General features: G+C 42.2%; 1 protein-coding gene across 3 annotated transcripts; it reads right to left on the bottom strand.

The window, feature by feature from the left end:
* Positions 1-13,817: 13,817 nt before the first annotated feature.
* On the bottom strand, positions 13,818-109,268 carry ALMS1 (ALMS1 centrosome and basal body associated protein). Of its 3 annotated transcripts, none has more exons than XM_067533585.1 (19): positions 109,030-109,268; positions 102,589-102,784; positions 88,749-88,869; positions 83,397-85,698; positions 79,210-79,369; positions 76,881-78,131; positions 74,220-74,350; positions 61,908-63,669; positions 60,691-60,816; positions 48,158-48,328; positions 41,754-42,940; positions 34,571-34,688; positions 32,815-33,063; positions 31,413-31,654; positions 29,985-30,165; positions 29,670-29,733; positions 25,762-25,848; positions 23,954-24,053; positions 13,818-14,330 (listed from the first exon to the last, which is right to left on the bottom strand). In XM_067533585.1, exons 2-19 carry the CDS (start codon positions 102,779-102,781, stop codon positions 14,286-14,288), a joined length of 8,490 nt encoding a protein of 2,829 aa, XP_067389686.1. In that variant the 5' UTR covers positions 102,782-102,784; positions 109,030-109,268; the 3' UTR covers positions 13,818-14,285. The 3 variants fall into 3 exon arrangements, with proteins under 3 accessions (XP_067389686.1, XP_067389685.1, XP_067389687.1); XM_067533584.1 differs by having other exon boundaries at positions 31,413-31,657; XM_067533586.1 differs by lacking the exon at positions 25,762-25,848 and having other exon boundaries at positions 31,413-31,657.
* Between the last annotated feature and the right edge of the window lie 34,911 nt (positions 109,269-144,179).

Here is a 144,179-nt window from a genome sequence, read left to right on the forward strand (position 1 = left end):
CTCTGGCTACTGGGTTCTGCACCACCCGGTGAATTCCTCGGTACCAAGACTGTCTCCGGTGACGGGGATCAGCACTGTGTCCTTGCGGGCGAACTGTTTGTTGCCGAAGTGGTGGGATGTACCTCACCCAGTGCGGGGGGTCGAGACCGCTGTTGAGCGGGCAACTTTGCTCACCGCCTCGATGCAGGTCGGTCCGGCGACTGCGACCTGGGATGACTTCTAAGGGAGCGTTCCTGCTCTACCCTAGGAAACCAGTCTGCAGATCTTCCTCCCCATACCGGGGATCTCCTGAGCCATTCAGGGGGTCCCAACGGGGGCTTCCCCGTAACGCCAGCCCCTTCTCTCTGGTGGAGGCATTGGCGGCGGTGGCGTATGCAAGGCCAACAAGGCTCTTGCCCCCCTTCAGCCACCGAAGTCGACGGTGCCAGTAGGTGCTCCACCCCGCCTGCTCCGACGGTGCAGGGGAGTATCCACGCTCCGTCTTCGCGGTGCCGAGTTGGGGCGGTGCCGGCGGTGCCCTCTGCACCAGCAGCACTCTGGATACCACAGCAAAGCGGGGTGGCTCGGAGCCGGCTCAGGGGCTCCATGAGCCAGGCTTTTAGGCGGATTTTCCAGGGGTCTGAAAGCCTTTCTCTTCTCACAAAGGGCTTCCCCCCCACACGTCAGGCACTGGGGTCACTTAGCAGGAAAGCCTTCCCGTCGAAAGCACGCGGCTTGAAGCCATGACACTGGAGCATAGCAGCTCCCAGTAAAGTCTGAGCTAGACCATCTCTAAGTCTCTAACTATCACTACCACAGTTATTAATCTAACTAACACAACAAATCCTCGTTTAAAGTTTAAAACACGGGGAATCAAGCGCTTGCAAGCGCAGGCAGTTCCAGTAACCGTCACGGGTGGAAAGAAGGAACTGAGGGGGCATAGGGCCGGCAGCACCTCATATACCACAGCATGTGCACAGGACTCCAGGGGATGCCGGAGCCGGCCCTATGGGATCTGCTAAGGGGAAAAAAGTTCCGGTAGGCGTGCACGGAGGTATGCACACACCTATAGTGGAATGGACACAAGCAAGCACTCGAAGAAGAACCTCTCTTACTTCCCACACCAGCAACCTCTAGCCGACCATCACAAAGCCTAGAAACAGCCAGCTCTAAGGAATTAACCACTTAGGAAGTGGCAGATTTCCTAAACGTTAACTGTTCATGCACATCCGCTGCCAAGCCACTGTGATACACTCACTAGTCACTGCCACACACCCTGGAGTTTCATTTTTCTCTCATTCCTTGGCTTCCTCCTTAAGGGCCTCTACCACCCCCGCAACTTAACAGGCCTAATTCTCAGTTATTCTGCCTCAGCACTTGGGGTAGGGATAGCAAAGGGCAAAGACGACTTTAGCTATGTCTATACAGGGATTAAAAAAAACCCATTGCTGGCCCGGATCAGTTGACTCAGGCTCAAGGAGCTCAAGGTCCGGGGCTGAAAAAGAATCTCTGCGCAGATGCTTGGGCTGGAGCCTGAACTCTGGAGCCTGGTGAGGGTGGAGGGTCCCAGAGCTTGGCCTCCAACGCAGGCCTTACCCATCTACACAGCGATATTTAGCCCCACGGCCCGAGTCAGCTGACTCGAGCCAGCCCTGGCCATGCCATGGGTCTTTTATCCCTGTGTAGACATACCCTTGTATTCCTGAGCTGTGCAGGGGACTGCCTGACCTGGTGTAAATTAAGCCAGGGAAGCCATCTATACTGAGGGCATTCTCAGGGGCCGCTTCCACCTACTTTAAGACCACTTCATGCTGGCAGAGCAGCATAAAGGGCCTTTGTGTGAACAAGAACCAGGCCCTCCACATCCATGTCCCGTTAACTTCTTGGCTTTAAGCACGGGGTGACATCAGAACTGATACAAACCTACAAAAACTACTGTGACTGAGTGCATTCTGCAGCTGGATTCTGCTGCCAGGCAGCTGTGGCCCAGATTCATGTATCTGGGCATGAGCCAACAGTAGCACATGGGCAGTGGAAGGAAGGATTATTTAAAATGTTGCACAGAGAGAGGGTAAGCAACTCCTCTCCTACTAATTCTTCTACACAACAGACTCAGTGATGGACCAACCCCCCTCCCAGTTCTCCAGGTCACTCACTCTCCGCTTCTCCGCCGCTCTTTGTAATCATGCCGTGATATTAGGAAGATACTCCTCACTCCTCCACTTTGACACAGGCTGCCACTTCCTCGGCCCTCAGCACATCTCCAGCAGCACTTGGTCCTTGAGCAGCTCGTTCTGCAAAGGATATAGACAATGCTGTTGTGGTACTAGGTGTATGGTTTACTCAGTCACTTATAACAATCTGTGGCTCAATATGCAGGCAGAAGTCACGGGCCATGGTGGAACAAGGGGAATTTTCTTGCAGGAGAAATCCACAAGCGAGGCAGATACTGGGCCTATCCATAAATTGTCCCCATAATCAAAACTTTCAGTGATTTTATACCAAACCTTCCATCACAAAGTACTTTTCAAACAAACAGTCTACACATCGCACCAGGCCTGCTGTAGGACTGGGATGGGAACTTTGGCCAGACACACCAGGACAGACTTTTCTATGAAAAGCCCCAAGGGACCATCCAAACAATGACAATATAGCAATGGCACTCTCTTGTAGAACAGCTCTGCTCTCTAGTTGTATTCATAGCCAGATCTGCTAGCCTTGGGAACTCCAGCAAAATATTCCTGAGAGCCCTGGAGAAGCCAACACAGCTACAGAGGAGGGAGCTGGATTCTGTTCCCTTTTTTGCATCGTCAAAAAATAGTCTCTCAAGTTCCAATCAGTTACCCGTGTGCTAGCCATGGAATGTAACAGGGTTGCAGAAATGTCACTGAGAGCTGAGAGCGTGATAGCCATGTAACAGGATTCTATTCTGGTTCTTATATTTCCCTCATCAGGGTGGTATCCAGAAGGGTACTAATCAATATGACTAGCATTTCTCACGTGACATTTGTTCCTGTTCCCTGAGGGCCTCGCTTAGACTTTTTATTTACCCGGTGATGTATCAGAAGAAAACCAGCTTGATTCACACATTGTGTCTGCATTAAGGAATTGCACTTTTCCAGCTTACAATGGCTCAGCTGAACCTGTTCAGCACGCCCACGCTGACACCCCCTACAGTTCTGTGGGTCCCTATCCGACAGTCCGGGATGTGGGGAAATAGCAGTTCACAATGGGAGAGGAGACTGCATTTTAAATATATCTATTAATTAGCATTTTCCAGTGTATATTTCGTACAATTACATGGTCTCAGTATCACATACAAGCAGTCTATTTTTAAGCCGTAATATTGCTGCATTATACCTTATTGTGCAGAAAACTCACATGCCTCAAGTTACGGAAGCTGCAAACAGCTAAAACAAGAACGTACAGAACACAGGAGGACACTGCACACAATGGTCACTGACCTGATATAGGATACCAGAGTGGCCACTGTTGCACCATGCAAGTGCATTTGCATCAGTGATGGCAATACTTGTGTACCGCTACAAGAACTTGCATGGCACACACCTGGCAGGTGCTTGCCAGGATAAAGTGCTGCATGTTAGGCCTCGTCTACACTAGAAAGATCTGTCGATGCAAGTTACAGCAATGATCAAAAATCGCTACAATTACAAAACACTTGTGCCGGTCCACGTCAGTCGTGTGGCCGAAGCGTGTCCACAGTTGGTGCTCTAGCATCAACAGTAGCAGTGCATTGTGGGCAGTTATCCCACTGTGCAAGCCACCACCTTGTGCCGCTAGGAGTTGTGGGAAGGCGGAGAGGATCGCAGTGCACCATGGATGTGGGCTCAACTTCCCATGACGCCGTGATTTCCATCCTGTCATTCCATGGGTTTCGGACTATGTTCACAGCACTTTTCAAGAGCCCCTGTTTCCTGAGTGCCCACTATTGTTATCTGAAATGATGGGTCCTGCACTGCCCTCCTCTATTGTTCTGAACACGTCGCGGCTGCTCGCGCAGTGTATCATGAGCTGCCAATCGGAACTGGAATATGAGGCACCTGACCTGCCGTGTGCCATGCAAACAAACAAGGCCGGATTACTGTTTGCATTCACGGAGCATCTGCACACGGTGCACCACCACTTTTGGGTGCGTGAAACACGCACCGGGTGGTGGGATCGCATCGTTTTGCGGGGCTGGGATGACAAGGAGTGGCTGCAGAGCTTTCAAATGCGCAAAGCCACCTTCATGGAATTCCGTGCAGAGCTTGCCCTTGCCCTGTGGCGTAAGGACATCAAAATGCCCTCTAGATGGAGAAGCACGTGGTGATTGCTGTGTGGAAGCTGGCAACTCCTGACTGCCACTGGTCGGTCGCTAATCAGTGTGGAGTTGGGAAGTCCACTGTTGGAGCTGTGTTATTGCAAATGTGCAGGGCCATTAATTGCATTCTGCTATGAAGAAAAGACAATTACTTACCTTGTAACTGCTGTTCTTCAAGATGCGTTGCTCATGTCCATTCCATTCTAGGTGTGCGCATGCCTCACGGTTACCAGAATTTTTTCCCCCTCAGCAGGACCCATAGGGCCGGCTCCGGTACCCCCTGGAGCCCCACGCACATGCCGCGGTATAAAAGGCGCTGCCAGCCCTATGCCTCCTCAGTTCCTTCTTGCCATCAACTCCGACAACGGGCACAGGGGGCAGGTAATAGAATGGACATGAGCAACAACAGTTACAAGGTGAGTAACTGTCTTTTCTTCTTTGAGTGCTTGCTCACGTCAATTCCATTCTAGGTAACTCACAAACAATACCTTGGAGCTGGGCCCGGAGTTCACAGGTGAGCTACCTGCAGCACCGCCCTGCCAAAGCCAGCATCATCCTGTGCCTGATGGACGATGGCACAGTGGGATGTGGAGGTGTGCACCGACGACTATGTGGCGGCCCTACAGATGTCCTGCACCAGTACCTGTGCCAGAAAAGCCACTAAGGAAGTTTGCACTTGGTGGAGTGGACTGTGATGACCCCCAGTAGAGACACCTTTGCCTGCTTGTAACACAACTTGAAGCAGGAAGTTATCCAGAAGGAAATGCGCTGGGCAGAGACAGGTAAGCCTTTCATTCTATCCACCACTGCAACAAAAAGTTGTATAGTCTTCCAGAACGACTTTGTGTGTTCAATGTAGAAAATTAACACCCGCCTAACGTCAAGTGTGTGCCACCTCCGTTCTTCCTCCGAGCCTTGCAGCTTGGGAAAGAACACTGGAAGAAATATATCCTGGTTACAGTGAAATTACCCACTACCTTGGGGTAAGAAAGCAGGATGAGGCCATAACTGGATCTTGTCCTTATAGGTCATGTATGGTGGTTCTGAGGTAAGTGTCCTAATCTCAGATACTCTTTTTGCTGACGTAATCATTACTAGAAAGGATACCTTCCAGGAGAGCAACAGGAATGGACAGGTAGCTAAAGGCTTGAAGGGGGGACCCATGAGCTGAAACAGAACTAGGTTTAGATCCCAAGGGGGCATCGGGTCTCGAATCTGAGGGTAGAGCCTGACCGTCATGGAATGGGAAAAAATGATTTCCCATCTATTGGAGGGTGAAAGGCTGAGAGGGCCGCCAGGTGACCCCTCAATGAGACAATAGCTAGGCCTTGAAGTTTAAGGTGCAACAAGTAATCTAGAATAGCCTGAATCGATGAGTGCTCAGGCGGAATTTCGTGGGACGTTGCCCAACAGGTGAACTGTTTCCACTTGGCCAGGCATGCAGCATGAGTGGAAGGCTTCCTACTGCCCAACAGAATCTGCTGAACCTGCGACGAACAGGCCCATTCCTCTGGATTCAGCCATGAAGCCTCCACACCATCAGATGTAGGGATTCTAAATCTGGGTGTAACAATCGACTTTGGTCCTGGGAGAGGAGCTCGGGTAACTTCAGGGAGGGGGGTGGGGGCGACTGACAGTTCCAGCAGCATGCTGAACCAATACTGGAGGGGCCATGCCAGCGCGACCAGGATAATATTCGCTCTGTCCCTCTTGATTTTCAGGAGGACTCTGTGCAGCAGTGGAATGGGTGGGAATGTGTACATCAGAACTCCCTTCCACTGTAAGAGAAAGGCATTGGACAGTAATCCCTCTTTGAGGCCGCAGAGAGAACAGAACTAGAGACATTTCTTGTTCTGTCTAGATGCAAACAGGTCCACTTGGGGAGAGCCCCACTTCTGGAAGATCATAGCGGCCACTCTCGGGTGGAGCGACCACTCGTGGTGGGGTAAAAAGGATCTGCTGGTACGGGCGAACTCCTTGGTGCCGGGGAGTGGGAACGGTGTCGACTCACATTCGGTGAACACTTATGTGAGGATGAGCAGGATTGGTGCCTTCTGTCAGAACGCGGGGCCCTCGGTGCTGGAGACCATGATCGGTGTCGTGAGGATGATGTAGACCACCTCTGACGGTGGTGCTCCACCGCCAAATAATGCCCTGGAGATGGGGATCAGGAGCGCCTCCCCAGAGACCGGTGCCATGACAATGACTCCCTGCATGGTGACCTGGTCCTCAGGGATGGACGCCTCTGTTCAGGGGAGCGGTAAACCATTGCAGGGCCCCATTGCGGGTGTCCCCCTGGAGACTGGAGCCTTCTCTTTTGACAACATCAGCGGCCTAGGAGAAGGCGGCAAGGTCAGGGTCATCAGGTTTCTCACCGCCTGGAATGCCTCTGGCGTTGATAGCACCATAATCTGAAGAGGCCCCATTCCATTCCCAGGAGTTGGGGGTGGCTCTCTTATTGGGGTCGCACTTCTTGGTGGCGATCCCCTCTCCTGCTGGCCCTCACCCGTTTGATCCGGTATGGGCCCCATGTGCAACCCCGCTTCCCCGGACTTCTTCGGGCGGGGGAGTGGTCTCTATCTGGATGCTGCTTCCTCTGTTTCTTTCTTGATGGGGAAGAGAAATAGGTCCGGTGCTGTGGCGGGGCCGGTGTTGACTGGGCGCTTTGCCCGGATGTGATGCTCAGCACCGAGGTAGACCGTTCTGGCTCAGAGGCTGGTCTTAGCACTGCTTCCATCATTAAGACCTTCAGGCAGATTTCCCTCTCCTTTTGAGTCTATGGCCTGAAAGCCTTACAGATCTTACACTTCCTTCCTGTGTGCTTCCCCCAGGCACGTCAGACTACTGCTGTGGGGGTCACTAAGAGGGAAGGGTTTGCTTCAGGAGATGCAGGGCTTGAAACCTGGAAACTGGGGCATGCCCTGCTCCTGGGGGAAAAGGTCCCATAAGGGACTATTCCTAACCTAACTATCAACCATTTACAACTACTTAACTAACAAAGAACAAAGAACGATAAACAAACTATCTAACACTGCTGTAGACTACTAAAAGAGCACTTGCAAAAGCAAGCAGAACAGTTCCAGCAACTGTCACGGTGGAAAAAAGGAGCTGAGGGGGCGTAGGGCTGGCAGTGCCTGTTATATCACAGCATGTGTGCATGACTCCAGGGGCCCTACAGGTACTGCTAAAGGTTGATCGCCTTGTGGCTGAATATGAACAACCAGATGTCAGAGCTACTAGAGGGACACAACGGGGGGCCATTAGAATCACGGATAGCCTTGAGGAACTATTTTGGCAATAAGCACCAGCAAGGTATCTTTGTAAACAGCACTGTGCCATGCTATGAGTGCTGTCAGCTTGCAAGGTGTATCAATATGAGGTGCAACCAGCATGTGCAAGAGACTAATAAAGATTGCTTATTCTGCACAGAGTACGTCTTTATTAAATAACAATTATTCACAACACACGCAAAAAGCTGGGCTGAAGAGGACAAAGCACTGAGGGGCAGTGTGAGCTATGACAACAGGGTGTAAGTTCAGCTATCACTTTGGAAGCTGTCTAAAAGGGCAGAGTGAACGGGGTACTGAGATGGGCCAGGAGTTTGGTAGGAATGTGTGGGTGGTTTGGGGAGGGCATGGAAAGTAGTTCTGGACTGGCTGCAAGGGGGGTGGGAAGCACTCATGAATTCAGTCTGCAGCGTTGATGACTTTAGCAGCTCTGTTTGCTCCTCCATGGCTTTTATCATGCACTTGTGACCTGCTATAACTCACTCCTGGTTTTCCCTCCATTCCGGTCTATCAATTTTCTGATTTTCGGACACTGTCTCGCTCCATGACCTTTTTTCTTTTTTTTCGATCTTAGAGGACTGGAGGAATTCTTGGAACATCTCCTCTTTGCTTCTCCATGGTCATTTTCTTATCAGCAGGAGGCACTTAGCAGGTGTGGTGGGGTTCCCTTTCAAGGGCACATCTGTAGAAGCACAATAAACAATGAACAGAAGCATTACTGTGTGTGCAAAAACAGCATTGATGCATTACTGTAAAATATATATCTCCTTCTCACTGTCTGCTGGCAAGCACACAGCTCGATGATCAACCAGGGCATGTTGAGTTGTGCCCAGGGGGAGGGGGCACTCAAGCTGGGGAAAAGGTTGATGCAGGTAAATAGGGAGACAATTTCAAATTGTGTCACCATTTTCCACAGGTGGGGGCCACAGAAGCTAATACCTCACTCCTGAGAACAAGCAGGGATGCTAGGGTGTATCTCCTCCATGCGAGTAGTTTCAAACTGGGTCCCTATGCTGCTCACCTGTGTGCCGCTTTGGTCCCTGCACAAGTGATTGCTGATTGATGCAGGAAAGTTTCCTACAATGGAGGAAGAAACAAAGAAGCTCTGCTGAGGAATCTCCAGCAGAGGATTAGTGAGTATCTCCAGGAAAGTTTCCTAGAGATCTCTCTGGAGGATTCTTGTGAAATCTCGGTGTGCATTAACACTCTTTTCCGCCACACTGCCTAGCTGAATAGGGGAATGGGAAGCACATGTAAACACAGCTACCGTTGTGCATTTCTATCCCTTCAACCAATTGTATAATGAAACAAAGCAAAGGACAGCCCATACCTCATGTAACTGAGCAGCATCAGCTCAAAAAAATCACTTACCCAAGATCCCCTCTTCTGCATCCTGCACGCCAGACCTGGAGGGCTGGAACAGGCTTGAACCCTCTGGGGTCGAGAAGACGTCCTAGTTCCCCATGTCAGCAAGCAACCCGGTCACCTGCATCATCCTCCAGTTCAACCTCCTCATCCACAACTTCTTCATCGGGGTTGACTCCAGTTTCCGCTGCCTCTGGACCCACAGAAGTATCCACGGGTCTCTTGCGGGTGGAGGTGGGGTCACTGATGAGGATGACTTCCAGCTTCCCTTATAGAAGTGGTAGGTCTTTGGCTCTGCTCCAGAGCAACAGTTTGACTCCCTAGACTTTTGGTACCCCCGCCACAGCTCCTTGATTTTCGCATGGCACTACAGCATGTCCCATTCATAGCCCTTCTCCACCATGGCATGAGAAATCTGACCATAGGTCAGCTGTGGGTGTTTACTTGCAGTGTAGACATACCCTCAAAGAGCCAGCCCACTCTGTGACAAGCCACACCTAAAAGATTTACACACAGTAAACTGGCAGCAATCTTATTTATCTGTACTAGAAGATAGGCAACGTCAACACTGCTGGGATTGGAACCTGTAATTGGAAGTCAATGAAGTGTTATAAACCTTAAGTTTTGGATGTGCGAACAGGAAAAACGTGTTCCAACCATGTTCCAACGGTGTTCCAACCATGTTAGTGAGCTATAGTTTAGCCTAGGATTATAACATGGCACGGCCACAACCATGATGATTTTTAACAGGGTCAGCTGTGTTATTCTGGGCTCCTTCTGGGCTCCTTACTGCCACCTGAAGCTGGTAATATTGAAAGGAGCTAAAATGATCTGCATATACTGCATATACTGGGTTAGATCCTGGCTCCACTGAAGTCAAAGGAAGGAAGTCAAAGGAAGTTTTACTGTTATCAGCCCTTTTACAAGTGGAGGGGATGGTGGTGGAAGTCTGCCATATATTATTTGCAGGCTCCATAAGGGCATCATCCATTGGAAGGGCAATTTTGGTGGAAGTTGAGGTCTACAATATCTTAAGCAATTTATGTTGCGACCCTGCCACTTCCTGAAGAGGGATCTCTAAACTGTCTGCCACCCTCCTGGAACTGCTTAAAATTATCTGCAGTAGTATGGGGTGGAAGAACTATGGTCTCATCAGGTGAAGAGGATGAGTTATGTGTTGCAGGCAGCATTTCTTGCTCTACAATTACATCCTGATCAGCAGCAGGGCCAATTAGTTCGGGTCTTGTCTGAGTATGTCTAATAGGTGACCTGTCTCTGTAGCTATATGAAGTTGAGGGTCTACTATGAGATGGAGAGTAAGTAGACCAGGTGTCCCAGACAGGTCAATGCATACGGTATCGTGGGTCAAACCAAGGAGGTGGAAACCATGGATATGGTGGTTGTCTGTGATGTGCCCAATGTCTGGGTGAGCTCTGGGTGGTGATAGCTGGGGAGAGAAGGTGGGCTGTTTGCCCACATCCTCTTAATCACTGGAAAAGGGGATGGGAGACATGGTCTGCTCATGGGTAAAGTGCACTGAAGATGTGTCGATGTCGTAGAGAGGTGATGATGGGGAAGATGTTAAAAATTCCTCCTCATTATCATGGTGTTTGCTCTTCTGAGCATGTTTTCGCGAAGTGGGAGTCATGGGCTCCGTTGTAAGTGACTGTGCCAAGGTGCACTCCGTATAGTTTCCCAGTATGGACGTGCTCATCGGCACCGGTGGTGCCATTGGTACCCTTGGGGCTGTCTGTTGCCCAGGCTGTATTGGTGCCATCGGTGCCATGGGGGTTTTCGGTGCTGATGTAGAGTGATTGAAATGTGTCAGTGCCGTATAACTTATTGGCGCCGAGGTGAGAGTCGGTGCCGCTGTGTGGGCTGTTTCCTTAGACGGTGCCGTGCCACTTCTCAGTGTTGAGGCCTGAGTCAGTGCTGCTGTTGAGGCGGTTACAGCCGTTGTGTGGACCGTTGGTTTAGATGGTGCCGTCTCGGCACAGGGCTGTTTGTTTTTATCTCTGAGCTCCTTAGAGGAGTGATGAGAGTCTCTCTTTGTCGATGAGGTCATAGTACTGGAGGAACCTACAGCCTCTTTGGTACTGAAATCTTTGTCCTTTGGCATGCTCCGTTGGGGATGGAGTAGAGTGATTTTTTCTGATATTTTCTTGTGGGGAGACATTACTCTGCCCAGGGTCTGAAGCAGATCTTAGCAACTACTCCATGAGTATTAGTTTCAGGCAGAGGTCCCTGTCATGACTGGATCTGGCTTTTAGGTTTGTGCAATGGTCGCATTTCTGGGCAACGTGTCCTTCAAGGCATCTGATGCACTCGGAGTGTCCATCTGAAGCGGGCATAGCATCCCTGCATGAGGTGTAGCATTTGAAGCTCGGGGAACCCAGCATAATGCTAGCTATAACGAAAGGGTAAGTCTGAGGGAAATTTATTTTTTCCCCAGTGGGAAAGGATTAAGGTAAGGTACACTAAACCATGAGTAAACTGAATAGCTTTACGAAAAAAAGAAAAAAAAAGACTTATCAAAGATTTCTGGCGGGCTATAAAGAACTGCTGGGAGCTCTGTCTTGGACCGCAGATGGTTGAGAAGGACCTGGGGGGGGGTCTGTGTTGCACGCGCTGAAAAGGGCACCAACAGCACCGCGAGACAGGGACAGTGCATGCGCAACCCAGACGGGCACTGCTGGCGAAAGCTCCAATTGAGGACGTGCCTACCAAACAACTGGAGTGGAGCACCCAAAGGGACACTACTTGAAGAACTTTCTGTTAGGCATTAACAGGCCATTAAAGGTCACTGTGGACATGTGCTTTCCATCAGCTGAAAATTTTAAAAAACCCAAAAACCAAACAATGAAGCTAATTGACTTTTTAATGATCATCTATGGTGAGAGAACACATAACCAAGCAGAGTCCATACAGCTATATTCCTTTTCATGAGGGAAAAGGTCACCTATGTGTATACCATAGGAATGGGTCCAATAAAGGCGGCAAAAGCTTTAAGAAGCACTTGTAGACTCTTCTGCAGCATTTGGATGGGATTACATGACTCCAAATGGACACTTAGAAAGTCATCAACAGCAACTTTCATCCCAGAGGATCCCATGTAATAATGGCTAGTTAGAGATAGTCTATTAACATAGTTTTTTAAAAGGGAAAGGGCCTAAACGTCACCACCTTGACCCTTCATCCTTGCATGCTATTTCACATTTCCCACCCCACCCTTTGTCTCCTTTATTTCAGACTGTAAACTCTTCAGGCTAGGGATTGTATCTTCCTTCATGCCATTACAACGTTTACCACACTTTGGATGCTACTCTGATAAACAAGCAATAATAAAAACCCTTTCTAAACTACACAAGGGGATGCATTCACTCTCTCCCATTTTCTCTTCATTCTGGGGTAGAACATGACAACTGCTAACAGCACATAGTGCCACTAGTTTAGCCAGAGGTGAAATATATTGAGCTGGATCCTCACCTGGTATAATTCACTGTAGCTCCATTGACTTCATTGAAACTACACCAATTTATACCAGCTGAGGATCTGGTCCATCATATGCAATGGAAGCTTCAGGGGGAATTTAGCAAGGAAGACTGTAATTACCCAGGACACTGGAGCTTTCACTCCTAACTTTTATGAAAAGCGCTATGACATTTTTAATGATCACAAGAGGTTAGGGCCTCTGTTTTATATTTCACTCTTCTAGATTAAATGAATACAGAAATATACAGTAAAGCCGTATCCCAAGAACATTCTTTGTAATTAATAAATATCTCAGCCTTAACTATAGTGGAGCAGGTAATATTGCAATTACAACAACTCATGGTTTGCTCATACTTGTTGTATTCATATTCCTTTCCTGTTAACACATTCATACAGCCTCCTCTGTGGTAAGCAACAAAAGCCTACTGTGAATAACAGGTTCATACTGAGACCACAGCCTTTACAACTTGTCTTCTATCACTGGGGCATCAGTTATGTTTATAACCAAACATCCTGGAGAGGACATCTAGCTAACGGAAGATGGGTGGAGAAAGATAGAAAGATAATTCAACCAGAACTGGGTAGAAAATTTTGCATATACATTTTCTGTTTACCAAACACTTACCACATTAAGCTTCTTCATCATCATCATCTTCCTGTAACACAAGGCCCATGTACTTAGGGGACAGTTTGTTGCCTTACCTCCTCCTATGACATGAGCATGGACTTGCTGACCATATCAGCATAGACCCTTCCTAGTGCATGGGAGGGCAGGGCATTCTCTTCAAAGGGCATGAGACTAAGAAATCCTCTTCCCACTTGGTATGCCCCAGAGTACATCACTGGGATCCCTCCTGGTGAGGCTTAAACGTATGGTGTGTTTAATCTGTGCTGATTAATGAAGATTCAATATTGTCGGGGTGGTGGGGACAGGGATTTTTTTCATGCTGGTTAGCATTTATTTGTAACTGGAACCTTGACTTTTTGGTTGGTATTACATTTGAGACATTTTATGCCTTCAGGGTTTGAGTGTCAAAAATTAAAATTATTATTCTCTCTTGATATAGTTTGGGAATGGGATAACTCTTTGGGAATGGAAACAATCAATTCCGAACAGAATGGAGAAATACATTTTGCATTGGCCTCTACTGGTGAGTACAACAGGATTGTTCAACTGTACAGTCGTTACTAATGGGAGGTACAAATCTAATCTACCTCATTGTGTGCTATAATTGTCTCACATTAAAGATGATATTAATTAGTCTGCAGGCTTATCCTACGAAACAGAAACCTTAATTAAGCAGACGTGAAACTCACTTTTGTGGATGCCATACATATCAAAACTGTAGAGAAATGACTACTGTAAAGTGACAGTTACTGCAAATCAATCTGAAGTTATTTTATTTTTTCAGCAGTACAAAATAATTACAAACAGTGAGCTATGGAATAAAAATTAAAAAATCATTGTTAAAAATATTTATTAAAAATAAATATTTAAAATTTGCTGTCCACATGAGATCATTGAAAATATTTATAAATACTACCAAACTAAATTAATCTGGAAAGGACATAACACTAATGAAACCAGTCATTTATTTAATTTTTTTTAAAAAAAACCTGCCATCCACATAAAATCACTGATTCTTAAATATAAATACATCCAAACTGTCAACATGCTAAGAGCATACAATGACATTATTAAATTACACCAAACATACTCTGCATATTGGAATATTTACTGTGTATTCTATTCTCACATCACAAATTAATGTACATAGGAAAGATGCTGAAAATTCACTACATACAATACACCTTATTTAAACAGAAGATTGTAGTTCCGATCAGTTCCAAGGTACTTTTCTCCCTAAGATGTGGTTGGTGATTTTCTGTGGGGAAATATGAAGACAAATGACAGATAAATTAGTATTATTTCTCAAACAATGCTACTACCTAACATTAAACTGCTCAAAGCACTGTGTCACCAATAAATAAATACTCATAAATCCCTTAGCATATATTACACCAACTGTGCTTTCCCACTTAGAGGTATAAAGAGACAAGAATATTAACACACTTCCCACTGATGGAATTCCACAAGCAGGGAACCAGAGATGGACCAAGTGTCTATTGTTATTACATAAGCAAATGGGGGGTTAATGTGTAACTATCTTTTTTTCTGAATAACTGTTGATATCTCAATTATGAACTCACAAACTTGTTTTGATTAACATAAGGGACTTATTGTGTGATGAAAGTGACAGCTGTTATTCCCTTTTTAGCGCATTTCAATAAACAAAGAAAATTAAGCATCCACTCCTCCAGAAGGCCAGATTATAGCCTCAGTTATGCATCACTGAATAAAATAAAAACTTCCTTACTCCCCTTGCCTAGCAATGCTTTGTGGCTGCACATACACAGAGACACCAGGACTGCTGGCTACAAATGTGGGTTTGGGAACAGAACTCTCTTTTTCAATTTCTATAATTGTATTGTCATGATAAGGTAGACAAGGGCTTACAGAATAGTTAATATATCAAATAATTTTGTGTACGAACAGGTTTTCCACTGATGGTTTGGTTTTATATAACATCTGTGCTGTATTGTTATTCTTTTCTGATACAGCACCAGACTGTCTCATATTGTGAGGCTGTTTCAGACAACTGTTACCCTTTGCCCAAGAAGTGCACAGCATTTCTTCCCCACATTTTAGTGGAAAAACTTCTATTTCTGAATGTTCAAGTCTCTCTCACTCACTCTCCCTCACACCACTCTCTGAATATGACGTCTCTTCTCTTCAAGCATCCAGTGGGCCTTGTGTCTCCCAGTTTGTGATCTCTGATATTCAGTGAACACACTTCACAAAGTTCAGGTACAAAAGCACCACAGCTCTGTGCTGGTTCAGTCAGCAGGTTGCAGTATCTCCAAAACATGGAGCAGTCTGATTCTTCTTTGTAAAGTGCCGTGTAAATTTACAGTATTATCTACACGATCTACTAATAGAGGAAACTGAATATGCCCATTAGCAGATCTGACATATTGCACCACATATAGGAGGCAGATGTGCACAATGACCCAGATCATTACAGTATGCATAATGAAAGACTTTGTAAGCAACAGAACGATCATCATTCATCTCAGTATGGAATCTGCCCCTGAACACTGCACACATGCTGCCCTATTCTATCCTGCGATCCCAAAATCATACAACTACTGAAGAACTGCCCTGATTGGAATAAATTGCATTTGCTATGTGCAGCAGCACAGTACATGGCCTGGGTGCCAGTAGTTATGCCTTGCTGCTTTCTAACTGGCAGTTTTGTAGAAAGTGGGCAGAGTTAAAAGTCTGTCTATCAGATGGTCTCAGACTACCCAGGACTCAAAAAGTTGCCCCAGACTGAACTCTGGTCCCAGAGATGGAAAGTAAGAACTTTAATCACCACTCCCTTAATAATTAAAAACTGTTCAAAAGTCACTGGTGGGAAAAATCAAGGAAGTTGAAAATAAGATGAAAAAGAATAGAGTCTCTAAAGCAGCAAGCAGTGTGGGAATGGCTGCCCTGAAACTTTTATTACACATCTCGGGAAACAACATTCTCCTTTCCAGCTGGTGTAATGACACCTAGTGGCCAATATCTTGCTCACAGGCCCCTGCCATTAAAGTGATATCTAATCTCAGAAACTGGCTCATTGTATTTGATTTTTACTGCATGCATGGACACCCACATCTTTAAAAGGGAAACTATGTAATCAAATTAATTTGTCCAACACTTATTGGATTTTTTCCCTATGCTACCCAACTTTGATTCATCCATGGAGCACCATCCATCCTGTGCCCTAAATGAGATAGGGGTCCTGTGGAAAAACTCCTGCTCAGCCACAAGCTGGAGAATGCCCGGAGTGGTCAAAATCTACAGGGAATTTAAATGCTACAATCCAAGTATTTTCTACTGAGCATGTGCAAAACTGCAACTTTTCAAAGGTTTATAATTTGGCTTATAATAGTGGCAGATTTTCACAGCAACAGCAAAAAGCACACATCTGACACAAAGCATGGGAGCACTAGAGCTCTTCAAAGAAAAGGTCATGGGAATGTTTTAAAATGGGCCAAACAATGTGTTTTTCCTTAGCCTCATCCTCGGAAATGGCTGAGCCATTTTTGCTGAAACTTAAAAAAAAAAAAAAAAAACAGCCTGAGGCAGACACCCAGCAAGGAAAATTTCAGCTCAAATAGTTCAAGTCTGGCAAAATTATAAGCAATTGAAAAGACAGTCTCGTAAGAGGAAGTGTCAGGCACCATTAATATTACAGATGGGGTTGGTAGCCCCATCTATAATAGATTAGCAAACTTCTTACATGTGTCTTTTTCCATACTTGTTAATAGGGGAAAGTCATCAGAGTAATTAACAGAGCAGTTAATATCTACATGCCCCAATCTATATTTCCCTAAACAGATAGGCAATTGCAGCCCATGACCAAGCTGTAATTAACTTCTAAAGGGTGTAAATCTGCACTGCTCTGAATTTACCAGTCAGGTCCAGAATTTATGGTGTCTGCTTCACATAAGATGTCTATGTGCCTGCCTTCCGTAACTGTCAAGGGGCTCACAAACTTGAAGCTTTGGTTTAGTACAGTGAAATGTGCTTTTATAAACAGGTATTTATTTTGCTTTAAAAATACATCAGAAAGGCATGTTTACAGTGATATGTAGTTATATGTAATATGCCTGCAACGCAATATGCCTGCAAGTAACACTTCAGCAAAGGATATGTGTACATGCTCACACACTTAGCATGTAGGTACATGTATTTAAAATTCATGGCCAATTTAAATCTCCTATAAGAAAGCAGTAAAATAAGCAGCCTGGACCAATAGGAACTTAGTATCTTGCAGAGGCAGCAAGCAAATCATATTGCTTGACAACAACACCCCAGAGAATAGTATTGCTGGGCTCCAGAGTGAGAGGGACCATTCAGCTGTAGGGAGTCACCTCAAGATGGGGCTTCAGAAAGGGCAAATGAAAGCAATCCTAGAAAGGGCACCCCTCAAAAGGTTACAGGAGAAAAACCTTACTACATTAGCAACACAAATTAATTTAATCATTTCTGTAAAACAATACACTTCTCAACCACAAGTCTGCTCCACTGGGGAAACTGTAGCAAGCAACTCACATTTTCAAGGCCATATTATACCTTGATCACTGTGTTATAAGCTTAGGCCATACATGCCCTTTATTTTCACAACATAAGCTATCTAGACAGAGGGTGGCGAGAACAGGACCAGAGGCATAGGAGGTTAAAATGAAAAAGACAAGGGCAAACCGACCTAACGAGAGAAGGCAGTGTGGTCAAGGGCAATGTAGGCTGAGACTCAGAAGACATGGGTTCTAATTCCTGGCTCTGTCACTGACCTGCTGTGCGACCCTGGGCAAGTCACTTCCCCTCTCTGGGCCTCTGTTTCCCTAATCTATTTAGACTGAGCTTTTCCCTGGCAGGAACTGTCTCTTGCTACATGTTTGTACAGCAACTGGCACAATGGGACTCTGATCAAAGCTGGAACTTCTAGACACTACTATAACACAAAAAATAAGAAATAATGAAAAATATAAACTGAGGACCATACACTTAGAGCCACAGTTTATTTCAAATAAGGAACTCAAATATGAAATTGCAGAACTATTAACTGTAGTATGTAACCTATTACTGAAATCTGCCTCTGTACCAGCTGGCTGGCTGGAAGGCAGCTAGTGTAATGCCAATTTTTTAAAAAGGCTCCAGAAGCGATCCTGGCAATTACAGTATGAGGCAAACTGGTTGAAACTATGGTAAAACACATAATTATGAGACTCAAAGATAAACACAGTTTGTTGGGGAAGAGTAAACACGGCTTTTGTAAAGGGAAGTTATGCCTTATCAATCTATTAGAATTCTTTGAGGGAGTCAACAAGCACATGGAAAAGGGTGATGCAGTCGACATAATGTACTTGGATTTTTAGAAAGCCTTTGACAAGGTCCTTCAACAAAATCTCTTATGGAAATTAAGTAGCCATGGGACAAGAGGAAAGTCCTCTCATGGTTGAAATATAGGAAACAAGGGTAGGAATAAATGGTCAGTTCTCACAATAGAGAAAGGTGAACAGCAGGCTCCCCCAAAGACCTGTACTGGGATCTGTGCTGTTCAACATATTCATTAATGATCTGGAAAAGGGGGTGAACAATGAAGTGGCAAAGTTTGCAGACGATACAAAATTATTCAAGGTAGTTAAGTCCAAAGCAGACTGTAAGGAGTCACAGGAGAACCTCACAAAACTGGGTGACTGAGCAACAAAATGCAAGATGAAATTCAACGTTGATAAATGAAAAGTAATGCATGCTGAAAAAAATAATCCCAATTACACATATACAACACTGGGTTCTAAATTACCTGTTACTACTCAGGAAAGAGATCATAGAGTTACTGTGGATAGTTCTCTGAAAACCTCTGGTCAACGCGCAGCAATGGTTAAAAACACTAATAGTATGTTAGGAACTATTAGGAAAGGGATAGAAAATAAGAAAGAAAATATCATAATACCACTATATAAATCCATGGTGCACCCACACTTTAAATACTGCGGTGACCAGAACTGGACACGTCTCAAAAAGCATAGTGGACTGGAAAAGTGTAGCCAGGAGGTGTGGCCTCCCTGTGAGATTGACGAAAAGGAAGAGCCAAACCCACCCTGGGGGTTTGAGCCCAGAAGGACACCATCTGATTGGAAGCAGGTGGGCGGGGCCAGGTCTTTAAAACCCAGGCCGACTAGCTCAGTCAAGCCTCAGCGGCCAAGGGAGAAGGACGCCTCTCCTTTGGGGCTTGAGCCTAAGGCTGTACCAGAGGCCCACACAGAGGGGAAACTGCCAGACCTACCCACGGCGTGGGGCCCTGCTGATCCGGAGGAGCTGCCGGCTGCCTGGGACTCGGAGGAAAGCCTGCCCGAGCTGCCTGCTGCTGGGGACCCCGAGAACCTGCCGGCGCTGCCCACTGCTTGGCACCCGGAGAACCTGCCGGCGCTACCCACTGCCTAGGGGCCTGAGGACTTGGAGGAACTGCCCTCTGCAGAGGGCCCTGCGCAGTTTCCGGAGCTGCCGCCGATTGATGGGTAAGGATTCGCAGGACTCCTGCACGCCCTCGAACCCAGCGGAAGGTGACGAAGCCCAGGTACTTTAGACATAGGGCGGGAGGAATGAGCCCAAGGAAGCCGACTGTGGTGCGGCTGAGCTGCGGCTTGCAGTGAGTCGGTGCGTTTCGGCTGGAGCTCCGCCGACCCAGTGACGGGACACCCCGTCACTGCCAGGGCCCTGGGCTGGGACACAGTGGAGACGGGTGGACCTGCATTCCCCTCCCCCCTTTCCTCACCCTGACTTGGGGTGGATGTTGGCTAGCGCCAGAGCCTGTCCTTACTGCACTGCCCTGCCCTACCTAAGGGCCGGGCACAGACTGCTGCTCACCCTGATAAGGGCTTAAGCGTGTGTGTCTGCTTCTGCCTGCCCTCCCAGACTGGCAGGCCATAGACTACTGACTTCCCCGGCTAAGGACTAGAGACTGCTGTCCCTCTGCCCTGCACTGCCCGAGGGCCAGGCCTTAGATTGCGGCTCACCCTACCCAGGGCTCAAGCCTGCGCGTGTTGGTCTGCCTGCCCTGCCAAAGGGCGAGGCCTTCGACTGTTGCTCGCCCTACCAAGGGCTCGAGCCTACCTGGGTTTGCTTACCTGCCCTCCCGAGGGCTAGGCAAGAGACTGCTTCCTCGCCCGGGCTGAGGGCTTGAGACTATTTCCTGCTGCTGGCCTGTCCCTGACAGTGGGCTAGACCCTAGACTGATAGCGTGCCTGCAGGGCGAGAAACTATTCCCCCAAAAAGGGGCGACTTGAACCGAGGCTCGCCCTACTGAGGGCCGGACGCGGCCCCCTTGATTCGGACTCAACAAAACTGTAGGCGCCGGGAGGTGGGGCCTCCCTCTGAGATTGACTCAGAGGGAGAGTCCCCGGCGCTGCCCCTACAGGGAAACCTCCACAAAAAGGTTCAGAGCTAGAGAATAAAGATACCAAGAGGATGGAATGGCTTACATACGAGGAGAGACTAAAAATTAAGGAAGTGAGAAACTGATCCAGTTTTGATAAGAAAGTTTGGGACTTCAGAGTTGCGATATCAATAGGGACAAGAAGGTCGCAATCAGCAGTTTCTATTTTGTATTAAGTCACAATGCAAGAACTACATATATGGATGCCTAGAACACTGACATCATAAAAGAGAAATTGCCAGTCTCAAAGATAAATTCTCTTTTAAATGTATGGACCACTTCTGTGGTATAAATATATTTTTAAATCATGTCACTGAGCATTATATATAATTGCAATCACCTTCCTATATATCACTAGATGCCATGACCCAGAAAAAAAGCCCTCTCTCCACTGAATACAATGTAGTTACCATGTACCACAACTAACTCAGGCTACTCTGTAGAGCATATTGGTCCACTCCATAAAGCCACCAGGCAATCTCTGGTAAAGAGAAAGATCACTAATACTGGAATGGTAAGACTGCTGCACAGCGTAAAAGGGAGATGCATTAACACAGATGTGTCTAGGGAATTTTGCATGATGAGTCTTTTCTACAGCTGTCTCTAGGTCACAACTTAACTGCGTAAGGAGTTCTGAATATTAATCTTTAGTACATTAACAGTGGCCAACCTGCCAGCTAAATGAACACTTAAGAATATCCAGTCCACAGTCTCCAGAGGATTAAAAAAATCATCTTTTCAAAGTCCTCTCAAATCCTACAGCCAAAGCTGTAACAAGGACAGTGATTCCTTGTTAAACTTGTCAACATGCTTTACAAATCCAACTATGAATTCTGAAAGCTCTTGGGTATATAAATAGGATACACCAGAGCTAAACCACCAGATTCAAAGATGTCATCCATGGAACACTTTCAGTACTCCCACCAGAATCTCTCTGTTCTGTCTTCAGAGATCGGTGCAAGGCCTTTCTAGTCATATTCATTTATTTGGGACCATTTTTTCCTCTCCTTTTAACAATTTTCTTTTTGGTTTCTATGTATTGACTGTGCATATTGAAGTAGAAAGCAGAGCAGAGGTTGGTCTATAGAAGTGTGGCTGATTTGGGTCACTGCAGCCTAGAAGTGTTATATATTCAGTTCAGCAATCTACATTCACAGAGAGGCATACTGTACAATATATATAAATATCACAGAATCATAGAAATGTAGGGCTGGGAAGGGACCTTGAGAAGTCATCTTATCCATCCCCTCTCACACTGAGGTGGGACCAAGTAAACCTAGATCATCCCTGACAGATGTTTGTTTAACCTGTTCTTAAAAACCTCTTATGACAGGGATTCCACAACCACCCTTGATAACCTATTCCAGTATTTAACTATCCTTATAAAGTTTTTCCTAATATCTGAACTAAATCTTCCTTGCTGTAAACTAAGCTGATTACATAAAGAACAACTGATCACCACCCTGTTTATAACAAGTCCTTAACATATTTGAAGACTGAGAGTGGACCTGAAAACAATCTTCTCTAGACTAAACATGCTCTTTATTTTTTTAAAATCCTTCCCCATATGTCAGGTTTTCTAAATCTTTTATAATTTTTGTTGCTCTCTGTCATGCGGGCTGGCTTGAGTGGGGGGGGCATTTAGTATATTGTGTGACATCAGTACGGCAGAATCATAATAATCCATGTGCGATATGCCATGTCAGGTACTGTTAGGAAGGTTATAATGTGCTAAGTAAGATAATAATACTTATGTTCATGTGTAATATTTGAAATGGAAGTTTTAGATGTATTTGAGATATCTGTATTTCAAATTGTTCTGCCTGGGCAACACCCCAGCTAGGAAGGCTGCAGAACAATGGCCTGCATAATGGCCCATTAAGGCATTCCCAGGTGCAAGGGGCCCTGAGGGAGAAGCCAGCATCACCACTGAGTCACCAGAACCTGCTTATGTGACTCTGGACTCCATTGCAGGCAGCCTACCTGATGAAGCATCAGGACTGTCCCATGTGACTATGGACCCCAGGCACACCGGAGGAGTCACCAGGATTGGCCCATGTGACTATGGACTCCATTTTGGGTCTTGTGACTGCCCACAGGCCACATGGCCTGTGGAGGGGGTTTATAAGATCAAGCCAGAGAAACCATTTTGTCTTTGTTCCTGTCCAGTCTGCAGACATACACCTATCTCTGGACCAATTCATCTTGCAACTGAACCGAAGGACTTAGACCCATCCAGGTACTGGATGTGAACCAGAGAGAACTACACAAGCCTGCAAATCCACATTTCTTCCAGAAACCTGAAGTATATGGACTTTTAATCATTTGTATATCTGTGATTTACCTTAACCCTTTAACATTTCTCTTGTGGTTTATTCCTTTCTTTTTACAATAAACCTTTAGTTTATACACTAAAGGATTGGCTGACAGCGTGGTATTTTAGGTAAGATCCAAACTTATATTGATCTGGTGCTGTGGCTGACCCTTTGGGGTCAGAGGGAACCTTTTTAGCAAAAAGCAGAGAGTTTAAGTAACTGGTCTCTTTGCTGGACCTAGTCCTGATTTGGGAGCCAGGAACTGGAATGCAGTAAAGGGGGCTGCGGGCATTTGTGGACTGGCTTCTTGATATCCAGTGTGTGGAAATCAGAAGCAGTTCGTGGCTGGTCGGGAAGATGGGTTTCAGTGTCACCCACCAGCGTGGGGAGAATCTGCTCTCCTTTTGCAGCCTGCCCTGACCTTGGCATTATCAGTTGGCTACCCTGGGCACGGGTTGTATCACACTCTCCTCTGGACTCTCTCCAATTTATCCACATCTTTCCTAAAATGCGGTGTCCAGAATTGGACACTTACAATGCTTCTGTTAATATACCCCAGTCTTTTTCATAACTGCATCACATGTTGACTTGTACTCAATTTGTGATCCACTATAATCCCCAGATCCTTTTCTGCAGTACTACTGCCTAGCCAATTATTCCTCATTTTGTAGCTGGGCATTTGATTTTTCCTTTCTAAGTGCAGTACTTTGCACTTGTCTTTACTGGATTTTATCTGGTTGATTTCAGCCTAATTCTCCAATTTGTCAAGGTCATTCTGACTTCTAATCATGTCCTCCAAATTACTTGCAACCCTTTCCAGCCTGGTGTCATCTGCAAATTTTATAAGCCTACTTTCCATGATCAAAGACATTAATGAAAATATTGAATAGTACTAGACCCGGACAGACCCATGCAGGACCATACTAGATAAAACCTGCCAGTTTGACAGTGAATCATTGATAATTACTCTGAAAAATACAGTTTTTCAAACAATTCTGCTCTCACTTTATAGTGATTTCATCTAGAGTAAAATAATTTGACCCAAAGTAAGACTAGAATATTCAGGTTCTCTAACTTGTTTGCCTTGAGTTCCCTTTTCCTTGGTGACCCACGGAAGGCCAGCTTGTGAGATAGAACACCTACCGTTTTGTAAAGCTGTGCTTTCAGCCGGTATGAAGTATATTCAGATTTTCTTTTCTCTTCCTCTCGCCTCTTCTGCACCTCAGGCAACTGTTCATAAATTCTTAGTGTAAATACAAAGACAAAAAAAGTTACTTGAAAGTAAAGGAACTTGTTAGTGCAAAAAGCATCCTTCATCCAAGCTCTTTACCTTCATGTTCTCTTAAAGGCTTCCGGCTAAATGTAGCAGAGAGAGATTATCTTTGGGGTTGCTAGTGTCATGGAGACCAAACGTGGAATACACAGTTAGCCATGGTACTGGAAGTTCCCACAACACACAATGACACTCTTTGAAGCATCATCCCCTAAAAGTATTTCTGGGAGTAATGTCAATGATATGGCAGCATTGCTCCAAAAAGTGCAACTTTCAGGATCACCAACAGGGAGTGGTACCACAGTGGATGGGCATGTTGGGTTCCAAATATCAAGTTTATCCATAAATGTTAGATTTTTTTGTAGTGAGAAGCACTTGAAATGGGTCAAATTTGGCAAAACCATCTCTGAAATCCAAAGATATCAGGCCAGGTTTTGCCCCCTCCTGTTGAGCCTCTACCAGGCAGGGGCCAGGAATAAAGGGAAGCCTTGAACTCAGGAAGCATAAGGAATAGGACCTCTGCAAGGCCAGTACTGCCACTGCCAGTTCAGCAGTGGTCAGGATCTTGGTCTCCCTTCTACACACTGGCCAGGCACAGAAGGCAGCAGACACTGTACTCTCTTTCTAGAGTGCTCACCCCACACTCCCCAAAGCTCTAAGTCTTGGGTCTGCTTTAAAACTGGAAAGCTCTGCCAATTTCATGACAATGCCAACTTCATGTAGGACAGCATGGCTCCAATAATAAAAAAAATTAATTAGAATGGAGAGCCTACCATATTCTGAATTGTTAGCCCTCTATAATACTTAAACAAGACAAACTGTACCTTACTTCTTTTCTCTCAGAGAGATTTGAGATTGAGTGAATACAATAGAAACTTTCTACAGACACCGTGTTGTCCCAAAAATATGTTCTTTTAGGAGATTTATTATTTTGCTCTTTTATGCAATAGATTTCGTCAAATCAGTCCTACACTGACAGAGGGAGTTGGAAGCAGTTTTTCTTTTAACACATTTATTCCTTCAACTGGTACTCATTTGACAGGGCTTCAATAGATTCTGTTTTGAGGATGAGGGATACATAGGATAAAGATAGCTGAGAATAAATAGGTGCATCTTCCATGGAAGTCTCTGTGCTAATTGCAGCACGGACGTAAGATGGTAAGATGGTCAGAAAACAGGTACAAGTGGCAAAGTTGTGTAACCTGCACCAATTTGACATTTAGCAGGTGTGTAAAACCCACCACAGGGTAAGGAAGTGGGGAAGGTTAGCAGGAAAAGAAATGGGAGGGTACTAGATAAAGCAGACTCTTCCTACTTTAAATTACCCTTCCACAATCTCCAACTGTGAGAATGAACTTGACCAGTGCTGAACCTGATTCCCATGCAATACCCTAAAACTCAGACTAGAATAAACCACAGCATTTGTAGAGAGTACGGACTACCATATACAAACATGTTAGCTAACATGTTTGAATTAGCAATCAGTTAACTTGAGTTAAACTCTAGAATAGACATACCATTTGGAACAATCTTATGGGAGTAGGCAGATACGAATTAAAATAGGGCTCTTAAAGAAAGGACTCCATTATAAAAAATACAACAGTAAGAACACAGCCACTACAGTGTTAACAGTTCCGCTAACATAGAGCTCTTTGCTACTACCTTCTCACAGACATACCTTCTCTTTTGTCCCTGTTTTCCTATTCTGTCTGTGGCTGCTCCCAGAAGCTTAACATTTTTAAAAACTTCACTGGCAGCATTACCTCTATAGAGAAGACAAAATGAATAACATTTGGATTCTTATTTCTGTTAAGCCTTAAACTGAAGAAGTTAGATTGTTCTTGGATTAATACACTGATCTTTCACCTCTGACATCACAGGTTCAGAACTGCATCAATTCCTAAGTGAAAAGGCTACTGGTGATTTCATTCTCTGGGTGGATGCTTCATCCACTTCAACAGGAAAGATGGTTTGAAATAGTTAGGGAGTTAGCCTAGTACTTGGGAGACCTGGGTTCAATTCCCTACTCCGACACAAACTTCTTGTATGATCTTGAGCAAGTCACTCAGCCTCTCTGTGCCTCAGTTCCTCATCTGTAAAATGGGGACAATAGCACCAACCTACTTCACAGGGCTGTTGTAAGGATAAATACATTAAAGATACTAAAGACTGTGAAGTGCTTTGAGAACTTTGAGAACTTATGACAGAAAGGAACTATCATCACAGGTGGGATTTTCAAAAGCTTTTAGCGCTGGTCAAACCCTGCTTCCACTGAAGTCAAAGGTAAGACTTGCATACGATTTTAGTGGAAGTAGAGCCAGGCCGATGCTGAGCACTTTTGAAAATCCTACTCCATAAAAGCATGACACAATCTGGCTTGTAACAACACAGCTAGCAGTCCTGGCCGAGGAAAGGTCCAGAACTGTAGAGGACTGTGTTGCAGGTCAGAGCTGAGGTGCAATGGCTCAGCCGCATAAGGAGCTTGCAGAGCACTTGCCAGCCACACTGCCTTACCTCTGGCCAATGTGGTTAGTTCCCCAATGCACAATAAAACATTCACCAAGAGACAAAACTGATGTGTCTGGGCATATTTTCAGGAAGTGCAGAAGCATTCACCTACTAAGATCCACTGCTTAGATTTAGTATTTATCTATAGTAACATGTATTCCATCTGAGAGAGATTTTCTGAGCAAAACAATCAGTTCAAGGCATATCTGTTAGAGTTATCACCATGATCCCCTATTAAGCATTAGCACATGCTCCTTTTTGAAGTCTCTACCTTAAGTCATGCAAGCTCTCCACTGGAAAGGGCATTAAATCCTCTTAAGATCTATAAATAACCTATTGGATGGGAGTGGGAAAGTCCAGCAGGACTCCTTTAGACTACCATCCCACTTACTCTCCAAGGCTCCATGGCATGCTGGGACTCCCTCCAGCTAAGCATGGTTGGATGTGCCTCATTACTTTTTAGTTAATCTGCTGTTCAGGTATTAGGCCATTGGCTCAACCATTCATTGAGATGTTTAACTTAAGTAGGGAAGACACGACTGTAGTTAAATTCAGCACCCCATTCCATAACTGATTTTATAATTCTAACTAGTTTATCAAGGTGTAAGGAGAAATAGAATATTCTCCTCATGGGAATGACCCAAAAAATTGTTCTCATTAAATGGGCAGATTTTAAAAGGCCAGTGAAAGTGATAAATTATTTTCCAACTTCATCCGAGAGAAAAGTTACGAGTGCAGCATGAACAAGTAAATGGCTATAAAATTACCACAACTGGATCAAGGTTGGGTGAATCAGACTTAGCACAGTGTTTCTCAACTTTTAAATAGCAAATACCCCCCTAACTTCTGAAAATTTTAATAAGTACCTCAACACTCAATTTTCCACTCTGAGAAATACAATCTTTTTCCCCTTTACCACTGGACGACTGTATTTCTTGTAAAGCAGGAGAGTTCTAAGTTCTGCAATGCTGTGTGGCTGTGGCAGATCACAAAACCCCCTGCTTTTTCTCCCCTCCTTCTTCCTCCCCTTCCTCCATATAGGAGCAAAGGTCAACACCAGCCAATCACTATGGCCTGATGGCAGGGTCATGTGGTGTTCTCCTCACACAAGTGGGAACTTGTGAGGTATGAGCAGGCACTAGCGGCTCACCAGAGTGGATAGTAGCGCTCCCCCTGGCCGTCCCTAGGGGGGTGCAGGCCTGGGGCAAATCACACTGTGTGGGCCCCTTTTAAGATTTTTATACTGGTAAAATCTGGGGCTCTCAGAGTTGTCAATTGACAAGTAAGTCTGCGGGTAGAGCCCAGCTCCAGGACAGGGCAAACCGCTGGGCTCTCCGCGTGGCTTTCTGGGCACCAGGCTTTGAGCCGGGGAGGGGAGCTGCCACCCGGGCAAGTAGTAGGCGGTTGACGCCTGGTTGCCAGCCCAGGAGGTGGGTGACTGCCACCTGCTCTGAGCTGGGACACAGGCAGCTTCCGCACAGGCTGGGACCCGGGGATGTGGGCAGGCGGCAGGCAGCTGCTGCCCATCTTCAAGTCAGGGCACAGGAGGCTGTCTCTCGGCTCAGAGCCAGGGCACGGGTGGCAGCCACCCAGCTGTGAGCCCAGCTCACAGGGTGCAGGAGGCTGCCGCTGGGCTCCCACCTTTCTCAAAAAGCCAATGGCTACTGCCCAAGCCGGCAGCTGCCGCCCGGCTTCCCAAGAAGCTGGCAGCTGCCGCCCAGTTTCCCAGGACTGAGGCAGCTGCCGTTTACCTCCCAGCTAGGAGGTGGGACCAGGCAGGAAGCCAGCGGCTGCCACCCGCCTCCCCCAGAAGCCAGTGGCTGCCGCCCGCCTCTCTTCACTGCGTTTTTCGCCACAGTACCCCCTGCCTGTGTCTCACGTACCCCTAGGGGTACACGTACCACAGGTTGAGAAACTATGACTTAGCAGACATGCTATGTATTCAGATATTTATGAACTCTGAGTTCATGAAGATGTTGCAGTTAATGGCACAGATCAAGGAGTGCTATTGATCTGTGACAAGTTTTCCCAAAGTAATGGAATATTTTAAGATTTTTGCAGCTGCATTCCCAGGACAAGTGGCATCTTCCAAAGTTACTATGAACTTTCAATTTATGGGCTTTAAAACAGTTTTTGAAATGCCAAACACCACTGAAATCAATTTATCATCTTGCTCAGTCTTTTCCGGCCTTTATATTAAATCAGAGTTTATTTTGTTTATTACCTACTCTTTCTGGTATATATTTGCCCTATATGTAGTGCTTACACTCTAAAGTCCCACTTCAACAAAGTAATTAGCCACATGCTTAAATCCTCTTGACTCCAATATCCCTGGGCTGCTGTTTTGATTCTTTTAATATCTTATGCTTCTATAGCACTTTTCATGCCAAGAGACTTTAAATACTTTACGAACTACCATGCAGAGGTAATACCCCTCCCCTTCTTCTCACCTCTTTCCTCCTCTACCTTTTCAAGATCCAACTGAAAGATATCACATTTTTCATTTCTATCTTTCACTTATTGTCCCTATTTCATCATTTATTTTTGGTGTTCTTAATTCATTACTTGAGTATTATGCATTTCCACCCAATGTTTATCCAATTTCATATCCTATATATAAATACTTGTTCCAAATTATCACATAGTGGTATGTGCTGTTAGACATCTGCTGCGTTCCACACACCTGTACAAGTTTTAAATCTCTAATTTACATTTCACTATCTATGATGCTTGATTACTTTTTGCTTTTCATTCAGTTTGTCCAATGGCTAGGCTTATGTTTCTAGTCTGTTTCAGTTCTAGTGGACACATACAAAATGCTTCAATGTTTGGGTTGCAGTGAAATGTTCAGATCTAGCTAAAATAAATGATTTTCCTAAAATTAAAAAAAAAACCATGTCTATTAATAATAAATCACACTTCCCTTCTGAGAGAAAACCCTACATTTTGTACTAAAACCACCTGAGGTATTCCAAATGCCCAAAGCCTTCTCATGCAAGAGTGATGTATCTATCCTCACCACACCATTCAGGTGACCTGATTTACAGTCTATGTGAAAAAGGTTTTTCTGAGCCTTACCGTTTAGATCTCTGAACCATTTCACTCTTTGGAATTGTCCTTCTCTTCTGTTTAATCAGGTAGTCTAAATGGAAAGGAGAAGTTTTGAGCATAATAAAACTCTATAGCTTACAAAAACAGTGTACAAGTTTGTTTAGATCAAAGAACTGTCCTAATATAATAATCTCATTATGCATGTATAAAATTAATTTATATAAAATGAATATTAATGTTAAAGAATCTCACTAGAAATATGTACACACAGAATGCTCTGTAGGCAAAATGAGTAAATTCAGTATTTCCTTTAGAGCACGAAAAGGAATAAACCTAAGGCACCTCTGTTAGAGAACAGGTAATTAGCATTCTTATAACCCTTCTTCTCAGGGGGATTGAACAGCTCCTCTCGCTCGCTCTGCAACACACTCTGTATCTTCCTTTCTTCCATGATGAGCTTCAGGCGTTTCACACGCTCCCCAGAGCGGGAGATGAAATCAGGGCGGCGCAACACAAGAGCCTCCTAAGAAGGAGAAAAAAAACCCAGAGTATAAAGTAGCTTCAGAACGTTCCTCCAAGCTGGAAGGGGACAATCAAAATATTTAACCCCATTAATGAACTGTGGAAAACATGCCTTTCAAAGAGTTATCCTTACACGACACAGAATATCGCATCCATAATGCTGAGTAATTCTCTGGGGATCTTGTTAACAAGTACTTTGGTGTTAAACAACATGAAAGCTAACTGGCTGGGGAAAAGAGTAGCTAAAATAATTTGCAAAAAAGATGTAAACTTCAGTTTAAACAAGCAGGTTAAAGGTTAGGCAGCCACGCATCCAGGACAAGTTACTGGTAACCACAGAATTAGACCCCTCCCTCAAAATAAAACTAAAGTCTATTATAACTATCTTTTTAAATAGTATATATTTCATTAGTATCCACATTATGTTGGCTCCCAAGAAAAGCTTTAAAATGGGGTCTCAGCATTCCACATCCATTTTAACCCCAAGGTTTAGTGGTAATGAGAAGTTTTCAAAATACAAAGCCAATGAGTACTACGTGTTGGCTGCATCTGAGACCCCTTCCTTGAACTTCTTCCTGATGCATATTTGTGCTGACACCACCTGCCTTTTCTCTGCTCTACTTCTGTATCTCAAGGCAGCAGGTGATTATGCTCTTGCTGAAGAGGGCCCTACAGGTGTGAAAACTCATTGCCCCTTGACATGAACTTCTGTCCACCCCTCCTCACTTTTGACCACCACCATAAAACTGTGTTTTTCACACCTGCTTAGTACAATCACACCTGGTCTTCAGTGTCTATATAATTTGCTGTGTGGTTTCCATTTCACAGGTTAGTTTCCTATGTTTTTATTGCATTCTCTGTTTAAAACGCATCACACTCTTTAATCTTTATTATTTGGCATCCCATGAACACTGCAGGAGGGGAGAAATTAAAAAAATGTAAGTTGCTACTTTCCTTCCCAAGCCCTGTAAGCAGCTGACTTAAACCCTGAAATATGAGATCTGATTATCTTAGCTTGTATAGCCATAGGTGTTATAAACAGTATAAAATTATCCAATCCTTTTTAAAAAACAGCAACAGTGTTGTACTTGTTGACTGCCTACAGCAGTGGAAGCAAAATGGTGAAAATCAGGCCCACAAGTTTTGTTACTATGAGCACCTAAACGTGGCTTCAACTTCTCCATGTTCTCCCCCTTCCCCCTCAAAACTCACAATAAAACAAGAACCTCTACAATGGAGTGTTCTTACCTGCAGCGTCATTTTCACAAATGGTCTTGGGGGCTTGTTCTCAACATCTCTTACTGGGACTAGTGGTTGAAACTTGATGCTGCCTTGCTGCTCTTGCAAGTTCCTCTCTCGGAGTGGCTCTCTCCACGGCTTTGTGCTAGTCAGTGGCTCAAACCAGGATGGACCAGGACCAGAAAAGGAGCTAGATTTGTTCTCCTTCCTAGAGTCGGATTTTAAATCCTCAGCAGGAACAAACCAGGAAACTGCTAATGAAAATATTTTTAGAGCCAAAAAGGCAAAATTAGAGAATCATTTATTTTAAAGAATATATAATTTCTCATTTTCTATCTCCCTTTGAGCCTCTCTGCATATACAATCTCACTAAACACAATCAGAGGCCTGATCCTGCAGTCATTGCTCATATCAGTATTCCCACCAACTTCAATGGGACTATTTGTGTAAACACCAGGGCTGTTTCAAATGACTGCATTTGCCAAACACTAGAGCAAATCCTTGAGTCTCTATTAACCAACATAGATAAAGTACTCTTTGAAATGGCTCAACTAACAAATCTCTCTTTATTTATTCAATCTTTTACTAATAATTTCACAGTTCTAAAGCACCTGTGATCCCAAAGAGTCCTATGGCTTTTTACCAATCTTTCTGAGGAGCACATGCTTTGCATCTTCCAAAACCATGATGTACAAGCAAGTGCGAGGCCATCCTGATTTTACAGCGTTCTGGAATTTAAATACAACTAGAAGATACCCTCTAGAAGTTTTCAAGTGAAGCAGATACAAGACTAGGGTTATCTGTTCCTAACCAAAAGGTGATGAAAAATTGCACCGGGGATGGAAAATAATGTATTTTAGAACATTTCAACAGCTACACAGCTGAGTGTTGGAGGGAATTCCCTCCCCAAGATACAATCCCTGAAAAGGGAAACAAGAACACTTCCTTCCAACATGACGTTCTCCTTACCTGAAAACTCACTTTTTCCATGAAGCCCTCAACAAGTGAATCAATAATATTCAGTATTTCATATCTTTACCGTTTTAATACATGTAACTTAACAGAAATGCCAAGATGTTCACATGCCTAAACAAAGTATCCATGTGAGAGCGTACTTGATCTGTCCTTGCTTGCTTGCTATATTCCCTCATGTTTGTCACCATCACTTGTTATGTCATGTCTGAAATTTAGAGTATGAGCACTAAAAATAATAGACTATAAATACTTGATAAAAGTAAGTGATTCCATTGCCTTTTTAAAAAAATACAGTTGTGCCACAGTTAGAGACTGTTCTCACAGGACCAGGTAGGGATCTCATGATTATATACACATTGAGTACCTTTAATATATGCTGGCTGATGTGAAATGTGAGCACTTTCCCATTCACAAAGATGCAATATTTGGGGCTGACCTTGTGGTATTTGCGGCCTGTTCCTTCTTGTCTTTTTGTCCATGAGAAAACTGCCTGGCTGTCCCTTCTGTTTTCCCTTGCCTCCTGGGTTTCGAAAATCTGAAAACACACCATCCAACTGCCCAAAAACATCATCAGCACAACTTGAGGGTTTCTGTGGCGTCACTTGGCTAGGTCTTGGGGTGGGGAAAGTCATACCAACATCTCGAGTATTTTTCTTGGTTGCACTGTTCACAATCTCGAAGTCTCCTGTAGTTCAAAAGAAAGAAAAAGGAACATACTACTCTGGGGCAGCAGTGACTCAACACGCTAAGATGTTGGGAAGCCCTCCCTGGTCCTTCAAATTAGCCATATCCCCATGTACTCCAATCTCACAAGCTAAGCAGGGTTGAACTAGACCAGAACACTGGTGGAAGACTGCTGAGGAACATTTATAAGCTGCAGAATGTGGTGTTAGGGATTCAGAAGGTGGTAGTCATGCAGGTTTTGTCAGAGTTTTTTGCCATTTTATTGTAATATTAAATATGGGGGCTGGATGACTCTGAGGATTGGCAAAGATAGACTGACACTTTTTAAGTTACCACTATAAATCCAGCTCAAGTTCAGTGACCAAGGGTCACTATATGATGATCCATGTGAAGTTAGTTGTGTGGCATCAGTCTGGCTCCCAGGGCAAAAGGTGTCTCCCCCACAATGCCATTAATACAATTGGAAATAACTGGTTCCCTTGTTGGCAATTTGACCTTTACTGAAACAGTGAATGGGCCGAGTAAGTGAACTACCATCTCTCTGCTACAGGAAGATTCCTGTATCTGGGTTGAAGCACAAAAGTAAGTCAGTGTATACTTGGGCTGCTTATGCCGGTAATGTATGTTTTACTGGATAAACAGAATCCTTCGGTCAGGGTGGTAGGTCCAGCACTTTCCACTTACGTTAAATTTTATTTGCAAAAGATTTTTAAATAGTTGGGATGCAAGGGAGAACTAAAAATGTGTAAAACTGAAGGTGTTAACCAAGACTTAAACGATAAAGCAACCTTGGAAGAATGTTATGAACATTTATGAGCCCAGACACAGAGTTTACTCACACCTCTGTAAACAAAATGATGACAATGAAAAACAGGTATTTTGTTTGCCCATCAAAAACATTCACTCATCCCTTAAAGTAGGATTCTGTAAGGCTGCTTTCAGGGAATGGTGTAATTGAAATCTGCCACTGGAAGAAAAAAAAAAAAAAAAACCCCGAACACAGAAATTATACCAGTCAATGGATAAATCATATCTTAAGCAGAGGACAAGAGATGTGCAAAGGGAGAATACTGTCAACAGGAATAAAGGGTGCTCTGGACATGCTGACTAGATTGATAAAATAGTGAGCGCTTAGAATGGCATTTGGTGACTTGCATATTGACAAAGGACCTCAGGAACTTGATAACTCTTGCAAGAGAAAAATAATATGGAAGCTAGAGCTAAGTCACTTCTTTGACACTGAGTTGGATTAGAGGTCTGGGTTAGTTGAACTCCCGGATGGGCAAAGACAGTGGCCAGTAGCTCTGAGGGAGCCAGCAAATGTCTTAACACAATACTTTATTGTGAAAGGATCTAAGCGGTACAATGTGTGGGCAATGAATGCCTAGTGTACGTACCTGTCAGCAGAGACATGCATTAGACTGTGAAGCAGCCCTCCACAATGGTTCTGAAGAGATGAAAGCCAGAAGTGAATAAGCAGAGGCAAAGTTTGGACCTAAGAAACTCACCTGCTTGGATGCCCTTGTTTAACATCCGTGTGTGTCGCTTGTTACTCAGGGCACAGCTTGGTCCCCAGGAACTGTTGATTGTAGGAACAGAATCTGATGAAATAACAGAGTCTGCCACCTAGAAAAAACATAACAGGTTCTTGGGGATCTGTATTCAACTCAAGTCAGCATGGGGGCAGGGTTGAGGGGACAAGTTGCAAGGGAACAATATTCACAAGCTCAGTTCTTTATCTACTGCATTTTGACCCTTAAAATCATTCAATTAACAATCGAGCACAGGCCTACCAACATCTTTCCATAACATTCTACACAATTCAGCCAGCCTTGACTTTCTTTCGTTTAGAAGAATGGACGTACATTGCTGGCATCCAATCTGAATGACTAGGAGCTTCACTGCCAATTTTTCAGAAAATGAGAAAATGGCAGTGCTTAACAGCTCTACCACCAGTAACTAACCCAATCAGCCATGAGATCCTAATGCACATCCATTCAAAAATTTATATTATAAATATTTACCATCTTAAAATAAAAACTGTTTTAGAAACGATGTTTTTTAAAGCTTTACCTTCATGCTTTAGCTGACCCTATGTTAATAACTTTCTAGCAAGAATAGTGTTTAAACACTTCTCTAGATAGGTGCTATCATGAGGTCAGATCATGAAAGGGATCAGCTTCCCACACTAGGCACGTATCACATTCTTGGGCACTCAAAATATTGTGGCACTGAACATAAGGGTATTTGGTTGTCCATAGGGAAACGTGGTCTATCTACCCAGGTTCTTATACAGATCCCATCACCATAGGAGCACTTATTAACAATTCTTTTGTGGGCACAAGCCAAAAGGTTGCAGGTAACCAAAGCATTTAAATTCTGTCAATAATGAGAGTTAAGCATGCAGCATGCTTAGTATGGCTCAGTAGTCTCATCATATGCAATTACACCACGGACTGAATGTTTAGCTGAGCCCCTTGTTCACAAAGTCGGAAGAATAACCTGAGAGAAGAGGCATTGTGCAACTTCAAGGGAGAACATCTGTGCTTGTGAAAGGGGAGACTAATGCTCTATAGCAGTGGCCCTCAACCTTTGAAGACTACTTACCCCTTTCAGAAATCTGATTTGTCTTGCGTACCCCCAAGTTTCACCTCACTTAAAAACTACTTGCTTACAAAATCAGACACGATGGGAATGACAGGAGCTATTTTTTATTGCTCTAGAACTATTGTACCTTCATTGTCACCAAATCGACACAATGCATAATTTCAAATGTCACATTTAGAAGGCCTGGTTTTTATCTCAGACATACAGAAATGCATCACTTTGCATCTTGTAAAATCAATTACTGATCTAGCAGATTTTACAAGACAGATGTGGCAGATACAGACCTGCATATCAGAGAACAGAATCAAAATAGAGATATACATTCTGGAAAAACAGAACATGATTTCCCTCCTACCCAAACAAGCATTCAAGAAGGAGTAGATATATGCAGCCATTCAACAGTGAATATATATATGCCTATTTCCATTCAGACCAAATTCAGTGCAAACCTTGGTTTTGTGGTTTGTGCCAGATACAGCTTTGAGGGGTGCCTTAGAAACTAAATAAATTACATTAGATGGCAGCCACCTTGAGGAAGGGTCCAGAGTTTGTATACTGTTGAGCATAAAATTGGCACTGAATTTATTAATAAATAAAAAAAATATCATAAATGGGGTTTTGTGTAAATACAGGGATTTCTGGAGACACCAACAAGAAAACCTTGTCCATTTTGCCAGGTAGGTCTGTCTCAGTGAATAGTTGAAAAGATTCAATAAGATATTTCAGACAGGTAAAGAGCATGACTTCAGTACCTTTGACATTCATTTGGAGCCAAGCCATAAGATGAAGGGCCTACTGTGTTAATTTTGAGGGAATAAATGGACTAAAATAGTCAAACATGACCCTGTTACTCCCGGTGTTAACATGACCTTGTTACTTTACAACACTAAGCAGTGTTAAACAAGATTTGAGGTTTAGTATGCAAAGACCTCAGACTGCTTTGAACCATGGCAAAAACACAATTAAAAATTCTTTTTAACTTTTTATTAAAGATACAAAATAAAAAGGGGGGGAGCCTTAAAGCATTTGAAATGTGAAGTATTAAGCAAACATTTTCATTCTAACACCATCCCTTGTTCCCTTTCCCTTTAAAGAGTTATTAGAAGGAGGGGGAGCCTTTTTGGACACTCTTTTAGATGGTATCAAAGATGGTAATAACTGTCTGTTTGGGGGAAAAGAAAATAAGTTAATTGAGATGGGTTGGATCTGTTATTATTACTGTTGTTGAAGTTTGATCCTGTTTCCTAAAAGACAAAGCAAGACAAACGCACACAAGAGGGAGGAGAAAAAACCAGCAAAGACAGAAAACGCAGCTTTGTCTCTAGTGTTTATTTTCACTTGTGACCTCACCCCACCACCCAGAGACCTGGCAACTTTACCAGCATTGAGCTGTTTAAGGCATTGTTTTAGCTGTCTCTCAGGTCACAAGTGTTGCAAAATATACAGTCTTGGCCAGCTAATCCAGATAGAAGGAAAAAAGAAAGGGATAGGAAAGAGAATAAGGTGGGGAAGAAAAAGGACACATGGTGAGGGGGGAGTCTCATCTGCCAGATGGAGCTCAGGATTCAGCCAGAGCCAGTGGAGGTTGCAGTGTCATCTGTAACCATCTCTCTGTCACAGTCTGGTCAGGACATCTTGCTGAATCACGATGATGAAGGCCAAATGGTGTCACGATGGATCCCAGGATCCCAAGAGACTGTGGAGGTGGCAGCCATAATGATGAAGCTCGCTCCTTCCCCTTCTTTCAGTCTGCAATTGTTGTGTTCACTTCTATCCAGCTTCTAGCCAAAGCCTTTTCTTTGAAGAGCCCCCACAAGGGACTGATGGGTGAAACAGGCCATCCACTCCTTCTTTTGGTCACCAATTAGGTCTAATTTTCAAAAGATAAATTTTGGTCCACTGATTTCCAGTCCCACATTCCTCTTGTTTACCAGGCATGATCTTAACACAGTCCTTGAATTATATCAGTCAACCATTTTGTTTTGACTCGTTCAGTCTGTCTCCCTTTTACACTTTTCCTATCAGCATTTATTGTTACAGCTTATTGTGACATTTTATGAACTTTCACTCACTTTTCACATTTGAGCTTACAATTTGATAATTGGGCCTACAAATTTATTCTAACAGGACTTCAGATTTGGATGCAGGTTATTTCCTTCATTCTGTGATAGCAGATCTGGAAGCAGAGACAAGTTCCTTGGCCAGCAACAGACATTTTCAGAATGTCTGATGCAGCAGATGTAGACCTTGTTGGTAAAGCCATGGAAATACTCAGTGCCAGCAAAGACATAGAGGTGGAGAGCACAGCAACTCTGCACTTGTCTACATGGAGACATAGTGTGCAGCAAGCTTGGGTGTGACACATTAGCTTGCCACACACTAAATGGCCATATGGACCCTGCTACCAAGCACTAAAAAGTTCCGTACTGGGCTCTGAAGCACTGCTTGTCAAAGGGCATTAAGAAACTTTTAGTGCACAGTAGCATGGTCCACATGGCCAGTTAGTGAGTGGAAAGCTAGTGTGCTGTAGTGTCACACCCTGACTTGCCGTACATTAAGTCTCCATGTAGACAAGCCATCCAGTTCCTGCAGCACAGCAAGAGCTGTCAGAGCTGTCAACATCGGTGGCACCGCATGGTGCTGAGGGTCTGACAATAGGGAAGGTCCTGAGAGATCCCCCGTCAATGATGCCTGCACATTCAGTACCAACATTGCCAGTGCTGGAAGCTGCAGTGCTATAGTCTGTAGCACCAGAGTACGTGGTGACGGATCAGCCTAAGGTGATGCCAATGCTGAAGAATGGGAAGTTGAAAGAACCACGCTCCTCTATGCAGGAGCTTTCGGCAGTGCTGTTTATGAAACCTCTTCAAAGTACCTTTTCGGTGCTTATGAACTGGCACCATGAGGAGGCTGAACTTCGGTGGGAACCACACAGGGTTGTGACATCTCAGAGGCAGAGTGATATGGAGGAGACGCTTTTTTCTTCTTCTAGGAGATCTTAGGTGGAGGTCTGCCTCTAGAATTTGCACCCATGTATCTTTTCTGACAATGATTTTTTGTCAAATTTGGTTGATCTTGGAACCGAAACCAATGAAGCCCATTGGGCCAAAGATCCGACATTTGCACTCTTTGGTGATGAAAGATCATGCACAGGTAGATCATGTAACCCAATGCCCAATAACAACCTCATGGGCTTGCTCATAATGTAGATCTGAAGCTATGATTCCCTATTCTTTGCAAATTCTGCTAGTGAAGCACTTGCAAATGGCAATTTCCAGGATTGTGCAATTTCCCCCAAAACAAACATTTTAAGTGCCTACCATTAAAGGGTACAGTACAATCACATGAATGGTGGAATCCAAGAGATTTGGTTGAGGCCAGTCTCATAGCAGAAAAACTTTAGTTCAGGTAAAACAGAACTAATAAAACAAACAAAATGCAAACAAGGTAATCACTATCACTAACTACGCTATCACACATTTGAAAAAGGTGCTAGCAGTTCATTAACCATTGGCAGCAAGCAATTCCATCTTGAAGCCAAGAGACAGTGAGAGGAACTGAGTGGCAGTTGGTGTGCTCAACTCTTCTATGCCCTCAAATCAGGGTAGAAAGACATTCATGGTTCATGCACAGCCCTGTGGACACTGCTGGCCAAAAGACTCCTAACTCAGGCACACAGGTTGCATGCACACCATTAGTTGAATGCACATATGGACAATCACTTGAAGGAAAATGATGGTTATCATCTTCTGCCTGTGTGCCTTTGAATGCTGCATACCTTAATTACAACAAACAAAAGTTAACTACTGTTGGCATTACACAGCCAGTATAGCTATAGAAATGCAAGCTGGATTTCTAATCTACCTAAAGACTCATAGAAAGAGTGCCTCAGGTTTTGAGAGTATAAATGCCAAATATTATAAAAGATCTAATGTTTTTTAAGTACTGTTCATAGATGAACCAACTTTCTTTTGCCCTCATTTCAGGTAGATGACTATTCTTATCCCTATTTTATACATGGGAACACTTCAGCAAAGAGATCAAGTTACTTTTCCAAAACTACAGTATCAGAGTTAGAATTAGAACTCAAGAGTTCCTAGCTCCTAGTCCCATGTTCATTCCACTAAAGCTACCTTATTGATGATGTTTAAGAAACAGAAAGAATAGAAAGCCTGGGTGGAGTTTGCTGGGCTGCTAGTTGAAAGTGGTGAAAGAGAGAATCATGTCTTGACCTGTAAACCAAGCACATTTGAGCTAAAATTTAGAGCGTCAGCAAATACAGAATCCGAATATCGCTTTTAGAGAGTCACTTTTCTGACTATAACTGCAACGTCAGGATCATTTGGGATAATATATATATATATATATATATATATATTTTAACAAGCTGGAGCCTTGAAAGCCTCATTTCCTCCCAGGCATATACCCAATAACCAGCTTGACACACATTAAAGACTTTGATTTATTAACTGCTTTCATCAAAAGATGACAGTATATCTTAATAAAATAGAAATGTTGATTAGCATTGATACACCATCATTTTGTTCCCTCAAATTAAATAGAATCTACTAACATTAAAAAAAATACAGGAACCAGAAAGACAAACCAGACAAACACTAGAACATACCACAGTCTACACTGTAATGTTCATGAAACCCAAGCTCATGCTGCATTTTTTGATAGGAAGAGAAATGAAGGATGACTAACTATGGGCCAGGTCTAAAATCCATTGAAATCAATAGAAAGAGTCCCATTGATTTCAATGAATTTTGAATCAGGCCTTTAGACAGATTGACAGGTCTTTGCCCTCAGAATCTTACAGTCTAAAGTGCCATCTACATCCACAGTTCTACAGTTACAAACAATAAATCAGAAAAGTAAAAAGCTCAGAAGTTCTAATCGAAATACATCCATGTTATTAACACAATCATTAATATTAATTTCAATTTTGCAAGTAGGATTGATGGCTCCCAGAAGTTGCCCAGGCAGCATAGCAAGGGGCACCAGCTAGTCCACAGCCCTATTTTCCCAGTTGGATCTGCAGAAATATGGAACAAGGCAGGGAATATTTCAGTGATCGGACAGCAGATATATTTGGAGTTTGTTACTCTACAGGGTCTCTGAAAGGCATAAATAAGAGGCAGAAGAAGGAAGTGAATGAAGGGGTGTGATGGGGCTTAATTCCCATCACCTGTAAGACAAAAGTGATTTAATTAGTTAGGCTCCATACCTAAGACGTGATTAGCTAATTGCCTCCTGGCTAGAGGAGGTGAAGGTAGGCTGTATAAGGAGCTGAGGCAGCTCAGTAGAGAGTAAGAGACCCAGGAGAGACAAGCGAGGGAGAGTTCCCTCTTCCTGAGAAGGTCCTGGAGGAAGGTCCATTAGTTTGGGAGTGGCTAGGGCCAGGAAGCAGAGCTACAGGAGTAGGCTTAATTCCTGTGGTGGGGCCCTAGCATGTAGAGAAGCTCTCAGCTAGGGTCTGTGAGGATCAAGGAATGAGGGAGAAGCTCGTGGGGGGCAGAGGGCCAGCTTAAGTGGTATTTGGGCTCCCAGCAGAGAAAAGTCTGGAGGGAGGTCAGTAAGCTGACTAGGGAAAAGAACTGAAGTCGAGCCCAGGAGAGGGAAAAGACCTTTTTGTTTGTGAAGCCTAACCACAAAACGGGACTGAATTGTTACGTTGCTTAGCTGAAGGGCTGAGCTATAGAAGACCCCGAATGGGAGTGGTCACTGTGTCAGAGAAAGTGGCTACCACATGGGGTGCAAGAGGCCAAGTCCCCTCCAATGCTGTGTCCAGGAAGAAAGGTATGCCCTAGAGGTAAGGACACACTTTGACAAGGGAAGAGAGAAGACAGAACTTGATTTTTGCTGCCCTGAGAAAAGGAAGAAGAACTTGGTTTGTTTTGTGGGCTACTTTTCTCACTGGTGAGGGAAGCCTATCCTATAGCAACCCTCTCTCTAGGCCAGTGTCAACCGTTCTCCAAATAAGGAATGATGGCTAAGTTCTCCACTCTGTTTATCATACAGCATCAACAAAGCCATTAGAAAAAACAGATAGATTGCCTCTTAGTTTAAGTGATCACGTACCTGAGTATCTCTTCTTTTTCTATGTCGCTCAGCAGAAGTCATGGTAGGATATTTCAAACCCACTACTTGACTTTTTCCCTTGTCCAACTTTTCAGAGCGATTTTTCTGCTGACTGATGGTGCAATACAGTTGGGACAGTCTTGGAGACAAGCGCACTCTTTCATGCCCAAAAGCCCTGATCAGCCTGGCAGTGTCAATGGTGGAAACAGAACTGCTCACCTCAGTCTGAGAAGTTGTTTCCATCTCTGTTTGGGTCACCATGTCTGATTCAGAGGTGGTAGCATCTGTCACCACAACGTGATCTTTAGTAGGCATGGTCTCTGAAGATGTGTCACTCAGGGGATTTAAATATTTCTGTTTCAGGAATCTCTTCATGTGATTGATAGTTCTCTCTCCTGCCCTTTGTTGTCTAGACTTAGCTCGTCTTTTTCCATCATAACAGGTATCTGAGCTTTCTTCAACATTCAATACGTTCCTATAAAAGTCTAGGTTACTTTCATTTACCTTCTTGTCCTGAAGTCTTTTCTTCTGCATTCCTCCCTTAGTTATCTCTCCAATATTGCTCTTCTTATTCTCTGTAGGTATTAGTGAATGCCTAATGGGATTCTGAAGGACTCTGGCCAATCGATCAAGGCGTTCCACTAGGGACAGCTCATTGCAGCTCTTAAGATTATGGAGCTGGGGCTTCTTTTGACGCTCTAAAAACTTAGTCCAAAGCTCATCCAAACTGCCAGTGGAATAGGTACTCTGTTTCAGTGGCAGATCAATCTTCTGTCTCCTGTTTAAGTCAGTCCTTTGACTGCTTGATAGCAGATAATCTCTGTCCTTCTTTTGGTCCTCTTGTACAAGCTCTTTCCTTGAAGCTTCATTCCTCAAAGATGCATTGAATCTCAAGTCCTCAACCTTGCTATAATCCACTTCTGCAGTTAGTGGGGAGAATTCATCCTCCTCACCCTCTTGAGGGTAAACAGAATATGAATGTTTATCTTTCTTTGCAGCTCTACAACTTTGGAAGAAATCTCTTGAAGAAGGTCCAGTGTGTCCGATATCCGTGTACTCCTCTGAAGGCTCACCGTTAGAGAAGAGGCAACTCTCATGTTGCAGGGGCACTGGATGGTGAAGGTAAAACTGAGCTGACTTGAAAACTGAATGAGTTGTTTTTACAGATTCAAAACGATTCATGGACTCTGGAACAGAAAGAAAACTGATGTTTTATTTTTTTCCCCAAAGATGGTTACCAGCTTCTTTGGAAACAGTCTCCTATAAATTGGGCAACTCTCATTACAAAGGACTCCGAAATCAGTTTACCAACTACAGGTATAGTCACTTTACACACTACTGAAATGCAACCACCTCTGGGATGGAATCTGAAAGTTATTAACAGTGCACAGCAGTTTTATACAGACATTTAGGCTAGGAGGTGAAAGGGAATATTATCCCAATTAAAACTGAAGGAGGAATTTAGACATGCAGTATGTAACTACCCAAACTGGTATATGGACAGGGTGCTGTGGTTAACATATTTACTGTTACAAAAGGTGCCATAAGATCTTCAATGACAAGAAACCAGAAACTCAGTTTTGCCTCTCTTCCAAAAGACAAAACCCCTAGTATACACAGTGCCATGGTGGGTGTTATTCGCTACTTACTTGAAAGAATGCAACTGATAGAATAGTATAAGTGATGCTACTTCCTATATCACTCTGTGTATATCTTGGAGGTATGCCATAAAAGTATTGACAAGTGTGACCCTCTTTAACTTGTAAAATCTGGTGGGATTACTCAACCCAAAGTAGAACAGCTTCAAGGAAATCCCACCAAAAGACAATACATATAGAATGACTTGAGTTTTCAAAGAACTACACAAAGTATTAATTATAATCTCATTTATAATATGAATGTATTTTGTATGCATGCACTGTGCTCTAGTAGAACACACATCCGAGCAAAAAGAGAAAATGATTGTAGGGAAAGTCTCCAGACTTCACTGGATGAATAATCATCTCTAAAAGGATATTTATGAGTATGCAGAGAGCCTACAAGGAATGAAAGAGGGGATGGATCAGCAAAGAAAACTGCATCTTGGAGGTTAGAAAACATAGGGTTAAAATAAAAATTGCTAGAAGTCAACCTGTTAGACTTTACAAAGGAAATTAAAACAAATAATAAAAGGTTCTTTAGCCATAAAAATCAAAAGGAGTAAGAAAAAAAAGAAGTGATGTGTAGTGAAGATGTAGTAAATATTAAGGATAATCTAGGTATGGCCCCAAAACTAAATTTTTATTTTGCCTGTTTGTAATAAGATGATGTATAACATGTGAGCAAAGACAGGATGGTTAATAGGAATGTGTGTACTGACACAGAAACTACTACATCCCAGGTGGAAACAAAACTCAAAGAGCTTAATGTACTTAATGTACTTGGGAAGATGGGGGAGGGGGAAACAACAGTTGAAATTGTTAGTCTGATAAGCAAGGATTTTTCATAAACATCTTGAATTGGGAGATGATACCATATAATTGGAGAATAGCAAACTTAGTACCTATATTTAGAAAAGGAGGGGAAAAAGTGATCCAACAACTACAGATCCATTAGTCTGACCTCAATGGTATGCAAAGCTTTAGAACAAATTTTGAAAGAAAGAATAATTAGAGACATGGAGGTAAAAGGAAAATGGGATAACATGCAACATGGGTGTGTATCAAAGACAGATCGTGCCACTGACTTGATATCTTTCTTTGATAAGATAACTGATTTTTTTAGACAAGGGAAATGCAGTAGATCTAATCTATCTGGATTTCAGTAAAACAATAATTGTAAGGTGGGTGAGCAAGTGGCTAAATGGGAGATTAACATGTTTTGCTGAAAGTAGAACCATAGGGCTGGGAAGGGGTGGTATACTTCCAGCTTTCCTCAAAGATTGGTCTTTTTGTCTAGTATTGTTCTTCCCCAAGAGAGAAAGGGACATTCCTCTAACTCATCCTTTTTACTCCTGTAGCCTTTTTTTTTTTTTTTTTTTTAACACAAAGACTACCACAGAGAAAACAGACTAGGAGGCCAGGTATTTTTTCTAAGGAGAGGATGATATTATGTTGTAGGAGTGAAGGGAAACACTACACAAATTCAATGAATGGAAGCTGTAGCTCCCAGGTGTGCTTACCAGGCAAACAAGGTGAACATGACAGGATATTTAAGTACTTTGTACACGTGGACATTATCAAAAGATAATTTAAGAGAATTTAAAACCAAAACATAATCTCCACTAAAAGAGCAGAAAAGCTTCAAGGAAGACTCTTCCCAAGTGAAAGTCACCAAGAGGAATGTCCACGGCAGGACCAGCCTGGTCTCCTGGAATGACCTCACCCCAGTCAGGTGAGAGTAGAGTATCTGCTCACTCAGGAATAATTACACTGAAGTACTCCATAAACTACACTGAAGCACTCCATAAACAGCCATCGCATTAAAGATCTTCATTTAACAATTTTCTGTGATGTTAAGAGAAATAAATAGGCTCCAGAGAAATCAGGCACGTAATTCAGAATCCACTTTGTGCTCATGTGTTTCTGGTCTCATCCCTTATTATTGGCCAGAATTACTTACCCTCATTGCAACTTTTGAGTCCTTGTTTGATACAAAGTGTATTTCAAAATGCCGTACAGAGCACTAAGCATAACTGTAGTGGAATGAATATCTGCATGCAGTAGAGATGGCAGTCACTCAGCAATTTTCCACTTACAGTAAAAAGCGTAAGACAAATTTTGTCTAGGAACAAGAGGGAGCAATTTCTATTGACGTCAATGAAAGCCCTGACCCTACTCATACTGTGGGTAAACTCCCAACAACTCAAATGGGAGCAAGATCTGGCCCTATATGAGGAATGTAGATAAAGACTAATTTTAGCTATTACCATGGGATAATTAACACTTCATACATTATCTCACTATTAAAAAAATACACAATTTAATCACAGAGTAATGGTTTCTAATGGTACAGCATCCCCTCTAGCAGGGTGCGGCAGTGGTAAACTTGAGCTTCTGCCTCTATGAATCAGTTTCTTATTTTAATATCTGACAGCACAAGTTGGGGAGAAACAGAAAAGACACAATAGTACAACTGATATTAACATTCAATAATTACAGAAATGAATCAGAACCTGGCAATGCTATGTCAGGTATCCTTGAACATGGACAAGAAGTCTAATAAGTCTATGGAGCCATCCTGTCACATTTTAGTTACCAAGAAATTGCTATTAAATGATCTCAGGATCATTTTCCACACTTGACTGAGAATAATACTTGCACTAAGTGTGCCTTTCATTGGATGACCCCAAAGCACTTTACAAAACCTTAACTGAGTTTTAGCACCCCTTGTGTGTTGTTAACTATATCTATTGTGCTACTGGGGGAGCTGAGGGAGAAAGAGAGTCAAGTAATATGATCATGAGAATCAGTGAGAGTACAACTCCTAGTCCTGTGATCTAACCACACATTCTCCTGTGTAGTCAATTAGTTCATTTTATTCATTTGTTGTATTGTGTGATGTTATGATTAACTTATATGCTATGTTACAAATAATTAATAGATTTAAGCTGCAGGATTATAGAAGTATAAGACAGGTAAGTATTTAGAAGTGATAAGTATGCATGAGGTACAGTAGAACCTCAGAGTTATGAACACCTCAGGAGTGGATGATGTTCATCACTCTGAAATGTTTGTAACTCTGAACAGAACGTTATGGTGGTTCTTTCAAAGTTTACAACTGAACATTGACTTAATACAGCTTTGAAACATTACTACACAGAAGAAAAATGCTGCTTTTACCATCTTAATTTAAATGAAACAAGCACAGAAACAATTTCCTTACCTTGTTAAATCTTCTTTTTAAACTTCCTTTATTTTTTTAATAGTTTACATTTAACACAGCAGTGTACTGTATTTTTTTTTTTTTGGGGGGGGGGGGGGGGCTCTGCTGATGCCTGTTTGCATAATTCCAGTTCCAAATAAGGTATGTGGTTGACCAGTCAATTGGTAACTCTGAGGATCTACTGTATCCAAGTAAAACAGGGCTGAAACGCAAGGCCCACAGGCTGGGGCCTGTAAGATTTTAGCTTAGCCATACTAGGCCATAGGCTTAAGAAGTGCTTGACATAAGTAAGTGACCAAAGACTGACCCTATGCCACAGGATCAAGAGAAAGATGTGCCAACAGGTGGTGTTACAAAAATTGACTGCAATGTACTGTTCAAGATCACAAGGTACCCTGTTGTAACATCTCTTCCAACCTATGTCTAGACCACAGAGTACACCTTGAGCGTAGATGCTAATGAGAATAAAACAACTTATGGAAAACAGGGCACCCGATATTCTTGAATAAGGAAAACGAGGGCTAACATCTTCTTCATGCACATGCGCACAGTGTTAGGTGTAATCAGAATCATATGATAAGAGAGAGCACCCAGACTGGGTAAAATGAGTTACCTATAGGAAAACTCTAGCAGGAACCATCCCTCTGCTGATGATCAATTGGAAAGGCTTCCATCAGATCCTAAGACTATTGTTGAGGATATGGGTATGACTACAGTTATAATTATTACATAGATCCTTATAGGATTTCTATATGCATGGGTAATTGTAACTTTACTTATTGCTTTAATAAAATTTGTAAAACAGACTAGACCTTGTACTTGCGAATGTATGTGTGGTCACTATCCTTGGTCTTCATGTGTTCCTAGAGCAGAGGTCCCCAACTGTGAGGTGTGGCGGAACGTTCGGGGGAAGGGGGTGGAACGTTTGGGGGGAAGGCGGGACTGCGGGGATGGAGCACCACCCAGCCCCACTCTGCTCCGGCTCCAGCCCCGCCCTGAGCTGCGGCTCCACTCACGGCCTGCCTCCAGCCTCGATCCCCATTCCGCTTCCAGCCTCAGACCTGCCCCCAGGTTCCCGGCCTGGCTACAGCCTGACTGCAGTTCCAGCCACAGTTCCGCTTCTGGCCCAGCTGCAGCCCCCAGACCCATCCCCAGCTGCAGCCCGAGCCCCAGCTCCCTGCCCAGCTCTGCACCTGACCGCAGTCCAGCCTCATCCCCTGGCTCCCGGCCTGGCCATAGCTCCGGCCCCAGCCTCGGCCCCAACTTTTGCCTCACTCCCAGCTGTAGCCCCGCTCCCAGCTCCCAAGGGGGTGTGGACAGAAGTAGGAGAGGGGCACCACATAAAAAGTTTGGGGACCATTGTCCTAGAGGCTCTAAATCCGAAACAAGTAGCAAAGGTGACTTTCACTCTGTTGAAACTGTAGCAACCAGAACTGATCTCATTGTGGTGTAATAGATCACTAAATTCACTTTAAATAAAATAAAAGGCTACACGTGTAAGAGACACAGCAAAGAAAAATGCACATGGGCCATCTAATTACCTGTAGTAGCTTCCTGTGGTGTCATTTTTTCTTTTGCCCAGGCTACCTTAGGCTCAGCCCTCTTACTGTAGATACCCTCTTTATGTTTAATAGCTACAATGTCTAGAGGATTCTCATCCCTGGAGCCAAATACCTTTGCTGGAAATTTTGGAGGAATAGCATCATTTGATCCTACAGAGAAAACAAGCAACATGGTCATAGTAGTTTATGATAACAAATAAGGCATTAAAGAGAAGCAGTATGAAGAAAGTACAGTTTTAAGGAGAGGCCAAAACAAGCCACAAGCTACAGCTTTCATGTCGAAGCAAATTACTTAAAGACAACTAACATAGGGAGTTTAATTTATTTCCTGAGTAAGGAATTATTAGTAGTGCTCTCAACTAACGAACAACTTGGTTCTAGTGAAATAATACCAGCAGCTTATCATTATGTAGTTTTTCTATAGTGCCTCTGATCCCATGATCAAAAGATGCTTCCATGTGAGGTAGGCCAGTATTATATCCCTTTTACTACAGATAGGAGGCACAAAGCGATTAAGGTCAGACAAGTCAGCCAGACTCCCTCCTGCTGATCCTCATATTCAATTTTAGGTATTTCATAGACTGATGCAAACAGTCATTTTCTGGTATTTAAACGGGAAGTGATGAAGCAAGTTGGCTGACGTATGAAATAGCAGTTATGTGGGAGAATTCTGAACCACTCTGCATATGCAGAATTCATGTGCTGTGCAGAATGTTTTATTTCTCTGCAGAAAATACATTCTGCTGAATATGTGCTGCAGTTATACCTTTCACCCACCAGGGGCTACTGTGGCGCCAGAACAGAGCAGCCCTTCTCAGGCTGGAGGGGAGCTCCAGCTGCGGATAGGGAAGCAAAGAAGCTGCTTTCCTAACAGTGCCCTGCCCGTGGGGCCAGGTCAAGAGGCACGGGACATGAGGGGACGGATAGCATGGGGCACATGGGACTGCTGGGGGCGTGGAGGGGTCACAGACTGGAGTCAGAAGGGCTAGTGGGGGGGAGGGAAGACAGACTGGGGCAGTGGCTGAATGGGAGTGGGGGTGCAGGGCCACATGTGGGAGGGAGTGAGGGTAGCTGAGTTGGGGTGCAGGGACACATGGAGATGGGGGTGGCTGATTAGGGAGCACAGGGTGACGGGGCAGATGGGTATGACTGAATGAGAGAGACTAGGGGTCAGCCAGGGTCTGCATGGGGGGAGGCTCCATAACAATTCCCCCAAAATCTGTTCCATACTTCTCCCAGCCACACACAACAAACCTCCAGGTTCACTCTCAGGTTCCATCCCAGCAATTACCTCCCTCTCCTTCAACTCCTCTCTTACCCTTCACTCCCAAGCCTTTGCACTGCTTCTGAGGGGTGTGGGAAATGTGTTTCTGTATTGTAGTTTAAATGAAATATCACTCAAAGTTCTGTATTAATACACATAGTAATGAACCTATATGACAAAAAACATTTCCTGAATCTTTTTTTGTCATCTGTATTGTTAAAGACATATTTGCGGACAGATATTTTGAAATAAATTACCAAAATAATTGAAACTGGCATGATTAATACTGTGTTATTTTGACGAATAAAATATGCAGAATTTTGCAGAATTTTGAATTTTTTGGTGCAGAATTCCCCCAGGAGTAGTTTAGCTATGTAACTAGGTCTGCACAGATTCTAAACAATAGCTCAAAGCAACAATAATACATATTTCCAGCAGTGCTCCACAGCACATTTCTGTGTCATATCAGTTTGAAACCCTAAAAAGATAGTTAACTGATTTATATTGTTTGGCAACACTATCCAGTTACATTCAGTGGCCTTATTCAACTCAATTTCCTGCAGATATTTCTCACAAACTATGAGACCTAACTGCAACAGAGAATTTAAAATCACATTATTTTAAGAACTGTTTTACGTTTTCTAGATTCCTAAGCTGCCTCATGTCTACACTGCATTTGCACTGTTAGCATCATTGTTCCTGCAAAGCGTACACATCACATCTACTTCTCTCTTCTCCCTTATATTACAGCAGACAGAATGGGTGAAGATTAGGAAACATGTGGAGACAGATTTGGAAGGCTGATCTTTGCTCTTGCTCCTGTAATTTTTCAGATACAAATAACTGTGCACAGTTGTAGCTGCAATTATTATCCAGTGTATCTGTGTATCAGGGAGTTAAGACAGAACCTTGATAACATTAACTGTGTCTGCAAATAACTGGGTGTGCCAAAAGGGAGACCAGATTGAAGCAAACCTTAAAATCAGGCCTATAATGTCTGTTATAAGCAGCATGTACATAGCAAGAAGTTACTCACCTTGTGCAGCAACGTTGGTTCTTCCAGATGTGTTTTCCTATGGGTGCCTCACTGTAGGTGTGTCTGCGTCCCTGCACTGCTGATTGGAGAACTTCAGTAACAGTGTACATTGGGCCTGCACATGAGCGGTGTCTCCTCATGCTGCACCACAAGACTAGTCAGCGAGCGTGGGCTAACTGTCCTCAGTTCCTTCTCTACCACAGTCATAAACAAGAACGCTGAAGTAGAGGGGAGGAGGATGGGTTGTGGAGCATCCGGAGAGACACACATCTCGAAGAACCATTGTTATTGCACAAGGTGAATAACTACTACTATTTCTTCGAGTAGTGTTCCTATGGGTGCCCCACTGTAGGGGACTCCTGAACAGTACCCCTTTTGGATGGCTGGGACTTCGGAGTCGGGTCAGTTACAGATGACAGTACTGTGGAGCCAAAGATGGAATCAGAGGCAGAGTCCGGAGTACTGGCATACTGTTCTGCGAAAGGGTGGACTGACGTCCAAATAGCCACTCTGCAGATCTCTGAGACAGGGACATCCTGGAAGAAGGTGACAGATGAGGAAATCGGTCTTGTGAAATGTGTTTGGATCAAGTCTGGGCAGGAGGATCACATTACAAATTTGGTAGCACCATCTGATGCAATTCGAGACCCACTTAGAGAGTCTTTGGGCTGATATTGCTGAGCTCTTGGATCTTTCCGCCACACAGATGAAAAGTCCTGGGGATTTCCTGAAGGTCTTTGTCCTATCAAGGTAGAAGGCCAGAGCTCTCCTAACACGTAGGCTATGCAGTATAGTCTCCCTATTGCCGTGGTGAGGCTTGGGGTAAAAGATTGGAAGGTGAATCAACTAATCTGTGTGAAATGGGGAGATTACCTTAGAGATGAACTTTGGATGCAGCCTGAGCGCAACCTTGCCTGGGAAGTGAACAGGTTCTACGAGTGAAACCAGGGATAGGAACCTGTGCTGAGGTAGGACGGCTTTGGTCAGTAATAAGTCTAGGTTGGCCCTTATGAATTCCAAACATTGCACAAGAGGGAAGGTTGACTTCTGGGGGTTGATCTTTGAACTCAGTTCTGTGAACAAGTGTATCATACTGTTGACGGTTTTGTGGGACTTCTGGAGAGATCTGGAGACAGTGGTCCAGGTCTGAGTAAATCATTATCCCTTGCAAACATAAGTGAGCGGCTACCACTGAGAGAACTTTGGAAAATACTCTTGGGGCCAGTGATAGCCCAAAAAGGAGGATTCTGTATTAATAATGGTCGTACCCCAGAGTGATCCTGAGAAATTGCGTGTGAGCCAGTAGGATTGAGATCTGAAAGTAGGAGTCATAGAACTATAGAATACTAGGGTTGGAAGGGACCTCAGCAGGTCATCTAGTCCAACCCCTTGCTTAAAGCAGGACCAACCCCAACTAAAACATCCCAGCCAAGGCTTTATCAAGCCGGGCCTTAAATACCACCACCTCCCTAGGTAACCCATTCCAGTGCTTCACCACCCTCCTAATGAAAAACTTTTTCCTAATGTCCAACCTAGACCTTCCCCACTGCAACTTGAGACCGTTGCTCCTTGTTCTGTCATCTGCCACCACTGAGAACAGCCTAGCTCCATCCTCCCTGGAACCTCCTTTCAGGTAGTTAAAGGCTGCTATCAAATCCCCCCTCATTCTTCTCTTCTGTAGACTAAACAAGCCTAGTTCCCTCAGCCTCTCCTCATAAGGAATGTGCTCCAGCCCCCTATTCATTTCCGCTGCCCTCCGCTGGACTCTCTCCAATTTGTCCACATCCTTCCTGTAGTGGGGGGCCCAAAACTGGACACAATATTCCAAATGTGGCCTCACCAGTGCCAAACAGAGGGGAATATTACTTCCCTCGATCTACTGGCAATGCTCCTACTAATGCAGCCCAATATGCTATTTGTCTTCTTAGCAATAAGGGCTCACTGTTGACTCATATCCAGCTTCTTGTCCACTGTAACCCCCAGGTCCTTTTCTGAAGAACTGCTGCCGAGCCAGTCGGTCCCCAGTCTGTAGCAGTACATGGGATTCTTCCGTCTTAAGTGCCAGACTCTGCACTTGTCCTTGTTGAACCTCATCAGATTTCTTTGGGCCCAATCCTTCAGTTTGTCTAGGTCACTCTGTATCCTATCCCTACCCTCCAGGGTATCTACCACTCCCCCCAGCTTAGTGTCATCTGCAAACTTGCTGAGGGTGTAATCCACTCGATCCTCCAGATCATTAATGAAATTGAACCAAACCAGCCCCGGCACCGATCCCTGGAGCACGCCGCTTGTAACTGGCTGCCAACTAGACATTGAGCTGTTGATCACTACCCATTGAGCCTGATGAACTAGCCAGCTTTCTATCCATCTTATAGTCCAGTCATCCAACCCATACATCTTTAACTTGTTGGCAAGAATACTGTGGGACACCATATCAAAAGCTTTGATAAAGTCAAGATATATCACATCCACCACTTTCCCCCATCCACAGAGTCAGTCATCTCATCATAGAAGGCAATCAGGTTGATCATGCAGGACTTGCCATTGCTGAATCCATGCTGACTGTTCCTGATCATCTTCCTCTCTTCCAAGTGCCTCAAAATGGATTCCTTGAGGACCTACTCCATGATTTTTCTGGGGACAGAGGTGAGGCTGACCAGTCTGTAGTTCCCCAGATCCTCCTCCTTCCCTTTTTTGAAGATGGGCACTATATTTGCCATTTTCCAATCCTCCAGAACCTCCTCCAATCGCCATGAGTTTTCAAAGATAATGGCCAATGGCTCTGCAATCATTTCAGACAACTTGCTCAGCATCCTCGGATGCATTGCATACGGCCCTATGAACGTGTGCATGGTACAACTTTTCTAAATAATCCTGAATCTGTTCTTTCACTAATTAGGGTTGCTCACCTTCTCCCCATTCTGTACTGCCCAGTGCAGTACTCTGGGAGCTGACCTTGTCTGTAAAGACAGAGACAAATAAAGCAATGAGTACTTCAGCTTTTTCCACATCATCTGTCACCAGGTTGCCTCCCTCATTCAGTAAGGGGTCTTCACTCTTCCCAACCTCCTTCTTGTTACTAACATACCTGTAGAAACGCTTCTTGTTACCCATCACGTGCCTTGCTAGCTGCAACTCCAATTGTGCTTTGGCCTTCCTGATTTCACTCCTGCATGCTCAAGCAGTATTTTTATATTCCTCCCTAATCAATTCTGAAGGTCAAGGGCCGAATACCAATCTCCCTGTTCCAGTACTGGAATGATCATTAATAAGGTGACCATCTTGAACTTCTGAGACTTGACAATCTTTTTGAGCGCTCTGAGGTCCAGTATGGGTCTCCAACCTCCCTTTCTTTTGGGTATTAGGAAGTAACAAGAGTACAACCCATTGTCTCATAGATATTGAGGTACTGGTTCTATGGCTCCTAACTGGGGGAGGTGATCTAGCTCCTGTTGTAATAAACTCTTCTGAGAAGGGTCCCTGAAGGGGGACAGGGATGGGTGTTGTGGACGGGGTATGGAGGTGAAGTAGATGGAGTACCCAGATCGGACGATCTCTAAATAAAACCCATCAGTCTGACGTTATGTGTTTCCAGGCACTGTGAAATGCTGCCAATTGGTGGCCAAATAGATATACAAGCACAGCCTGTTACGTGAGTTGTGGGAAGTGATCTCACAGTGTTTCGATGTCAAAGGTGGTGTTTAGATGTACGATGATGTTTGCGAAGCAAACTGTTTTTCCTGGTGTCCTTGACCTCCTCAAATGGTATGTGGAGAGTGCCCACCACATTTTTCGCCAACTCCAAGCGGAATTCATCTGCCAGAGATTGTGGGGCATGGCATGGCTGAAGATATATCCCCACATGCCCAGTAAAGTCTCGGTGCTGAAATGTCGGTACCAAGATGCAGGAGATTCAGGTGCATCCTGTATGCCGAGGTCTCTGATGTGATGGAATTCGGCTGGTACTAGTCAGGCACAACAGAAGCAAGCAGCAGCATGGAGCCCTCCAATAATCGTTGGGGAGCACAGAACTCCCACAACCCTGGGGCGGCAGAGAGTGAGCGAGCTCCTGCTGGGACTGAGGCCAGGGTGGGGCAGATGAGGAGAGCAAGCTCCTGGCAGGGCACAGAATGTGGCCATCCAAAAGGGGTCAAATTAAAATTCCTGTGCACACCCCTGGCCAATATTGAACGTCTCGGTGGCAGTGGCAGAGGAAACAGAAACCTTGTCTGTATAAACCCCTCTGATGCCGGGCAAGCCACCACTGGAGGTACCAAGGTAGACTCACGTACTGGGAGTGTCTTTTTATGCTTGTTCCTCTCTCATGGTTCCAGAGGGTTGGTGCCCATGCCCATAGGGTCTGTGGGATTGTCAGTGGTACCAGTAGCTGATGGTTGCCATGCATGGCTGCCGAACTGTGGTATTGGTGATGGCAGTGCCAAGGATACCAAGTGAGATGAAGATTGCTTGTGGCAATCCCTAGGCTCACTTAGGAGACTTCCTGTGCTCTTCTTGGAGGACTTATGAGAGAAGCCCCCAGGCTGCTTCTTCAATCCACTTTCCTTAGAAGTGGAAGGTTGTGGGGAAGGCTCAGGTCTACCAGGAGATTGAGGTCGGAGAGCTGCCTCCATGAACATAATCTTCTGGAGGAACTCTCTGTCCTTGAGGGCTCTCGGCTGCAGATGATGGCAGACAGTGCACTTTTGCTGTATGTGGCCCTCACTGAGGCAGCAGATGCTTACCCGCAACCGGGATCGCCTTGTTGCAAGTGCAGCACTTCTTGAAGCCTGGGGAGCTGGGCATACCCCACTAAGGGGGAAAAGGCAGAAAGAAAAAATTAAGTTCTTTTGTGATTTTATTTTTTTTGAAGGGTGGAAAACAAACAAAGAAATAACAACTAGAACTATAACCAGAACTGGGGAAACTATCTAACTGCAAACTACAAACAGAAGAACAAGAGCCTTAACAGACTGCTAATGGCTCCGTCTCTAGCCAGGGGTGGTTGAGAAGGAGCTAAGGATGGTTAGCCTGCATGCACTGACTAGCTTCGTGGCATAGCACGAGGAGAGACAGCACATGTGCAGGCCCAACGGACACTGTTACAGAAATTCTCCCATCAGCAGAACAGGGACTCAGACACAATTACAGCGGAGAACCCATAGGGACACTTACAGTGGAGCAACCATAAGAATACAACTCAAAGAAGAACCATATTTAGAGAGGAGGGCACGATATGCTGATGAACTGTTCTCCTTCTTCCACTCCTCTAGCAGTTTTTGAAATTCCAACTATAAACCACTTCAAGAAAAAACAAGTTTTAATCTGAAATCACCTAATTCGGGGCTACCTAAAAACTCTGAATACTGCAATTTATTCTGACGTACCTTCCTTAATACATGGTATCACATTACACTTCAGAAGGCATCAATAACAAGCTAAAGAGAAAAGGAACATTTTAAGAGGCTAATCAGGATGGATGGGAGGACTGCTGAAGAAATGAAACAGGCCAAAATGAAAAAGCAATTCCAAGTGGAAAGAGGAGAAATCTCTCAGGTTGTGTGAAACACATATTCATTTTTCCTTTCAATTCCTACAGACAGAAGTAATGAAGTCTCTGACTAGAGAATTGTAGACTATATCTCTCAAATCCAGGATGTCACATCTTTATATTATAAAGTTAAAAACTTACGTTGCATAAATATACTGGCACAAGATTCTACTCATAATTACATAGAATCATAGAGTTGGAAGGGATCTCAGGAGGTCATCTAGTCCAAGCCCCTGCTCAGAGCAGGACTAACCTCAGCTAAATAATCCCTGCGAGGGTTTTGTCAAGCTGCAGCTTAAAAACCTCTAAAGATGGAGATTCCACCACCCCCAAGGTAACCCATTCCAGTGCTTCACCACCCTCCTAGTGAAAAACATTTTCCTAATCTCCAACCTAGACCTCCCTCCCCTGCAACTTGAGACCATTGCTCCTTGTTCTGTCGTCTGCCACCACTGAGAACAGCCTAGCTCCATCCTCCCTGGAACCTCCTTTCAGGTAGTTAAAGGCTGCTATCAAATCCCCCCTCATTCTTCTCTTCTGCAGACTAAGCAAGTCTAGTTCCCTCAGCCTCTCCTCATAAGTCTTGTGCTCCAGCCCCCTCATCATTTTTGTTGCCCTCCGCTGGACTCCCTCCAACTTGTCCACATCCTTGTTGTAATGGGGGGCCCAAAACTGGACACAATACTCCAAATGCAGCCTCACCAATGCCGAATAGAGGGGAATGATCACTTCCCGTGATCTACTGGCAATGCTCCTACTAATGCAGCCCAATACGCTATTAGCCTTCTTGGCAACCAGGGCACACTGCTGACTCATATCCAGCTTCTTATCCACTGTTAGCCCCAGGTCCTTTTCTGCAGAACTGCTGCCTAGCTCATCGGTCCCCAATCTGTAGCTGTGTATGGGATTCTTCCGTCCTAAGTGCAGGACTCTGCACTTGTCCTTGCTGAACCTCATCAGATTTCTTTTGGCCCAATCCTCCAGTTTGTTTACGTCCTTCTGTATCCCATCCCTATCTTCCAGGGTATCTACCACTCCCCCCAGCTTAGTGTCATCTGCAAACTTGCTGAGGGTGCAATCTTCCCCATCCTCCAGATCATTGATGAAGATGTTGAACAAAACCGGCCCCAGGACCGAACCCTGGGGCACTCCGCTTGTGACTGGCTGCCAGCTAGACATGGAGCTATTGATCACTACTTGTTGAGCCCTATGCTCTAGCCAGTTCTCTATCCATTCTTTACATGGAGTAAAGAACTTAAGAATGGCCATACTGGGTCAGACCAATGGTCCACTAGCCCAGTATCCTACCTTCTGACAGTGGCCAATGTCAGGTGCTTCAGAGGGAATGAATAGAACAGGTAATCATCAAGTGATCCATACCCTGTCGCTCATTCACAGCTTCTGGCAAACAGAGGCTAGGGACATGTTAGAACATGGTTTTCCCTACCCATCCTGTCTAATAGCCATAGATGGACCTATCCAACATAAACTTATCTAGTTGTTTTTTTTAACCCTATTATAGTCTTGGCCTTCATGACATCCTCTGTCAATGAACTCCTCAGGTTGACTGTGTGTCGTGAGAAGAAATGCTTCCTTTTGTCCATTTTAAACCTGCTGCCTATTAATTTATTTTGCTGACCTCTAGTTCTTTTATTATGAGGAGTAAATAACACTTCCTTACTTATTTTCTCCACACCGGTCATGATTTTATAGACCTCTATCATATGCCCCCTTAGTAGTCACGTTTCTAAGTTGAAAAGTCCCAGTCTTTATAATCTCTCCTCATATGGAAGCTTTTCCATGCCCCTAATAATTGTTATTGCCTTTTTCTGTACCTTTTCCAATTCCAATATATCTTTTTTGAGACAGGGTGACCAGATCTGCACGCAATATTTAAGATGTGAGCATACCATGGATTTATAAAGAGGCAATACGATATTTTCTGTCTTATTATCTATCCCTTTCCTAATGATTCCAAACTTTCTGATAGCTTTTTTGACTGCCACTGCACATTGAGGGGATGTTTTCAGAGAACTATCCACAAAGACTCCAAGACCTCTTTCTTGAGTGGTAACAGCTAGTTTATACCCCATCATTTTATATGTATAGCTGGGATTATGTCTTCCAATCTGTGTTACTTTGCATTTATCAACACTGCCATTTTGTTGCCCACTCAACCCAGTTTTGTGAGATCCCTCTGTAACTCTTCACAGTCTGCTTTGGACTTAACTATCTTGAGTAGTTTTGTATCATCTGCAAATTTTCCCATCTTGCTGTTTACTGCTTTTTCCAGATCATTTATGAATATGTTGAACAATATTGGTCCCAGTACAGATCCCTGGGGGACACCACTATTTACCTCTCTCCATTCTGAATACTGACCATTTATTTCTATCCTTTGTTTCCTATCTTTTAACCAGTAACTGATCCAGGAGAACACCTTCCCTCTTATCCCATGACTGCTTACTTTGTTTAAGAGCCTATGGTGAGGGACCTTGTCAAAGGCTTTCTGAAAATCTAAGTACACTATATCCACTAGATCACCCTTGTCCACACATGCTTGTTGACCCCCTCAAAGAATTCTAGTAGATGAGTGACGCATGATTTCCCTTGACTCTTCCCCAACAAATCGTGTTCATCTATGTGTCTGATAATTCTGTTCTTTACTATAGTTTCAACCAATTTGCCTGGTACTGAAGTTAGGCCTATCACCCTGTAATTGCCAGGATCGCCTCTGGAACCTTTTTTAAAAATTGGCGTCACATGAGCAATCCTCCAGTCATCCGGTACAGAAGCTGATTTAAATGATAGGTTACAGCCACAGTTAGTAGTTCTGCAATTTCACATTTGAGTTCCTTCAGAACTCTTGGGTGGATACCATTTGGTTCTGGTGACTTATTACTGTTTATCAATTTGTTCCAAAACCTCCTCTAATGACACCTCAATCTGGGACAGGTTCCTCAGATTTGTCACCTAAAAAGAATGCCTCAGGTTTGTGAATTTCCCCCACATCCTCAGCAGTGAAGATCGATGTAAAGAATTCATTAAGTTTCTCCACAATGGCTTTATTTTCCTGGAGTGCTTCTTTAGTACCTTGATCGTCCAGTGGCCCCACTAGTTGTTTAGCAGGCTTCCTGCTTCTGATGTACTTTGTTTTTATTTTTTTGAGTCTTTAGTCAGTTGTTCTTCAAATTATTTTTTGGCCTTTCTAATTATAGTTTTACACGTCATTTGCCAGAGTTTATGCTCCTTTCCAATTTCCTCAATGGGATTTAACTTCCACTTTTTAAAAGATGCCTTTTTGCCTCTAACTGCTTCTTTTACTTTGTTGTTTAGCCACGGTGGCACTTTTTTGGTTCTCTTATGTTTTTTAATTTGGGGTATACATTTAAATTGAGCTTCTATTATAGTGTCTTTAAAAAATTTCCATATAGCATTTTTGGCACTGTACCTTTTCATTTCTGTTTAACTAACTTCCTCATTTTTCTGTAATTCCCCTTTCTGAAATTAAATGCTACTGAGGCGGGTTGCTTTGGCATCTGTCTCTGTCCCCGTCCCCTCCTTAAACCCCCCCACAGGGATGTTAAATTTTATTATGTTATGGTCACTATTACTAAGTGGTTCAGCTATATTCACCTCTTGGACCAGATCCTGTGCTCTACTTAGGACAAAATCAAGAATTGCTTCTCCTCTTGTGAGTTCCGGGACTAGCTGCTCCAAGAAACAGTCATTTAAGATGTCAAGAAACTATTTCTGCATCCCGTCCTGAGGTGACATGTACCCAGTAAATATGGGGATAGTTGAAATCTCCCATTATTATTGAATTTTTTATTTTAGCCTCTCTTAGCCCTGAGCATTTCAGTCACTATCACCATTCTGGTCAGGTGGTCGACAGTATATCCCTACTGCTATATTCTTATTAGTCAAGCATGGAGTTACTATCCATAGAGATTTTATGGTACAGTTTGGTTCAATTAAGGTTTTTATTTCATCTGACTCTACTCTTTCTTTCACATACAGTGCCACTCCCCCACCAGTATGACCTATTCTGTCCTTCCGATATATTTTGTTCCCTGGTATTACTGTGTCCCATTGATTGTCCTCTTTCTACCAAGTTTCTGTGATGTCTATTATATCAATGTCCTCATTAAATATGAGGCACTCATGTTCACCCATCTTAGTATTTAGACGTCTAGCATTTGTAAATAAACACGTTAAAAACTGTCACTTTTTAGCTGTCTGCCATTATGTTATATTAGTGAATGGGACTCTTTTTCATTTGACTGTTTCTCATCAGATGCTACCTGTGTTTTATAATCTTCCATCCTCTCCTCCTTACTAGAATATAGAGAATCTCCATTAATAGACCCTCTCCTACAGGATGTCTGTCTGAACCATGTGCTCCTCTGCACTGTCAGCTTTCCCCCAGTCCTTAGTTTAAAAACTACTCTATGACATTTTTAAATTTTATGTGCCAGATATCTGGGTCCATTTAAATCCAGATAAAATCAGTAGTTACTCAAGATTTGCATGTTTAACTCATGGGGACATTTTGCAATTGGATTATTTGGTCCTATTGACTACAGCAAGAGCTCCAAGCCATGCATTCAAACTCAGGATAGAATTTGGCTCAGTTTTGTAAAAGTTTTGAGAAATGTAATTACCTGAGTGAGAGCTCTCAATAGTGGTCTCTGACCTGACAGGAGATATTTTGGGTCCTTTTTTTGGATGGGGAACATAGTACATCTCAGAACTTCCAGAAGGCTTATATGGCAGCAATAGAGGCTGATCTGAAGAAATGGAGAGTAATGCAGTTAACAGAAATCAGCAAAGTCTAATACTGTAATAAAGCAGAAAACAGAGGTCATGGATAAGGACCCAAACAGATCCTGGAAGATGTGCTGGATAGTAAATTGCAAATTAAAAAATCTATTCCCCTAGAGAACATGCTCATTAAGAAGAATTACCAGAAAGGAGTCTACCTGCTGGTTAGAAAGCTGACCTACTAATAATTAGAAGAGATGGCTTAATCATTTATAATATTCCTTAAAGATTAATAAAACTTGTGACTATTGAGGCCTTTAATAAATAAAAAAGCTCATTCACATACCAACATTTCTCACAGTGAGTAATAACTAATGAAATAATTTCTAAGCCATTACAGATACCAGCCCGTGTTTAGGTCAACAAATATAACGTGCAGTTTTGATGCAACTCCACTGGAGGATTCCGTTTGCTGCAGGTGGCCAGGGCTGGAGCACTTAGTGCTTCTTAAGAGTGAAGATAAACAATTGTTCCAGTAGCTGAAAAGATATTTTTGTATTCCCATTTAAACAGAGCTGGAGGTCTTCATATATTGAAGGCATCTGATCTCTTCTCAGCCTATATGCACATGATTGACTGATGTTACTTTACACACACCTCAATGAGAGAGACCCCCACAGTTTGGAACAGAGGAAATATTATGGGAACTGAATGATACACCATATACCAGTCATGTGCAGCAGCATTCACTGGTTCAAAGAGGTACAATTTGCACTGCTCTGCACCAGTGTGAGTTAATCTGCCACGAGTTCTAATTTTACTGGGGTATATACCACCACTACCACATTCTCTCTCAACAGCTATGTAAATAAATTATTTTGCCCACAGAGTAACACCAGGTTAGTTACTTGCCCACCCGTAAGTCTTTAAGCACCCTAATGATTTCTAATATGCATCATTTTAAATATCAATATTAAAAATAAGTGCATTTAAAAAAAAAAAACCACTCTGTTTCTCTCAGTAAGACTAAGTGAACAAGAAGCAAAACATTTTACTTGATAGGTTGTGTGGAAAAGGAAAGATTGTAGATTCATGGAAGACACTTTAATTTTCTTACCAGGTGGCCTGTGGGAAGATGAAATGTGGTTCAGAGATGAAGTAGCTAGATTGGGGACTTCACATGCCCTCTGGTGACAAGACCCAAAGGTACTGGTTTCACTATCTTCAGTACTAACATATATCTCTGCTGAAAATGTTGTCTTTCCAGGACTTTCTGTTGTTATCTGAGTTATGGCATCAGATGTTACCTTTCCAGTTTGAGCAGAAACTGTGGTCTTAAAGTTATCCTGCAGATTATGTCCACGTGAATCCAAAACGCTGGTGTGAGCCTGCCTTGAGAATGGTACCCTCTGGTAACTTTCCAGAGACATATGTCTTGGATCTTGTGACGATATTGGCTTTGGGAAGTATGTGGAACCTTGATCCTTTGGCATAGGTTCAGCAGTTAATAACTTAGAAGCAGAATCTAACAAAATTTTGGGGGAAGACTTTAAAAACATTGGTGGAGCTTCAGTCTTAAGTCTGTCATTAGATCTTGTTTCAACTTCAGTGTCCAATATACTGAACGGTTCTGAATCATTACGTTTTGGGGAGAGAGTTATGTGGACACCAGACAATGCTTTCCTGGTTGGAGATGAAGGAGATACAGGCATGGCGGTTAAAGTTTTATCTGGGGAGGAACAATGTACCATACTGGCATGGCCAGACTCAACATTTGTCTGGCTGACAGAGAACATATCAGAAGAAAGTTTATCCTCCTTTTCCAACAAATTACTGTGGTCTTTATGCAAAAGGATTCGTAGGCTATTAACTGGATCTTCTGAACCATCTGCAAATGGAACTTGGCTGTACAGACTGGTCTTTCCCTGCTGATGAGGACTCATGGAAAGAGTTTGATGAAACATACTTACTTCTTGATTAAATTTAATATCATGATCAACCCCAGAAAATCTGGTGCTATGTCTGCCTAATCCAAGAGCATCATGAGTGGAAGGTTCAGCTTCCTCAACACTACCTGCTACTAAGGTGAGTCCTTGGTCCGTGTATGTGGTTTTAGATCCTTGATCTGATAAAATGTCTTTTTCTTGGTAAGTTCCAAGTTTGCCAACAGCAATGGGCACATGTTGAAACCTGTCTTCCTCTGCACTAAACTTAAAATCATTATCAAGTGAGTAAGTGGCTGTTGGACTTGTTGAAGGACATGATTTAGGACTTTCCACCTGTTGCTTACCGGGTCCCTGCTCCTTAGTGCTAATAGGTCCAATTTCAAAAGGCATTAAATCATGAAGAGTATCTTCACTGAGAGAGGCACTAAGGACAGTGGAAGGTAACGGACACTGGGAACGTTTACGGGATGCAAAAGTGATGGAAGTAATTTGCTTGGCAACTTCTCCTGAAGGCTTTTCTGTAGACAGTTTCTTCTGAGATGAAAGAAGCGCTTCCTCTTCTGTTGGTGCACTGGAAGCATCCACCAATCCCATCAGACATTTGCCCGTATCTTTACACAAGGGTGTGCAAAGCTCAGTGCTGGCATCAAAGGAATTAGCTGTGAGCATCCGCAGTTGATGGTGGATGTGTGTTTGGGTGGTATTCAAAGCTTTAAACTGTGTAATACCTAGTGGTGAATAATCAGCAGGTTCACTTCTATATGTTGGTGTGACCTGTCTTGTGTTTGACTCTGGAGGCTCATTAAGTTTCAAATCTTGTGTCTGGTTGTCAATTTGCAACTGTTTGCTAACTGGAGATTTGAAGTGTCCCGTTTTCTGCCTCTGACTATGGTTGTGACTAGAGGTAGCCTCTGAATTGTTTCCCCATGGATCCTGCAAATGCAAAAAAACACAGATTCTTGAAAAAAATTGTGCAATAAGTATTTAACAATTCAAGTAAGGACTAAAGTTGACAATAACTCTATTTTTTGCCATTACACAGAAAATACACACATTTTGGAACACAACTGCTAATATGACTGTAAACATAACAAGACTAGTCTTCATGTATGCCAGAAAAGCAGCCAGTAAAGTTTCAATGCCACAGTATACAACACCACCATTGTAATTTACATTTTTAATAGCATTCTTCAGGGTTTGTTTTTATTGTAATAAAATAGACAATATATAGATTTTATTGATAGGGAGGGGACAAGCTGTAAGTACTTGTCAAACAAAGCTTGCTCACTTCATTCACTGTGATGTTACTCTCCCACTTCCCCACCCCACCAGCTCATTGTTTCATCCACCCTGTTCCATTTTGTCATAAACCTAGAAGCTGTCTTTTTACTCCCAGTTTGTACTGTGTCTAGCACATCACGGCTCAGATCCTCAACTGGGTTCTGTCTAGACATTACGAAATAACAAATATTGACATGGTTGAGCCATCAGCTACTTAGGACCTGACTGGATACTTCTGCTCCTTAGACAATTTGCTACTGAAGGCTCCTTTCATCACCTCCACTGAAAAGGAAACAATACAGTCCCATCTACAAGCACTCATGCCTCCCGAGGGCTACTAAATTAAGATTTGGGGTCCTATGAAAACAAATAGCTTGAAAGAAGCACCTGGCAAGTTCACCATTCCAAAAAACCCAATCGCTTTGCTATCAAACAAAAACCCTTTAAAGCAGAAAGGATAGTGCCATTTTGAAGACTATAGGACACTATTGCTGTCAGAGTGACAGCTATGGCATAACAAAATGACTAAGAAATAAAAGTGGGTTCACAAAAATTCTCCCTTGTTCCACCCCAACAGAGTAGAAACCAAGTGCACATATGCTTCATAGACAAATCAAAGAAAGTCTCAATTACTGATAAAAACAAAGCAAAAAGCTGTTTTTTAAACTGATACATGAGAAAAATCTTTAAAGTTCAGTGATTTTAATTCTCATTCTCATTAGTTCCACTCTTTTTTCTATTGCATTAGATCTGCAAGAGTGATCTTTCTGCTAGCTAATGTTATTATGACAAGAAAATTAAAACAGAATTAAAAAAATATCAAGAGCTTAAAAAAGCAACTATTAATTAGCAACAACTTTTCACTCTCCAGACATACCTCATCTTTTTTCCCATTAAAATATGCATATGCATTCCATAGGAATATTCTTTTATTTTACAAAAACTGGCAGGTCAGCTTGCTAACTGTATTCGGAGTAATGGTGGAGAAGCGGAGGATAAATCTTTGGATTTCTAAACCACAACTAGTAAAGACAACAGAAAAAAAAACCCAGAAAACGCAGTCCACTTCCTTTGATGTTTTTATTGCTTATAAAAGTTGCTGTTAATTGTGATAATGATCCTACACTTATAGAACACTTTTAATCCCACAGCACTTTGCAAATTTAAAATGAACATTGAAACTATGCACAGGAATTACTTAATCCACCACTGCAAAAAACAGGCACAATACGCAACTGCACAATAAATTTAGAACAGGTAACAAAAGCAGACTTGCCTTGGCAGGTAAAAACTAAATAAAACATGGTACAGCCCATCAATTAATCAGAAAAAAAAGTGCTGTCCTACTTTCTGATGATGCTCTCTCCTGGTCACATGATGTTCTGTTTGTCAGATCTCTTGTCTTTCATCTGTCTATTAGCGTGCTATCTTGCTAGCACTGGCAGCTGAAGTAAACAGCAAAACTCCCACTGATTTAAATGGCAGGAGTTTGCCCTTCAATTGTAAATTCCTTTGGGTACAGACTGTATTTTCCCCTATAATCTGCTCTTTAATTTTTAAACAACAAACTGAAGCTTGGTCTGTCTGCACAGTCTTTCGCAGACTGGTTGCATACCACCAAGTACACTATATGCTGACACAGATCTGAAAGGTACTACAGCCATCTCTGGTTACTGTGCCAAATTTGTTTACTGTAATGCAGAACTAAGTAATGAATATACAAGTATGCCAAAACAAGGCTTGAACATACCAGGCTCTCTTTCAAGCTCTCAAGATAAATAAAGGACATTTTAAGATGTTACATTTATCCCTATATTGTAGTGAATGTGTGTGCAGACTTACTAAGGATAACCACTCAAAACCAGGCTTTTTGTTTTGAAATGCATCTCTTGCAGGGTTTGTTGATTTGTTTTGTTTAACAGAAGAGAAAAAACCTAGGTTCCCAAGAATATCCTTATTAGAGAAGGAGTATCAAACACTAACAGTTATTTTCTGCAGCAGCTTACCTGACAGATCTAACAGGTGGCATCTTTAAAATAAAAACTAGAAATAAAATACACCTGTACAGAGCAGATCACACTGCAAACAAGTCGATAGATAAGTAAACAAACACCAGAGTCCCAGATGCATGCAGAAAATTCTCAACTAGTAGTCTAAAATTCCCTCAGTCAAAGGGGTATGCTAACTAAAGAGAGGCCACACTGTTTAACCCCATTGCAGACAGCACTGAGATGCATGAATCACACTCCACACAACATGCTAGAAAACCGCTCTCTTACATCACTTCATCCCATCATCTTTAGTTACAAATTAGCGTCCGAGGCCGTGCCATTATCACCACATACTGGAAACACACAAGACATACATTTTGATCAGCAAGTTTTACATCAGCCTCATTAGAGCTCATATTTTCTCCATAAAACCTTAATCCCTGTCCAATATCTTTAGAAACAGAGAATTTCATTGACAAGGACAAAAGTGTATTATTTTTAAAATACCAGCAGTATTTGCATTCCTTTAACTTGGATTCATTCAAAATTGATGCACTTTCAACTGATGCTGTGAAGAGCTAATATGAAACAAAACTATTGACCTGGACAAAGTTTAGATAGTCCTGTTTTGGCCAAGAAAATCTAAGTAGTTTGTTAATTTATCTTCTGATCTGTACAACTGGGGAAAATATAATCTTTTATTTCATTAGTACAAGACCATGTGGATGTCTGAACAAGTACTTCTGCAACAAGTAGAGTAAAGGAATGAGCAAATAAAGCCAGTAATAGGAAAAATGGAACTGGTCTTGTGTAAACCATGAGTTAAACAGATAAACCTGGACAATTTATTTTTGACATCCAAAATGTCATTAGAAATGAAATATTTTGATCAAGAAAACCTTCAAGATAGCTTCATTCTCCCAAACCATGCCCTTTGAAGCATTATCTATGCTAGAAAAGTACACGTGATTAAACTTAAGTTGATTTAAGTCAGTCTAATCAAACTGGTAAAAAGACCTGATAGATGCATTTAAATGAGTTTAACCTTTGCCTTTATTATTTTGGCTTAAGTTAATAATTTACCAAAACTGAACAACTTAAGTAAGGGCTAAATCAGTTTTAGTGTGCCATACTAAAAGGGTTTGCACCAGTTTAACCAAAGAAATTTAAAAATCTAGAAGAGACAAGATTCTTAGGCTCCCCTGACTCCCCCCTTAAACAGAAGAATGCCAGGGTTCCGCTACAACTCCAGGCACCAAAAACCCAACAGAACCTTTTTAAATTTCCTCTTACTGTCCTTAATAAAAATGCAATTATAAGATGGCATGTCTGAATAGGTTTTTCCTACACAGCAATCACTTAACCTGTTGGAAAAATTAATCAAGTTAATCACAGTAAGTTTTTGCTGTTATTTTTAACTGACTAACCAAGGACAAAATTTAAGAATATATTACAGAGCATGCACGCTTTGCAAATGAATAAATAAAAGATAGTGTGAACTAATTCAGCCCAAAATTTATCTTGCCCTCATCATTTACAAAATCTATAATCTAATATAAATACAAATGGTTTTATTAAATGTTTCCATAGAAGTATTTTAAGTTAACCATGGTTTTTCCCCCCAATTTAGATAACATCTTGCAGCATTGTGAACCCAAACATATACTAGAGCATGAGAACCAGAAACAAATTGATCAGCAGTATAGTTTCATCACCCAAGTTAAACAAAATGCAAACAAGTAAACAAACAGCAAAATGGTGAAAAACAGGCACTCAGACACATGGTGATTAACACAGCACTACAACAAACTGGCTTGAATATAAATCAGATTTTTCAAATTTTCCATTTTAGTAATTTGAAGTGCTATTAGTAATGAATAAAGGGATTTTTAAATTTTATGTTAATGATATTCCTTTAAAGATACATTAAAACACCACGACAGCCCAACTTAAACTAGTAAAGGCAAGAAAACAGTTAAAAGCAGAAATTCATAAACTCTTCCCCACTGTGCCTAAGTACTGTGTCCAAAAATCTGAGCAGCAAGTACCATACCATAACAAATCTAACTTCAGAGGGTTGAATTTACGGAAAGCAAACTTTGGATTTACTCCACAATCCAGAATTTCCACCTTATCCCTGAATGCCCTGGATTTTGGTAGTTTTAAATGTCCAAGAGGCGTTTTGCCCAAGTAAGGACAGCAGGATGGGGTCCTAAACAAAATGCATATTCCTATAGCATAACCACCACATGCTGTAAAAATCCATATAAAGTTTCATGTGTTACAAAATATTTTTGCAAAGGAAACAGTCACTTTTCAAAGATAAATCTTGACCTCTGTGTATTTTGAAAAACAAAGGAGATATTGGCCCAGATTCAGCAATGGGCTTAACTACATGCATAAATCCCATAGAAGACTATACTTAAGATATGCTTAAGTGCTCTACAGAATAAGAACCTAAAAATCACATTTCTATGGTGTCTTTCAAACATTTTTAATAGTGATAAATTTTGAAAATTGTTCCAGAAACTCTCCTAGTATAAACCTAAAACTGCTATATTGATTTTTTAAATTACCTCCCCCACACCACCCGTGGGCACCCACAATCTGGTTTATAGTGTGGGAGAGTTATCTATTGTGATCCAGGGACCACTTGGTGTCAACTGGCAGAGGAAAAAGGGGATGGCACAGGGTTTTAGAAGGATCCCCTGGAGCAGATATGTGGGTAATAGTTCACCAAAGGGTTGTGTGTGAGGTCTCTACTGAGAGCCAAGAACCCACTGGTCGTTATAATCATTGTGAAATGTATGCATGGATAATATTTATGGAATTATGTATCTATTCTAAAAAATATATTCTCAAGGTCCGGGAGTTAAGGAAGGTCACCAGGAGGTGACATACCTCTTGCTGAAAGAAACATGTCCGAGGTAACAGACACTCTCTCTCTTGGTCTGGCCATGAGAGTATTGAATGTTGTATGCCTCACAATGGATGCCTATTTGCATACTGAGCTAGATAGTCAAAACATCGCAAAATCTGCAGAGGGGGAAAACAGCGGAGAGTGTTTATGACTAATATCAAAGGATTAGTCTGATATATCAGGATGCAAAGAAATACTCAGGATCCTTCAGTGCAGAGGCAAGCTGACAGCGTGTTGCAACTCATAAAAGAGTCAACGCCATCCTGGCTGTAAAGCACTAGTGAGTAATATTTTATTAGACATGACAGTATATAATTAATTAAGTCTAGGCTCTAGAATGCATGTTATGATTTTACTTTATACGTAATTATTTGTTTCCATTACTTTTACTTGCTAATTTTTCAATCTCTGTGATTTGTTATATAAACTTATGCTTCATTTCTTTATAAACATATCTAAGAGTGGTGTGTAAAGTGAAGCGGTGATCTGTGATAGAACTGGTAAGACAGGGTGTATCATTTCTTAGGAAGCAGCAGATCTGTGAATACTGTGAGTGTCCAGTGAAACAGGGGCTGGAATCTCTAGGGAAACACTCAGAGGTTGGGGCATGCCTATTACTAACCTGTAGCGAGAGCAGGGCCTGCATACACCTAGAGGGAAGTGCTTACATTACTTGTGGCCAATGGGCTTGGGGTGCTGACCCCCAGCAGGCACAGACCTGGCTTCATCATGCTAAGGGCAGGTGGTAGTGAGGTGCCTCACAAATCTGGGTACCTCTGCGAAGCATCACAGTGGCATAGTCACAGGATCTATACCCTGTTTGCTGTTTAGCCAAGGGTCATGCTCCAGACACTTACATATCAGATAATATAAATACTGAGAAGGTTGGAAACAGATAAAGAAAAAGGTTACAGTTTGTTACTTTTCCATTTATTTATTTTGGGTAAGGGAAATAGAACAAAGGGAAAGGCGAATAAGCCAGAGACATATGCCAAACATACCAATTTGCAAATGGAAAAACTGTGTACAGACTGTGGCTTGGAAACTACGGGTAATATGGGACGGGGATGAGAGCTTTCTAGAACCTGGACTTATTTAACTAGATATTTTCATGTCATATCAAGCAATCCTCACCCTAAAGTCCTTCCATCATTTTTCAGCCTGGACTGGCTGTGATCCTTTTTTCATCAGACAGAACATGCTGCCAGCTTGTTGCCTAAATGAAGGATACTGCACATCTCTTTGCAAACCCATATATATCAAAAGTCTCTAATCTTCATTCATAAACTGGACACCCTCCAGCTGTGTGTTCCTTCCTGTAGATTTCGCCATCTCCTGTTGATTTTGTAGTCTTGATTATCTGATGATTTCATATGCAAATAGACATACCTTGTGCGACACACAACACGACAACCAGACAGAGACAAGCGTCTACTGCCCCCTGCCTGAACAGAACCTGTCTAAGGCATGTCACCAACTGCCATGACACGTTCTTTTCAGACAGGAGGTTACAGACGCTTATCTCTTTGGCCACAAGATTATTATATACTGTATGTCTCACAAAGGATGCCTATTTGCATACTGATACCAGTCAAAAGATTATGAAATCTACAAGAGAAAATATACAGTGAATAAAAAAATATGGGATTGTTCTGGTTATGACTAAAACCAAAGCATTAGGCTGGTATGTCAGGGAATGCAAACAAACACAGGATCCTTCACCAAAGAGGCAAGTTGACAGCATATTGCATCTCATGAAGGAAGGGTCACAGCCAGCCTGGCTGTAAAGTGCTGATGAGCAATATTTTATTAGATATGAAAGTACCTTGTTTATTAAGTCTAGGCTCTAGAATGTATGTTATGATTTTATTTTATATGTAACCATTTGTTTCCAATATTACTTCTCGCTAATACTTGAATCTTTGATTGGTTACAGAAACTTCTACTTGATTTCTCTGTAAACATATATAAGTGCTTTGTGTTAACCAGAGCAGTGATCTGAGGTGGAACTGATAAGCTGGGGTGTATTGTTTCTTTGAAAGCAGCCGATCTGTGAATACTAACAGTGTCCAGTGGAACAGGGGCTGGACACTCCAGGGAGAGCTTGGAAGGCTCAGGGGTTGGGGTGTGCAAACCTGTAGAGCAGAGGTCGGTAACCTATAGCGCGATGATTTTGACTGGCACTCGCACTGCTAATTCAATTAACGGAGGGCTCTTGGCGCCGCCTCTCTCTCATGTGGGCCCAGTGGCACTCTGACCAGAGCCACACTGCTCCCAGCCCAAAGCAGCGCCGCACGGTAGCTGTTCCCCCCTCCTGGCCCTGCCTCTCTCCCACATGACATCATCTGGGCCCAGCGCTCTGGCACCCAACACTTTAAATTAGAGTAAATCAATGAGGACTCGGCACACCACTTCTGAAAGGTTGCAACCTCTGTTGTACAGAGACAGAGGGGCCTTTGCAGACCTAGAGGGGAGTGCTCGTGTTGCCCATGGAATTAGGGAGCTGATCCCAGAAGGCATAGGCAAGGCTTCCTTACACTAAGGGCAAGTGGTAAAGAAATGCCTCACAACCCTGTGTACCCCCAGAAAGCATCATAGGAGCCAGCAACAATTGCAGTTCCTATTTTTTCCCAAACACAGAGACTGTTTCCTATTACCATCCCTAGGGACACAAGCCACAGCTAAGTTTGTGGGAGGATGCAAGGCCATGGTCACAGTTTGATACACACAACACTCAAAGGATGGTACAAGTATGAACACTCTCCCGACATATTGGAGAGCTCCAGGTTGCTTTATGACTCTCTGAGTTCTTCCTAGGACAGGGAAGCTCTGTACCATTCCCAACTCAGGCCGTTGCTTTTAAAGCACAATATGCCTAGCAAAAAGTTTTAGCTGTAGTGAATTTTTATTACCAAATTGTAAACATCCGCTTACAGAGCTTTGCAATGGGAATGTTAATGTAATGAAAGAAAATTTAGACAAAATAAAAGAATGTCCTGTTTAACTGTCTCTAGATATTTTATGCTTTCTAGGTTCCATACACTTTTCCTGCAGACCTTCAGGTTTTCCTACAATAATCATTATCTTTTTAAAGAACCTGTTTTTACTTCTCTTCTATAACCTTCTCTCCAGACTGGTTTCTCTGTTTCAAAACCAACTTATATGTATTTCTCATTCTAATACAGCAACAGCATCTCTGACAATGCAGAAGATATTCAGAGTGCAGAGAACAAGCTGCCTACTCCTAGTACCACCATTGGGATGAATATACATTTTTAGATGTACAGATCAAATTTAGACCTGTGCAAAAACAACAAATAAAAGATAACAAAACACACAACGCCCAAACAAATCACCACCGTTGAAGCCAGCAAGGAAACAACCCTGCTCTAGAATTGCAAAAAGCAAAAAAAAATTATGTCATTTTCACCAACATTTTCACACTTTAAAACTATTTTTAATCTGTTTGTGAACGCTGTTGCCCAGTCAGAGTAAGATCATTGCAAGATGCAAGTCAGAAAAAATTGAAGGGGGAAATCATTACACATCCCTTCCTACAATAGGTTTACTCATGATCTTACAGAGGCCTGCAAATATCCAGTGAGAACATGGTTAATATGAAATCTAGCCAATTTCAAAAAGCAAGCTGAAAGTTCCAGGCATGTGGTTTTTTTTGTGGTTTACAATCACACAGTCCTCTTTTCTTTTTTTTTTTTAAACAAACTATTTCTCTCTTATCTGTTTCTGTATGAAGGATCCACACAAACAATAGGGGAAACCAACTTACTGACTAGAAGTGAAAGCAACTGAAACTGATTGTACACAGTGCTGCAAATGGATAAAATAAAAGTAAAAAGTACAGAAAATATTTGGTCTTTCTGATCTGTCAGTTACAGTAGTTTTAAGCATTATTTGAAATACCAGATAAAATTTTTCAGAGTTAAATATGATTTTTTTTTAAAACTACACTGTCCTTCTATGCCAGTGTTTTAGGCACATTTCAGCAAAGCACTTAAGCTGGGACTTAAGTATGTACTTAAATGCTTTGCTGAATCAGTGCTTTGAAGAAATCAACCTAATACCACTAGCTTTGGGCTTATGTATGATAGTAAACAGATCTTTTATCATCCATCCATTTGTCCCCTCTAATTATTTTGTACATCTTCACGATTCCCCTATTAACCTTTGTTTGAGATAGAGAGGCCTCTTTCATCTGTATTTATGGGAAAGTCTGGAATTTTATTTCTTCGGGTTCTCCATACAAATTTTATACCAAAATCAGAAAAACTTCAACACAGTTAACAGAAAACCAAGCTTTTCCAAGTTAATGTCCTCTGCATTATCCTCACTGTTGATAGTTAATTAATCATAACACAAATTTTTAGATAATATTACCCAAGACATTCTTTAGTTTAGGACACAATCAATTATTTTGATATCAGCTGTGTGATTTTTTTTCCCCATTGCTCCCTTTTCTACTGGAGGTCTCAGACCCACGAACATTTCACAGAAAGCAGAATAAGGTAACTGTAGCTATGCCTTCATAGACTATTGAAAGATGTGATCTCTCCTGGTGGACACAGCAGGTGAGAGACAAGTTATCAGCACAGATTCAAATTAAAGCTCCTTGTGCTCACCTTAAAGACTGTCCCCAACTCTGCCCCTCCCTACTTGTCAATTGTTGTCTATTCCCATACATCCTGGCCTCCTCCAGTCTGCCAACAAGCAAACCTCACCAACTGATGTATTAGTTTTAAAGACAAATATATCCATACTTTCATCCATTTTTGCTTGCAAATTCTCCATGAAATGATCCTTCAAGATCTTGGACACGGAGGCAGACACTCAGAAGTCCAAGTTCCTTGTGGCATGGCTAACACTAATTCAGACAAACGCTGAGAACAAATAGAATTCAAGGGCAGATTGGTGACAATATACTATGTCAGGGTTACTCATAAATTCCAGTCAGGATGCAGTATACTGGACTATATGAATCAGAAATGTTTTGAACATAATATCCAGCAGTGACAGTTTAGTAAATGGCAAGTTATCATCAAATTTATCACAGTATTTCCTGTACATTTCAGGCTACATGGTGAATTACAATTCATTAAATGTCACCACCACATATATGATAAATCATCACTGGTGGTGAGATACCACTGTACAAGACACTGACTCAGTGGACACAAGACAGTCACCACACCAAAAAAAAAAGTGGGGGTGGGGGGTCCGGAAGCATTTGTCCCCTTCCAAAATTTCCCCTAGATTAGCTCTCATCTCCTTTATACCTTGGCTAACACAGATTTCTTGGCACTCAAAAGCAGCTCTGTCTTGATCTCATCTATTCTCTGCCTGTCCTCTTCATTCAGATCTGGCACGGAACCCTGAAGTTGGCCAGTCAGCTTCAGTTTCACCCATGCTGTGAACAGAAAACAGAAAATAACAGAGAGCCAATCCCTTTATGTTAGTTGCCATTTTAATTTTACAGACAGAAGTGTGCTATACACTATCAGGACTGCAAGGGAACCGATATTAGTATCAGAAATAGAACTAAATTTAAATTGGCTATTATGACCCCTGATGACAGTAAGTGACAATCTACCTAAATGATACACTGTAAAGGTGTAGGCAGTCCCTAAGCACTCCCTTGCAGCCCAAGGTGATGCTGCAGGTGGGCCCCGCATGTAATTTTACCAAGTGGAACAGTAATAGCTTCCACATTAACAGCCCAGAGCAAAGGGAAGCCAACATGCATTAACTACATGCTATGTTCCTTTTAATAAGGCAACAGCCCAACTGTATCATTACATAAAACAGTTCTCAGTCTAGGAATCACAACAATCAATTCATCAGGCCCAGGTTCAGGGCTCCCAAACACACAGTTCACACCCAAATCTCAGAAACAGGCCAGGTTTGTCTCCAGGTGTCTCAGGAAGCAACTGTAACCCAGTGCAGCCTGCCTGATTTCTTCTCCCCTCTTTCCCCCAGCTCTGCTTCCTGTTTATATAACTCAGCACCGAGGCCAGGACAGGGCCTTGTTGTTTATCCCCAGACTGCAAACTCCAGCCTATCCCTTTAAGGGATATTACCCTTTTCCCATACACTTTCACATGCACCCACTGCCTAATCCTCATATTACAATCATCTCTAGATCCTGAGTCAAATAACATTTTCCCCCCAAATGTCTTTTAACCTAGGACACAAAGAATATCTACACAAAGAGAAAAGAGGCATGTGAGATAGCCTTCTTTAAAGATATACAGAATCAATAACCATGTGCTATGGAAAGGGATCTGGGGGTCATAGTGGATCACAAGCTAAGTATGAGTCAACAGTGTAACACTGTTTCAAAAAAAGCAAGCATAATTCTGGTATATATTAGCGGGAGTGCTGTAAGCAAGACACAATAAGTCATTCTTCTGCTTTACTCTGCACTGATAAGGCCTCAACTGGAGCACCGTGTCTAGTTCTGTGTGTCACAGTTCAGGAAAGATGTAGACAAATTGGAGAAAGTCCAGAGAAGAGCAACAAAAACGATTAAAAGTCTAAAAAACATGACCTATGAGGGAAGACTGAAAAAATTGGCTTTGTTTAGTCTGGAGAAGAGACAACTGAAGGGAGACATAACAGTTTTCCAGTACATAAAAGGTTGTTACAAGGAGGAGGGAAAAAAATTGTTCTCATTAACATCTGAGGATAGGACAAGAGGCAACGGGCTTAAAACACAGCAAGGACGGTTTAGGTTGGACATTAGGAAAAACTTCCTGTCAGGGTAGTTAAGCACTGCAATAAATTGCCTAGGGTGGTTGTGGAATTTCAGTTATTAGAGATTTTTAGGAGAAGGTTGGACAGACACCTGTCAGAGATGGTCTAGATCAGCGGTTCCCACCCTGTGGTCTGCAGATCCCTGGCGGTTCGTGAGGCTACTACAGGTGGTCCGTGAAAAAGAAAAAACAACATCTTCACCAAGGAAATGTACAATTTCAAATAGAACTAGTAGCATGTGGTGGTCCACAAAATGTTTGGAGGTTGAAAATGGGTCCACACACTCGAAAAGGTTGGGAACCGCTGGTCTAGATAATGCATGAGCCTGCCCTGACTGCAGGGGACCGGAGTAAAAGACCTCTCAAGGTCCCCTACAATCCTATGATTCTATGTTAAGAGTTCAGATCACCAGTTACGTTGATCCAGCCCAATGGTCTAATATCAACAAGTTCCTGTTGTCTATGAATTATTTTAACATTTACGTGTTCAAAGTTAATTACTTCAATTTCCAGGAACAGTAAAAAAGTTTCCTTTAACTTTCAGCTCATGATAAGTAACCTCAATAGCAAATGCATGGCTATTTTCAACTGGTTTTGGAAGACTTTCTTCCTCTGCAGATTACTAATATGGCAGTTTTACCTGGCAAATTTAGCATTTTAATTACATGGAGTTTGGCATACAATTTTAAATCTATGCAATATTATAGTTTATTTTATGATGGGACAGAGTCCAAAGCTATTAACCTGTAAGAAGACTGCAGACTGACAACTCTGGACACAAGTCTCACGTGCCCACAAGGGAAAGTTGATGCAAACTTCCCCACATCATTGTGCCAGTATAACTCAATCCTGATCTGGAATGGCCTTTATAGGGGTGAAAAAGTAATAGTCTTCATAGCCATTAAGTCCTTGGCCTCTCTGTCCAGACTGTCAACAAAGGTGCCAATTAGTGCAAATTGTGACAAAGACACCTAAATCTCAGAGTGTAAAGACTCAGTCACCACAACCAATGCCTAATTCAAAACGGTGACACCAAAATGAAAGGCTCCATAATATTCCATTACCAATCTGCTGCATCCCAAAAGCATTTTTAAAGCAGCCTCTATTATATTCATCAAAGGATTCAGGGGTTTTATGCAAGACGTGAGAACACTTAGTCCATTTAGATAGTGGTTTGTTTCTTACCACGAGTTTTTCTCTCCTCTTCCTCTGCACTTTTTAGTATTTCTGTTGCATGCAACACAGGAGATTCATTTTTCAGAAGACTTTTGACACGGGCAGCTAGTGAATCTATGCTGCTACTGTCATCGCTCTCTCGAATGCCATCTCCCTCTACACTAGTTTTAGCCAAGACATGCTGAAAGTCTCCAAGGTCACTGGTGATGTTGCCTAAGGGCTCAGTGGCAGAAGGATTCTGCAATTCTAAAACCTTTTCAATGCTTGATTCCCTATTTGCATTACTCTTTGTAACAGCCGTGAGAGCATGCAGGTTTTTATCTACTGTTGCACTACTGCACCCCTCTGGTTCTGACCTCCCTATGGATTTTGCTACCACACTCATTTCCTTAGCTCCCTGCTTTGTTGGTCTAGTCATCTCTTCTAGAGTTTCTTCCTTGGTAGGTAAATCAATAGCAAGAGAGCTTTCCCATTTTAAACTGCGCCTGCGGGAATTTAGGGTCTTCATCAGTGAACTATCTTCTTGCATGTTTCTTCTGGTCAAGGACTCATCCCATGATAATACTCTCTGAAGCGCTGGACTAATCTTCACTAATCTGGAATCTTCAGAACCATCCTTTTCAATTGGCACTGATGAAGAGTCGCTGACTTCTTGGAAGGGGGCAAAGGAAGGGACAGGATCAAACTGAGTCAGAGCTATATTTTCTGCCTCTGCTAAAAGCTTCTGGATCTCTTTCAATGTGCTGGATCCAATGAAGGAATCATTTCCTTGATCCTTGTTTGAATCATTAACAGAGGCATCTACATTTGAAGACAGTGGTTCTCCATTGACATCCATTTCATCTGCATCTCCGGCCAAAGGACGGGAGGACAATTCCTCTAGGCTGAGGCCAATATCCCTTGCCTCAAATTTATTTATCAGCTTTTTAACATGTTTTGAAACAAGTGCGTGATCCTCTTCAAAGTCAGAACCAGCTGGAACTGTATGCAGTACCTGGCTCACTTCAACAGATTTTGAGACAGCCGAAGATTCTAAGCTGCTTTTGGTGGGGTGTGAGGCAGGCAGCTCCAGGTGGTGGTAGGCAATATTGCATTGACTCAGTTGTTTGTCTTTGGAAGATCTTGAGAACTGAGGTGAGAGTTCAGTGGGAAATGGAGTATCAGGGCCAGCATCAGAACCCATTGGTATAGACATGCTGAGAGTGGAAGTACCAGAGTTAAGGCTTATCTGCGTAATGTCAACTGCAGACAGTGAACCTCCTACAGAAAAAAAAAATTAAATGCTGGGTTAGAGGAAACATTCACTTCACTGTAAAATATATGCTTTCGTCTAAAGGCTTTCTGAAAAACCAGCATCAGCAGTTATTCTAGAAAGCATATAAGAACCTGTATACTATGGCTCCTTTACTGAAATAAATCCTTTAGATCATTTTGTACAAACTTCTAGGAATTATATTTACTAGGGAAATTGTTTCAAATAACTGGACATGTAGGTTCATAATGTTTCTATGTGCTGAGATATTCTGATTCGATGTGCATTCTTTGCACAGCGTTAGAGTTGACATCCATGTAGAGAAACACTCATGATTCTAATAAATAAATGTAAAATAAAAACAGAATGCCTGATAGATATATGCATGGGAGAGAACTGCATCCAGCCACCTTGGCTCAGAAAGACAGATCAACTCAATGCAGAGACTTCTAGGAAGATAAGCAGTAGTGACCTTCAAGAAGTTGGTCTGAAGAGTATTAGTTGTAAAGAGACTGCAGGACTGCTTTCCTGAATTGGGTACGAGATCTGAAGGCCAGATCAAAGAGGAAATGTTGCATAAAGGCTTATACAATTTTCTAACCAGCAGCAATATATATTTCAACAAACAATTCACTGTGAAGGCATGCTATGGAAGTTGCCTTTGACCTTGTTGAATGTGCTCTCATTTGCCCCAGTGTCTGAATATCTGGTAAGGTCATAGCACTCATGTATTTATTAGTCTTGGAAAGTTTGTGTGTTGACGTGGACTCACTCCTGGCTATATGCCCAATTTTGTGCCTCTGGATTGACTTGGTCATATTTAGATAGTCATACCCAGTTATCTACCTGCACCTTGAACCACATTACACCAGAGAAGTTTGAGAAGGAGAGAGAAACAAAGATATACTTGTCCCATTACAAAAATATCCTTGTAACATTTTTGTGAACAGCTCTAGCTTCAAAACTACTGGGGGCAGAAAGCAGGTAACTGGCATGAAAACATCCCTCACTGAGGAGAAGTAACCAAGTGCATGAAGTGTTCTGTTCTCGAAGATTCTTGCAGCATGCCTCCACCTTTCTCCATACCTTCAGATAGCTGAACATGTTTTGTTAACGTGTCAGTGGATTCCTTCAAAGTTCTGAGCTCTGATGGGGAAAATTCAACTTCTCTGATTGGTCCTCTGGGTGCAAATGGAGTCAGTATAGCCGAAGGTGACTGATCAATGCCAAGATTACGAAGATACACCTGACACAAAAGGGGGAACATGAAAAAAGGAATGCAATAAATATATATGGTACTCAAGGGGATTCAAAATGTAACATACCCCAACCACCATCTCCAAAACAGTTTTATTTTAAATGTCCCCCTGTCCCTGAAAAGTTTGTTTCAGCCTGTTCTCCAGCGGATGTACCAACAACAAACCCAGGCCACTGAATTTATTGCACGTCAAGTCATCCCTCCACTCAGTATTAATTTTAGGCCTCCTTCCTTTGATAGTATTCCTTTAAATGTCACTAATTTTAAACATATCTCTCCCTCCAAAAATCCCTTAATACTTGGGCTGGTTATCAGGAAAAATTCCTTAACATTTAACACCAACTGCACCATGGAACAGTTTCCCAAGGAAAATGATGGATGCCCCATTGCTGGAACTGTTTAAATGTCTTATTGGACAAAGCAGTTGTGAAAGCATTATATGGTACAAGTCTGCACTGGCAAGGAGTGGGCTAGACAACTAACAGGTCTTTTCCATCTATAATTTTGGAAACCCCAGCCAGTAGTGCAGAATGCAGCTACCAGCTTACTTAGCAGTCTTTCTTGCAGAGGGCATGTTACATCAACACCTCAAAGACTGCCCTGGTTACTAAATCATTTCTGTGTGCAATTAAAAATATTGATTAAAGTTTATAAATCTTATAATCTTAGGCCTTGTCTACATATAAAACTTGTACCACTTTAACAATACTTGTACAGTTAGCCCTGGTCTACACTTACCTGGCAATTTGGCGGCAGGCGACAGGAGTTACGCAAGCTACGCAGAGCTTGCGTAACTCCCATTGACTGTTGTGCTTCCCTTCTGCATGGCATCTTCACTGCACTGCGCCGATGGGAACCGCGTTCCCATCAACGTAGCGCTACGCCACTTGAGGGGATGGTTTTACAGCATCAACTTCTGGATCGATTGAGCGGGTCTTCACTGACCGCTCAATCGATCCAGAAAGGTTGATCTGATGGTGGCGACTTTGCCACCGTCAGTGTAGACATACCCTTAAATTGGTACAATCCATGCTAATGTGGGCATAGTCATATTGGTATAAAAATGGTTATACCAGCACAGCTTATTCACCTTCCTGTATGAGAACAAGCTACACTAGTATAAGAACTTTTATACAGTTATAAACTGCATCCACTCTAGGGGTTGCCCTGGTATAACTATTTTGATTTTTTTTAAAAGAAATCACACTGGTAAATAAAATAGTTATACGAGGACAACAACTGTGCATAGACCAGGCTTTAGTGACCACCTCTCCCGGTGCATTAGCCAAAAAGTTGTCAATGGGTATGCCTGAACTAACAGTCTCTAGATTTACATATCAATGTTGAAGGCAAAGTTCTAGCACTGAGGGCTCTCAGCTCTAGATTTTGCCTCCCCTTTTGGTCTGACAGAGCTCCAGTCTATTGAACTTCTGGATACACTGCTAGTTACATCTACTCACTCAGATTTTTGAGCGGATGGATTGAGAGAAGATCGATTTTGAAGGGATAGAAGGTTCTCTTAGTGTCATATTTGAAATTATGTGTTTGATTATTTAATCTATGTGTTTTATAATTCTGCATCATGTCTCTGTAAACTTGATGGGACAGGGACAGATTTTTTTGTTCTGTGTTTGTACAGTGCCTAGCACAATGGGGTCCTGCTCCATAACTGGGGCTCCCTGGCACTACTGTAATACAAATAATACATACTGAAACATGCGTATTTTTAAATTTGGAAACAAACTAGAAAGACAGATTAAACAAAGAATAAATAAATACAGCTATTAAAACAGAACTTAATTAAAACCCAAGATATTCAAGGTGTGAATGGAGTTCTCCCTGAGGGGCACATGAATAAAACAGACTCAAATGTGAATGGGGGAAGAGGCAGCAGTTCCTCTTGAAAGAACTTCAATGCTACCAAACAAGAACAGTTTGAATCTAAAGAGTGACCTTGAGATAACCCCATTCTTACACTGAACCAATAGCATGCCTGTTGTGTTTGCTGGAAAGTTTCTGCAAGACCATCGCTTGGACTTGTTCTTTAGAAAATATAAAAGCTTTTTGAAGGAAATTGTGTTAGGGTTTGTTATTAAAACTTTTGGTAAATCTGTTGTCTTAATATTTCATGTTTGTCTAATCCCTTGTCTGCAGCTCTACATTATTCCAAGTGGTTTTATCAGATCAGTGATATATGAGGAATCAGATTTATCTTAAGTAACTTCCTCTCCTCCTGACACTGAATTCAAAGTGGAGAGAGGAACTGACAAATGTTATTCTCTATTCAACCTAAATGCAACCACTGTTGTCAGTTAAGCAAAGCTTTACCTAATTCCTTCCCATAATAACTGTTTAAATTCCACCTTATCTGTATTATTCATTCTGAACTGTCTGGGGAATGAACCAAATGACCTTATAGATCTTGTCCATCTCTAATTTCTAGTATTCTATTATATACATACATAATAGCCAAATGCATGATCTAACCTCCTGAGTCCTGCCAGTGATTTACGAGAAGAGAATTTCTCAAAACTAATATTAGAGAGGAGATAGCTAATTCTATTTATAACCGAGATAGCTTGTAGTCTCTGATTCTTACCTTTAATGAATTTCACACATCTTTGTTTCAATATTTATCTTCCCAGGCAACTGAGAATAGCCTTACATGTACAGAGGGGCTGTTCTAAGATTATTTTCCCAGAATAAATTTCAAGGAATTTTCAAGGACAGTAAGAGTCAAAGCCTGATTCCAAAGACTAAATTGTTATTATAGAAATCATTTTGCAAGAGGAAGAGCCACTTTTTCTGAATTATAAAGTCTGTCATTAACATACACCTGCAAGCGATAACATGGCTGCCACCTAATCTGGCAGCCATCCTATATCTAGCCACTCTGAAATGAGAGGGAGGAGAGAATGGAATAGCAAAATAAGATTGCATTGGTTTTTATGTAAGGAACTGTAGGCAGAATGCCTATCTTTTTTTATATGTGTTTATTAATCATCAGCATTTTAAGACTTTTACACTGGGGCAAACTTGAAAGGAAAGAATATTTATAGAAGAAGCCATCTGCTTTGCCAGGAATTTTCTGTGTTGCTTTTGCTATTATTGAAGATGTGTGGGTGTGTGAAAAGTTCTCTCTTGCAATCTAGCTTCTCCCCTGAGTCTGTGGTGGAATCAGAACCTGACATTTGGGACATCAGTCTACTTACACTGAAGAGATTGGAAAGTCATAAATGACTTCTCGATGAACTGCTAACAAAAATTCTAGCACCTCGTCCTTGCTTTCTAGGCTCTGCCTCACTCAAATCCAACCTATATCAATGACCTTGTTGCCTTTTGCTTTTCCCCTCACCGCCTACATTCAGCCACTGACATCCGCCTTTATGCCCTATTTATATCCTTTTTCCACTCCTGCCTCCATATTATCCTCAAAGCATCGAATATCCTCCCTAAAGCTATTGCCCAAACACTTCCCCTGCCTCGTTGAAATACACTCTAAAAATGTACTACTTCCACATCAGCAAAGAGTAATTAAAATATTGATTCAACATTATGGGACAAATTCACTGCTGCCATAAACAGGCACAACTCCATTTCAATGGTGCTGGGGCCATTAAAGTCAATAGTAAATTTTACCCTGGCTGCAGAAAGAGTGCAACAAAACAGTGTAGGAAAAAGTGGTTTATGGGGATTTTAGTAGTATATATTTTCAAGTTATCCTGAGCGAAAGAGTCCTTTAAAATTACTTGGTTCAGTTACCTTATTTAGAATCTTAATCATATTAGCTAATGTCTAAGATGACCAAGGCTGTAGCTGTCGCACCAAATATTCTTTCTACACATGGGGTATTAAAAGCTTCTATCACTACACCATTCTTTCCATAACAATGGTCCCTTTCTTGTGATGTTCCAAGCACCTTCAACTCCAACTGCTTTTAACAGAAGCTGTGGCTGCTCAGTCTTCCTATGACTAAACCTAAAGAGAAGTGGCAAAATTACTAGCAACAGCTTACCGGTATTCTTTCTTCAATGTTTATCTCTTTTTTATCTGGAGTTTTCAAAGGAGGAGCCCAAAAAGGAATGACGTTCTCTCCTTCTAAACTGGTGAAAAAATGCCTGGCAACTACTGAAGAGGAGCTTGCAGATGTCAAGTCAACATGGCTACTTGCCTTTGAACTAGCCAGGAGGTTTAAGCTATCTGGAGAAATGTCATTTAAATGATCCATACTGATCTGGCCAGTAGAGAGTTCTGGGTCCTGTGACTGTCTAGTATTATTTTCAAGACCACTGTGTTTCTCCTGCCCATCACTTGGATAGCACTCCTCCTCTCTGAGAAGTTGAGCAACCCTTTCACTGGAAATGAAGACATTTTGATCTGAATTTTGTCCTATGCTATTATTGTCATCACTAACGTCACTGGACCCAGTAGTGACAAGAACAGCTGTAAACTGTTCAGTAGTGGAGTCTCCTAAACTAGCATCACCTTTTCTAATTTCAGGCATTCCAGAAACATTACTCTTGTCTTCTGTAAACTGAACAACTTCATCTGGGTTTGTTTCTTTAACAAGTTCAATCTGTGAAGCCCCTCTATTGATCATATTTACTGAGTTGTCAGACTGAGACCTGGTAAGTGGTGAAGCATGTGCTGACTTTTTATCACAGGAATGCAAACTTGTCATTGAGCCTGTCTCTCCAAAGGATGCAGCTAGACCACTCTTGAGGTTACCTCTGCTATTGCTCCGTTTTGATAAAATACGGTTTAAGGAATCAGCAATTGCATTGTAGGCCTTCTTCCTTGGAGAAACTCCACTCAAGTCACATAAAGCCAAAGCATTAGATATCTTCTCCGTTGGCTGGTTCACATTCCAAGCTCCTACCTTCTCCATGAAATTAAGGGTAGGGAGAGACTGGATTCTTCCAGTACAAGGATATATTGTTCTTAAGGACTCACTACTTTCACTGTTTATTTCCTGTCCACTCTGGGATGAATGATGCTTCTCAGCAGAAGAAACAAGTGTACTGGTAGATGAGTTCCTGGAAGTTTCTTCATTTAAATAAGTAACAGAGGCCTGAAGGTTTGATTTGATAGGAAGGGTCTTACCAGGTACTTCCTGCTTCACACTTCTGCTTACAAATATCCCCGGGGTAGATTGATAGATTGGTTGAGCTAAATGTCCAAAAAAGGAACCATCATCTACAGGAAGATTAAATAAAGGTGAAATGCCTGTATTTTTATGTCCCCTCTCTATGCTGAAGTCTGAAAGAGTTAATTCACTTCTGTTAACTCCAGACCGGACTTCCACAACAGTAATCTCCTTCTCGCTGCATGTTTCACCAGATTCTACAGTAGTTGTGACTGGCTGGTGAGATGCACTGTCCTTGACATTAGTTTTGGACACAGCAGAAACAGGCTCTTCTTTCTGTTTCCCAAACATTTTAGAAAAGAGATGTTTTTGCTGCTCATCTAAAATGGCTCCCTGGGCCTCCATGGTAACACCAGAAAACTCCAATCCACCAGAATCATTCAAATCTAAACTATGTCCCTTGGACAACATAAACATTTCTGAAGGCTTTGCAGAAAACACATCTGGGGCACTGGAATTTTTAAACGGTTCTCTCCTTGAAAGATCAGAAAACGTCTTGGAGGAGACAAGCTCAGGAACAGACTTTTCTTCCTGCTTCTGATGTGATTCTCTTATAAATATTTCTGACTCCCTGTCAGAAAGCTCAACATTTCCTACTTGCGCCATTGTTTCATTTTTCCCTGGGTCCCTGGCCGATACGCTCTTGTATGAAGAGCTTTCTGAAGAAGAGAACCCACCATAGCTCGATAGCCCTACTTCTTTCTCCAGAAGCTCAAGGAGAAGAGGAGCTGGCAAATTGCTGTCTAAAAAGAAGGGATCATCATTTACAAGACCACTCGTGACCTCCTTTGCAGAAGATGTTTCTGGATGCTGTAGTGTTTCTGGATGCTGTAGTGTTTCTGGCTTGTTTAGCAGCATTTTTCTATTTGGCTCTGTTAAATTTTCATCTCTATTAAGGATCAAAGACTTGTTGCTAATATCGAGTTTGCAATTTTGATCTTTATCCTCCTTCCTTTCCACAGGTAATTGTCCAGAAAGAGAAATGGGGTGCTGAGACAAACAGCTGATGCAGCTGACATCACAAGGCTCTACGGTGCTGATTGCAAGTGGGTGCTGGGATAGGGTGAAGCTGCCACTGACTAAGTCTGAAGGTACTTCGGTGGCTGCCAGCTGCACAGCTTCACTGATCTGCAAAGGCTCTGAATGCTGATCAGAAACATCAGGGGTTCCTCTGGAAGATAAAAGAAAAGTAAATGTTTCTCTGGTAACATTTTATTTTCAACACCCACATTCTTCGCCTAAATGAAACAAGCTTAAAGGTAGAACTTCTACATGAGGGCAAACAACTATGATGTAGCAACACATTCATCTAAAGCAGTAGTCTCCAAACTGTGGGATGGCCCCACTAGGGGGTGCAGAGGAATGTCCAGGGGGGCCCAACGGAGCCCAGCCCAACCCCCAAGAGCGGACGGGGACAGAGCGTCACCCAGTCCCGCTCTGCCCCCAGATCTGCTCCAGCCCTACCCCCGGTCCCAGCCCCTAGCTGCAGCTGTGGCCCTGGCCCTGCTCCCAACCCCCAGCCATGGCCCTGTTTCCAACTCTTGACATTCAGCCCCCACTCCAAGCCACAGCTCCGCTCCCGGCCTCCACCACAGATGATGGGGATGTGAGAAGAAAAGTTTGGGGACCACTGATCTAAAGGTATTACCCAAATAGATCAAGCAGATATTTTAAACCCTTAAAGGCAGGGCAAGTTACATTAAAAAAGTGATAACTATATCCCTATAAATAATGGTTTAGAAAGATAACTACTATGGTTCTAATTAGCATGTTACAGTTTTCCACCAATTAGGACCCTCTAACTCTTTGTATTCACAGGATCTGATTTTTGTTATTAGTTAAAAAATGTAACTGAACTATGTATTTTTTAGAAATTAATACCCTAGACAGTATTTGTTTTTAAAAATCATCCAATTTAGTACTTCAAATATTATTTTAAAAAGATATAAAATAGGCCAGGCCTGAAATGAACACCAGGAGTTGCAATAATAATAGACTTCTGCATGTTTCTTACATTTTTGTCCACACCCTGAATTATTAGTTGCCTTATTTGCTTTGATAATCATTCTTCTATGAGCTTCATTCCACTGGACATACAATAGTTATTCAAAATATATTGGAAGATCAATTGCAGCTGAATCCACAAAGTCCTAAATCACATGTTATTAACCCTTTGTGAAACAGTAACACATGACACTGGGATACAACATCGTTTTTTCCTTCCCAATGCCTGGTTTCTTGTGTCATGTAACCTGAATATTGACAGCAGTGCAAGCAGTGCATGCATCTATGTCTTGAAACGCACATTTTCTTAAAGCAGAGTGCACTCCTTACCAATTTCACATGAAAGAAGCCATTTGTCTTACTTCTGAATAAAGACCCTATAGGACAAGAGTTTTAGTGAAATGTAACAAATGCTAAAAATGTTAAGGCCCCTTTGTACAGACAGAACAATGTAAAAGGGCCTTAATGTAAAGGAAATTAAGACTTTGTCCCTACAGCACAATCATTGTGTTTTTATCCCTACAACACTATCATAACTGCTCAAAAGGAGGGCTAGCCAAAAAACATTAATTCCATTTTAGGAAAAATTTCAAAGTTTCAAAAATTTTTGTTCCTCATCAGAAAAAGACTACACTTTCATTAAAAAAAAACATGAAAGTCATCTCCATCCCAGAATAGCTAGTAGTCTGGTGGCCAGGGCACTCACCTGGGATGTGGGAGTCTCAGGTTCAAGCCCCTGCATGGAACTCAGATAGAGCAGGGACTTAAAGCTGGATACTCCACATCCCATTTCCAGCTGAGACTTGAACCTGAGTCTCCCACAACTCAATTCAGTGTCCTAGTCCCTTGGTTATCTAAGGTCTCTCACTCCTCACACACCCACCAGAAATCCCATCCTGGACCAAGGAATCTTCCCAACAAAGTTTTTGTCAGAAGTTTCAATTTTTTTAAAATTAGCATTTTCTGACAAAAATGTTTTATTGAAAAATTCACAACCAGATCTACTCAAAGATTGACCAATCCACATTATTATCCATGGGGCTGAAATATTACACAGAGCTCTACAGGAGGAGAGTGTGTCTCATGCCATTCATCAGAGATTTCTCCCAGTTAAAGAGACACAGATCGACACAGAAGATGTTTTGGCCAGTCATCCTCAAGAAAGGGGTTAATATGAGGGGAAAATGGAAGTTCCAGAAGAACTCTGACAGTCTCTTCCCCATACAGAACTCAAGGATATTTAATCAGATTTTATCGCATTTCTGTCCACATACACATACCAAAATGTGACCATTTTAATTCATTATGCCATTAATATAAATTATCTACAGTAGATTAATAGCAGTCTGAATACTAAACTTCTGGTTAACAGAAACATGTTGCTAGGAACCAGTCCTGTCTCAATGACTCAATGTCAATGGGATTCGGATATTGGTAACAGCATGCTGTTTATTAAGAACACTTTGTGGAAGAAAGACCCAGCTACAGGCAGGTTTGCAAGGCTGTAACCAGCAAAGGAAGCACTGGGATGTGCCTCCCTTGCCTACAGTCCCACAAACTTGCCTGCAGCAGTGCTCAACATGTCCCAGAGCTGCCTTCTAGTGCTGCAGCCCTGCAAATCTGCCTGTGGCCAGTGCTGAGCACTTCTCAGCACTTTCTCTGGAGCTCCAGCCCTGCAAACCTGCCTGTGCACAGGATCACACAAGAGGTAAAGGGCTTTGGGCTGCAAGGAGAAGCTGTGGACAGGGCAGTAGTAGGAATAGGGCTGCAGCCCAGGTGCCAGAGTTGCACGATATCTCTCCCTGCGCTCTCCAGTTTGCAACCTGAAGGAGGGCTGTACACAGGGAAAGAAGCGCTGGGACACGCTGACTCCCAACCCCTGAAGAGTGCAAGGAGAGGTACCGAGCAACTCTGTGAGGCCTGTACCACCTCCCCTTTCTGTAGAAGCCCTGATATCTGTGCTGGAGCCTCTTACCCTGCCACTGTTCTGCTGGCAGGCAGATCCAGGGACAGCACAGCCCAACACTTCTTCCTTTGGCTGCAATCTCGCAAACCTGCCTTCCACTTATCTGCAATCCCCAGATGATATCTTTTTGCTGGCAACAGACGGGTTGCTAATAAGTAGGTTCTACTGTACGTGAAAATTCTTTGAATCACAAGAACAGAGAGAACATATAAAGCAGAGAATTCAAATAATATACAGAAACTTCATCCTACCTTAGAGAAGCAAAATCCAGCTCAGTTTGCTGAAACAGGGTATCGTCCAAAAATTTCTGACCTTGCGTTGAAGATGTCATCAGTAGTGGGAGACAGGGAGAGAAGTGACTGTCCTGAATTTCTGTTAAGAGTAAAAATATCATGGTGATGTGGTAATAACGTAATAGTCATGGCTTCCTAAGCAACCCCTTACTAATCCAACTGCCCTGCCATCTGGCATAGCTTTTAAGGCTAAAAAATGCCAATTATGATAAAAAATTGCATAATCCAGCAATGTTAGTAATTTAAGTAGGTGAATCAAAAAGAAATAATACATATTTTAAAGTAGCTGGTATGGAAGGAACTATTTTAAGATCACATTATGATTCTTTATACAGACATCCAATTTGATAGATGATGGAATTTCAGAAATCAAATCATGAAAATCTTAGAAAGTAGAGCCAGAAAATAACTGATAAATCAGTCTATCTACCCACCCAGGATGCCCGCTTGTCGATGCAGCTTAAATATCCTGGTCAAGGGTCCAATCCAGCTAAGTGACAAGCCACTTCAGTTCCCAGAGAAAGGGCTCAGCACCTTATTGGATCAGTCCCTATGGAAGACTGATGCTTTGCTTTACTCAGCAACACAGGACAGTCAAGATCCCACTAATCTGCAGAAAAATAGCACCTATGTCTCTGCTTTAGGACCTAAATTATAAGAAAATACGAAGTTTGACAAACAATATTTAAACTTATATGGATATAGAGTCTGCACCCTGAATGATCTTAAAAGGCTGTACAAATTGCACATCGAAGGATCAGATCAATCACCCAAAACTAATATGCACCCACTTCTACAGGAACTCTGGCTTGACAGAGCACACCACCACAATAATACATTTTTAGAAGGGAAAATAAATAATAGCTTCTACAACTGCAGGAGGAATTTAGTTAGACAAGAGTGTAATGACTCAAATTGGAATTTGGCCAAGACAGCAAAGTTAATGCCCTTACAATTGGTAAAGTGCCACAGGGATTGTCAATGATCATGAGTGGACCTAGACTGTACAACTCATTCAAAAAGTCATCTTCCTTGATTGTTTATTTGATCTCATGGTCACTCTCATCTGAATCCTTCCACTGGTACCAGTCCACTCTTATATCAAATTTAAGCTTCTTGTCACCAACTCTAAAGTGCTATACATTTGGATTCCTCCTACTTATTCTCCATTGTCAAGTTTCATGTTTCCCCCATCAACTCTGCTCCAACACTCCCCAGCCTTGTCCATCCATTTGCCAGCTTCTCATATAATCACTTCCCTGAAGTCCCATGTTATGTATTCCCTGAGTTCATCTACAAAGACCCTGTACAATCCACACTTCAATCCTTTTTAAAATACCCACTTCTGCCATACCAGTTAATGAACTGAGCTGACTTGTATATAAATGACCTATTATTCCCCTTCCTCTAATCCCTGTCTGTCCTTAGACTATGAGCTCCATAAAGCTGAGACCATCCTTAAATGTTTGGAAAGTGCCTAACATATCAAGGTAGCTACTGTAAATAAATTGTAAACATTAAATAGAGGCAGCAGCTACAGCAATCCAGTTAGCTCAATACTGACTTAATGAGACGAGGGCCACTGAGGCTATATCTACACAGCAACTGGGAGGTGCGATTCCCAGCATGGGTAGACAGACTTGTGCCAGCTCAGCTCGAGCCAATGTGCTAAAAACAGCAGCATGGACATTATGCCACTGATGGCAGTTCAGACTAACCACCTGGGTCATTGCTTGGGCAGCGAGCATGAACCACCGCCAGAGCCGCAATGTCCACACTACTAGTTTTAGTGCACTAGCTCTAGCTGAGCTACTACGAGTCTGTCTACTTGGGCTGTGAATCACACCCCCCAGCTGCAGTGTAGACATCACCATGAAAAAGGGCAACTCCTTGGACTAACACAATGGTAAGTTTATAAAGAGTAGGACCAAATCACATATTTTTAGATGGATTTACTAGACAGGTGGTTTCTCTTTCCCTCTCAGTCCAAACATATCTGGCCAAAGAGCGCTATCTGGGTAATGGTCTATCTACTTGCATTTAAAGCAGAAAGGGCCAAGTGACCTAATAGGTCCTTTCCATCTCAAACTTTTATGATGTTGGGTTTTAGATTTATTTGCATCTTGATCTCTTTCTAAAAGGAATGGGATCTCTGAACCTCTGCTGTAATAGCATAAAATAATCAGGGCCCACAGAATGTGCCAGTGCTAACATCTATTTCTGTGTCAAGCACGGTTATATTCTGTAGCAATAAGTGTTGTCTTCTTGGGCACGTTTCCTTGTTTTACATGATATGCCAATGGTCAGTTTACCCAGTATGAAAAAACACTTTGCACATCTAAATTATTTTTCATTCATGATAAACAAAAGCAGAGATGGATGTTTTATGTCACAAGAAGCAAAACAGAAATGTTATGAGTTACTTGATTTATACAGTATACCAGCAGGGGTCATTTACAAGCACGCACCCATTTGGATACAGGTAACATCTCCCATCTAATATAATGATTGGAAATGCCAGAGGTCTGTTCACCTAAGTATTAAATTATAAAAATCCACATTAAGATCCTTATTTTCACAGTTCTCAAGCACTCAGCATTCCCACTGACTTTAAGCAGAGCTGAAGGGGCTCAGCATCTCTGATAAACCAACCTATGCCATTTACAGAAGCAATTTATAATTCCAAATAAATCAAACTAAAGTTATTTTGTGTCAATTATATAAGTGTCTGGTATCACCCACATTATATCATCTGGTGAATCATATCAGACCAAAAGGAGAATACATTTTGAATCAGAGGATATATAGATATAGACAGATATATATAAAACAGTGACCTGAACATGTTTTGTACCAAAACCATTTGAAGTGGAAATCAGACTGCACCAGGGCTCAGCCCTAAGTCTGCTGCTGTTTATCATGCTGGTAGTCTATGTTAGCAGGAATATCTCAATGGAAAAATATGAGAAGCTGCTACATGCAGATAACATGCAATAAGGGCAGCCTCAAAGAAAGATCTAAAGGAAATAGTAAACCTGTAGTATGACTGGGTAAGCTAGTATAAGATGAAAATGGGCATGACTAAAAGTGAAGTTATGTGGATCAGCACAAGTGCCACAAGGAAATTGGATACAGAGATTAATGGAGTGACACTAAACCACACTGACTCGCTCAAATACCTTTGTGCCTGGGTTACGGAAGATGGCAAGCTTGAACACGAGAGACAGTCCAGATCAGGGAGTGCTGGAAGAGTGTGGTATAACATCTCACACACTCTCTATGACAAGCATATACCACAAACTAAAAGCCCAAATGTATAGAACAACGAATTGCAGATGTACCCTGGAATGTTGTACGGTGCAGAAACACAGGATATAAAGAGATGGCAGGTTCAATCCCTTCAGGTGTTTGAGATGAGATGCCTTCATGCCATAAAAGAAGTTTCATTTCAAAATCTGTCTCTTTATGTAAGTATTAGGATGGAAGTCAAGGACTGTGACATGGCTGACAAAATTCCAAAAGTGTGACTTTGCTGGATCAGACACATGCAGAAGGTGAATGAAGAAGACCTGTGAAGATATCATGGCAGAAGAGGGAGGTAGCAAAGAGACGCCGAGGAAAGTCAAGAAAGCAATGGATGGATTGCATCAAAGAAGATGGCGAGCAGGTGAAGCTTAGCACCACGTTGGACAGATGAAGATGGCAGATGCTTGCATGATAACTTGGCCCCAGTTGATGGGATGTGGGGGGGGGGGGGGGGGAGGAAGGATATACATTTTAACAAGGTCTTAGAATTGATGTAGGCATTTTAATTTTCGGGGGGTGAGGGGGGGGTCCCAGTGGAGTACACTTTCCTGACAAAGAGGTCCATCCTTTTTGTGTCCTTTGCCCTAGGCGTGGGGCTTTCCTGTCCTTGCCTCTCATTTTCATTGGCCGCTGCAACTACCAACAACCTGGGAGTGGGGTGGGTGTAGAGGTATTCATGATCCTTGGAGAGGACAAAGTATTTTCTCTCCACTTTTTTCCAGTTGGGAGAAGGGAGGCTGGTGTCTGCCATAGCATCCTCATCGTGTTGCGAATGGTTTTTATGAGAGGCAGGGCTACCCTGGCTGGACCCGTCAGAGCTAAGATATCTATCATAGGGTCTGCACTCTCAGAGACCTCCTCCACCTGGAGCCCCAGGTTTTGAGCCTTTCTCCATAGGAGCTCTTGGAGGGCCCTGCTGTCCTCTGTGACCAGTGCCAGTGAGGACACAAAGTCAGTGTCAGGGGATGAAGAAGAGGATTCCTTAACCGGAGCTGTCTCTTGACCCTCTACTCCCAGGAAGTCCCACAGTGCCAGGATCAATGTTGGCTTGGTACCGGGAGTGGCGTCGTAGTTGGTACTGGTCTCAATGCTGAGCAGTGGTACGACCTCCGATCAGGTTGGCTGGTATCTGCTCCCCAAGGCTATCAAAAAGGAGTGTCCAGATTGAGGCCCTTGGACTTGGTGGAATGCCCAAGGAGTCCAAAAGGGCCACTGTGCCTGGACCTGTCACTGGGGCAGCCAAGGTATGGATAAGTAGTGAGCCGCCTCCAACCCCTGATATCTCTTTCCCTCACAGTGCCGACTTTATCCAGAGGTGTAGGACTCTGCCTTGGAGTCGGAGCTTGATCATTCACCCTTCAGGGACCATGGCGGTGCAGTCCAAATTGGTGCCGGTGATCGGTGCCGGGGAGAGGGTGATCAGGGCATCATCGAAGGCTTCCCCTTGGAAGGCACTGGGCACTTTCTCAGCACCAAGGGCTCTGCCTCCGGTGTGCTCCTCCTTGCCAGAGGTGGTGGGACTGTGCTCTCAGTGAGCTCTCCGGCTACCTCAAAGGTCTCTGGGGTGAAGAGAAGTGGCAAGTCTTCCTCCCCAAACTCCCTGGACGGGGAATCAAGAGGCATCTGACTCCATGGACCCCTTCCCAGAGCCAGATTCAATGGTACTGCAGGCACGAGTGGTGCCTGAGTGGCCCGACACGGGTCACACTCTGCTTGAGCCCTTACACCTACTTGATTTGGACATGGCTGAGCGTCCCCTGTCCATCTTCTTTTCTGTGTGAACAGTACCACGCTCGTGTGTCCCTCGGTGCCAGTGACCTGTAGTGGTGCCGACAGTCTCTTGTTCCAGAGTCCTTTCTCAGCACCGTGTCTCGTACGGATGCCAGTGCACTCTGCACTGAGGTTGACATGCTGGACACCAGATTGGATGAGCCTGGTGATAAACTTTAGCCTCTGGTTCCTCTCCTTTTTAGTTCACAGGCGGAAGTCCATGCAGATTCTGCAGCAATCCTTCTGGTGGGTCTCTCTGAGGTACTTGAGACAGGTAGTATGGGGATCACTCCTGGGCATGGGCTTCTTACAAGCCCCGCAAAGTTTAATCTAGGGGAACGAGGCATGTCCCAGCCTCAGGAAAAAAAATGGGGGGAGGAGGGAGATGACCCCGCAAGGGATTCTTGTGACAGTCCCCGCCTGCAATCTGAACTGGTGTGTAGCCATGTCACCCCAATTCCTCACTCCTGGGCCCCGACTTACTCCACTTTGCTGTGTGAACCACCCACTCCTGGGTGAGCACACGCCCAGTCTCCTGCAAGTAATCAGTCCCTGACCTAGTGAAGGAGCGCTTCTGGCCAGCCACTCACGGCACAGACTCTCAGCAAACACCCCCAGGCTCAGATGGAACCCTGGAAACTGCCGCCTTACAGGGTTCAGTGCTGTACACTGCACCCTGCAAGCTCATTTACATTTGTCCATCAATTTCCAAGCAAAGTCTTTACACACACTCAGTCCATATGCACTGTTTTAGATAAAACAAACAAACAAGTTTATTGACTACAGCAAGATTTTAAGGGAATATAAATCAGATTAATATAAATCAAGAGATTACTAATGGGTCAAGGAGTTGGTCACAATCAACTAAAAGGTAACTCGCATCTTAAACTAAGATTAATATTTCAGTACTTTATCAGTCTGTGAAGTTAGTTTACCACACAGGTTGGCTGCAATCTCTCAGCCAGGCTTCTCCTCCACCCCCGTGGGCAGATTCTCAATACTTGGTGTTGCTTAGAAGATGGATTCCAAAGAGAGCCTTGAGACAAAGATGCCTCTTTCTTTTAACAAGTTTCCTCAATCCCCTGGGGTCAGGTGATTGGCCATGTCCAGCAATGGGCATGATTTCTTCTGCTTGATCCGAAGTGCTCAAAGGTGCTTAGGCCAGTCCATAATTCCTGTATGTATGCCTCTGCGGGGCATAGAACCTCAGCTTTGTGTTTGTCTGCATCTATTCAAGCCATGTGAGACACAAATTTGGGGATATGACATAGCAGAATTTCATATATGTACATATGCATGACATTGCAGGAAACATGCTACCATAACAATAATGTTCAGTATGTCATGAGCATTCCGAAAACACCTTACATGACATACTTTGCATTAGATAATACACAGATTACACTACAAGGGTGAACATGAATGATACACAAATCACACTATACGGGTGTACATGGGGTACAGCGTGTCACAGTTCTATCTACTAAACTACTTTCTAACTACTAACAACTAAGATTATAACTATTTACAAATGAAGCTTGGATGACCACTGAAGGAGGAGATGCTTGCACAGCAAGCGTAGACCGACGTTCCAGAGACTGTCAAAGGCGGTAAAGAAGGAACTGAAGAGGCAGGGGGTCAGCAGGGCCATATATAGGGCCCCATGAAGGCACAACTCTAAAGGGCTCCAGAGCTGACCCCAGGGATACCACTAGGGAAAGAACTTCCGGTGACTGTGCACACAGCGCACACACAGACCTATTTGGAATCAACATGAGCAAGCACTTGAAGAAGAATTATTGTGTTTAGTGTCAACAAAGAAGCTGAGAAAGGAGTAATTTGTGGTTGCTGGTTGCTAATTTAAAGTTTGGTTTGAATTGCTGCTTGTAGGCATCATGGAACAAGTGACTGTTAAGGGAAGACTTAAATGTGGGGAGGTAACAGCTCAGTAAATCAGGATCAGAAGAACATTTACATCATATGGGGAAGACAGCCAGGACAGGAAAAAGCAGAAAACTCAGCCTTAGGCTAACATTGTTGGCAGAACAAAGGGGACAACTAACTTGATATCTTTTTTTAATGAGATTACAAGTTCGGTTGATAAAAGTACTAGTGTTGATGTAATACACCTAGATTTCTGTAAGGCATTTGACTTGGTACCACATGACTGGGCTTGTTTAGTCTGCAAAAGAGAAGAGTGAGGGGGGATTTGATAGCGGCCTTTAACTACCTGAAAGGGGGTTCTAGGGAGGATGGGGCTAGGCTGTTCTCGGTGGTGGCAGATGACAGAACAAGGAGCAACGGTCTCAAGTTGCAGGGAGGGAGGTCTAGGTTGGACATTAGGAAAAAGTTTTTTACTAGGAGGGTGGTGAAGCACTGGAATGGGTTACCTAGGGAGGTGGTGGAATCTCCATCCTTAGAGGTTTTTAAGCTGCGGCTTGACAAAGCCCTGGTTGGGATGATATAGCAGAGGTTAGTCCTGCTTTGAGCAGGGGGTTGGACTAGATGACCTCCTGAGGTCCCTTCCAACTCTAATATTCTATGATTCTATGATTCTATGACATTTTGACTAAGAAATGAGAACAATACACATTCAACATGGCATAAATTAAATGGATTAAAACTGGCTAATTGATAGGTCTCAAAATGTAACTCTAAAGGGGGAATCGTCATCAAGCGGCTGTTTTGCTAGTAGGGTCCACACAAGGATTTGTTCTTGGCCCTATGCTCTAACATTTTTATCAATGACCCTGAAAAAAAAAAACCCACTAATGATCAAGTTTGCAGACAACAAATATTGGGTGGTAAATTAAGATGACAGAGCACTTAAACAGAGTGATCTGGATCACTTGGTAAGTTAGGCACAAACAAACTATGTATTTTTCAAGCACGGTCAAAGGTAAAGTTCTACATTTAGGAACAAAGAATGTGGCCCATACTTACAGGATGGCGACTCTATTCTGGGAAGCAGTGACTCTGAAAAATATTTGGAGACCATCACGGATAATCAAGGATTGCTTAAACAGGGGAATAATATGTAGGAATAGAGAGTTTATATAAGCTCTGTACTTGGCATTGGTGCATCCACTACTAGAATACTGTGTGCAGTTTCCACATTGCAAGAAAAATGTTGGAAAATTGGAGAGGGTTCAAAGAATAGCCATAAAAATTGATTAAAGGACTGGAAAACATTCCTTACAGTGAAAGACTCAAGGAACTCAATCTATTCAGCTTCACAAACAGAAGATTAAACAACAACTTAGATCATAGTCGTAAAGGCCTGGTGTATACTTATGGGGAAATTTGGCGGCAGTCGACAGGAGTTATGCAAGCTACGCAGAGTTGCTTGTGTAACTTACATCGACTTCCTACATCCTCTTCTGCACGTCGTCTCCATTACGCTGCGCTGATGGAAAATGCGTACCTGTCGATGCAGCGCTACGCTTTTTGGGGAGGTGGTTTTATTGAATCAACTTCCAGATCAATTGAGTGGGTCATCACTTCCACTCAATCGATCCGCATAAATCAATCTGACAGCAGCGAATTTGCCGCCATCAGTGAAGACATACCCAAAGTATCTATATGGGGAACTGAAACTAGCTAATAAGGGACTCTTCAGTCTAGCAGATAAATTACAAGATCTTATGGCTAGAATTAGAAGCTAGTAAAATTCAGACTAGAGATAAGGTGCAAATTTTTAAAAGTGAGGGTAATTAATCAGTAGAACAATTTACCAAGGGTTGTGGTGATTCTCCATCACTGGAAACTTTCAAATCAAGATTGGATGCTTTTCTAAAAGCTATGCTCTAATTCAAACAGGAATTAAATCAGGGAAGTCCTGGGTCTGTGTTATATAGAAGGTCAAATTAGATGAGCACAATGGTCCCTTCTGGCCTTAAAATTAATAAAACATCCAAAAGCCCTCCTGAAGCAGCTTTTCTCTGCTCCTGCCATGTAAATTTCTGCATGGCCCATCCCAGCAGGGACTTGAAGAGGAACAGGAGAAGTTTAAAACTAATGAAGCGGAACACAGAGAGAGAGTGTAGTGATTCAAAGATGGAGTAATATGATCTGATTAACATGTGAGTAAGATTATTTTAGTGACCTTAAATCAGGGTTGCCAAAGACAAAAAAGCTGGTGTTTATGTATGAATTTATGAAGACCATCCAAACATTGATCAAACATTGATCCAAACATTGATCGGGGAAAAAAGGGGAGGGGGGACTTTCGGCGGAGGCGGGGTTTCGCGGCGGTGGGGAGGAGAGGGGGGGACTTTCAGTGGCGGATTCGGCAGTGCAGTACGGCTCTCATACCACCCAGCCTTCTTCGAAGTACCACCGCTGCTATAGGCCAATGATAGACAAAGAGACCTCTTTGGTCTTCTCCAGCTATAATATTGTGACAGCTTTCTGTACATCTTCATTGTCACTCTGCATGATTGTTCTTTTAGTTATCGTGTAGGACTTCTATCTAATTACTTTATTTGTTAAGTATCAATAGCATGCACAGTGCGGGGCAAGACACTAAACAGCACAATCCGTGCCTCAAAGCTTACAGTCTAAATAGATCAGACTGGGACACCCACAGGAAAATTCTGTCCCCTGTCCTCTCCATTCTCTCTCCCCCTAATTTTCAGTATAATGTTAGGCAATACCAATTTTTCTAGCATGGTTTGCTGTATGTGAACATAGAAACTTTTGAGATAGTATTTGGAAGTACAGTGGATGTGTGCCGGGTGCTCTTTGATAGAATAGAATGCTAGATGCAGAAGGCAGCCTGAAAGAAGGTAAGACAAGCATTGAGAAGAGCAGCGAGGTGACATGGAATAGATGGCAGTGAAGAAGGCAAACAGCATGTAATGACAGCAGAGATATAGATGTGCGGGAAACACCAGAAATGTCCAAGCAGCAAACAACTGAGTAGGTTAGGGAGGAAAACTGGAGAACAATGGGCAAAAGAAGGAGAAATTCTCAGCAAACAGTAAGAACAGCCAGTCAGATTTACTCTAGTCCCATCTTAGACCCATCTTCCAGGAGCCAGAACCCTTTCTTCCTCAAAACAGTGCCCCCTAGAATCTAACTGGAAACCAAGAAAGCTGGCCAGTTAAACAGTCCTCAAGGAGTTAAATACCTCACACTTACCCAGTGTTCTAATGGCTTAAGGCTACAGAACTAATCCTTTACATAGTACAGTCCTATACGTTTAAAAAAAGGCATCTTCCTCCCCCCTCATCATTTTTGAAGGTTTTCTAATTTTATGCTGCCTGAAATGTCACATTTTTGATCACTTATTTACTTCAGGAACGGAAAGATCATCACTATCATATTCTGACTGCTTACGATGATTTAGGGGCTCATTACACTAAAATGTACCCTAGGTTTTGTGGGCAGAAAAGCAGGTGCATGATGCTCAAAGCAGCAAGTGACGTCAGCGCAACACTCTTTGAGCATCTTGTGTCAAAACAGTAATTCTTCCTGCTGTCACTCTGAAGGTCAAAAGCCTTCTCACAGTTGAATTTATCGAGCAAGCAAACCTGGGCATGCTACTTCATCTTACAGTTTACTGACAAATCTGAATGCCAGAGTCAAATTGCTGTGCATGGAAGATTAAAGAGGAAGGCAAAAGAAAACAGAACTTTCTTGGCTTTGTCAGTTTGTTCTATATGTAGATCCCATGACCTCAATACAAATTTCATAATGGAATTTCAAAGGAAGCTGCAAGGCAATGTTACAGATTCAAAACACTTTTTTAAAAGAGAAAGCCAGTGTTGTTAGAACCAATATTTCCCCCTCACTAGAATCATTTTGAAAATTCATGCTTGTGTGTGAGCTACTGCTCGACCGATGCACTCTCTACATTGTTTTTTATTCACTGCTTCCTAAAGTACCTTGAGAGTCTTCAAGTATCACATCAAAATCAAGCTCTGTTCTTTCTTACGAACAGTGTTAATAGAAGTAACAGAACAAAATTTAGAAAGGGAAAATTTAGTCAAATATTTAGGAGTTTTTTTCTTCATGGTGCAGTAGTCTCCAAAAGTAGCAGAAACTTTGGACATTTATATTAGACTGGACAACGTTCTAGAAAAGTACAAGATGAAATAATGCTACTTGGAAAGATTAATTTGAATGGAAATAAACTGGATAATATAAGCTAATGGGTCTCCTTCCTTACCTAACCTCTATGATTTTACAGTGAAACATCATATACAGCAAAATAGAACTAAATTCAGTACATTTGACTTTAGTCAATACATTGAGTTGTAGTTTGGTGACAGTGAAGCAGTAATAATGCTGAAAACATATAGCAGTTTTCATTGTAAAATTGCTCAAACATTTAATTAAGCCTCACACCACCTTGCAAGGTAGAGAAGTGTTTTCTTACAGAAAGAAAAACTGAGGCAAAGAAGTTCAGGTCTGGTTTTCACTCAGAAAGTCCAGATTCAGTAATCGGTGGCCAGTAATCATGTAACTGTATCAATGCAGACACTTAAGGAAATTACACTGTGCTAGAATACCATCCTAAGGAGTCATGGTAACTAACAAGATGTTGAACAGGGCTTATTACCCAGCATGGACAGCAAATGCCATGTTTAACATCTTGTCAGCTGGTCATGGTTAACCTTAATATACTGAACAAACAAATTACCCTCAGACAATTTCTAGGGCTCTTCTTATGCCTCTGCTGAAGGAGACCAAACAAAATATTGGTTCTTCTTTCTATGAAGAATATTGAGGCAACCATCATTTTGAAACTTGCTTTACCAGAAGTTAACATTGTGCCATGCTTTATTTGTCAACAGCAGATACTCACTACCTTACATCCACTTAATGAAAAACTTGGATATACTGAATACCCTAGAGTTAAGTCAAACCAACTGACACAATGTTAAAACCGTACCTGTTGACAAAAGATGCTAAATTGTGTTCATCATTGCATTATTTACCACTGCTCCTCAAGGTCATATTCTAACATAACATATTTTCTCAGTGTAGACAACCTCTCAGTGTACACAAGGGCAAAGTGAGTTTGCACCATGAGAGCTAATTTTACTGAATTAAGCAATTTTAGATGCCTGGTATATCACAGAAGTGGATTGTTTTAACAGGTCATCCAATTATGATAAATTTACCTCTATCCGCTAGCATGCAGAATAATTTTTTTTCATTCAATGTACCCCTTTACATCCTTTATAATCATTGCATGATTTCTGATAAACATCTTTAGGAGAAAAGCATGCTAAGTCATTTAAGTAATTCATTTGAACACATTCTTCTACCAGAGCAGCCTCCTTGATTGTATGCGTGCACTGACTGAGTTACTAGCAATAGGATATGCCTTGGTCACTAGAACCAAACAATGAGAGCCGTTATTGTAGTGGAGAATCAAAAGCTGCAGTTCTGTAAACATGGCAGGGAAATATTCAATACTCAGATTCAAACTGTCTGAAATGCTAACTGACCATTATCAATTTTGATTTTGAGCAACAGTCATTGAACTGTTCAGTACCTCAAAAGTATCAATTGTAAATCAAAAACTACAGAGGACTACATTTTCAAGCTAGCCTAGCATCAGAGACTGCCACATGAATTCAGAACACTGAGCAGTGGCAACTGATCAAGAACATAGGCAGTGTACTGTTTTCAGTGTACTGCCTTTTCTCTTTAATATCAGTGCTTAATTTAGTGCTCATGCATAGTACAGGCAGCTTGCACACACAACGCTGCAAGTTCACCTGAATTCAGACCTGCAACACTCCCTGCTATTCTAGATCTGGACCTCTCTTTAGCAGAGATTACACTAAAAGGTATGATGGCTTGCAGTGTCCAAACAAGAGATTAGGATAAAAACACCAGATTCATTTTTTTTTTGGTGATCTAAACCAGAATGAGAGAGATCTGCAGAGGTGAAGGAATAAATCTCATCTCCAAGCAAATCGTATCACTTTCCATAGAAACGCTCACATCTTTTTAAAAGGCACATGCAAGAGGAATCTGATATAATTGAAAAATACATTCAAATAAAAAGATTTGAATAAATCTTACGATGATAAGGTATTTCTAGCTAAATTCTTCAGAAATAAATATTATTCAGAGGCCTTTTGTAACTGAAAATAAAAATCTTGTGCAACATTAAGTCATTGACCTAGCAGAAGCATGATAATGACCTATGTTTGTACAGCACCTTTCAACAAAGGTTTCAAAAACACTTTACCATCTATACATGGAGATCACTTCTCCCACCAGTGAAACATATTACAATACTGCACAACAACATCTTCAACCTTGTTACGTATTACTCTCCCTTTACAAGTGGAGACAGTGAGGCAAAGAGATTTAAGTGATTTGCCCAAGGTCACAGTGCAAGCCACTTGCAGAAGCAGGATTACAACTCGTACATTTTTAAGGCTCGCAGGAACCATTATATCATCTAGTCAGGAACTCCCAACTCTGGATTCACTCAATTATACTATCCTTGCCTTTCTAATTACAGTTACCAAGACTGGAATTTTGTTCGGACACTAAAGATAACTGGTTCTCTGACTAAAAAGTAAGATACAAATGGTTAAGATCTTCATTACAAAAATAGACCTTGACCATAAAACTACATAGGATCTGTTTTGAAAAACACTGATCAAAGCCGTAATAAATTAAATCCATGCTAAGGATTGTGAATTCTCAGTAAGCAACTAAGTTCATCTGGTTAAATTAATTTTCAACATACCCAACAGCGGAGTGTGTGCCATATCGCCTGTATATTGCCTTCCAAGCTCTTCTGTCGGAGTCAACAAGCCTTCCTCCAGAGTAGGGAACTCTGTCAGGTCATTTCCACCACTAGTTAGGCCAAGTCTCATCCCTGATGTTCCCGCTAGATGGCTGACATCCATTTCTGCTGGTAGCTGATACCATGACTCCATTCCCTAAAACAGTTTGGAGGAAAAATTCTTTAATTTTTAACTTGTCTTACTTTTGTTTCCAAAAATCAAAAGTTTCATCATAAGCTATTTATATTTTTATTGCATTAAAATATATCTTTATAGTATAAACAGACTGTTCTATTTAAATGTCTCAAATATATTCATAACTATTCAGGTATTAAAAAAAGGCCCCAACCAAAGTAAGACAGTTAAATCCAAATGTGGTAAGCAGAAGCATGCAATATCACTGATGCATTAAAAACAGACTTCATTTGGATATAAGCTTTGAATATGACTCAACAGCATTACACAAATATGGCCCTTGTACCACTCAACTTTGGTCAATTCCCTTGAAAGCTGATACTTTAAGAGAATGAAAGCCCCTTTAGGATGTCACATTTTCAAAAGGGATCTCCCACCTACACAATCAAAGATTACAAGATGAATGTCCTACCCTTCAAGTGGAGGCAAGTGCAGGCACCAGAAGTCTTTGACAAAAGGTCACCAACAATCTACATTCATAATTACTAATGCATGCAATGAGCACTGTATATGGTTGAAGAGAGACATCCCAGAATGATGTTTGTTTTTTTTGCAAAAGTGTTACACTGTTGACTCGCATTTAGCTAGTAATCCACCATGACCCCCCCAAACCCTTTTCATAATACTCCTTCCTAGGCAGTCACTTCTCATTTTGTATGGATGTAACTGATTGTTCTTTCCTAAGTGCAGTATTTTGCATTTGTCCTTACTGAATTTCATCCTGTTTACTTCAGACTATTTCTCCAGTTTGTCCAGATCATTTTGAATTTTTATCCTATTCTCCAAAGCACTTGCAACCCCATCTTGGTATTGTCTGCAAACTTCATAAGTGTACTTACTCTCTATGCCATTATCTAAATAATTGATGAAGATATTGAACAGAACCGGACCCAGAACTGATCCCTGCAGGACCCCACTCAAAATGCCCTTGCAGCATGGAGCCTCTTTCACCACAAGATTCCATGTCACCTTCCTCACTGTTTGAATAAACTTTGCTTTGAGAAATAATCTTCAGAAGAATCCACTTCAATGGTTCTCTGGATTATAAAAGAATGCTACAGAAAACACCAACCTCTCTCTCTTTTTCACCTAAGACAAAGGCACCAGCACCTTTGGGCCTCTGGGAGCTATCCTGACCAAGAAAAGGGTCAGTCACCATTTTGCTGGAAGACTGAGTGAAAGAGAATGGCCTTAATCTTAACAGAGCCTTGAACCAAAATTTCTAATTTAAATTCTAGACTTTTAGATGTGTGTTTTGCCTTTCATTTGCTTGTAACCATTTCTATCTTTATCTCTTATACTTGAATTCATTTAAAATCCTATCTTCTTTTGTTCATAAACTTGTTTGATTTTTAAACTAAATCAATCCAGTGCTGTATTTAAACTGAACTGTTTGGTAACTCCAGTTAATGTAACAAACTGTTGAATATTGACTCAGTACAGCAGCAATGAATCTTAAAATCTGAACTGTCCAGGAGAGGACTGAACACTGCAGCATACATTTTTGGGAAAATTCGGGACTGGGAATGTGTTGGGGTCATCCTGCAAGCAGTATTCAAGGCTGGTAGAAGCCAGAGTGTGACTGGTATCCTGTTGACAGGCTGCTGGGGTCAGAGCTGCTGGACCAGGGCTGCAACTATACACAGACTCTCAGAATGTGACGTGCATGCTGATAGGCCATTTGTGAGCAGCCCAGATTGGGAATTGCAGCAGCAAAGGATTGTGAGGCACCCACAGTTACTGGTCAGGTGATGACAACATCTCACTGGTCTGGATTGCATCCCAGAATATTACCCCCCCCCTCCCCAGATGGGCAATATAACTTGACAGGGTAATAAATAGTGATAGAAGAAGTAATACACGATCCAAACGAAGCAGCTAAAATCATCATCACTTTTCTGGTTATTAGGTAGACTCCAATGATACACACTTTCTAACTTAAGTATTTCCTAACGGTTTTTTGTTCACCAATATTCATTACAAAAAGGCCTTTTCTCTTCTCTACCACAAGACACCATAGTGCCCTAAAACCGAAAATGCATAGGCACTGTACACTGACAAATCAAAAGTGATGGAGTATGGATTACAGGCCAGTCCCAATGGCTCTATACTAGCAAACAAGACCCCACGTTCCCAGCAGCTGCATCTATGGAATTTAACTAATCTTTTTTATATTAACCCAAACAATAAGATCTTGAAGGTCAGAAGAACACAGCCACTGAGATGTCTGATGGACATCCTAAGTGAGAGAGTTCCACCACTGCAAAATATCTGCCTCCAACCCAAGCCACATTGAATCTCTGCACCAGCAAGAACCCCTGGATGATGTCAAATGCCTTTGTATGATACAGTATAAATACAAATTCAAGCACTGCTTAGTACAATACCAACAACTTGTTGAAGGGTAAACAGATCTTTACATTTGTGGTTTTGGCAGCTGAAGAACTTTTAAAATCACCTTTGAATTATGTATCTTTAATTCTATAAATTTGTTTGGTCAATGATTGTGAATTTTAAAACAGCTTTTTTGTATTTTCAAAGGTTTTCCGTTCACTTTTAAGCACAATGCAGCACCTTTTATTTTAAGCATGTTATAGTTCAAGTAATTTCTTAAAGAATTTGCAGTGGAATTATTGAGGAAGCAATTAAACAGATACATTTTAATTACGGAAAGGGCACCAAACATTTTTCAGTGCAGGGAATTAAGTGTATTAGTGTCATTTATGATGTACCAAGTAGCACAATACCATTAGTATGAGCATTTGTAATTTATAACTGCAGAAATATTAATATAAATGGAGAAATAATGTCTCATTGAACTGCAACAGAATATAAGCAGTTTTATTTAACTAAATCTAACATAGTCAATAGAAGAAATATAATCTCCAGACTCAATTTACTCAGAGTTATTTCTACTTTTTGAGACACTAATATGTCCAGAGGTTGTTTTCTCAAATTGGGACGCAACAATTGTTTAAAAGAACTAATTTTGTACTGCAATTTTTACAGTAATATTTGGCCCTAATCCTTCAAATAGAAACACAATGACTATGTCATCATCTGATTGCAACTATTCTCAATCACACCTGAACAAACTCTTTATTGGGCCCAAGTATTAAAGTAACCCAGTTGCGCACACTGAACTGAAGCAAACTTTCCTGCTAATATGTAAGTCTGATTATTTGAGACTAGTTTGACAATATGGTTGCAGCAAAAGACTGTCACATAAGCAATCCAAATTTGGGGTCCCAATTTACCATGGGATGGACCACCATGTACTGCTCTAAAGCAACCCTACTCATTGAATTGGCTTTAGGAGAAGTGGCATTCTCCTTGAGTGTGAGGATGGGTCTTTAAAACAGTGGGGTCTTTAAAAGGGCAATAAAGGAAGGAAACATGAGAGTGCTCGATGACCTCCCATCTGAAAATAAAATAGATATGTAAAGGTGAATACATGCCATCACGGGTCCTTCTTGTGCCACCACAAAGTCATTCATATCAGTGGTATGAGTTAGAAAAACTGCAGTGAAACTATGTGGTTCTTTAATGAAGGACACTACATCCAAACCACTTGCAAAATATTTTAACTGGTTTTACTATCATCATATTAGAGGACATAACCAATAAGTCATATATCACCTGCAGTTATTTTGCATGTCAAGTTTTATTTCTAAGTCTCAGTGCTCAATTTGCTACAGGATAGTTCGATGTATTCAGTGTTGTACTTTTCCAACTTTCCCATGACTGATTCAAGAGTCATTATTCTGGGCTCAGAGTAATTGCAAGAAAAAATAATTCCATCCCTTTGCATCAGGAGGAGGAAATAAAATGACAGGGTGTGACAGAATTTACCTGTGTCCACACACAACACACTGTTGTAATAATCTTTGTACAACAAATGCCTTGTAAGGTATCATCTGAAAACTCATTATTTGCTGATCAATATTGCTTGATAAAATGTGTGTGGCATCACTGTATGTGAAGTTCTAAGATTCCACTATATCATAGAATCATAGAAGATTAGGGTTGGAAGGGACCTCAGGAGGTCACCTAATCCAACCCCCTGTTCAAAGCAGGACCAACCCCAACTATATGGTGCTCTTAACACGTTCCAAATTGAGGTTGGCAAACAGGTCTGTCTGAAACAAAGGAATGCTTAATTTGCATTGAAGCAGTAAATAGAGTAATCAAGAAGGAAGGGAAACAAAAGAAGTTCCAACAGGTGAGGAAAAGCAGCAGAGAACATCCTTTCCGATACTCTCTGTCTGCTGAATCTCAGCTGGAAATGTTTTCCAAAGGGGTAAGGGGAGTGACTGACACTATAAAAAGGGGGACAAGCACACCCTCCCTCTCTGCCCATTGATTCACTGCACCAGAAGGAACAAAAGAATTAGTCATTGAACTGGGGAAGAGGTTTGGTCAGACTGCTGAGAGCATGTAGTGAAAAAAACTTTGCTTTAAATGTAACAGTTTGTTAATTTAGGCACTAGCTGTGTTTTAACTTCATTTTTCTTGTAACCATTTCTGACATTCATGTCATTACTTGTATTCACTTAAAATCTCTCTTTGTAGTTAATAAACTTGGTTTATTGTTTTATCTAATCCAGTTTGTTTGAATGGACATGTCTGTGAAACTTCATTTGGGGTAACAAAGCGTGCATGTTATTTCTATTAAAGAAATATGGACTTTATATGAATTTGTATTGCCCAGGGGAGGGGTGGGCAGTAAAGGACATACATTGCTGAAGGAAAATCTAGGACTGGGGGTTTGTTGAGGTCACCTTGCAATATAACCAAGGCTGGTAAGAACCAAGATGTAGATGGCTGGTTGCAGAACACATTCAGACATAGCTGAGAGTGACTTGCATGCTGGAAGCTGTGAACAGTCCAGACTGGAGGCTACAGCAACAAGGGATTGTAAAGAGTACCCCAAGTTAGAGGGCAGGGGTGACACAGCTACTCATTAAGCTAAATAGTACACTAGGTATGTCACAGGGAGTCAACAAAAAACCTCCCCCTTCTGAATATCACTATGGCTTTGCTAAGAAAACGTACTAATATGCTGCATAAAATAAATAGCCAGCTCTGTTAAAAAAATAAAAATAAAAAAATCCACATGACCTCTCAATTGTGCCAGCTGGTCATCATTTATCTGAAACTCCAAAGCCACTTTTGACAGCTATAGGATCATGACCACTCACAAATCAACTCAGCAGGAAAAAATACTTTTGGATGGCCATATATATCATACTTCTAACGCAAACATTAGAAAAAAAATTCTTGCTTTTGCAAGATTAGTGTTTTATTTTTAAATTTAAAAATAGGGACTTGACAAGAGATATTTAAAACACTGCTATATTTTAATGTAATATTCCCCATACCTTCTCTTATAGAAGTATTGGGCTAATCTTATGAGTAATTTATTTTAATAATGTAAAATTACAGACTTCTCTTATGAATCAAAATGTCCCCGATAAAATTAAGGTTTTTTGTTGTTATTCCTTTCTTTCTATTAATCTTATAATTTACTATAGTTTTATTTTCTGTTTTCTACTAGTTCATGTAGGTCTTTGAAAGTCACCATATGGCATTCAAGTTTGTTGCTTCATCAACCCACCAGCAAAAGTCTTTGAACTCAAAGAAGGAAAGGAGGAGAAGGGAAAAAGCTGAAGCTAATTCCATTGTGGTAGAACAAGTAAGTCTAATCCAAAAGTAATATTTAGATCAGTGGAGGCCCTTCTTTGTGAGAAATAAAAGTCATAAGTAAAGAAATTAATTTTCTCATTATTTGTATTGTGGAATACCCAGCGGCACCAATCAAGATTGTACTAGGGACTGAACAAACACTTAAAGACATTGTGCTTGATGTGAAGAACTTACAAACTTATTTAAGACAACTAAAAATCAACCATTTTCTCATCAGAAAACCTCCAATAGCAAAATTGGGTTTCTATCCTGCAAACACTTATGCATGTGCTAAAATTTACACAATGAGAGAACTATTAGTTTCAACAGGACCACTCACATTATGTTAAGTAAAGAACATGTATACACGTTTGCAGGATCAGAGCCTTTGGCTGTATTCACAACATGTATCAATTGCATTACAAATCCCTCCCTTGGCTACATAGGATTTCAGGTAAGTGAACTCCTTGTCTGATTCTATTTGGATAAACAAGCACCTAGTCAAGGTGTATTTTAAATACCTGATTAATGGCAGATCTCTGTCTGATTGCTTCTCCCAAGGAGATCCCACTAGCAGCTGAAACCTGGGTCCCGCTACTGCTTTGGCTTAACAATTCTTCCTTCCATCCGGGACGTGGTGGTGTTGTAGCAATAGGCTAAAATCATTTTTTTTTAAGAGGGAAGTAAACATTAATTTTCAGGATCCTTCAACATACGGAGCCATTAAGTTGTAATGTATAATGAAATATCAGTAAAAGCAGATCGTTGTTGGCATGCATAACTGGAGGTGCAAAGGGGGCAAGTTAATTTGTGCATAACATTTCTAGTTTTACATGCTAAAATAATAGTAATGAAATATCACGTTCTGTACATAAGCTGATCACTTGCATGAATTAGGAAATTTTCTTTACCCATTTGTGCAGCATTGTTCAATTCACAGCGTGCATTCCCCTTTCTCAGCAGCATCAGGTATTGCGGCCTTGCCAAAGGCAGAGAAACAGATATGCTGGATCAATTGCCTACTCTGGCAGAGCAAATTATGTTTGAAAGTTAATTGTTATGGCTTGGATTTATACCTATATTGTAAGTCAAATTTTAAAAAGTAAGGAAAGGTGTTATATAAACAGTGTCAAGTGACTGCAGATTAGTTTAAATATATAACTTCAGAACCCTGACAAATATTTGGGGTATTTCTTGGGAAATAATAAGTTGGATTTGTGCCTGCAAAAACAGCTAGATTATGGGCTTTTGCCTTGATGAGGCACCAGAAAAAGCTATTTTGTGTTTGAAGTGACCTTTCTTCTCTATAGTATACCAAGCATAAAGAGGGAATCTGTGCAGCTGTCTGAGCTCCTAGTGAATGCTGCAGCCAGCTTCACAGCCAGTTCCAATCACACCAGCATGAAACAGTAAAATTAAATCTGTAGTGTATTACATAGGGATTCAATTGAAACAAAATTGATCCCTAGGACCGGAAAAGCACTAGTCCAGAAGAAAAGCATCAAACCCAAGCTGATCCAGAAGAATATATTGGGGGAGGGTAGGGGAAGTGCTCCTGGAGTGTCTGGGGTTGCTGAGATACATGTCTGATGTCTAGGTACGCTGGGTGCTGTCTGGGTTAGGGAGGAGCTGATATATCTGGGAGAGCTAGTGTAGCTGGGTAAATGCCATCTGGAAGGGAAGTTAGGGTCTTGTCTGTCTTGAAGGCAGCTGTTTGGGGTCCAGCTGGGATCTCTTTGAAGGAATGGGGACTGGGAGGAGGCACTCCCAGTAGAGGGCAAGTTTCTGGGGGTCTAAGGTCTGGCTGAGGTCTCTCTGGGACTAAGATAAGCAATCTGAGGTTCAGCTGGGAGACACAGAGTTGGGGCTAATACTGAGACCTCTCATCTACTGCCTTCACCAGACACCGTCAGCAACTCCTTTTGCTGCTTCTGCTTCAATCCATTAGTGGCAGTAACCAGAGAAAAACCACATATACACTCAACGGCGCCCCCAAGTGATAAGCCACAGTGGTCTCTAGTTTCCAGAATGCATAGCTGCTGTTATTGCCCACCGCTTAGCCAAATGCGTGACATTCAGCTGAGCCAGGGCTTCAGTAATAAGGCTGCCAGCTGCATGACAGTTGGTACCCAAGGCTGACAAGAGGCTGCAAAATGCAAGCTGGTCATTTTAAGGCTTAGCAGTGAAAAAAGAATTGATCCTATCCTGCAGGAGTAGTAGTAAAAATTATCCACCAACAGCACCGTGCCACCAAACCCCTGCACTAGCTAAATGAGTATAAGAAACACATCACTAGGGCTGAGGTCCCCTGAAAAGATGCAACATGAATGGCTCCTCTTGCAGCATGCCACGTTTCCACAAAAAAAATTAATAGCACTGTTTAAATCTGAGACTAGTAGGGAGAGAATCAGTCTGGCTGACCCGAGTCCTGGAAAAGGTAATGCAGACATATTACACTGATTCTGAGAGCAGCTTATTTACATTTAAATGTCTGTGAAACTGTTCTCAAAAATTATCTTAATTTAGAGCTTCTGGTGACATGGACAGGGATGGCTTATGTGCTCTTTTGTGGCTTCAATTTATCTTTCAATATTTGAAGTGATTTTCCTTGCTTCTGAAGAGATAAGTGAGTCTGCCACATAACATTTCCACTGAAACATAGGAAGGAACAGTGAAGCTCTGTAGTTGCATTTACTAACTTATTCAGGCCGGAGCAGGGCTGAATTTGCTCTGCAACCAACAGTAGGAAGAAAAAAGTCACTTTATATCAGAGGAGAGCAGAGCAGATGCCTCATACTGGTAAAGGGTTTATAAGATAAAGAAGCAAATACGAGTTCTTAATGACTTTGTGGAATGTTATAAAGTGCCCTTGTGGGAAAATGTCTAAAGAAAGTGCCATAAAGATGGGAGAAATTGCCTACAGACACTTACACTTTATGTAAACATTCAGGGCCAAATTCACCTATGGTGTAACTCCAGTGGCTTCAAAAGAGTTATTCCAGGGATGAAACTGACCTAGTCTCTTCATTCAGATTTATGGGAAGATGGAATCTGTCCCCTATACATGACTTGGGATAAATGAAGGAATGTCATTCCAAATTCCCAATACTCTCCCATTTTCTCTCCTCTATAGTCTGCCAGACCAATTCCCATCTACTCACTCTCAGACATCAGTGATGTAACTCCTCAGCTCCATCAAATACAGGCTCCCTCTGCAACAGGCAATGATCTTCAAAAAAGAGGGACCCAATGCTTCACAGCTTCAGCAGGGCATCGGGCACTCTGATTGAGTATTAGGAGTACTAATTAGGGGGCTGAAGGAGGGTAGCAATAGGGAGTCATGCATGGCATCTCCGTCCTCTTTATCCACCAATCCCTGCTCATGTTATATTTCACAACACCATACAGTATTTTAGGAAAGTCATCTCTGCCCATCACCCCACCCTCAACTGTAAACCTCTTGTAATAACACTTCACCCCCACACCCTCAAGCCATCTTTGGTTTGTCAGATCTATGCTCTATTCTCTCCACCTGTGCTTTGCTGGTTAAACAAGATAGCTATAGAGCAGGAATCATAACTCCATTTCTTGGACAGCTTTATAGAAAAGTCCTCTCTCCCCCACTCAACTACTCCATGACACAGGACACATTAGGAGAGGCCAGATAAAGGGGTGCCTCTCCCATCTGCTTCCATACAGCCTGTCTACCCTGCTTCATATTTAACTGGTACCACTGGAAAGGTTATAATTTGATAAGATTGATAAGCACATTCATATGTATGTATCAGTTTTGTGTTATGAGTTCTAAATGTGTCTGGTATATTGTGCTGTGTTTCTGGGTGACACCCTCAGACAAGCTGGCAGCAGCACTAAGCCTGGTTAATGGCCCCTCAAGGGAACTCAAAGGTAATATGAATCCAGTGAAAGAACCCAGGGGGTACACCTTATGAGTCACCAGGACATGTAAGAACATGCCTATGGACAGGAGACTCTGAGGCTTTTTCATGCCATGTGCTGCGGGGCTGTGTTTGGGACAAAGGAAATACAAGCCTCATGGCAGAGACTATAAAATGAAACTGCACCATATCCATCTTGTCTTCATTCCTGCTTCCTTCCTACCTCTGGATCAACTGTTCTACATCTGAAGCTGTGAAACAAAGGACTGAGATCCACCCAGGTACTGGCTGTGCTTCAGAGGAACTGTACAAGCCTGCAAACTCCAATTCTGCTGAGAATCTGACATATATGGACATTGAAGTCATTTGTATGTATCTGATTGCTCTGACCATTTAATATCACTTTTCTTGTTTATTTCTTTCCTTTTATAATAAAACTTTAGTTTTAGTTACTAAAGGATTGGCTGGCAGCATGGTATTTTAGGTAAGATGTAAACCAATATTGATTTGGGAATGTGGCTGACCCGTTGGGGGATCAGGAGAACATTTTGTTAAAGGGAATAGAGTTTTAAATAACTTATTTCTTTAATAGATCTACTTACTGATTGGGAGCCAGAGACTGAAATAAAATAAAGGGGATGTGTATTTCTTGTTGTAGCTTCTTGATAACCAGCGTGGGAAATCAGGAGCACTGTTTGTGAGTGGTCAGGGAATCTGCCTTCCTTTTGCAGCTCGCCCTGACCTTGGCGTTATAGGCGGGCTACCCCAGGCACAGACGGGTCACAGGCCCTTTTTAAAAAAGCTAGCTTGCCCAAATGGCTGATTTTAAAGAGAAAGATGCCACCAGTACCATACACCCACATTTCTTCAACACCAGTTAAAAATAGCGACTTCATGAATTAATTTCAGAAATCTTACATCTCGGAGGGGTAACAATAGAGGCAAAATTTCACCACAGTATGCCTTCATAAAATCTGCCAGGAAATCAGATCACTGAAATAAATATATGACGTGGTTTTTCTTTGGTACTGAACAACTGTGTGTACACAACACAGGGGTCTCTTCTTTGAAAATAGCTGTTCCAAAGCTGTTGATTAAAATAAGTTTAAAAGCAGCAGTATTTGTAAAAGGCTAATGGTATCATTCTGAAAACCCATGCTGTGATACCTATTGCTTGTGCATGGAACAACATTGTAAAATAAAGGCAAACAGCTTCTAAGAAAATTATTCCTGTCACTCAAGACAAGATCAAAATGTTTATTTAAACTTTTAAGCATTCATAGAAATGTTTATTATTACCGAACAGAATTTTTTTAAATTAAACTTTCATATGCTTGACTGACAGGAGGCAATCTATGCAATAAAATCACTTTCTAAAGCATTACTGCAGCGTGGGTGAAATTCACCCATAATAATAGGGGCCACTTACAACTAGTAACACAGTAGAACAGCTGTTACAAGGGAATGGCAGCTACAAAGCTGATGAACAGGGTCACTTTGTACACTCTGAAACTAGTGGAGTGATAATTTTGTGTAACTCATGCATAGAGATTTTGGGATAGGCCAGGATAAGGCTACTGAACCTGCAATTAAATGGACCAGTGGCCATGAACCTCTGCATGGCAGTGTGTGCAATGGTCACAGCTCCTGTTCAGTCCAGATACCAGAAGCATAGCAACAGATACAATGAAAACTGCTCCATGCTCTAAAATCCATTCCAAACACCCCTATATATCAGTTTGCTTGGGCTTTGTGCAGGGGCAGAGGAAATTAATTTCATCCTGTATGTATAGGTTCCATTATTTAAACTAATCAGTCATTAGACAATAGCTTTGAATGGAAACACATTCCAGCAGCTGTTTGATAATTAAATAAGGGTCCTTTTATTTAAAATTTAGATTTTGAAAAGGTTACAATTTAGTTTTATAATATACCTCTTCAGTAGAGGGCAGTTATCTCACTGGAAATGAACAGTGTTGAGTATGAGATACGTACTGCCCTTAGGAGGCTAATCATAAAAACATGATGAGATGTGAGCAAAATAGTACAGATAATTAACAAAGGATTACATATAATAGATATAAGGAATATAAGGATAGATATAAGGAATGCAACCTTATAGATGTGAGAGACATGAAACATATAGCTAGTGGTTCAAAGGGAGGGGCTTAGTAAACATCAGAAGAACAATGTTTAAGTCCTATTGAGGAGTAGGTTTCCTTACTGGCAGAAAAGTTCTGATTAGGGCCTTACAGAATCTGGTATTCTGTGGGTGAGCAAAAAAAGAGTAACCATGTGAAAGTGGGTGGTATGCACTGATTTCTGCAAGTGGACCCATAGAGTTCATGGAAAAACCCATGTTTCTGAGGGAAAGAAGATAGTCCAGAACAGAACGAATACCTGCAGTCTCTGGAGATATAAGATTTTGTTATGCCCAAATAGAGAAATGCTTCCACTTGGCTGCATAGCATTTTCTAGTGGAATCTTTTCTACTATTAATAAGAATGCTTTGTACAGATTCAGAACAAGAACATTCTAGAGTTGATGTCCATCCAAAATCCAAGTGCTGAGATGCAGTGGTTTGGATGCTTGAATCTGAATTTCCATTGAGTCATGAGATTGGAAAAGGACTGCATGTTGATCAGCAACCAAGACAACATGAGTAGAAGCCAAAATTGTCCAGGCAAGTTGGGGACGATGAGGAGGACTTGTGTCTTGTCTTGACAAATTTTCCATCAACTTCCATTGGAGTGGTAATGGAGAGGAAGCCTAGTTCAGATGGTCTGACCACTGAAGGAAGAGAGTGTTTTCCTGAGAGTGAAGACCTAGGGTCCTTCTGAAGCAGTATATGTTGCACTTTGTTCTTTTGAGAGGAGAACAGGTCTTTTGTGGGGGTCCCCAGAGAGCAAAAAATACTGTTTACCACTCAATACTGTAACTCCCACCCTTGGTCGATAGCCAAGTGTCTGCTGAGAGAGTCAGACCACATTCTGATTCCCTAAGTTTCCAACAGGGTAATTTGATTGCTGATGCACCAATTCCATAGGGTGATTGCTTCTGCACAAAGGGAAATGGATCTCGCTCCTCTGTGCTTGTTGATGTAAAAGACTGTCATCATGCTATCCAACATGAGGAGGACATGGACACCTTGAATGAATGGGAGAAAGGCTTTGCAAGCTGCATAGACTACCTATAATTCCAGAATGTCAATGTGCATCCTGGTCTCTCGGGAAGTCCAAGCGCCCTGTGCTGTGCAGTTAGCTATGTGAGCCCCCAGCCTAAAAGGGATGAATCCATAGTGACTTAATACCATAGTACAGATGAGGTCACTTTGGTGGGCACAGTTACTATGGCATTCATGGACTGTTTGCTTGGTGAGTACACTGTTTGAAGCCATACTTTCAGGCAACAAAGATGGAGTGTGGCAAATGGTGTGACTTAAATACATGAAGCCATATGTCCCAGGAGAGAGAGTGAAATTCTGGTTGGTGTTCGAGGGTTCCTCATGATTTGATCTATGAGGTTGTTCATCATGTGGAATCTGATTAGGCCATCTGATTAGGAATCTGAATCAGATAGGCCCTTGCCATGATTAAATTTAGGAACACACCATGAATTCTAAAGTCTGCACTAGAGTGAGGACAGACTTTTCCAAATTCACGCTGACTCCTAGGGAAGAGAGGAGTTGGAGCACTGATGAAGTGGCTTTGTGAGCATCTTGTCCTGGCAACAAGAAGCCAGTCACCAAGATGGTGGTAAATTTTTTGAACCATTGGCCTAGGTTTGTATGACTGCCTGTGGAACTTTCTCTTCAGGGCAAGTGTATATATTACCAGGGAGCAGAGGGTGGCCCTGGAGTCTTTAAAGTATGTATGGACTCATCTCTATCTTCTGGTTGAAGAGATGATTTTCACTGAAGAGTAGGTCCTCCAGTGTGTTGTTGACCTCCCTGGGAAACCCCAAAGCATGAAGAGATTATTCACATTGCAATGGCAGTAGCCATTGCCTAGAAGATGTATCCACCGCTGACTGAAAAGCAATCCTGGCATCCAACTTGACTTCCTCAATGAGAACTTGAAATTGGGCTCTATCCTCTTGCAGAATAAAGTTTATGAATTTAGAATAATTCAGGTAATTGTATCTAGACATCAATGCTTGGTGACTGGCTATTCTGAACTGAAGGCTAGTAAAAGTGAGTATCTTCTTGCCCAATAAATTGAGTCATTTACCCTCTTTATCGACTGAGTAGAACTAGTGTGCTGAGATCTAAATCTCTTCATGGCAGCCTGATCGCCAAAGAATTAGGAGCAGGATAATAAAAAGAATTTCCACTCCTTTGGCTGGGACAAAATAGCATTCTTCCACCCTCTTTGGGGTAGTTGCATAAGTAGCAGGTGTATGATAGATTGATCTAGTTGGTTCCAGAATGGCATCACTAACAAGAACTGCAATTCAGCTGGAAACAGAGGACTGGAGGATGTCTACATGTTTGTGCTGGGGATCCTGAAGTTCCCCAAGGGAAATCTGTAGCTCCCCCGCAATCCCACATAACAGTTCCTGGAATTGCCTGGGGTAATCAGGGGGGAGATGGAGACGCTGGGGTGACTGCTTCGTCAGGAGATGACAAAGACATTCTCACCAGTACTTGCAGAACTGTCGGATCTGGTTCATACTCTTTTTCTTATATGGAGCCAGGAAGAAGTTCTGGCTGTCCTCTCAGACAGGAAGAGTGGGCTAGCCCCCCAGCAGATCGTGTCAACTCACAAGGTGGTACAGGTTCTACGGTCCCCAATGCTGTATCCATGGACAGTACCGACGGGCCTGCTGAAGGGAAACCAATGCTCAACAATAGAATAAGAGCCAGATTGCTTCCATAAATTGCATCTCCTGGTGGGGTCAGGATCTCTCTTGTAAGACGGACATGACGGAGATGGAGATTAGGGATCCAGGAGAGCAAAAATGTCCTCAAGTAGACATAACACAACTCCATGGAATGCTAGGAATGCTGTCTGCCCGAACCGAAAGGGCTGGAACAATTGCTGTTTGTACCAACCTAGGGCAAGGCAGAGCCAGTATCATCAGTGGCTGAGGTTCTCAATGGTTGCCTTTTTGTCAGTGCTGTTGGTTCTAGGAGCTTAGGTTTGGGTGGTGCCAGAGGTAGTCTTGCTACCAAAGCATAGTGTAGTACCGACGGAGCCCTGAATTTGTGGATTTTCTTGTCATGACCCTGAGACTTGGGATATTCTATGTCCTCATGGGCTGAGCGGGAAGACTTGCTCGACTTAAGCAGCGCTGAATCGGACTTCCTTGAAGTGGATTTAGAGGAGGATTTGCTCTCATATTTATGAGAATGCTCTCTGCCCTCCCAACAAATCCCCAACAGCTTGGCCTGGAGCCAACTGCAACCTCATAGCCTTCTCCTCAAGTGCTTCTTGAGGCAAAGTTCCTACCCTTCACAGGTACGGCTGAGGAAAAAACAGCAGATACCGCACTCTGGCACGAAATGTGCTTCCCTGAGGCAGGACAGGCAGTACACTGATGGTCGCTGACCAAGAAGGAGCATGGACAAGAAGCACAGATTTTGAAGCCTGGAGTCTTGGGCATAGTCCAGTACCCATAACGATGTACTGGGGGGATGGGGATTCCCTTGGAGAAGGAAATTGCTTAACTATCCAATTATAAAAACTTAGCTAAATATTACCAAATAAAATTCTAAAACTATTTATAAAATATATACAAATGCATTTACAGACATACGAATAAAAGAAAACAAAGCTCCAAAACAAGCCATGCAGTGAAAAGAAGGAACTGGAAAGGTGGTTGGTCTATTCCACCCTTTATCTCCTCAATTGGGAGCGTAAGGAAATAAGACCAACGTACACTGCTTTCTGGAATTCTCTGAATCCAGCCGCATAGAGCACATGTGTACCCACAGTGGAATACATATAGGAACCAGCACACAAAGAACTTGTCTCTCTCTTCCAGTCTATGAATAAAAATGGGAGAGAGAAATGAGAGCTACTAGGCGTAAAAATGTGAAGAACAGCCAGAGAACTAGTCTACACTAGAAGCGTTACAGTGATGCAATTACACTGATGCAGGTGTATCATTGTAGCGTGTCTGGTGAAGATGCTCTATTCCAATGGGAGAAAGCTCTCCTGTTGGCATAATAAAACCACCTCCGTGAGAGGCGATAGCTATGTCAGCAGGAGAAGCTCGAACATAGCGCAATCCACACGGTGCTTAGGTCGATGTAACTTATGTTGCTCAGGGGATGGCTTATTCACAGCCAAGAGATGTAAGTTATACCAATGTAAGGGGTAGTGTGTACAAGCCCTAAGTAACTTAAAAGGCTGTTGTCTCATTTTTAAGAGATTTAGGTGAATATGAACATAAACTACAGTCATTTTCATAAAGGCACATTTGAAAATTTTCCCATTCTGACCTGAAATAATCTGTTTAATTCACTGACTACAGTTGACTACCCTGTTCCTTTAATAAACTATTTAGTTGTAAATATGAAACATGTTTTGATAAGAGTTTATGTATTCAAAACATTTAAGGTTTTGCTTAATAAAAATAAAGCTTATGTGCTGTTTTGTGTTTAAATTCCAGTTACTATCCTAATGTAGCTTGACACAAAAGCAATATATATCATTCACCATTTTCTAACACACTAAAAATGTACCATTAATATTAATCTGAAAATATTAAACTACATAATTGCTAATATAAATATATACAGTGTGCCACCTAGGTGCAAAAAGATATATCAAATCTGGTATAAAGGCTCTATTTAGCTGTAAATCAATATATTTTAATGATTATATCAACCAGTGAGAATGCACCTTTCTGAAAAAATAACTGAAGCACTAATGGAAAAGTTTCTTAAAATCAATTATTTAAATCAAGGATTTCCTCTTGGTGACTTAAATCAATTCACCCTGTCAGTGTATATACCTTGTCAATGTATAGCCTGTATACAGACTAACACGGCTACCCCTCTGGAACTGTCCGTGTATGCCACTGGTAAATTCAAATATGCGATTAGATCTTTTAATTATTTTATATGTTTTCTCTGTAAGGCTTTTATTCTAAAATAAATGTACTCTGTTTTGAAAGAGCTGTTTGGTTATTTGTAACTGCTGGCATACATTGTTCACAGCCCTTGGCAGAAAGCAAAGCACAGGAGCTGGACTTTAGTCAGACCTGCTGGGAGTATCACAGTGACATTAATGCAGACTCAGAGTGAAGAGCGCCACCTTCTGAATCAATATTTCGTCCTGAACCATTAGGCTGTTCCTGGGAAGCCTCCCACCCCAGTACCAATCAAATTTGATGTTATGTTTTCAGATAAAAAAAAAATCACAGCTCAAGGTGCTAGGGCTGTCGGCCACACACTTATTATTAGGTGTAGTCCTTCATATTGGCATATCTGTTAAACATTAGTACTGCCAGAGGCAGGCTTCTTTTTGCTTTTTTAAAGAAAACCAATACTGATAAACACCAAACTGAAAATAATGCTTCTCCGTTAAAGAAAACTAATTAATTAGAGCTTCATATGCTAGCAGCTGGGGAAATCAAAAGAAAGAGGCAAGAGCACATTCTGGTTGTTTCAAAAATATGAGATACAGAGAGCAACAGTAAAGGAATATAAATGATCAAGAAGCTCTACCATTTGATATCAGTAATATGTAAAGCTAATTTTCATCTTAGCTGTGATGCACAAAACAATTAAAAGCAAAAAATTAATTTAAATTGGAATAATCATCTGAGGGTTTGTTCAGCTCAAACAAAGAGGAATAAAATGGTGAGATTTTCATGAATTCTAGTTCCCTCTACTAAATATACATTTAGGGGAAAAAACCAGAAAGGGCTGTGTAACTGAACTACCTCATCACAGCTAAGCTCATTTGCATGCTAGGGAGAGTAACTTGTTTGAAATCTTTAATGTCTGCTACATTTTGTGAAAGGAAAAATAGTACCAGGGAAACAATTTCAATTTGGTTGGGTAATAAAACAAACTGTGTATATTCTTGTTCTGAACAAAAGTCTACTGAATGTATTACAAACAGAAAAGAGCACAACAAGGAGAGAAAGCTAGAGGGACCAAGCCAGAATGCAGTCCCCAGGTGAAGAGTTCAAACAGTAAACAAGTGCATCTAATAATATAACGGCCATACAGGGTCAGACCAATGGTCCATCTAGCCCAGTATCCTATCTTCCGACAGTGGCCAATGCCAGGTGCTTCAGCAGGTGTCTGGCTGGTGTGTCTTGCCCACATGCTCAGGATTTAACTGATTGCCATATTTGGGGTCCGGAAGGAATTTTCCCCCAGGGCAGATTGGCAAAGGCTCTGGGGGTTTCTCGCCTTCCTCTGTAGCCTGGAGCATGGCTCACTTGCTGGTGGATTGTCTGTACCTTAAAGTCTTTAAACCATGATTTCAGGACTTTAATAACTCAGTCATAGGTTAGAGGTTTATTACAAGAGTGGGTGGGTGAGGTTCTGTGGCCTGCGTTGTGCAGGAGATCAGACTAGATAATCATATTGGTCCCTTCTGACCTTAGAGTCTATAAGTGATCCATCCTATTGGCTATTCCAGCCTCTGGCAAACAGCAATCCCTGCTGATCCTCGCTAATAGCCATTGATGGACCTATCCACCATGAATTTATCAAGCTCTTTTTTAAACCCCGTTATAGTCTTGGTCTTCACAAAATCCTCTGGCAAGGAATTCCACAGGTTGACTGGGAGTTGTGTGAAGAAATACATCCTTTTTTTTCATTTTAAACCTGCTGCCTATTAATTTCATTTGGTGACCCATAGGTCACCCCTAGTTTTTGGTGTTAAGAGAAGGAGTAAATAACACTTCCTTACTTATTTTCTCCACACCAGTCATGATTTTATAGACCTCTATCATGCCCCCCCTTAGCTGTCTCTTTTCCAAGCTGAAAAATCCCAATCTTATTAATTTCTCCTCATATGGAAGCTTTTCCATACCCTTATTCATTTTAGTTGCCCTTTTCTGTATCTTTTCCAATTCCAAAATATCTTTTTTGACATGGGGCGACCAGATCTACACACAATATTCAAGATGTGAGCATACCACGGATTTATAAAGAGGCAATACAATATTTCTGTCTTGTTATCTATCCCTTTCCTAATGATTCCCAACGTCCTGTTAGCTTTTTTGACTGCCACTACGCATTGAGTGGTGTTTTCAGAGAACTATCCACAAATACGCCAAGATCTCTTTCTTGAGTGTAACAGTTAATTTAGACCCCATCATTTTATCTGTATAGCAGGGATAGTGTTTTCCAATGTCCATTATTTTGCATTTATCAACACTGAATTTCATCTGCCATTTTGTTGCCCAATCACCCAGTTCTGTGAGATTCTTTTGTAACTTTTCACAGTCTGCTTTAGACTTAACTATCTTGAGTAGTTTTATATCATCTGCAAATTTTGCCACCTCACTGTTTACCTCTTTTTCCAGATCATTTAGGAATATGTTGAACACAATTAGTCCCAGTACAGATCCCTGGGGGACACCACTATTTACCTCTCTCCATTCTGAAAACTGATAATTTATTCCTACCCTTTGTTTCCTATCTTTTAACCTGTTACTGATCCAGGAGAAAACCTTCCCTCCTCTCCCATGACCCCTTACTTTGCTTAAGAGCCTTTGATGAGGGACCTTGTCAAAGGCTTTCTGAAAATCTAAGTACACTATATCCACTAGATCACCCTTGTCCACACATGCTTGTTGACCCCCTCAAAGAATTCTAGTAGATGAGTGACGCATGATTTCCCTTGACTCTTCCCCAACAAATCGTGTTCATCTATGTGTCTGATAATTCTGTTCTTTACTATAGTTTCAACCAATTTGCCTGGTACTGAAGTTAGGCTTACCAGCCTGTAATTGCCAGATCACTTCCGGAGCTTTTTTAAAAAATTGGCATCACATGAGCTATCCTCCAGTCATGCGGTAGAAAAGCTGATTTAAATGATAGGTTACATACCATATTTAGTAGCTCTGCAATTTCACATTTGAGTTCCTTTAGAACTCATAGGTAGATACCATTTGGTCCTAGTGCTTTATTATTGTTTAATTTATCAATTTGTTCCGAAACCTCCTCTAATGACACCTCAATCTGGGACAGTTCCTCAGATTTGTCACCTAAAGAGAATGGCTCCGGTTTGGGACTCTCCCTCCCATCCTCAGCCATGAAGACTGATGCCATGAAGACTGATTCTCCGCAATAGCCTTATCTTCATTGGGTGCTCTTTTATCGATCATCCAGTAGCCACACTGGTTTTTTAGCAAGCTTCCTGTACTTAAAGAAATTTTTGCTATTACTTTTTGAATGTTTGGCCAGCTGTTCTTCAAATTATTTTTTGGTCTTCCTAATTATATTTTTTTACTTCACTTGCCAGAGTTTATGCTTCTATCTATTTTCCTCAACAGGATTTATTGCCCACTTTTTAAAGGATGCCTTTTCTCCTCTTACTGCTTCTTTTACTTTGTTGTTTATCCAAGTTGGCACTTTTTTGGACCTCTATGTTTTTTAATTTGGGGTATACATTTAAAAATTTTCTATACAGCTTGCAGGGATTTCACTTTTGGCACTGTACCTTTTAATTTCTGTTAATTAACTTCCTCATTTTTCTGTAGTTCCCCTTTCTGAAATGAAATACTACCATGGTGGGCTGCTTTGGTGTTCCTCTCCCCCACCCCCCAGGGATATTACATTTTTTATGTTATGATCACTATTACCAGGCGATTCAGCTATATTCACCTCTTGGACCAGATCCTGTACTCCATTTAGGACTAAATCAAGAATGGCCTCTCCTCTTGTGGGTTCCAGGACTAGCTGCTCCAAGAAGCAGTCACTTAAGGTGTCAAGAAACTTTATCTCTGCATCCCATCCTGAGGTGACATGTACCCAGTAAATATGGAGATAGTTGAAATATGGAGATCTCCCGGAACAGTGATTCTCAACTAGAGGTACGTGTACCGCTGGGGGTACACAGAGGTCTTCCAGGGGGTACATCAATTCATCTAGATATTTTACTAATTTTACAACAGGCTATATAAAAAGTACAAGCAAAGTCAGTACAAACTAAAATGTCATACAAACAATTACTTGTTTATACTGCTCTATACACTACACACTGAAATGTAAGTACAATATTTATATTCCAATTTATTTTATAATTATATGGTAAAATGAGAAAGTAAGCAATTTTTCAGTAATCATGAGTGGTGACATTTTTGTATTCTTATGTCTGATTTTGTAAGCAAGTAGTTTTTAAGAGAGGTGTAACTTGGGGGTACTCAAAACAAATCTGACTCCTGAAAGGGGTACAGTAGTCTGGAAAGATTGAGAGCCACTGTCCCAGAACATCAAAAATCAGGAAAGACTCTAAAAGATTTCAATTTAGTATCTGTCTTTATTAAATACATAGTGCTAATGTTGGGCTTTTAAAACCACATACATCTAGAAATCCAAAGTTATCTTCCTACAAAATATGGAAGTATGTCCCTTGATTTAGGTAAAATATTACATTACTGCAACTGGGATTAATGTTATGCTTTATTATAATCAAATATTGCATTCATGTAATTTTTTGCATTTTATTTCCTTAGGCTTGGGGAAGGAGAAGAGAATGAACTGAGCATTATTATATGCAATATCAGGTTTGAACACAGATCTAGGGATGGAGCAATTCTGCAAGCCCTGCACATGCGCATATCTTTTCATGTTTAATTCAATTCAAACAGACACACAGCATGTATGTTTTTGAATGTGTGATTACTGAATGAATGTGAATAATCTCCATTTATGATTTCAATTACAGTACACAAAGGCACTTGTCCTCAAAGAGGACTAAACCTATCAGAAGTCCGAAGTTTAAAAAGAAGCCCATTTAGATCTAAGCATAAAACCCTAACTGCTATTTCTATTTAATGCTTTAAAAAAAATCAAAAGTTGTCATAAACAAGAATTTGATTCAACTTTTTAAATATGACCAAGCTTCATCTAGGCTGAACGAAATCCTACTGAGTAGGGAAGAGCTGATAGACAGGTTTTCCCAGAACACAGCACATATATGGTAGTGTAATACAGGCCTCACACCACTTGGAGTCAGAGGGTATGTCTACATTATAACCGCTACAGCGATGCATCTGTGCTGCCACAGTGCCACTTCCTACATCAACGGAACGGGTTTTTCGGTCAGTGTAATAAATCCACCTCTCCAAGAGACAGCCGCGAGGTCAACAAAAGCTGCACCTACACCAGGGGTTAGGTTGACCTTACCATAGCACTCAGGGTGCAAAAGTTTTCACATCCCTGAGTATGTATCTAATTTTAAAGTGGTAGACCAGGTCAGAATCCCACTCCTGCAGGACAAAGATCTTTGAGGATGGGAAAGAACAGCCGTTTTCTGAAGAATGAACATGAAGGAGCAGGCAGTCAACACTCAAGAAAATTTGGGGCTTGTCAACAGGCCTCAGAAGACTGCAGAAAGATGAGGGTTGCAGGTTACCCCTCAGGGGTCATTCCTCCTCTCCCAGAAGACTACAAAGTTAGTCTTCCCCCTTAGCTGGAGAGAATATTTAGAGGAAAAAACCCTTGTCTGACAGTCTTTAAGATGGTAATAATTGTCCTTTTGGGTAAAAGAGAAATTAGTTGCATTTTTTATGCCATTTATTACTGAAAATAGCTTGACATTTTTTTTATTTGTTATTATAGATAATTTTAATATTTTATTAACATATATATATTTATAATTAAACTTAAAATAAATTATTAAATCTAATCATTACAACAGTGTTTTACCTATCCTGCTCTTGTTATAGGTGCTAAAGGCCTGCTAGCAGTCAGCTTTTCAGGGATACACCTGTTACAAAACAGTATCTTTTAGTCCAAAAAGATTATGCAGATTATATACATATGCAGAGAAATCACTTTGCTTCCACCTAAACAGCTGCATTTCAGTGTAACAGAGCAATTTATTTTAGAGTACATTTGTATTTAGTCCACATCAACATTACATGACAGTGTAGAACAGAAAGTGAAGGACCACATCCAATTGAAAGTGCAGAATACATTTTAAAATGAATTGATTCTTCACTTGAAGGCCAGAGTTAACCCTGTTTATGATGTGCTTTGAAAAATATTAGATGTTTAGAGCCTGATCCTATTCCCACTGAAATCAATGGCAAAACTCCCATTGACTGCAGTGATGCAGATGTAGGTCAAATCCCTATAGATCAGTGGTTCTCAACCTTTCCAGACTACACCCCTTTCAGGAGTCTGATTTGTCTTGCATACCCCATGTTTCACCTCACTTAAAAACTACTTGCTTACAAAATCAGACATAAAAATACAAAAGTGTCACAGCACACTATTATCAAAAAATTGCTTACTTTCTCATTTTGTTTGTATGAAATTTTAGTTTGTACTGACTTCACTAGTGCTTTTTATGTAGCCTGTTGTAAAACTAGGCAAATACCTAGATGAGTTGATGTACACATCCCCTAGTTGAGAACCAATGCTATAGATAACCCACCAGCACAGCATCTAACCTCTAGATAAAACAACATCAATTCATAAAGCAGCAAACAGAATCATAGTGAATTCTGTTCTTTGCTACTCAGATGCTAGGAGACATTGATTAAACAAGTATTTTATATGAGCTACTTCCTCTTCATTTTTGCTTATGGCATGAAGACTATGGCCAACAAGTGGATTATGCATTACGTAAATCGTGAAATATTATTATTACTTCTGTGGGAAATGTGATGGGATCAAAATCCCTGTATCACATCTAAGTGAAACAATAGATAATTCATAATGTATTAAGCCATATTCAGCATGTCCCCAACACCTTAACCGATGAACCAAATATTTATTCAGTGCCAGAAGGAAGATCCATATAGTTATTCAATATACACTGACATTCTAACTGCAATTATAGCTTCACTTCATCTTAAAAGAAAATTATGCTGCACCAGTAGCCTCTACAGCTAAGGTTAAAACCCACAGTCCAGTCTAATAGGAATAGTTTAGGGAAGGCTTCCAAAGGAATAGGCGAAAAGTTATATATTTCTGCCCCACAACAATTTTGCGTGTCTTTATTGGCCTGTGCTTTCTGCCAGACCCCTGGTCTACTTCACTCTGTGGTTGTCTATGGTTGACTGCTGTAATAAGCCCTCATACTCAAAGTATGATCAGGAGCTTTATTCAGTGCTCCTTACCCACTGATTTCAAAATACATTGACTTCAAAAAAAATTTTGACTGAATAAGGACTTCTGAATAAATGGACCCAGGATTTCATCCCAGGTCTTTAAGCACTGAGTTCTCATTCTAGAGTATGAATTGCTACTGACATTAATCCAAGCCCCAAGTATTCTGATCACCTCTTACTTATTTCTGGCATAATTGCCGCAATCCTACAATATAACAGTGGAAAACCAGAAACATCCATTTACCTATTTTTTTCCTCTGCTTGTTCCAGATACAAACAAATTCAATAAAAGAAACTGCCCAGGACTTTAAAACTACCTGTTTCAGACAGATAGCTATAACTAGTTATTTTGATTCCCAATCAAACAGTTTAATTGCTTGTCTTTCAAATCATAACTCCAACAAAAACAAATACCAACATGATTAGAGTTCATTGTCCTTTTTACACAACCAAACAAGCCTATAACTTCTTTAGTTTACTGTCCTCACCCTCAGGTTTCCACAGTTTTAATTTAATTCTATTATTTATATCACTCACACAAACTAAAAAATAGTATTTATCATCCTACTCTAGTTGTCCTCTTCCTTTCAGCAAATGCTCATTCCTCTGTCCACAGGCCACAAGTTTACACTTAAGGTAGGTCTACAGTAGAATCGCTACATCAGTGCAGCTGCTCTGCTGTAGCATGACTGGTGAAGATGCTGTATGTGCTCTCCCATCAGCACAATTACTCTGCCTTCACAAGAAATGGAAGCTATGTAGGCAGGACAGCGTATCCTGCTGACATAGCACCGACATGGACAGCACTTAAGTCGTTGTAACTTGCATTGTTCAAGGGGTGTCTTTCACACATTTGAGTGATGTAAATTAGATTGATTTAAGCAGTAGTGTAGACCTGCCCTGGGGTTAAAGGAACAGTGGCCAGATACCTTAGGACACAAACTTAGATTTTGTTTTTAAAAAGTTACAAAGCCTAAAAATAAGAGAAAATGGTTTCTTCAGAATTTAATCATCACCCTGCAAAATCTGCAGGCCAAACACTCGGCTTGGTCTACACTTATCAGCAAATTCGGCAGCACTTGACAGGAGATACACAAACTACTCCACGTAGCTTGTGTATTTTCTGTCGCCTTCCTAAAGTCTGTTCTGCACGCCGTCTCCACTACGCTGCGCCAATGGGAAATGTGTTCCCATCAATGCAGCGTTATTCTTTTTCCGGGTGTGGATTTATTAAGTCGATTTCCAGATTGATTGAGCGGCTCTTCACTTCTGAGAAATCAATCCAGAGAAATCGATCTGACAGCAGCGAATTTGCCGCCCTCAATGTAGACATGCCAAGAGTGCTGAGCCTGCAAAAGCATGCGACTACTCAGGTGCTTAGATGTTTGCAGTCTTTGCAGAACAGGGCCCTATATGATCCTCTTAAGTGCATGAGAGACAGATAGTGAAATTCACCTATCTATTTTCATTGGCCAACCTGAAAGGAACATCAGAAGTAAACAAACACCATGACAATGAAAAGTAAATTAGAGTTTTAAAAGGTAATTGGATTGTAGCAATTTAAGATATTATTAGCTACATAGGCATGGATATTTTATATATTTATTTTTTAAATCTCTCCTTTGCAGTGTGTGTTCTGTGCAATAACAATCATACAGTAATAAATGTGGATATATCCATCCACATACATACAGGCCCAAGTTTCCAACAGCACCTATTGATTGTGGGGTGCCCAATCTGAGACGTCTCGGGCCTGATCTGCGGTGGTTCTGAACCCCATTGACTACACCCGGAGTCCTGGTTGCTCAGCACCTCTGGAAACCAGGCCTCAGATGTCACAGACTGGGCACCCAAAGATGGAGGCGCCCAAAACCAGCAGCTGCATTTTGGCCACACCGAAGCCACGGGTTTTAACACTGCCGTGCGGACGGCCTCCCTGACCCACCTGCAGGCTGCGGGTGCCACAATCCCTGCAGGCTGGTCATCATGGCACCTGGGCACCACCAAAGAGCTCGCCGCCTCCCGTTGGGCCAGGAAGCGCCAAGCCGCCACAGCCCCACCGTGCCCCGCTCTCTGCAGCCCCACTGAGCAGGGGCAGCACGAGGCCAGGGCTGGGGTCGGGGTCAGCCCTATGCGACCTCCTGTCACCCAGGAGCCCCCCAAGCACTTCCAATCCAGGGGACGGGTGGCAGCGAGCGACACGGGTGGGTGATGGGAGCAGCCCCTCCCCCCATGCCATGGCCCCCCGCCCCGAGGCCACTGCCCCGCACGAGCCCAGCAGGGCCCTGAGGCGGCCCTCTCGCCGCAACACGGCCGAGCCGGGCTCGCCGCTCCTCACCCCAGCCTGGCTCCTGCTCCTGCTCCTGCTCCTCCTCCATGTCGCTCCGTCTCCCCCTCAACAGCGGGCGGCCCGCTACGGGTGGTAGCGAGGGGACAGGCAGGCGACCAACCACGCCAAGCCGTCCCGGCGCCTGCGCATGCGCGCGGGGAGGGAGGACACACCTCCCCGGGCCCGTTGTTAGGGACTCGCTCTGGGCAGGCAGGGCGGGGCCGAGCGGCGCGAGCGGCGCGAGCCGTTAAAGAGAAAGAGAGAGAGGGAAAGGTTTCAGAGCGCGGGATTCTGTCAGCGGCGCGAGGAAGAACCGTTGGGCGCGCGCGAAGTAGAGCGAGCGCGAGCGTTCCTTCGAGGAAGGAAGGGACGACTGAGCGTGCGCGGGGCTAGATGGCTGCACAGACGGAGGCGGCAGTTGCTGCTGCTAGGGTCTTCTCGAAATGCCCGGATGTCAGTGAAGGCCCAAGGCAGCAGGCCTCAGTGGCAGTCCCATGTGTTACCCGCCTGCTGATGGCTCTGGTCGCCCTGTCGCTCTCTCCAGCTGCCTGCCCCGGAGAGCCTCCATCCCCTTTGCAAAGCCCTGGCGCGCCCCCAGCCCCGGCAGCTGCGTGTCATGCCCAGCAGCACGCTGGCAGTGGCACCAGGCCTGCTGGGTGGTGAGCGGGCCGCGTGGCAGCGCTTGTGAACCCGACGCAACGGGACGACTCCGCGGGGGCCAACGACATTTTACATTCCAGCTGTTTTCTCCTCAAAAAATGTAAAAAAAAAAAAAATATATCACAGAGGAGCATCAGTCACCCTTTGCCACCCCAGCTCCTGCAGCATTGATGGGAGGCTGCCGCATGGCACCAGCTTATTCGTGGCTGTTGACGCCCTGTGCGGTAGTGCTAACCCCACGCCTTCAAAAATCACGAGAGCAGTGGGAAAAGGATGTGATTTTAAAAACAACCGTGACTGCTGGATTCTTCACTTTCTGGGCCTTTAGATGTTGATCTTCAGTTTCCGGATATCCATCACTTCAGACCCTCTTCCCTTGAAACAGGGTTTGCAGTCCTCTCCCCTCTGCCCCCGACCGGTAATTCATGGTTACACAGTCTTAATTTTCCAAGACTGGGGCTTTATTTTCTGTTTTAATGTCTCCATTAACTTTAATGGCCCACCATTATCTTTCCTTAGATTGTACAGAGGGCAAACCTAGACAGCGAGATGCAGCACAGAATCCACTGTGCCAGCCTTGCCTTTGCCAAACTGTCTCGCCAGGTCTTGAACAACCACGACATCAGAATACACACTAGACTTTAGTTTACAGAGCAGTAGTAATCCCAACTCTCCTCTGTGGTTGCGAGACTTGAGTGACATATAGAAAACACCTGAAAAACCTGGAGCACCAGCATTTTCTCCTGAAGATCCTCAACATAAAGAGGGAGGATTGCTGTACTAACATTAGTGTCCTCACAGAGGCCAGTATTTTCAATGTTGAGGCTCTGATTATTCAGCACCACCTGAGGTGGATCGGGCACTTTGAGTGCATGCCTGATGCATGTCTACTAAAACAATTGCTGTTCACCCAAGTCACCAAAGGAGAAAGGAAACGGAGGCCAAAATAAATGCTTCAAAGACACCGTCATGACAAACACCAAGAGATGTGGCATCTACATCACACACTGGGAGGACTTGTCAGAGAAGAAACAACCGCTTTTGAAGAAAATCGCCTCACCCTGGTCACAGAAAAATGCCAGAAAAAAAAGGAGAGACAACTGTCCTGCAGCAATCATGGCCCAATCCTGCCTTCCAACACCAACTGCAACATATGCCAATGAGTCTGTGACTCAAGGATCAGACTCCTCTGTCACTAAAAGACCCATATAAAATAAAACCTGTGAAAGAGGTCATCCTTGACCCCGAGAGATCAACAACGACAATGCAAGTTACTTGCAGTTAGTTTCGTACAGCTAGCCTGGGAAGTGTCCCTCCTTACAAGGAATGAAAAATTTCATTTAACAAAACAACCGTTTGAACTATTAAAATTTGTATCTTTTAAACAGTTAACCAATATATTTTATATCCCTAGTGGGGTTGCAAGGGGCTCCTGGGAGCTGGATGAGGGCAGCCCAACGCGCCTCAGCTCCACCTCTGAATGGTGCCCTGGCCCTCCAATCGCCCCAGAGCAGGCCCTCCAGAGCCGGGGTGTCACTGCCCTGGGGCCCACCGCCCCGCCAACTCATAGGAGGGGACAATTAGGCACCTCCACATGCTAGCCACCCCCAGAGGCCATCCACCCCCTTACTGATCATCCCAGAGTGGGCCCTCCAGAGCCATGGTGCCACTGCCTCTGGAGCCTCCCGCCCCATGGCCCACAGGAGGAGGCAATAAGGCGCCTACGCACTCTGCCCACCCACCCCCCCGAGCCCATCCGCCCCTGAGCACATCCTAGCCCGCCCATTGTCCCTCCCTGCAACACCATATCCCCACTCACCCCCAAGTGCACAACCACCCTCCCCATGCAGCGAACGGTTAATGCAATTTGTAAATGGTAAGATTAATACTTACCATTTAACCGTTTGATATTTTACATCCCTATTCCTTTCCTGATTACTTCACTCCCGCCTCCTCCTTCCCCCCGATTGGGAGGTGATGCTGTAGTTGCATCACACTTACAATTACAATTTTCTACACATACATATATTCATAAACATAACCTATATGCTAGGGCTGTCAAGCGATTAAAAAAATTAATTGCAGGATTTAAAACTTAATCATGATTAATCACAGTTTTAATCACACTGTTAAACAATAATAGAATAACATTTAAATATTTTGGATGTTTTCTATATTTTCTAATGTACTGATTTCTATTACAACACAGAATGCAAAGTGTACGGTGCTCACTTTATTATTATGTTTATTACAAACATTTGAACCATAAAAAAGATAAACAAAAGAAATAATATTTCAATTCACCTCATACAAGTACTGTAGTGCAATCTCTTTATCATGAAAGTTGAACTTACAAATGTAGAATTATTAATGATTATTACTATTATTACATATCTCCTCGCAGCAGAGTGAGCCCTTGTGGACTTCCCAAAAAAAATTATAATCCCCCACTAGAAAAAATTGTGATCCCCGACCTTCAGGTCCAGAGGGCTCAGGGCTTCAGCCCTGCTCAGGGCAGGGGGCTTGAGCCTTGCTAGGCATGGGGCTCCAGGCTTCAGCCCTGCTCTAGGCTCAGGGTTTCAGCCTCTCTTGGGGTGCAGGGCTCAGGGCTTCAGCCCGGCTTGGGCCTTCAGGCCCCCTCAAGGCTGGAGGCTTCAGGCTTCAGCCTGGCTAAGGCCCTCAGCCCCCATTGGGGTACAGGACTCCAGCCAAGCTCCAGGCTTCAGCCTCCCCTCCCCCCATCACCTCCCAGAGCTCCAGGTGGGAGCTTTAGCCCCAACACCTCCAATCCCTCCCTTCCCGCCCAGAAGTATACGATTAATGCATTAAAAAAAATTAACTCATTAATTTTGTTTTCCATTAATCTCAAGAGTTAACTGCAATTAATTGACAGCACTACTATATTCATATCTCCTAATGATAATCAAGTTCAGAACATTACAAGCTTTCATAAAAGACTTTACTTGAGATAATTATACATGATAACATTGTATAAAACCAGTTGAGATTCAATTGCTTATTCTTTAGGATTCAGATTCCCTGTTCTCTCCTTGGTGTGGCTGGATCCTAATTGTCACAATGATAAAAATCACAATTTTTGGCAACATTTGATTTATGTGGCCTCCTCACACTGCATTGCCACACTATTATTGCATTGTGGTGGGTGTTGCCAAGTCAAAGACATGGATTGATGCCCAGGTGTGCTAGGCACTGTACAAAGATAGAGTAAATGACAGTTCATTGCCCTAGAGACCTTACTTGATGCCATCTGATGATGTTTTGACATAACTCATTCATGTTATACTACTATCAGGTAACGAAATAATGCCTGGATGCAATATGGCAAAATTCTGCCATGTCCACATGTTCTGACATGCCATGAAGATGTTGCACCAAAACGTCACATTTCGTTGTGATATACCACTATGCTGAAAAATATGGAAATGTCCCTGTAGGCAAACTCAAACCATAGTGGAGTCCCTGTTTTTCCGTCCAAATATCCCTCTTAATAGCCTTTAAAAAAAATAAAGGTGAATATAGTGAACAGTGACATCCTGACAGCACTGGAGAATTAAGTCTTCTTTTTATCCACAGAGCTTGCACATCACAGGAAATAGCAATGTATGCTTTCCTCTCACTACTCTGCCAATGTGCTTCAATTCTGATCTAAGGGATCTCTTCTAGGTATGGAGGTGTAGTTTAGGCCTGATTCAAAGCTGGTTGAATGTAATGGGAGTCTTTCCACTGACCAATGAACTTTGAATCAGACTCATAGTCTCCAAGGTAATTGCATTCACGCCCTTTTTTTCCTATGTAGCCAGCTGTGATATTGGTATAAGTGACATGTACAGCTGTCCACTAGAAACTGGACTTAAACTAGAAAGTGAATTTAAAGATGAAAGGCTCTCAATCCCACTTCCTGTCTTCTGAATCATCTAGTTTCCCCTTAAAGTGAGTGCTGGCATCTGAGTACATGACATGCCTGCCAATGCAATATGTGTCCATTTTATATATGTATGTCCTAGAATAAGTTGGGCATTACTATTATTTAGCAATGGGTGGACCAGAAACACCAAGTTTTATTCAGAACAACATTCCTTAAAAGAATTACAAAGATATAAATAGCAGACATGACATCTCATTTTTTATATTTGAACCTGTTTCATTTAACAAGTGAAAATGATTTGCTGGTCCCATCCTATCCTAGTCCCTGTTTATATACATCATCCTCAAAACCATCGCACAATTTGGGGGAGAAGATTAGGAGAATAATTATCTAAGGGTGGGTTCATAAGTAAATGCCTTTTTGAAAAGCCCGATGCTGCTTTCAGTTACACTGGTGTAAATAAGGAATACCTCAACTGATTTCAGTGGAGTTACTTCTGATGTACACTGATGTAACAGAGCAGAATTTAGCCCTTGTACTGTAGTGCTAATAAACATTTCAAAAATGTCATATGCAAGATGGTTGCCATTTGCTTTTGTATGCTGTGATTGACTGAAATCCTTCTCTTGTCATTTAATACAGAAATACTGTCATACCTTTTATACTTAGAAGAACAATTCTTACAGAAAGAGGGGAGAGAAGAGTGTTTTCTGAATGTTTGTCACTTACGCATCATCAAGGCAGCTCTTTGAGTTCTTTATTCATTATCCAACAATATCTAGGGACATACTCTTTCTCAGATGCAGAACTCTAAATTCTTTTCCAATAAGACAGTCGTTTGAAATGGTGAGCATAAAGGACTTGAAAGTGGCACTCTATCTGGGAGATTATTGGAAAGAACTGGACCAGAGCAGCATTGCCTTCTTGGTTTTCCCAAAAACTCAGCACATTCCAAGGGCTTTCAAAGTGAACCGCAGAGCTTTAAAATAAATGAACTGATTAACATCACAAATCCACAAGGGAACAGAATATACATGCAGCCTTCCAAATTACAAACACCTTTTAAAAAGGAAATATCTGAAAAATCTGTGAAAAACTTGTTTTCCTGCCAAACTGACGGTAAGCCCTTTGGAGCAGGGGCTGTCACTTTATATCTGTCTGTGCAGAACCTTGCATGAAAGAGTCTTGGCCTCGTTGAGGACTCTAGATGCTAGTACAGTATAAATGTATAATAATAACTATATTATTATTATAAAATCCTTAACCAAAGGACTCTTTCCCATGCAATTATTGATGATAATTGATTATGTCAGACCTCCCAAGACGATGAAGGGAGGTGCTGTTTTACCTATGAGTAGTGGTGATGTCTTCAGTTGTTGCAGTACCCCCAACAACTGCTTCATTTGCTTCTGCTCTCATGCTGTGGGGCATATCTGGCAAAAATCCCATGAACAGGCCAACTTCATTCTATATATATTAGTTCTCTCTTCTCCAGTTCTGCCTTCTTCCTAGCTAAACAACTCTACTTTTCCAATTTAATTGAACCTCACAGCTGGAATCCCAGATGCCTTTTTACCACCTTTCACTCACTCCTCCAACCTTCCCCTCTTCCTTCCTCCACTTCTCTCTCCGCACACAATCTTGCTGATGTCTTCCAGGAGATAATTGACAATATACAACATTACCTTCTCCCACCACTCAGCTTACCTTCCTTTCCTCCTCTTCCCCCTACAACTGCCCCGCATCTGCTCCTTGGTCACAGATGCAGAAGTTTCTCAATTGATCTCCTCCAACCCCTTTTCTTGCCCCAGTAATTCCAACCCATCTCAATTCCTGATCTCCTTTGCACCCAGTCTCATTCCCTATCTTATTCATCATCTTAACCTCTCACTCTCCTCTGGCTCTTTCCCCTCACAATGCAAACATATTTTAATCTCTCCCAGTGACCAAGGGTGCATGCCAATATCTGGGCTCCGAAGCCTTACTATTTCTTTATTGACATTCCAACTAACATCTGATAATGCAGCTCCAGCAAATGCTCCAGTGACTGATTCAAGCCAGATATCTTGACTCACATGTTATGCAATCCTTATCCTCAGCAGGATGCTAGTAAGAGCCTATTAAATCTGCCCACACAACATCTCTAATACTTGAGCAGAAAGCATTACGAAATTATGACAGATTTATAGAGCTTTTCTCCAGATTTCACATGAATTGGGGAAAGTTCCTTAAGGAAAATGTAAAACTAATTATTGATTGTCCTGCTGAGATAATGTTTGAAAGTATAAGTTTTTTCTTAATGAAAACAGAGGTTCATAACTCAAAACTAACATTTCTGGCAAGTGTCTCTAGAGAATAGCCTTTGAATTGGTAAATCAGCTGCCTTAATAAACCTCCTGTCAAGCAAAAACATGGCATTCTTTGGGTTATGTGCTAAGTTTAAAAAAAAGAAAAAATAAGTGAATGTAGTGGAAGTGAAAGGTGTCTGACTGGCAGGTCTGCTGGAGGGAGTCATTCTTTTACCCAGAGAATAAGGACAGCAGCAATAGTACAAGCGTCTACCATGATACCTAGTCAATACGCTTCAACTCTGACCTACAGGGACCTCTGATTGCCAACAAGGATGCTGATTTGTGCCAGTTGTCTTGGCGGTTTTTTAACACAGTTGGTCTGATTGTGCTGGGAAGATTTAACAGTTTATTAAATAATTATTTAACTGTTTGTGAAAGTCTTCCTGTAAACAATTGGTAGAAGGATGAATTCTCCAACCATGACCAGGGACGCTGGCATAGTACCTACCCTTTCAATCTGTCTTTTTCAATGGCATGCTCCAACCCAGGGCACCAAAAGCAACATCGGCCACTGCCATCCAAGCTATGTGAATTAAAGGCCAGATGCCCTACTCTGCTAGTGCTGAGCAACCTCAGTGCCCACTGATTTTACCACCTTGCAGAACTCATCCCTCAATTAGTTAGGACCTGATCCTGCAGAAGAATCCATGTAGACTAAAGCATGATGGATAAAAAAAATTATTTAAAAAAATAAAAATAATAAGATTTTCATTTAAATTGGATTTTTTTTAAATTTAAATTAAATACATTTTTCTTTTTTTTAAATAATTTCAAATTTAATTTTAAACAGGTTTATGACAACTTATACTAATGCCTAAACTTAATTTGAATTAAATAAAAAATAATGTTAAGCAGTAAATGTTTGTTGCTGAAGTTTTAAAGAAAGTCAAACCACTGACCTGCTGGAAGTCACTAGCTAAGTACCTGGAACCAGAGTTGTTGAAGTGCTAAACTAGCTATTGACAGTGGTGGCGTCTTCTGCAGGGTTAGTTCAACTTATTCAACTAGTTCAGTTCAATGACTAGTTCAAAGTTAAGAAATCGATTGGGAGTAGAAAAAGCAGAAAAGCTTGTTTGATTCTTCCAATCAATAAAACTAAGTGAAAGAGCGTGAGATCTACAAGTTCTCAAATCCTGAAGGACATGGTGACCAGAAACAACAGTTCAATTCACTAACTACAGATGCTACATTCTTTATTTGATAAATCAATTTATTTTAAATGCACAACATGGTTGATAATTTTTTTCCTTATGCTTCCAACACATTTCAAGTAGTGTTATTTTAAAACCAATTTTAAAATGATATTTTTGTACAGTTTTAATTGAATTCCAGTTTCCATCCAAACAGTTTGACACAAATCATGAGTAAAAAATTAATCATCTAGTAAATAAGAAATGCATCATTCACCATTTTCTAACATAATACAAAATGTGAAAATAGTCTGATTAAGTGTATGTTAATCTATATAAATTGTTTAAATAAATGTATATAAATATAGTGAATCCTCCTGCTTAGCAAAAAGTATCAAATTTAGTGTAAAGTCTATATTTAGCTTCTAATCAACATGTTTTAATGGTTACCAACCAATGAGAATCATCCTCTCTTTGGAGAAATAGCTAAAAAGTACAAATACAAAACTATTAAAAGCAATGATTTAAATCAAGCTTTCCTTCTTGCTGATTTAAATCATGATTAAAATCACTTTGATTTAAATCAGTCCACTCTGCAATAAAAATTTATATATCTCTATATGTATATACAGATATATAGTGACAAAGCTCTTCCTCTACCTCGGTGAATCCAGTGCTTTCTTCTAGCAGTAGGTCAGGGAATTGCTTCACCCCTTAGTGTTTCTTACACCCTCTATTGGTGGGTGAGGGTAATACAGCCACTCTAAGATGGCCGCTCCTTCTGTCTCCCAGTTCTGCCTCTGGTTCTCTTAGGCCCTTGCCTCTTTGGTGGGGCTCTTGCCTGTCCAGTAAATAGCCGGTGGGGGGGGTGTGGAGGGCCCAGGCAAATAGCCGGTGGGGGTGAGGAGGGCCCGATCCCACCCTCCTCTCTGGGCCCCAACTCAGGGACCCTACAATCAGCAGCCTCACGCTGTGGCTTCAGAAGAGCTGCTAGTTTCCCTAGGTTACTTCCCCATGCCCCTTGACTTAATGTCCATACCCAGCTCGGACAGGGGCCCTTCCTGGCCTTCTTGACAGAGAAGGTTCTTGACCCCGAACAGCCCCACAGCCATGGTAGTGTCCAAACCAAATGTCCAGTTCAATCTTTCCCTTCTGGCAGGGTCTCTTCCTTTAGGCATCCAGGCCTGGGAAAGGTCCTTTGCCCTCTTCAGGCAAGGCTTTTCCCTCCCCCAGTCTTTGAACCCTGCAGGGTTCTCTTCTGCCAGCGTTCTGCGCCTTCTCCTAAACTCTCCTGGCTCTTGACAGCGTCTTGCCTGCTCACACACTCTGGTAGCTTGCCTCACTCCCACAACTCCAGCCACACCCTTTCTTTAGAGGGGAGGTTTTTAACACGTCCTAGGCAAGGCCTTGACTGGCTCCAGATGTGTTAATTAACCTGGAGTAACCCCTGCTCAGCCACCAGGGGAAAAGGGACTTGCTGAGCCTGGGGTCTGATATGTTGGCCTTCTAGCACTCTCCAGTCAGCATCTGGTCTGACCCTTTCACAATAATGTATATATATATATATATATATATATATATATTATATAAATAAAACAAATGGAAGAAAGGGGATGTTGATAGGATTTGTAGAAAACTGTTAAGAGAAGCAAAAGGACACAAGGAGAAATCTATGGCCAGCAGAGTTAAGGACAATAAGAAGGAGTTTTTAAAATATGTTAGGAACAAAAGGAATCTTGACAATGGCACTGGTTCTTTACTAGATGGAAATGGTAGAATGATCAATAATAATGCAGAAAATGCAGAAGTGTGAAATAAATATTTCTTTTCTATATCTGACGAAAAAATAGATTATAGTCTCATCGTATGGTGATGATAACACTCTAACATATTCCAAAGATACTAGTGAAATGGAAAACAGATGCTACTAAAGACAGATACTTTTAAATCAGCAGGTCCAGATTACTTGCATCCAAGAGTTTAAAAGAGCTGGCTGAAGAGCTTGCTGGACCATTAATGCTGATTTTCAATAAGTTTTAGAACACTGGGGAAGTTCCAGAAGACTGGAAGAAAGCGAATGTTGTGCCAATTTTTAAAAAGGGTAAATGGGTTGTCCTGGGTAATTATAGGCTTGTGAGACTGACATTGATCCCAGGCAAGATAATGGAAGTGGTGAACAATGACCCCTCCCTCAGTTTCTGTGAATTCACCCCCTACCTGTATCTAATCACCGGGGTGGATAATAATCAACACTGCAATTAGTGTGAAACAAAGAACCCTGTTATTAACAGTCCCAATACTGACAACAATATTACAAGATGATTCTTTAACCAATCCTAACATATTGTCACATAATTCTTTAACCAATCATATTCCACCACCTTAATTGATCGCACTTAGTTATGCAACAGACAAAGACAATCAAAGAACCAGACAAAAATCATTCAAATAGATAATAGAGAATTGGGTACCATAAAGACAAAACAATAAGGAGTGTAGATTTTACAACCACAACTATTGATAAGTAATTCTTTTGCTGAACAGAATTTTATCAAACCAAGTTTCCTTTAAACATTCTAGGATCTTTTCTTTATCTGGAGGTGTTAGACTGGATCACCGTCTTAACAGCCTGGTATTAGATGTTATGTTGGAATGTGTGTATGTGACTGCATGCTTCCCAGCTTATGGCCACCACTTCTCCCTCTGAGCCAAAGTACAAGGCCTCAAACTGTCACAGTGAGAGAAGGCCTGTGGTTTTGATTCTTTGTTTTATACCCCTATAACCAGCTAAATGATATGAACATACTTACAAAACATGACAGACCTGAATGTCTATATTCTATATACTAACACTCTACCCCTTTCTTTTCTTTTCTTTTCTTTTCTTTTCTTTTCTTTTCTTTTCTTTTCCTGCCCAGGTATCCCAGGAAAAGCATAGGACATATGGTGACACATTTCCTGATAGGGCCAGGCATCAAGATGGAATGTGTCAATGCTCCATCTGCCCCACTGCCCCCTGAGCAACACAGTGCCCTGCACCTTCTCTCGTACGGGCATGCTAAGCCTGTTCCAATTAGTGTTCCAGACTTCCCAGTATAATGGGCCTGAGAAGGTTGCGTCCATGTTGTCTGTTACACTGGGAAAGGAGGGCTTACCACATTACTTCTGGGTTATAATCAGTGGCTGTACATTAGGGGGTTGTGTCCCTCTTGACTGTTTCCATATTCAACACTAGCATACTTAGCAATACACCAGCTGCTAGAACAATCCACAGCAACACCGAGAGTCCAGACCATTATAATATAGTCCAACATCCTGGCCACCACCAGAAACACTGCATCTCCTCTTTTGACAAGGTTAAAATCCTGTCAGCGCCATCCTGAAGTGTATATTGTAAATGTGTCCAACTATTGGCGGTCACGGTGAGTTGGTCCTGTAGTTTTTGTGTACTTTTGTCCATATTGTGGGTCCACTGGATATCCGCAGTGAAATTTGGTATTGTCCAAACCTATTCAACTACTTGGGATGGGATGGGATAATAGGTGCTGGTTTGATTGCTCACAACAATTAGGTCCACTGATCCATTCATGCACCATAGCCCAGGTGGCAGTGTATAGATGTTTGTAATCTGGTCATATACTGATATGATTTTGCCTCCGAGTGTTATATTATAGGATTGCATACATTCCCAACAGAATACTCCATACCCCATATTCATTACCCCAAAACACCCCTCCTTTGCAACAGGATCCTGCTCCTTCATAGCCATAGGAAAAGGGCACATCCAGATGTTTTCACTGGATATACAGTTACTTAACATGATGATAGTCCAATTTACACCATCCCACCCTCCCCATCTATCTCCCAGTGGTTCCTAACGCACGCCTCCTTCCCTTGTTACTCCCATAGGCCTCAGGGGGACAACCTTAGCTGCATTCCCTTCCCATTGTATCATAGTAACTATTACATGAGTGCTGGCCCCACGGGTTGGGGATGTTTCCTTCCAAGTGGATGGGTATGTTTTTGCAAGTACCTCATTTACCAATTTTTCAGCAGTTACCCGGGCAGTTTGATGTCTTGTGGGGAACGCCTCCACCCACCTGCTGAAAGCATCTACCACCATCACCATGAATCGATTTCCCCTTTGATCGGGTGGTCGGAGTCCTGTGTAGTCAGTTTGTATTCTTTCCCAAGGTCCCCTTGGGGCTTGCCTCATTAAGTCTCCCCTTAGCACCTTGTGAAGTGGATTGTGCCTTGTGCAATCTAAACAACGTTTCAAGTGTGACTTTAAGTCGGCTGCCATTCCTGGCCACCAGCACAACCTTTTCAAAGTCCCTATTGCCTCCTCAAACCCAGGGTGTCCCCTGCCACGCTCCCATGTACCCAGCTTAAGAAAGCCCCCCAGCTTCCCTGAGGGCACACTCTGCTATGGTTCCCATGGCCATGGGGGTACCTCTGTTGCAGCCCACTTTGCCTCTGCATCAGCCAGGTTATTCCCTTTGCTTAAGGGCCTTGCCTTCTTGTGTGCCTTTTCCTTTACCACACTGATTCGTGTAAAATGGTGACTGAGTTCCTCCACCCGTTTCCACCAGTTAGAGCTGTCTGTTCTCCAGAAGTGATTATCTGCCCACCATCTCAGCATCAGTGTGGCCCCACAAAATACATAATCTGAATCCACCACCACCCAACATTCTGGCTCAAACCTGGGATTGACTTCATTTAAAACTGTCAGCAAGGCTGCCAGTTCTGCCTCCTGAGCTGATCTTGCTTCTAGCGAGAAACCAAAGGTGCTGACTGTCTCAGTTCCTCTGATTCCCACAACAGCTAAGCCTGCAGTTTTTCATCCCCCTGATACGTACAATTTCCATCCAAAAACCATACCAGTGTTCCGTCCTTTACCTGATTGGGGTTAGTCACCCGAAACGCCTTGTGTTGGGTTTTACCTGGGCTGGCTTCACATTGGTGTGGGGTGCCAGCCAGGTGTAATCAGGCTACCCAGACTACAGGCTCCTTCGATACTTCTGCTTTAATGTTTTCATCTTGTAAGGCCAGCAACCATTTTGCAGTACGCTGCCCACTCACTTGTCCCTGTAAAATAGTATGCATGTTTAACAGCCAGAAGGGGTCATGATGGGACCAGACTATTACCATCTGTATACTCGTGAGGTATTTGAATTTCCCCACCCCCCAGTAGGTACATAACAGCACTTTCTCACACCACCTATACTTAAGTTCCACAGCACTCAATGGAGGCAAAGACCACAAGTCGGTCCTCTGCTCCATACACCTGTGTTAAAACACATCCAATGGTGGTGTCAGATGCCAAGGGGTACAGGTAAAAGGGTTTCTCTCCATTCGGGGATGCCAGTACTGGAGCGCTGGCCAGGTGCTCCTTTAGTACCCTCACAGCCTCAGTACACTCTTCTGACCACTCCCGGGTTATTTCTGCATAACTGGCCACAAAATCTCTGCAAAATCCAGTCAGGCTTAGAAAACTTTGCAAGCTTTTAACATCAGTGGGCAGCGACAGGGACTGGATTAATTGCACCTGTCCCTTTTCATCTCCCGTCCCGCCTGGGACACCTCCACCCCTAGGTAGATCACCCTTGTCTGTCCCATTTGAGCCTTTTTCCCATTGACTTTTAACCCCGCTTTCGCCAAAGTCTGCAGAACTTGCTTGGTTAGTTCCCTGTCTTCCTCCTCTGTCCCTAACATTAGCAACAGGTCTTTTACATATTGTATGCACCTTGCTGAATCCACCCCCTCCAGAGCTTGCTTCAAGTATGGAACAGTTTCCATATGAGAAGAGATTAAAAAGACTGGGACTGTTCATCTTAGAAAAGAGACAACTAAGGGGAGATATGATTGAGGTCTATACAGTCATAAATGGCGTGGAGACAGTGAATAAGGAAGTGTTATATACCCCTTCCTAGAACACAAAAATGTATAGACAGCAGATTTTAAAAAATATTAGAAAGTGCTTCACACAACACAATCAACCTGTGGAACTCATTGCCAGGAGACGTTGTGAAGGCCAAAAGTATAACAGGGTTCCAAACAGAATTAGATAAGTTCATGGAGGATAGGTCCATCAATGGCTATTAGTCATGACAGTCAGGGATCCAACCTTATGTTCTGGGTGTTCCTAAAGTCCCTACACCTCTGATCGCCAAAAGCTGGGACTGAGCAACCGGGGATTGATCACTTGATAATAACCCTGTTCTGTTCATTCCCTTTGAAGCATCTGGCACAGGCCACTGTCAGAACACAGGATGCCGGGCTGGATGGACCACTGGTCTAACTCAGGATGGCCATTCTTATGAGTGCCCAGTGTGACTCCACGGCCAAAAGAGCTAACGTGATCCTGGGATGTATAAACAGGGGAATCTCAAGTAGGAAAAGAGAAGTTATTTTACCTCAATATTTAGCACTGGTGTGACTGCTGCTGGAATACTGTGTCCAGTTTTGGTGCTCATCATTCTAGAAAGATGCTGAAAAATTGAAGAAGGTTCAGAGAAGAGCCATGAGAATGATTAAAGGATTAATAGTGATAGACTCAAATAACTCAATCTATTTAGCTTAACAAAGAGAAGGTTAAGAGGTGACTTGATCACAGGCTGTTAGTATCTACATAGGGAACAAACAATTAAGAATGGGCTCTTGAGTTTAGTGCAGAAAGGTAGAACACAATTCAATGGCTGGAAGTTGAAGTTAGACAAATTTAGACTGGAAATAAAATGTACAATTTTCACGGTGAGAGTAAATAACCATTGGAACAATGTACCAAGGGTCATGGTGGATTCTCCATCACTGGCAACTTTTAAATCAAGATTGGATGTTTTTCTAAAAGAACTGCTCTAGGAATTATTGTAGGGCAGTTCTCTGGCAGTTATACAGGAGCTCAGACTAGGTGATCGCAATGGTCCCTTCTAGCCTTGGGATCTATGAAAGTCTACGGGACTCCATGCAGGTGTGAGAATCCACCTGCATGGATCCTGATTCAGGATCAAGGCTTTCGTCTGTAAAGCACTCTGAAGATGTAAACCACTAAGGGCCCAATCTTGCACCACTACCGTCACTGAGAGTCTGGTCATTGAGATCAATGAGAGCGTGAATAGGCCTTATGCAGGCGTTAATCGTGTTTATTATTTCAAGATCATTTG

The sequence above is a fragment of the Emydura macquarii genome, unplaced genomic scaffold, assembly GCF_026122565.2.
Source record: "Emydura macquarii macquarii isolate MOO-44397 ecotype Brisbane River unplaced genomic scaffold, CSIRO-AGI_Emac_v2 contig_3345, whole genome shotgun sequence".
NCBI lineage: Eukaryota > Metazoa > Chordata > Testudines > Chelidae > Emydura > Emydura macquarii.

What these genes read in the sequence shown, in the direction of transcription:
- ALMS1 (XM_067533584.1), bottom strand. Translation starts at nt 102,781, where the DNA reads ATGGAGTCATGGTATCAGCTACCAGCAGAAATGGATGTCAGCCATCTA. An exon ending in ACCACAGGAAGCTACTACAG is followed by an intron (nt 42,941 to 48,157) that starts GTAATTAGATGG and finishes TTTCTGTTCCAG; the next exon opens with AGTCCATGAATCGTTTTGAA. An exon ending in AAACAGGGACAAAAGAGAAG is followed by an intron (nt 24,054 to 25,761) that starts GTATGTCTGTGA and finishes ATTTACACTAAG; the next exon opens with AATTTATGAACAGTTGCCTG.